At 37.9% G+C, this 144,179-nt stretch overlaps 1 protein-coding gene across 5 annotated transcripts; it reads left to right on the top strand.

Moving 5' to 3' along the window:
- Nucleotides 1-54,009: 54,009 nt before the first annotated feature.
- Nucleotides 54,010-129,289, top strand: CHD1 (chromodomain helicase DNA binding protein 1). 5 transcript variants are annotated; one of them, XM_024993933.2, is made up of 37 exons: nucleotides 54,010-54,493; nucleotides 56,693-56,892; nucleotides 80,742-80,943; nucleotides 81,947-82,057; nucleotides 83,031-83,095; nucleotides 85,267-85,416; nucleotides 85,554-85,828; nucleotides 86,713-86,938; nucleotides 87,101-87,201; nucleotides 87,413-87,591; nucleotides 88,447-88,574; nucleotides 89,450-89,666; nucleotides 90,317-90,406; nucleotides 91,283-91,473; nucleotides 92,160-92,348; nucleotides 93,617-93,779; nucleotides 94,641-94,793; nucleotides 96,705-96,776; nucleotides 97,580-97,729; nucleotides 101,845-101,993; nucleotides 102,383-102,479; nucleotides 102,594-102,689; nucleotides 104,105-104,281; nucleotides 107,257-107,417; nucleotides 108,683-108,724; nucleotides 109,406-109,536; nucleotides 110,646-110,784; nucleotides 111,002-111,152; nucleotides 112,443-112,565; nucleotides 113,362-113,490; nucleotides 113,934-114,197; nucleotides 114,544-114,684; nucleotides 116,537-116,715; nucleotides 124,015-124,111; nucleotides 125,066-125,114; nucleotides 125,839-126,049; nucleotides 127,486-129,023. In XM_024993933.2, the coding sequence occupies exons 2-37, from the start codon at nucleotides 56,840-56,842 to the stop codon at nucleotides 127,829-127,831; spliced, it is 5,397 nt and encodes a 1,798-aa protein (XP_024849701.1). In that variant the 5' UTR covers nucleotides 54,010-54,493; nucleotides 56,693-56,839; the 3' UTR covers nucleotides 127,832-129,023. The 5 variants fall into 5 exon arrangements, with proteins under 5 accessions (XP_024849701.1, XP_024849700.1, XP_059743962.1 ...); XM_024993932.2 differs by having other exon boundaries at nucleotides 125,063-125,114; XM_059887979.1 differs by lacking the exon at nucleotides 80,742-80,943 and having other exon boundaries at nucleotides 125,063-125,114.
- Nucleotides 129,290-144,179: the final 14,890 nt, after the last annotated feature.

Raw genomic sequence — 144,179 nt, 5'->3', positions numbered from 1 at the left:
ACTATTATTCAACATAGCTTTGGAAGTCCTAGCTACAGCAATCAGAGAAGAGAAACAAATAAAAGAATCCAAATCAGAAAAGAAGAAAAACTTTCACTGTTTGCAGATAACATGATACTATACACAGAAAACCCTAAAGATACTATCAGAAAATTACTAGAGCTAATCAGTGAATTTAGCAAAATCGAAGGATGCAAAATCAATACACAGAAGTCATTTGCACTTCTATATACCAACAATGAAAAATCAGAAAGAGAAATTAAGAAATCAATCCAATTCACCATTGAAACAAAAAGAATAAAATATCTAGGAATAAACCAACCTAAGGAGACAAAAGAACTGTATACAGAAAGTTATAAGACACTGATAAAAGAAATCAAAGATGACATAAACAGATGGAGAGATATTCCATGTTCCTGGGTAGAATGAATCAATATTGTGAAAATAACTATATTACCAAATTCAGTCTACAGATTCAGTGCAATCCCTATCAGATTACCAATGGCATTTTTCAGAGAACTAGAACAAAAAATTTCACAATTCATATGGAAACACAAAAGACCCCAAATAGCCAAAGCAGTCTTGAGAAAGAAAAATGGAGCTGGAGGAATCAAGCTTCCTGACTTCAGATTATACTACAAAGCTACAGTCCTCAAGACAGTATGGCAACTGGCACAAAAACAGAAATATAGACCAATGGAACAAGATAGAAAGCCCAGAAACAAACCCATGCAACTATGAGTACCTTATTTTTGACAAAGGAGGCAAGAATATACAATGGGGCAAAGACAGCTTCTTCAAAAAGTGGTGCTGGGAAAACTGGACAGCTACATGTAAAAGAATGAAATTAGAACACTTCCTAACACCATACACAAATATTAAACTCAAAATGGATTAAAGACCTAAATGTAAGACCAGAAACTGTAAAATTCTTAGAGGAAAACAAAGGCAAAACACTTGATGGCATAAATCAAAGCAAGATCCTCTATGACTCACCTCCTAGAGAAACAGATACAAAAACAAAAGTAAACAAGTGGGACCTGATTAAACTTAAAGGCTTTTGCACAGCAAAGGAAACTATAAGCAAAGTGAAAAGTCAACCCTCAAAAGGGGAGAAAATAATAGCAAATTAAACAACTGACAAAGGATTAATTTGCAAAATATACAAGCAGCTCATACAACTTAATACTAGAAAAACAAACAACCCAATCAAAAAGTGGGGGAAAGACCTAAACAGACATTTCTCCAAAGAAGACATACAGATGGCTAAGAAACACATGAAAAGATACTCAACATCACTCATTATTAGAGAAATGCAAATCAAAAGTACAATTAGATATCACCTCACACCAGTCAGAATGGCCATCATCAAAAAGTCTATAAACAATAAATGCTGGAGAGGGTGTGGAGAAAAGGGAACACTTCTGCACTGTTGGTGGGAAAGTAAATTGATAAAGCCAGTATGGAAGACAGTATGGAGATTCCTTAAAAAACTAGGAATAAAACCACCATATGACCTAGCAACCCCACTCCTAGGCATATACCCTGAGGAAACCATAAATGAAAAATACACATGCATCCCAATGTTCAGTGTAGCACTATTTACAATAGCTAGAACATAAAAGCAATCTAGATGTCCATCAACAGATGAATGGATAAAGAAGTTGTGGTACATACACACAACGGAATATTACTCAGCCATAAAAAGGAGCCCATTTGAGTCACTTCTAATGAGGTGGATGAACCTAGAGCCGCGAAGTAAGTCAGAAAGAGAAAGATAAATATCATATACTAATGCATATATATGGAATTTAGAAATATGGTGCCAAAGAATTTATTTGCAGGGCAGCAATGGAGAAAAAAACATAGAGAACAGACTTATGGACATGGGGGAAGGGGAGGAGAGGGTGAGATGTATGGAAAGAGTAACATGGAAACTTATATTATCATAAGTAAAATAGATAGCCAATGGGAATTTGTTGTATGTCTCAGGGAACTCAAAAAAGGGCTCTGCATCAACCTAGAGGGGTGGGATGGGGAGGGAGAGGGGAGGAGGTTCAAGAGGGAGGGGATATATGTATACCTATGGCTGATTCATGTTGAGGTTTGACAGAAAACAACAAAATTCTGTAAAGCAATTATCCTTCAATTAAAAAATAAATAAAATCACTGCCCTCATCTAGTTCACATTCTAGTAAGATAAAACAGACAGTAAACACAATAAGCAAAACACAGGAAAGAAATGCCAAAATATCTGAGATTTGCTTCAAAACTCAGTAGGAAAAAAAAGTAGTTGGGTTATTTTTGTTGTTGCTCAATCATGTTGGACTCTTAGCAACCCCATGGACTGTAGCCCTCCAGGCTCCTCTGTCCATGGGATTCTCCAGGCAAGACTACTGGAGTGGGTTGCCATATCCTCCTCCAGGGGATCTTCCCAACTCAGGGATCAAACCTGTGTCTTCCACATTGGAAGGCAGATACTTTACCACTGAACCACCTGGGAAGCCCAGTTGGGGTATAGCTTAAATAAAACTGGTAAAATATTAATGACTATGAAGCTTGGTATTGGGAACTTGGGGATTCATTATGTCACTAACACATGGGTGCATGCAAACACACAACTGTTCATTTGTGATAAATGCAATCTAAGAAAGTAAAGCATAATAGGAGAATGAGTAGTCAGAGTACAGTTATAAATAGAATGATCAGGGAAGGCCTGCTGAATGATATTTGAACAAAAGTCATTTGAAACAGGTTACACGATTACTCACTATATTCAGATGTATGACAATGAGGTCTTTGCCTCTTCTATCTGATCCTACTTGTAAAACTCTACTATTTTAGGAAGCAAAGAAGAAGAAAATCTAAATTTAATCCTACCCAGGAAAATCTTAGGCTAATCTACTTGTTGCCGCAAATGCATTAGATAGGGCACACTCATGAAGCAACATAGAGACACAACTTCTACCGCTATACTCAATACAACCTTGTCACTTAATTATAATAGGTCTAAGGCATCCAGGTATATTCTAAGTATGCAAGTCTATACATTTTTATGCTTAATCTAGTTTTATAATTTTTATTTTCTCATCTTTCTTACACAGTTTCCTTCCCTCTCAGTCCAAAAATGCTCCCTAGTTTTTCTCTAAGGAGACACTGAGTAGACCACAGTTTTAACAATTAATTTTCTTATTAAAATATCAGTATCAAGAAGAGGGGGTTGATGGCCCAGGCCATCAGGAGTGGGATCTATACAGTGTAACATCAGTTACAATTTGTCCTTCTTTGGTCAAACTCCAGTTGCGGTTGTAGCTCATTCTGTGCTTATCATTATAAGAATGTAAACATTTTGCAGTTGCATCATCCTTATCTCTTTCTCACAGTGTCTTGGTGACCTTACAATTCTCTCTGAATTCAGGGGCTTCATACATTCTTCATACAACCTACATCACTTTAATTCCATCCTCCAACATAAGATGTTGTCCCTCTGATCAGTTCTACTCAACACCAGGAATTTAAATGCTCCAGATCCCTAAAGATCCTGTCCTTCAGCCCTGGCCCCCAACACCTTATCCCCTCCAGAAGCTGACTCTCTCCTTTTCTTTTTGAATCCTGCCTTTTGAAAAGCCCTGGGCAAGTTTTTTATGTATTGTGAATAGTGGATTAAAAGGAAAGGAAATTGATAAATTATATCAAAATACATTGCAAGTAATAAAAGTAAGTTGTTTATGTGAAACCTTTTTTTTCCCTGTGGCAGATATATACCCTGAATGTTATACACACATGTGAACTGGGTCATGTGAACACAATGTATCCTATTATGGCTTGTGGTGCTTTGAAAGACTGGTAGCTATTAGGCCTAGCTTTTGACATGCTGCTGCTGCTGTTAAGTCGCTTCAGTTGTATCCAACTCTGTGGGACCCCATGTACTGCAGCCCACTAGGCTCCCCTATCCATGGGATTTTCCAGGCAAGAGTACTGGAGTGGGGTGCCATTGCCTTCTCCGTTTGATATGCTAAATGCAAGTAAAAGGAGTCTGGGGAAACCTCTTCACTCTTCAGGTTTGAAAGACAATTATCTTCCTAGAGAGGTCAGGAAAGCCAGCCTTTGAGTTTAAAGCTCATCCATGTCCTTTTCGGTATAGCTTTCCTTGTGGAATGGCCTTGGGCTCCTTTTGTGTGATAAGATTCAAACCCAGGCTGGAGGAAGGCTGCAATGAGCACTGCGTTGTATTACTATAATATTACAAAATATTGTACTATTAAACATGCCAATTATAAGTCTTGGGTTTCCAAACAGAATTGCAATTGCTTAAGTAAGAGTCCCATGGACAGAGGAACCCTGCAGGTCCCAGTCTATGGGGTTGCAAAGAGTTGGATACAACTGAAGTGGCTTAGAATGCATACACAAGTAAGAAAGACAGTTTGGGGAATTCCCCTGTGGCCCATTGACTAGGACTTCAAGCTGTTGGGGGAACTAAGATCCTGCCAGCTGTGCATCGCAGCCAAAAAAAAAAAAAAAAAAGGAAGGCAGTTTTCCTTAGCGACTCCAAGACGTATTTGAATACATAAAGCAGTGATGGCTTGCAGACCCCTTAGACAACTGTGGGAGGAGATGCTGACACCTGTAGGACAAGCAGTTTCTCTTTTTAAGCCAGGTGGGTTTGTATAACTATGTGGTCAGCGTTCCCCTCCCTCATACCTGAACTTCAACAGATGCACTTATCCCACTAGAATGTAAGGATTTTTGTTGACTGCTATATCATTAGTAACCAGAATAGCAGCTAGCATACAGTGTGTATGCAAAAATATTTGCAGAAAAAGCTGCTGGTTTAAAGTGTATTTTTGCACCTATCTTAAACACACACACACACACACACACAAAACTATGTTTCTAGAATCAACACCAGCAAAATATCCAGTGTCTCCACACAGGGACTGGGAGTTAGGCTTGCCTGGGCTGCAGACCACTGGGCATGAGCATGACTACGGTCACTAAATTACCTGCAAAGGTCCAGAATAGAGGAAGCCAATTAGGAGTCCCAGATTCAAACCTTAAGGGCCAGGACTTACATATAAATGCCAAGGTTAGGAAGTAGAAGAGATGGAATGAGGAATCACAGTATATACGAGAAATGGACCAGAACCAGGGAGTGGGGGCCAGAATGGCTTCTGCAAATACCAGTGGGTAGTTTCTTTAATAAGAAATGCAAGTTTGAATGAGAAAATAGAGGATGATTAAAGAAATAAGATTGGATATGTAGGTGTGGTTTGGGCCATGAAAGAAAAAAAGTGAGACCTGAATAAAACAGGAAAAGTTAGATTTTAGATATTCCTCTGATCAGAATTTTCAAGACTTGGTGCCCTGTACAACACAAGGAATACAGCCAATATATTATAATAACTATATGGAGTATAATCTTTAAAAATTGTGAATCACTATATTGTATACCTGTAATTTACATATTGTACGGCAACTATAATTTTTTAAAAAAAGACTTTGTGACTAATTGTTAGTACGATATGAAGGAAGAATAATAATGATTAAGGTAATTTACTTAGGGAACTGGAAAGATAGTGACTGTATACAAAGAGACAGAGACTCTATGAGGGAGTTTTGTTCTGCCATAAATTCAGTACTTTATGAGCTTAATTTTGAACAAAATGAATTTGAAGTGTCTGTAGAAAATTCAAAATTTGAGACGTCAAAAAAGCCTTTCAAAATTTTCATACAGATCTCAGAGAAAAGGTTAGAGTTGGCGAAAACAACCTTGAGAAGGAAGAACAGAGCTGGAGATATCAGGTTCCCTGACTTCAGACTACACTACAAGGCTACAATAGTCAAAACAGTATTGGCACAAAAATAGACACATAAATCAATGGAGCAGATTAAAGAGACCAGAAGTAAACCCACACACTTATGGTCAATTAATCTATAATAAAGGAGGCAAGAATATACAATGGGGGAAAAGATAGTCTCTTCAATAGAGATGCTGGGAAAACTGGATAGCTACATATAAAAGAGTGAAATTAGAACATTTTCTCACACCATATAAAAAAATAAACTCAAAATGGATTAAAGACCTAAATGTAAGACCAGAAACCATAAAACTCCTAGAAGAGAATATATGTAGAATATGCTTTGACATAAATCATAGTAATATCTTTTTGGGTCTATCTTCTAAGGGAAAGGAAACAAAAGTAAAAATAAACAAATGGCATCTAATTAAACTTAAAAGCTTTTACATGGCAAAGGAAACCACTGACAAAATGAAAAGTCAACCTACTGAAGTAGATATGGGGTAAAATATTTGCAAATGATCTGGCCCATAAGGGGTCAATATCCAAAATATATTAATAGCTCATCCAACTCAATATAAAAAAGAACAATTAGATTAAAGACAATCTCTTTAACAAGTGGTGCTGGGAAAACTGGTCAACCACTTGTAAAAGAATGAAACTAGAACACTTTCTAACACCATACACAAAAATAAACTCAAAATGGATTAAAGATCTCAACGTAAGACCAGAAACTATAAAACTCCTAGAGGAGAACATAGGCAAAACAGTCTCCGACATACATCACAGCAGGATCCTCTATGACCCACCTCCCAGAATATTGGAAATAAAAGCAAAAATAAACAAATGGGACCTAATTAAACTTAAAAGCTTCTGCACAACAAAGGAAACTATTAGCAAGGTGAAAAGGCAGCCTTCAGAATGGGAGAAAATGATAGCAAATGAAGCAACTGACAAACACCTAATCTCAAAAATATACAAGCAACTCCTACAGCTCAACTCCAGAAAAATAAATGACCCAATCAAAAAATGGACCAAAGAACTAAATAGACATTTCTCCAAAGAAGACATACAGATGGCTAACAAACACATGAAAAGATGCTCAACATCACTCATTATCAGAGAAATGCAAATCAAAACCACTATGAGGTACCATTTCACGCCAGTCAGAATGGCTGCGATCCAAAAGTCTACAAGCAATAAATGCTGGAGAGGGTGTGGAGAAAAGGGAACTCTCTTACACTGTTGGTGGGAATGCAAACTAGTACAGCCACTATGGAGAACAGTGTGGAGATTCCTTAAAAAACTGGAAATAGAACTGCCTTATGATCCAGCAATCCCACTGCTGGGCATACACACTGAGGAAACCAGAAGGGAAAGAGACACGTGTACCCCAATGTTCATCACAGCACTGTTTATAATAGCCAGGACATGGAAGCAACCTAGATGCCCATCAGCAGATGAATGGGTAAGAAAGCTGTGGTACATACACAATGGAGTATTACACAGCCATTAAAAAGAATACATTTGAATCAGTTCTAATGAGATGGATGAAACTGGAACCTAGTATACAGAGTGAAGTAAGCCAGAAAGAAAAACACCAATACAGTATACTAACGCATATATATGGAATTTAGAAAGATGGTAACAATAACCCTGTGTACGAGACAGCAAAAGAGACACTGATGTATAGATCAGGCTTATGGACTCTGTGGGAGAGGGAGAGGGTGGGGAGATTTGGGAGAATGGCATTGAAACATGTATAATATCATGTATGAAACGAGTCGCCAGTCCAGGTTCGATGCAGGATACTGGATGCTTGGGGCTGGTGCACTGGGACGACCCAGAGGGAGGGTATGGGGAGAGAGGAGGGAGGAGGGTTCAGGATGGGGAACACAGGTATACCTGTGGCGGATTCATTTCAATATTTGGCAAAACTAATGCAATATTGTAAAGTTTAAAAATAAAATAAAATTTTAAAAAAAGAACAATTAAAAAATGGGCAAAAGACTTGAATAGACATTTTTCTGAAGAAGGTACACAGATGGCCAATAGGTATATGAAAAGATGCTCAACACTGCTAATGATCAGAGAAATGCAAATCAAAACCACACCTCCCAGCAGTCAGGATAACCATCATCAAAAAGTCTACAAACAATAAATGCTGAAGAGGATATGGAGAAAAGGGAACCCTCCTATAATGTTGGCAAAAATGTAAATTGGTGCAGCCACTATGAAGAATAGTAGGAAGGTTCCTTAAAAAACTAAAAATAGAACTATCATATGACCCAGCAATCCTATTCCTAGGCATATATCTAGAAAAGACAAAATCTCTATTTTGAAAAGATATGTGCACCTCAGTGTTCGTAGCAGAACTATTTGCAATAGGAAGACATGAGAGCAACCTAAGTGCCCGTCAGCAGATGAATGGATAAAGAAGACATGATATGTATGTATACTTATGTAATAGAATATTACTCAGCCATAAAAAATGAAATTTTGCCATTAGCAGCAACATAGACAGACCTAGAGACTATCAACTGAGTGAAGTAAGTCAGACAAAGACACATTTTATATGATATCACTTACATGTATAATCTAAAAATAATGCAAATGGATTTATTTACAAAACAGACTCACAGACATAGAAAACAAACTTGTGGTTACCAAAGGCAGAAGTGGTGGAGGGTAGGTGGTGGAGGGAGGGATAAGTTAGGAGTATAAGGTAAACAGATACACACCACTATATAATATAAAATAGATAACCAACAAGAATCTCCTGTATAGCACAGAGAACTATATTCAGTTTCTTGTAATAGCCTATGATGGAAAAGAATCTGAAAATGTATGTGTGTGTGTGTGTGTGTGTGTGTGTGTGTGTGTAATTGAATCACTTTGCTGTATACCTGAAACTGACACAATACTGTAGACCAACTATACTTCAATCTTAAAAAAATGAGAATTAGAAAATTAGTAAAGACCCTTCATGTCAGACACGACTGAGAGACTGAACTGAACTGAACTTCATGTCTAAGAAATACATTCAAGGTATAAATGGTTGGCAGCAATGAGTTTAGATAGCAAGTAGGACCTGAAGGTCCTTCCTAGCTGAAGGCAGTGTTTTTAAAGCAGAATTACAGGGTTTTGCCTCTGAAATATGTAAGCTATGGAATTCTTGAAAGCAGTCTATGACTGCCCTCTTCTGTTAATTACGTGGTAAAGATAAGAGAGAAACCAAACACCCAGTGTTTTACTTTAAAACTAACTTAAAAGATTCTTACCACCCTTATGACAAATACTCATTTACTCAGAAAACAAATATACTAAAATACGACATTCAGGTGAGTTTGCTTGTAAAATTTTATAGTTAATGAGAAACTTCATGGCTATTATTACATTAAATTTACCCAAGAAAATAACATGCAACATGTTAGGCATCAGAAACTTGTGTCAGTAAATATAAGTGTAATACTTACAAGGCATAAAAATATTTTTATGCCAAAAAAGGAGCAGAGTTGATCTAGTCACAATTTTGCCTCTGAAAAAGCAGCAAAGAAATTTCTATTATATATATGCTTGCCAAAATCTCAAAATTCAAGGATATACACCAAGTATCTTTACTGTCTCCTGACAACTAATTGTGCTATTTAGAAATCAGACTTAAATTTTATCTCCTTTAACTTTGTTTTATTTGTGTTTGTTTTGGTCATTGCTGTTGTTCTATTTCAAGAATCAGAAAACAGCATTTTAAAACTGCAATGAATTCTCTTACATCTACATTCAAAATACGACTATTTTATTCATTCAATGACTTTCTTAAAAAAGTATAACTCACATACCATAAAATTCACTCTTTTTTTTTCTTTTTTTTTTAATTTTATTTTATTTTTAAACTTTACATAATTGTATTAGTTTTGCCAAATATCGAAATGAATCCACCACAGGTATACATGTGTTCCCCATCCTGAACCCTCCTCCCTCCTCCCTCCCCACACCATCCCTCTGGGTCGTCCCAGTGCACTAGCCCCAAGCATCCAGTATCGTGCATCGAACCTGGACTGGCAACTCATTTCTTACATGATATTTTACATGTTTCAATGTCATTCTCCCAAATCTTCCCACCCTCTCCCTCTCCCACAGAGTCCATAAGACTGTTCTATACATCAGTGTCTCTTTTGCTGTCTGGTAAATTCACTCTTTAAAAGTGTATACAATTCAGTGGTTTTTAGCCCCAAGAGACAGTAGCTATGTATCAAACTGAAAGCCTACTATGTATCAAGTTCCTGTTTAATTTGATATTCATGTACTGCTGCTGCTGCTGCTAGTTGCTTCAGTCGTGTTGACTCTGTGCGACCACATAGATGGCAGCCCACCAGGCTCCCCCGTCCCTGGGATTCTCCAGGAAAGAGTACTGGAGTGGGTTGCTATTGCCTTCTCCAATTCACGTACTAGAAGTCAGAGTTTTCAAATTATTTCATTTCAAGGCCATGCCAGATAAACCAGGCAATGGTTTAATAATCATGAGTTCCTGACCAGAGATGAATACAGCCAATGTGGAAAATGGAATATGCTTCCAAAATTAAAAACAATACAATGTACAGAGTCAAAAATTGTTTCACCTTTGCATAGCTTCACCAGTTTATAAACATAGATTGAACCTCTGTTATTGGCTGGATAGATAAGAAATGATTTGTTACTAGGGAGAACAGATCATAGAATTTTAGAATTGGGTGATGCCTTAGAGATTATTTATATCTTAAATCTCCATTGTACAAATCAGAACAAAGACCATAAGAGAGTTAGTGTTCAGCTTAAAGTCACAAACTCAGAGCAAAGCTCTCAGATTCTTACTTACTGCTTCTTCTCTACAATAATTTGCAAACTGTATTTTTCCAGGATTTTTGGAGAAACCTACAAGGCTTCTAGGATGATGGAAGGGTAGCTGAGAAGAGCCTCTGTATCTCTCCCTGCTGCTGCTGCTAAGTCGCTTCAGTCATGTCCGACTCTGTGCGACCCCATAGACGGCAGCCCATCAGGCTCCCCTGTCCCTGGGATTCTCCAGGCAAGAACACTGGAGTGGGTTGCCATTTCCTTCTCCAATGCATGAAAGTGAAAAGTGAAAGTGAAGTCATTCAGTCGTATCCGACTCCCAGCGACCCCATGGACTGCAGCCTACCAGGCTCCTCCATCCATGGGATTTTCCAGGCAAGAGTACTGGAGTGGGGTGCCATTGCCTTCTCTGGTATCTCTCCCTAACTTACTCTGATGTCTTTGACTTTTAAAGATTCTAACCAAGTTTTTGTTTTAAAGCAGTTTCACTGCTAAAAAAAAATGAATACATTTATTAATACAATTTTTGGAATTTGCTAAACTACTCCAGTGTCCAGAGAAGGTATGTACTTAACACTTCAAACACAGTTTAAACATCCTGTCTCAAAAACTGCTCATCAACACCTAAACAGTTCACTGGTTTCTTGGTTTTAGTCCCTCAGTAATGTCTGACTCTTTGTGACACCATGAACTGTAGCCCACCAAACTCCTCTTCCATGGGATTTCCCAGGTAAAAATATTGGAGTGGGTTGCCATTCCCTTCTCCAGGGGATCTTCCTGACTCATGGATCGAACTTGGGTCTCCTGAATTGCAGGCAGATTCTTTACCATCTGAGCCAGCAGGGAAGACTTAGCACATGGTATTACATTTTAGGAACTGCTCCTTTTTCATGCAAGTAAAATTTTTAAAATATATAGAACATGCTTGAAGTCCCCCAAAAGAAAGCACTTTCTATTTACTGACCTCAAGTTCAGGTACTGAACTGACAGGAAAAAGAAAAACCCCCGCATATGGGTAGATGACTATTTATTAACTGAATGCAAATCTGTCTACATTCAAAAATATTTCTGACTATAGTTTCTGTAATATTGATCTGAATTGAAAATAGAATTGCACTTTCCCTTGAGTACTTCATCCTTAAAAATAAAGTACTTATAAAACGTTTAACATCAAATTATGCCTAAAGAAGTAATACAGATGCTTTGCTAAAGAGGCTATTCAAATACATATTCTAGTACTATATACTATACTACTACTGGTTAGCAAATATTTTCTTATTCCCGAAGGTAACTGACCTTCAAGGAGTATGAAAGGCTGCCTTGGTGCTAGAGTACCAACATATTTAAGTGTCACCAAAATGTGTTGGGAGTAAAAAGAGTGGGGGTGTAGATACTCACCAGATCAAAGCTCTTTGAAAGTCATTTCAATAAATTTACTTCTGTAGGTACTTTGATGCTTTCTTGGGTCACTTACCATATTTTAGGGCTGAGTTGACATCAACTCTTGGAGATCCAGAGTATCATCTTACTCCGCCGAGTAACAGGAGACACATTTAGAGGCCAGGTAATAAATGTGCCACAGACTGAGTGCCACAGACTGGGTGGCTTAGACAAAAGAAATTTATTTTCTCAGAGTCCTCTGATGCCAGGAGCTCGAGATCTAGGTGTCAGCAGGCTTGATTTCTTCTGAAGCCTCTCTCCTAGGTGTCTTCACACGGTCTTGCCTCTGTTCTGTCTGTTTCCAAGTGCCTTCTTATAAGGATACCAGTTATTTTGGAGCAGGGCCTACACTAATGATCTCACTTTAACTGAATTACGTCTTTAAAGATCTTATCTCCAAATGTAGCCACATTCTGAGGTCCTGGATATGAATTTTGAGAGGACACAGTCAAGTCCACAGAACTCACCATGCAGCAATAAATGCTCCTGGTAAATGTTTAACAAGCAGCTCTCAAAAAAAAGAAAACGCCCTGAATTGTAGCATATATTTATTTCTTTGGTTTAAAAGTCTCCTCTCTCAGCCAGGGTCAAGCTACCAGTGTGATCCCTATGAGTGCAGAGTTGGGAAGAGATAGGCAGCAACACAACTTTTTAGAGTATTTCTACCACAGGAATACACAGATGTAAATAAACTTAAGAACAGAGGTCAGGAGTCAGCAAACTTTTCTGTGTGTGGCCAGGTGATATATATTTTCGATTTGTTCAACTCTGTCATAGCAAGAAAACAGCCATAAACACTGTGTACACAGATGGGCACGGCTATGTTCCAAGGAAACTTGTCTGCTGCTGGCCTTTGCCAGCTGATAAGGAGATGAAGAGATCTAGCATTATCTCACGAAGGCAATGGCACCCCACTCCAGTACTCTTGCCTGGAAAATCCCATGGGCGGAGGAGCCTGGTAGGCTGCAGTCCATGGGGTCGCTAAGAGTCAGACATGACTGAGCGACTTCACTTTCACTTTTCACTTTCATGCATTGGAGAAGGAAATGGCAACCCACTCCAGTGTTCTTGCCTGGAGAATCCCAGGGATGGGGGAGCCTGGTGGGCTGCCGTCTATGGGGTCGCACAGAGTCGGACACGACTGAATCGACTTAGCAGCAGCAGCATTATTTCATTGCTTCTTTAGCAGCTTTTAAGCAGCCTTCCTGAAGGCCCATCCCCCGGCTCAAGTTCTCCTGCTACAGTTGCTGGTACCCCCTGAGCCTTCTCAGGCTAGCGCAGCCATGGGGCATGCACTACCCAGATATCCCTTGAAGACGTAACTTCGCCATTCCGCTGCAATGAATGCTAATAAGCTAACTGCCTCGACCTGCAGCACTTTTAACATCTGCCAGAGCCTTCCAGCTGAGGTGATCTCTTGCCTAGCAGGCTCTCAGCCAATGACTGAGCATGGCAGTGGTCCTGAGGCTGAGCCATTTCTGCCCAATGTAGGATTTCCATGACAGGGAATATTTGCTCCAGAGCCCCCTATCGTGTTGACTGAGCTTTTGTCATTTATGTTTCACAATCTGAAGCTTTTCCCCATTCCTGCTCTCGCCTTCTTTTTCTTTTTTTCTCAAGAGACTTCTTGTACTCCTAACTTCATGTCATCTTCTGTTTCTTGGAACACCCAAAGTGACACTGTGGGTAAAAGGAGTAGTCCAAGAAAATCAAGTAGTAAGATAGGGGTTGGGCTAGACCAGAACCACCCCGCTATCAATGAACCTCATCCCATACGGTATTTGGGGCAGAGATAGTCCCTGGCAGAATGTGGAGGCCTGATTACTAAAACTCTCACCATTTATGACATGGGAGACCATTCTGATACAGAGGAATGCCTTGGGTGGGGAAAAATGCAGGCAATTCAAAAGTTTGTGTACGTGTATGGAACAATGGATACAAGCTACTATTGGCTGGCCATTACTAACTTGCATTGAAGCCTACAGAAAGTTAATGAAAAACCTAAAAGCGCTTAATAAACAAGCGAAAATTCATTGCCAAATGGCTTCTTGAGTAGCTTCCAAAGAAGCCCGTTTCCTTATCTCTGGGAAAACAGAAACAGCTTGAACACCAAACTTAGAATTTAATCATCAAGATGCTTTAAAGGTCATTAAAGCCAAGGACAGATAACTTGTCTGAAAACTTGAGATCCTGACACACAGAATGGGGACAGCTGTGTGGACGTCCTCAAAGATTCTGTTCCTGAGACTCCTCAGAACACTGGAGTCTGCAAAGGTCACCCACAGTCCTTATTAAAAGCTAGCACTCCCTCTAAGCCACTGCAGTGAGTGCTTCTGAGCAAGAAACACAAGACTTCTCAGAAACCTATCTCACCTCCTCTCAGCGCTGCTGACAACTAGTGGCAAGTCACAGCACAAGATACATAGCAATGTGCTAGGTCTGATCTACACTCTGAAGCAGCAGCAAGAATCTGTCAGCTTATACTGGCAGGAAACAGGGGAGCATTGGGGACTGGATTTTGAGGGTCCTTGATCAAGAGAGCTAGGTGAGACTGGGTAAGGGTGAATATATTGACTTGGAGGCATTTTGGGGATACAGGATTTAATACCCTGGCACCAAAAGATAGTGCCAACTTCCTATTAAGATGGTTTCTAGAAGTCTGGAGAAAGTAACTGTGCTGAGATGCTGAAATACCTGAATTGCAGACAACAGAAGGTAGGATTAAAGAGCTAAGGGAAGTGGGCAGGTTGGACTGCATATATCATGGGGAGCCAGGAGCCCACAGGAAAGGGGGCAGAGGGTACACCATTCACCAAGGTCATCAGGAGTGCCCTCCTAAGAGCATTACTCCCTTACTAGGAAGCTCAGTAGAAGGCAATGGCAACCCACTCCAGTACTATTGCCTGGAAAATCCCATGGACGGAGGAGCCTGGTGGGCTGCAGCCCATGAGGTCACTAAGAATTGGACACGACTGAGCGACTTGACTTTCACTTTTCACTTTCATGCATTGGAGAAGGAAATGGCAACCCACTCCAGTGTTTTTGCCTGGAGAATCCCAGGGACAGGGGAGCCTGGTGGGCTGCCGTCTATGGGGTCGCACAGAGTCGGACATGACTGAAGCGACTTAGCAGCACCAGCAGCAGCAGGAAGCTCAGTGACAGCTCACCTCTGAGGGCCAAGGCTCACAGTAGGAGATGCTATTCACAGGCTTGGTGTATTCAGTTGCAGTGGGAATAATGGGGCCTAGAAGCATAGTAGACCAGGAGGCAGAACATAATGCCAAGAATCAGTATAGTCACAATCATCGTGTGTTCATGCGTGCTAAGTAGCTTCAGTAGTGTCCAACTCTTTGTGACCCCATGGACCATAGCCCGCCAGGTACCTCCCTGTCCATGGGATTCTCCCTGCAAGAAAAAGATTCCTGACCATTAGCGCCACCTAGGAAGCCCTCCTAGTGACTAGAAAAACTGGAGTGACAGCTAAGGGAGCTTGACCTGGAACTGGTTGAGATGTTTTATAGAACCCAGTGTTATTAAGAGAAAAACAGATGGGTAGGCAGCAAGATTATGTCTGCCATACATAATCAAAGATAGCAAGAGTGGATGAGGAGAGTGAGGGCAGTCATGACAATAAAAAATGTCACAATCTCTCGCCCAGCTCCCAGATCTGAGCCAACTTTTAGACCTAGAACCTGCTAACTGTGGAGGTGGCAGGTACCAGAGGAAAGCACTCCACACATGATGGCAAGTGTGTATTATAATGATTCTTCTGGTCCTTTCCTAAAGGCATCTAGGCCTTTTTTTTTTTTTTTTTTTTGGTGATTGTATCCCGAGGAAAAGAGAATATCCAGACAGTTCAGGGAAAATCAGACACAGGGTCTGAGTTGACATGCATACTTAGAGATCTAAAGTATCTCTGGCCTTGGCCTCCCTGTTAAGAAACACTTAGAGGCCAGATAGTAAATGTAGTCCTGGTCAAATCCTGGCTCACAGTGGGTATCTGGGTCCATAGAAACAGCTAATGGTCATTTCCTCAGTCCCTGAAGGTTACAGTTGTGATTGACACACTTGGAAGTTGGCAGAATCCCCACATTGGGTTTTAGCTCCTGAAGTAAGAGCTATTATAGTGGGAGAAGGCCAAGCAGAAGTCTGGGAAACTGATACCCAGCCCACTTGAGACAAAATAAACCGAAAGCAACATATCACATTTTAGGTGGGGATGGCTGAGATGAGTCCTACTCTTAAAAATCACAAGGGTTGTCTGTGATGCTTAATTTTATGTGTCAACTTGACTGGGTCACAGGGTGCCCAAATATTCAGTTAAATGTTCTGGGTGTGTCTATGGAGTGTTTCTGAATGAGATTAACATTTGAATTGGTTGACTGAGCAAAATGCCTTCCCTGTGTGTGTGTGTGTGTGTGTGTGTGTGTGTGTGTGTATTAGTTGCTCAGTCGTGTCCAACTCTATGTGAAGCCATGGACTGTAGCTCATGAAACTCCTCTGTCCACGGAATTCTCCAGGCAAGAATATTGGAGTGGGTTGCCATTCCCTTCTCCAGGTGGTATCCCTGATCCAGGGGATGAACCCGAATCTCCTGCATCACACGCAGCCTGTTTACCGTCTGAGCCTCCAGAGAAGCCCGCATAAGGTGGGTGAGCCTCATCCAATCTGTTGAAGTCTGATGAGCACAAAGCCTGAAAGAGCATGTAGGCTGAGTAAGGGAGAATTTGCTCTCTTGGGCAGACTGTCTTTGAGCTGGGACATCAGTCTTCTCCTGCCTTCAGACTCAGACTCGAATTGGAACTTACACCATCAGCATTCCTGGTTCTCAGGTCTTGGGTCATGAACTGGAGCTATACCAAGGACTACCCTAGGTCTCCAGCTTGCCAACTGCAGGTCTTGGCACACCTCAGTCTTTACAACTGCATAAGCCAATTCCTTATAATAAATCTCTGTGTGTAGATACGCTATTGGTTGTGTTTCTCTGGAGAATCCTGACTAATATACATGGTCTCTATCAGGCATGCATGCTCAGTCACTCAGTCATGTCCGACTCTTTTGCGACCTTACAGACTGTAACCCGCCACACTCCCCTGTCCATGGGATTCTGTAGACAAGAATGCTGGAGTGGGTTGCCCATTTCCTTCTCCACAGGATCTTCCCAACCCAGGGATGGATCCTGTGTCTCCTGCTTTGGCAGGCGGAGTCTTGACTCAGATCCACTTGGAAAGTGGTTCCTGTCATAACTCTACTTAATTCACCTGTCTGTCTCCTGCAAAAACTGGATGAATCCTGGAGAATGACCAGCAAGCCCAGCCAAGTAGCCAGCCCTAACTACAGGTACCAGCCTCAAACTGTCTCTTTACTAGAGTATATTAACATGGCTTCAGGTATACAGTATGTGAAAAGGCTAACTGAGCACAGAACCTGAATGCTTATGCTATTTCTGTCATTTTTTTTTTTTTTTTTTTAAACAGTTGTTTCATCTATGCCTCACTTATCTGAATATTCTTAGTCAGCTGCCTTCAGTTTTCAAAAAGCATCCCACAAAAATTTTATGGAAAGAACGGTTTGCCTTCTGAGTTCATCAGTTTACACAATTTCTTTCAATTACATAATTGTGATAACTAGTACAAGTGGCATCAATAGGCTTAAGAACAAACACGTAATCTCTAAAACACACAGTTCAACTTATAGGAGCAGAAATGTATGTTGTATTAGAGTAGCTTTACCACCTGTGAGCATTTAGCGATTCAACATGCTGGTGACAGCAGCATTCTTACAGATGGAAAGGAGAGGGTCTGTTATTCATTCCAAGGAGTTAGAGTGGCTTTAAAGATTAAGTGGAGCTCAGTTATGAGTGTGTTTACATTCAGAAAGGACATGATTCTCGTCTCCTTCTCTCTCACCCTGCATGTGGGGGCAGAACATGGAGAATAGTTGGTCGGGAAATGTACTTTTGCTCCTTCAACACTGAACAGATCTGATCTTATCATTTGTCTGCTTCCAAACTGCCACAGTCAGAGCTATAGTTTTTCCACTAGTCAAGTATGGATGTGAAAGTTGGACTATAAAGAAAGCTGAACACAGAAGAATGGATGCTTTTGAACTGTGGTGTTGGAGAAGACTCTTGAGAGTCCCTTGGACAGCAAGGAGATCCAACCAGTCCATCCTAAAGGAGATTAATCCTGAGTGTTCATTGGAAGGACTGGTGTTGAAGCTGAAACTCCAGTACTTTGGCCACCTGATGTGAAGAACTGACTCACTGAAAAAGACCCTGATGCTGGGAAAGATTGAAGGTGGGAAGAGAAGTGGACAACAGGATGAGATGGTTGGATGGCATCACCGACTTGACGGACGTGAGTTTGAGTAAGCTCTGGGAGTTGGTGATGGACAGGGAGGCCTGGTGTGCTGCAGTCCATGGGATTGCAAAGAGTCGGACACGACTGAGCAACTGAACTGACTGAAGGCACCATGAGTCCCCACTGCCTTTAAGACACATAAACTCCTTAAAAGTAGTGTATCAGGCCCATCACTGGCTCAGACTCCCTATCATTTCAATCATATTTCTACCTCATGCCATTTATGCCCCACCAACTTCCCTGTCATGCCAAACCAGAGAAGATCACACTTTCTCACTTACTCATGACTTTGCTACTTAGTCTAGAATGCCTTTTTTTTTTCTTCTTTTTAGGTGACTACATAATTTACTTTCCAAATTATTATACACTTGAGAGCAAAAACAGACACTAATCAGATGGGACAATGAGAAAACAGATATGAACTTCAGTAGCCCTGTGCACACAGGTCTGTGGTTCTCCTACTCAGTACGGGCCCATCAATTACTTCATTCCTGTGATCTCAGTGCCTGACCCTCAGTGTGTGATCCAAAAAGCTTATTTGAAATTGATTATGTCAGTTCAGATCAGTTCAGTTGCTCAGTCGTGTCCGACTCTTTGCGACCCCATGAATCACAGCACACCAGGCCTCCCTGTCCATCACCAACTCCCGGAGTTCACTCAGACTCATCGAGTCAGTGATGCCATCCAGCCATCTCATCCTCTGTTGTCCCCTTCTCCTCCTGCCCCCAATCCCTCCCAGCAGCAGAGTCTTTTCCAATGAGTCAACTCTTCGCATGAGCTGGCCAAAGTACTGGAGTTTCAGCTTTAGCATCATTCCTTCCAAAGAAATCCCAGGGCTGATCTCCTTCAGAATGGACTGGTTGGATCTCCTTGCAGTCCAAGGGACTCTCAAGAGTCTTCTCCAACACCACAGTTCAAAAGCATCAATTCTTCGATGCTCAGCCTTCTTCACAGTCCAACTCTGACATCCATACATGACCACAGGAAAAACCGTAGCCTTGACTAGACAGACTTTTGTTGGCAAACTGATTATATATTAATACTCTATAACCTTCTTTTACTGCTGTTTTCCCTCTCCAACCTTGTCCACCATGAATACATATGGAAAACTTGTGTGAATGACAAAATGTGCCCTTTCTTCTTGGAAGCAAAATCCAGACTACACAGTGAGTGGACACAGGCTAGATTTCAGCCACCGTTTCCTCCTCATGTGGACACTTCTCTGTAGTGAAAAAATTAGTCAATGTAGAAATTAAGTGGTTGTGGAAGGTGCTGAAACACTCCACTGATATATATGTCAGATGACATTTGAAATCTGGATGAGAAAAGATACAGTGGATTTGTAGTAAGAGGAGGAAGGTATCAAACATTATCTGAAATTTTATGTACAGTGAACACGAAAGCACTGTAGACATCTACTGGGGAGTAACTAATTTGCTTCAGATGGAAAAAGAAAAGTATTTTACAAGGGGAACATGGGCCATTATATTATTTAGAGAAAGTGTATTATCAACATACCCCATCCATAGTTCTTTTGGAACCCTGTCTACCAGATCTAGTGCCTTGAGTCGATTTGTCACCTCCACCAATACTCATAAGGGATTTGATTAAGGTCATAACTGAATGACTTAGTGGTTTTCCCTAATTTCTTCAATTTGAGCCTGAATTTTGCAAGGATCTGAGTAACAGTCAGCTCCAAGTCTTGTTTTTGCTAACTATATATAACCTCTCCCTTGTATAAAGAGTCCCTTGGACTGCAAGGAGACCAAACCAATCAATCCTGAAGGAAATCAGTCCTGAATATTCATTGGTAGGACTGATGCTGAAGCTGAAGCTCCAATACTTTGACCACCTGATGCAAAGAATTGACTCATTGGGAAAGACCCTGATGCTGGGAAAGATTGAAGGCAGGAGGAGAAGGGGATGACAGAGAATGAGATGGTTGGATGGCATCACCAAATCGATGGATATGAGTTTCAGCAAGTACCAGGAGCTGGTGATGGACAGGGAAGTCTGGCATGCTGCAACCATGGGGTCACAAAGAGTCGGACACGACTGAGCAACTGAACTGAACTGATAGAGTCTTTCCATCTTTGGCTACAAAGAATATAATCAATCTGATTTCAGTACTGACCACCTGATGATGTCCATGGGTAGAGTCTTCTCTTGTGTTGTTGGAAGAAGGTGTTTGCTATGACTGGTGCATTCTCTTGGCAAAACTCTGTTAGCCTTTGCCCTGCTTCATTTTGTACTCCAAGGCCAAACTTGCCTGTCATACTAGGTATCTCTTGACTTCCTGCTTTTGCATTGCAGTCCCCTATGATGAAAAGGACATCTTTTTTTGGTGTTAGTTCTGGAGGTCTTAGGGCTTTCCTGGTGGCTCAGAGGTTAAAGCATCTGCCCACAATGTGGGAGACCTGGGTTCGATCCCTGGGTTGGGAAGATCCCCTGGAGAAGGAAATGGCAATCCACTCCAATATTCTTGCCTGGAGAATCCCATGGATGGAAGAGCCTGGTGGGCTACAGTCCATGGGGTCACAAAGAGTTGGACATGACTGAGCGATTTCAATTTCTGGAGGTCTTACAGGTCTTCATAGACTCATTCAACTTTGACTTCTTCAGCAATAGTGGTTGGGGCATAGATTTGGATTACTGTGTTGTTGCATGGTTTGCCTTGGAAATGAACAGAGATTATTCTCTCATTTTTGAGACTGCATCCTAGTACTGCATTTGGAACTCTTCTGTTGACTAAGAGTGCTACTCCATTCCTTCTAAAGGACTCTTGCCCACAGTAGTAGATTCAATGATCACCTGAATTAAATCCTCCTATTCCCATCTATTTTAGTTCACTGATTCCTAAAATGTCTATGTTCACTCTTGCCATCTCCTATTTGACCACACCCAGTGTACCTTGATTCATTGACCTAATATTTCAGGTTCCTATGCAGTATTGTTCTTTACATTAGCGGAATTTACTTTCACTACCAAATACAACTACAACTGGGGATCATTTCTGCTTTGACTCAGCCTCCTCATTCTTTCTGTAGTTATTTCTTTGTTCCACCCCAGTAGAATATTGGGCACCTACTGACCTGAGGGGTTCATCTTCAGTGTCATATCTTTTTGCCTTTTCATACTGTTCATGGGATTCTCAGGGGAGGACTACTGAAGCCTTTTGCCATTCCCTTCTCCAGTGTACCATGTTTTGTCAGGCTCTAACTAGCAGGGACATGCTCTTCAGCCACTCAGCATAGGTGGATGACATGCCTGGTGCCCTAGCTATCCCATTGCTGGTCCTCATTGAGTGTTTAAATCTTCACTGACCGTCGGGTGTCAGTCAATGTGTGGCCAGGGGTCAAGGCAAAGACCCTGCTGGAGTGGCTGGGAAGGGGGTCTGGGGAAGGCTGAAGCTGATGACGCCCAGGAATGGAGAGCACCCTAGTCTTATGGCAGCCATTGGCCGCCCTGGAGCCGATCCACTCCCCAGGAGTCACTGTTCACCTTGGAGTGGATCCACCATCAGGAAGCCGCTGTCCACCAGAAATCCTGGAATGTCAAGTCAAGTGGGCCTTAGGAAGCATGACTACCAACAAACCTAGTGGAGGTGATAGAATTCCAGATCAGCTATTTCAAATTTTAAAAGATGATGCTGTTAAACGCTGCACTCATTGTGCTAGCAAATTTGGAAAACAGCAGTGGCCACAGGACTGGAAAAGGTCAATTTTCATTCCAATCCCAAAGAATGTTCAAATTACCATACAACTGCACTCATTTCACATGCCAGCAAGATTATGCTTAAAATCTTTCAAGCTAGGCTTCAGCAGTACATGAACTGAGAACTTCCAGATGTGTAAGCTGGATTTAGAAAAAGCAGAGGAACCAGAGATCAAATTGCCAACATACACTGGATCATAGAAAAAGCAAAGGAACTCCAGAAAAACATCTAGTTCTGCTTCATTGACTATGCTAAAGCTTTTGACTGTGTGGATCACAACAAACTGTGGAATATTCTTAAAGAGATGGGAATACCAGACTACCTTACCTGCTTTCTGAGAAACCTGTACACAGGACAAGAAGCAACAGTTAGAACCAGACATGGAACAACTGACTGGTTCAAATTGGCACAGGAGTCATCAAGGCTGTATTTTCCCACCCAGCTTACTTAACTTATATACAGAGTACATCATGCAAAATGCTGGTCTGGATGAATCACAAGCTGGAATCAAGATTGCCAGGAGAAATATCAACAGCCTCATATATGCAGATGATACCACTTTAATGGCAGAAAGTGAAGAGGAACTAAAGAGCCTGTTGATGAAGGTGAAAGGGGAGAGTGAAAAAGCTAGCTTAAAACTCAACATTCAGAAAACTAAAATCATGGCATCTGGTCCTATCACTTCATGGCAAATAGATGGGGAAAAAGCAGAAACAGTATCAGATTTCATTTTCCTGGGCTCCAAAATCAATGTAGACAGTGACTGCAGCCATGAAATGAAAAGATGCTTGCTCCTTAGAAGAATAGTTATGACAAACCTAGACAGTGTATTAAAAAGCAGAGACATCACTTTGCCAAAAAAGGTCTGTATAGTCAAAGCTATGGTTTTTCCAGTAGTCATGGATGGATGTGAGAGTTGGACCATAATTTAAAAATAAAATAAAATTAAAAAAAAAAAAAAAAAAAGAATTGACACTTTTGAACTGTGGTGTTGGAGAAGACTCCTGAGTCCCCTGAACAGCAAGGAGACCAAACCAGTCAATCCTAAAGGAAATCAACCCTGAATATTCATTGGAACGACTGATGCTGAAGCTGAAACTCCAATATGTTGGCCACCTGATGTGAAGAGCTGACTGATTGGAAAAGACCATGATGCTGGGAAAGATTGAAGGCAGGAAGAGAAGGGGATGACAGAGCATGAGGTGGTTGGATGGCATCACTGACTCAATGGACCTGACTTTGAGCAAACTCAGAGAGATAGTGACAGACAGAGAAACCTGGTGTGCTGCAGTTCATGGGGTTGCAAAGAATCGGACACGACTTAGCAACTGAACAACAACAAAGATAAAGAAAAGCTGATATTCCTACTGATTAGAAATAGACTATGATAACCATATATATAAAATATTCATTTCATTCTAAGAAATCTATCATAACAAACAACCATTCAGTCCTTGTTCGGTTATTCAACACTTTCGCAGCACTGTATATATATTTAAAGTTATTAGCCATTAGTCACTTAAACAAAGATATCTTCAAACTTATTCTTTTTACATTTAGAATGTCAAATATTCTAATCTTTAAATTGCCTATATTAAAATAACAATTAAAGGGAATTCTCTGGCAGTCCAGTGGTTAGGACTCTGTGCTTTCAATGTCAAGGGCCCAGGTTCAATCCTTGGTCAGGGAACTAAAATCCCGAAAGATACATGGCATATCCCCAAAAAAAGTAATTTAAAGAAATAATTTTTTAAATGAATTCAATTAAAAATTCTAAACTTCATTAGGTTCTTTCTAAAAAAAAATCTAAATAATCAAAATACGTGTTTAAGAAATCAAATAGTTTTGAAAGGCTAAAAATGGAAAATAATACCCTGGGCCTCCTCTCCCTTCTCTCCATCTCTCATCACTGTTTCCAAGAAGCAAACACTTCAACTATGTAAAGCTATTTCTTCCATTAGCAATCTCCATTTTTCTAAATAATACATATTAATGTGTATATATATTATTTACATATTTTAAATATCTCTTGATTTGTTGTTAAGAGAGAGTTCGATTTCATCAGTTAGGATGCCTCAACTTCTAGTAATGCCAATCCCACTTGGTTTAAGAATTAAGAAGTACACAGATTCCCACAGTTAGAAGCCCAGAGTTTGTAGTCAACCTGAGTCAGCTTTCATTCAGTGGCTCCAGCTCCAGTGCTATGTGATTCCCTTGGTTCCATTCTCCTCTGGGTGATGTCTCCATCCTTAGGATGTCTCCATCCTTAGACTGCTTCTCTGGTGGTGGCAAAAACCCTGTTAACAGTTTCTGGTTTCACACTGACACACCCAAATCCAGAGAAAGAAAGAGGTTCATTCTCTGATCTTTCACATTGGAACAAAGAAATCTTTTTTCTGAATTCCTAGATAGTTCTGGGCTTCCTTTGGTGGCTCAGACGGTAAAGAATCCACCCACAATGTGGGAGATCTGGGTTCGATCCCTGGGTTGGGAAGATCCCCTGAAGAAGGGCATGGCAACCTATTCCAGTATTCTTGTCTGGAGAACCCCATGGACAGAGGAGCATGGCAGACTACAGTCCATGGAGTCGCAAAGAGTGGGACATGACTGAGCGACTAAGCACAGATAAGACAGTTTTACACTAGTACTACAAACTGGGTCACAGCTCATCCCCTGAACCATCCCGTATGGCCTAGGGAATGTCATGAATGTATTGGCTAACACCTGCCTATCTATAAATTTATTAGAGTGGCAAGGGGAATTAGGTTACATGAGTCAATTAGGATTAACCAGATCCACTTTTAAAGTTGAATTACATGACCATTAGGCAATAGGGGAAAGGTGGAATGGATGTTGAAGGACAACGCTGACTTTTGCTGTAGGCATTTAGTATTCACGTGTCACTTCTACCCTAAACACACTGAATTACAGCATCATATTTATTTAAAATAGTAACAGTGTTAACTTTATGATGATTCTGGAAAAGATGGCGATGAGTCCTAGGATTTTACTTCCTTTCTGTAGAACTTTTAGACTTTAACTGTAACTTTTTAGTTGCTTTAAAAAATTGTACAAAACTTACTGTTCACATAGCCTTTACTTTTCCAAATGTTTCACTGTAGCAGAGTATTAGGGAACTTTACCTTTTAGTAGGGGAGAAAGGAAAAGGCAAGTAAGACAAGTAAAATGAAGAAATTGTAAATCATGATCATTGCTATGAAGCAAACAAGGTAACTAGAAAAGTCACTGAGGAAGTCTCCTTTAGAGTATGTTGTTTAGAAAACCGCTCTTAAGGATTTGAGAGACCTGAAGGATAACGCATAGCCTGCGTGAGAATAGCTGAAAGAAGGAGAACAGGCCTAGAAACAACCAGAGCAAAAGCCTGTGAGTGGAAAAGAATTTGGCAGGCGTTGAGGACAGAAAGGAGGCCAAGTGACTGGAACGTAATGAGTACAGGGGAGAAAAACGGGGGGTCTGGAGGCTCTGGAGAGCTAGACTGAAGTGAGATCATGCAAGCTCTTGGAAGACCATGGAAAGGAGGCTGGCCTTTTCTGAAAGGGTGTTAAACAGAAGAGTGATATGGTTTATGTCCTTAAAGAACCCTCTGGTTGCTATACTGAGAGTGGCTGGAAGGATGGTGGCAGGGTAAGGCAGCAGTGAAACTAGGGAAAACAGGGAAAGCAGGATACTGTGGCCACTCTCTTTCTAATAGTGATTCTACTGGAGTGTACTTTGTGTTCTATAAAGACAGTTTTTTTTTTTTTAATCTTTACATAATTGTATTAGTTTTGCCAAATATCAAAATGAATCCGCCACAGGTATACCTGTGTTCCCCATCCTGAACCCTCCTCCCTCCTCTCTCCCCATACCCTCCCTCTGGGTCGTCCCAGTGCACCAGCCCCAAGCATCCAGTATCCTGCATCGAACCTGGACTGGCGACTCGTTTCATACATGATATTATACATGTTTCAATGCTATTCTCCCAAATCTCCCCACCCTCTCCCTCTCCCACAGAGTCCATAAGACTGATCTATACATCAGTGTCTCTTTTGCTGTCTCGTACACAGGGTTATTGTTACCATCTTTCTAAATTCCATATATATGCGTTAGTATACTGTATTGGTGTTTTTCTTTCTGGCTTACTTCACTCTGTATACTAGGTTCCAGTTTCATCCATCTCATTAGAACTGATTCAAATGCATTCTTTTTAATGGCTGAGTAATACTCCATTGTGTATATGTACCACTGCTTTCTTATCCATTCATCTGCTGATGGGCATCTAGGTTGCTTCCATGTCCTGGCTATTATAAACAGTGCTGCAATGAATATTGGGGTACACGTGTCTCTTTCCCTTCTGGTTTCCTCAGTGTGTATGCCCAGCAGTGGGATTGCTGGATCATAAGGCAGTTCTATTTCCAGTTTTTTAAGGAATCTCCACACTGTTCTCCATAGTGGCTGTACTAGTTTGCATTCCCACCAACACTGTAAGAGGGTTCCCTTTTCTCCACACCCTCTCCAGCATTTATTGCTTGTAGACTTATGGATTGCAGCCATTCTGATTGGCGTGAAATATGTGACTACTTAAAGTTTGATGTCCTACAGGTCTTCATAGTTCAATAAACATTTAATTTTAGATGACAGTACATTAATACTTAAAGCTGAATAGAAATTTTCAAAACTGTTCAAAATTCTTACAGTTTTGAAAATTTCTATTCAGCTTTAAGTATTAATGTACTGTCATCTAAAATCAAATGTTTATTGAACTATGAAGACCTGTAGGACATCAAACTTTAAGTATTCACACTTATTTTTCCTTCCATTCAAATATATCTATTAATCTTTGCTAATTATTTCAGACAAATCATGTATGCTCACTTTTTCTGAAAGTTTTGCTAGTGATACATATGAATTGATAGTTTCACGCAATTTTTACCTACATTTGTCTAATTAAAGGGATATTAACTGCTCAGAGGAAAAAAATAGGTGAACCACAGTAACAAGTAATACCAGAAACCACAGAAGCAAATTGATTTCTAATTTTTTTTGAAAAAAAAAAAAAAAAAACCTTTATTAAACTGTTACACCAAGTCTCCAAACACTTCAAATTTCAGGTTGAAAAATTAAAATCTATGGAGAATTTAAAATATGAAAAGAGAGAAGCTTCTAGCTAAATAAAACACTTTCTCAAATTTATAACTTATTACAAAAATTAGTATAAATGAAAATAAACACTTTTTAAAAGTTAGTGAGTGCTCACTCATACTCCTGAAATCACATCAGATTCCTTGCTGCTCAACAAACAGAATAAGTATACTCTAGCCTTATGATTTTTTTCCTCACTCTTCTACATGATGGAATACCTCTGCCCCTGAAACCTATCTGCAAGTCTCTCTTCTTTACTTCAGATGGTGGCTCATGTCTATTACTGTATCAGAGAAGCGCTCTGTGACTCTGTTTAAAGTACCATCTCCATCACCCTCTATCCACCCGCCCCCATATATATTATATATTTTCTTCATAGCATGTACCACTATTAGGTATACCATATGTTTATTTTCTGGCTCCCCTCACAGGAATATAAGCTCCAAACAATGTGGGGGCTATTTTGGTTGTTGTTGATTGCCATATCTCAAAACACTTAAAACAGAAAGCAAAAAACACAGATGTTCAACACATAGTTGTTGAATAATAGTGTGTCCTTTTCAAACTAAGCCCTGCATTCTTAACATTAATTGAATCTAGGTTGTCTTAAACTCATAATGACTCAGCTGTATAATTTTTAAAGTGAAGACTTTCTTTGCTCCTGCATGATGAATTTCAGGGTTGGGACACCAGGTCCCAACCCTGTCCTCCTTGTCTCCAAAATATATGCTCCTTTGAAGCCAATGTTAACAGCTCTACCACAGGTCAGTCCTCTCTAGCTCTTCATTTCAGTTGCTCTCTTATGGTCAACTTTAGTTCCTGTTTACTATCATGTTTTCCCTTTTCAAGACAATATACGGTCATTTTCATTGACTTAAAAAAAATACATGTAGATGATCCATCCAAAAGCATACTCAATTTTGTGTCAGTGGGTTTTTTTGTTTGTTTGTTTTTGGTTTATCTCTAGCACTTCTTTTTGGTTCTTTCTTAGGATTTCCACTCTCTGCTTCCATTACCCATGTGTTCTTCCATGATGTCTACTTTACTAGTCAGAGACCTTAGTATACTAAACATAGTTGTTTTAAATTCCCATTCCGATAATTCCAACATCTTTGCCATGTCTGGGTTTGATGTTCTTTCTCTTCAAATTATGTTTTTTGCCTCTTGACATAACTGGTAATTTTTTATTGATAGCTGGATATGTTGTATTAGGTAAAAGAAACTGCAGTAAATAGATCTTTAGCAATGTGGCAGCGATGTAGGGGAGGGGAGGTCCTATGGTTAGGTATCAGTCTTTCAGTGAGTCTATGCCTCCAGACTGTGTACTTCATAGTGTTTCTCAGGTTTTTCTTTTTCTGCCTTCTTAGGTGGGACAGGATGGCTAGAGTGCGCTGGAATTGGGTATTTTCCTCACCCTAGGTCAGTTAGGCTCTGATAATATCCTAGGAGACTGGGCTCTGGTTAACTAGTTTCCCCAAGGGCAGGCATTCTTTAGACCAGAGTGCTCTGAGATATTCCAGAATGGGTCCTTTTCCTCCTGCTGGAAGCTCAGGAAGATTTTTTGTCAGATATTTACTACAGGAACTCCTGGAGGTAAATTTTACCATTTTGTCCTCCCTACCCTCCATGACTGAGTTCCCTGAAGTTTTTTAACTCTTTAAGAGTTGTCTGCACTGAGCTTCCAGCAATTCACAATTATAGTTCAGATTTTCTTCTCCTGGATGGTTCCCACAGTGGTTTATGCTCATCTCTACTTAGGTAAACTGTAACTACCAAAATTCTCCTGTCTCTCCAATCTGGGGACAGAGATCTGTCCTGAGTCCTCCCCACACTTATGGATCCAAGAAAAGTTGTTGATTTTTTACTCCATTAAGACAAAGTGAAAACTTGTAAGCTCTTTACACACAGAACCAGAAAAAAACGAAATTCTTTAACTTCCTCACCTCCAAAGACTATTACATAGCTTCAATTCATATCTTAGACTAACCCTAGACCATGTAACGGAGAAGGCAATGGCAACCCACTCCAGTACTCTTTCTTGCCTGGAAAATCCCATGGACAGAGGAGCCTGGTAGGCTGCAGTCCATGAGGTCACTAAGAGTTGGACATGACTGAGCGACTTCACTTTCACTTTTCACCTTCATGCATTGGAGAAGGAAATGGCAACCCACTCGTGTTCTTGCCTGGAGAATCCCAGGGACCAGGGAGCCTAGTGGGCTGCTGTCTATGGGGTCACACAGAGTCGGACATGACTGAAGCGACTTAGCAGCAGCAGCAGACCATGTAAGCCCTGATAACTGCACTACCCGTGAAATGTCAGTTTGGGGCATCTTATTGTCCACCGCCTCACTTTATACTGGCAATAAGCCTTTGGCCTCTGAGAGACATCCAGTCCACTGATGCCCCACCTCCCACCCCACTACTTTTTAATTATCTGTGTTTACTCCCATGTTTACCCAGGTTGGATTTCACGGTTCATCACTATATTCATTCTTTTTCAAGCACAGTAACTGCCTTGGCTCCCGTGTCTCTGTCTGTTGAATTCACTTAACAAAACCCTAAACCTGCTTGAACTCAATTTGGTTCCTCGTGCAGAAAACCAAGCAACTTAAAGAAACAATACAATGAGCTGAATGACTTCTCTTTAAATTCATAAGCACAGACTGCAAATTAGCACTCAAGACAACCTGGCAATCCGATTGTGCTTTCCTAGGGAATTCATGCTCACATTTTCTAAGGTAAAAATGTCATTTTCCCCCCTGTTATGTCAAACTCCTTTACTCTGCCTATTTGCAGTTGATGATCCTACTTCATAATTCATTATGAATACAGAAACCGTGAGAGGATTTACTTCATATTCACTCCAACAAATACTCACACCTCTGTATCTGTACTCAGCTTCTTAGCATTTTTTTCCGTTCAAAGAAAGAGTGTCATTTTTCCTATTATGGGCAATTCTACCTCTTAATACCTATAGTTTCTTTTCTTCTCAATATTTTGCTTCTTCAGTTATTCCATTTCACTACTGCTACTGCTGCTGCTGCTAAGTCGCTTCAGTTGTGTCCGACTCTGTGCGACCCCATGGACGGCAGCCCACCAGGCTCCTCCGTCCATGGGATTCTCCAGGTAAGAGTACTGGAGTGGCTTGCCATTGCTTTCTTTGAAAGAACTGAGGAGCTTTTACTTAAAACCAACACACTGTATGGTGCATTTTTGAAAAAAAATGTTCAATGATGAAAAGATCCATTAAATCAAATTTTCCTTCTCTGCTTATTATTCATGCCAGTCTGCCAATGTACATTAGTATGTCCTACTTAAAAAAAAAATCCTTCTGATTTCCTCCATCGATAACACCTCTCTGACCTTTTCACAACAAAGGTTACACATACACTGCTGCTGCTGCTAAGTCGCTTCAGTCCGACTCTGTGCGACCCCATAGACCGCAGCCCACCAGGCTCCCCCGTCCCTGGGATTCTCCAGGCAAGAACACTGGAGTGGGTTGCCGTTTCCTTCTTCAATGCATGAAAGTGAAAAGTGAAAGTGAAGTCGCTCAGTCGTGTCTGACTCTTAGCAACCCTATGGACTGCAGCCCACCAGGCTCCTCCGTCCATGGGATTTTCCAGGCAAGAGTACTGGGGTGGGGTGCCATTGCCTTCTCTGACACATACACACATTTACACAATTTTTATAACAAAGAATAGCATTCCTCTCTCCCACTTCTCTATGCCCAACTATATTCAATATTTCTAGCAGTTTTATATGTCTCATTTCCAAATAACATGCTTGTATTGCTATTTATCAATGAATGGTAAATGAGGATCTCAAATGTTTTAACACTCCCAGTTTATCTTGTTTCCATCATGTCTACATCTCCAAAGCTAGTCCTCTGATTTTAACAGCCATTATACTTAGAGTAGGCTTCTAAGTGGACAGCTAGAGTGTGGAGAGTCACTCCTGCTACTACTACTGTCCATTTTCTACACAGCAACTAGAACAATCTTGTTGAAAGCAAATCAGATTATGCTATTCTCTGGCGTGAAAAACTTTCAATGGCATTCTGTCATGTTTGGGATTAAAACTCAAGTGCTTTCCATGCCTACAAAGCTCTAGATCAATGGAGGTTCCTTGACTGTCTCTTCAATCTCAGGGTCAACCCAGCTTCAACTATGTTTTAGTTATATTCACCTCCTTCAGTCCTTCACATGGTAACAAACTCTTCCTTACCTTAGGGTCTTCGCACTTGTTCTCCTTCCTACTCTTCTCATAGTTCTTGCCACAGTACACTCCATCTTACTCTTTCAATTATAGCTTGAAGAGCCTTCTCTAACCACCCATTGCTCTTTCCATCTAAGCACGTCATTCTTTACTCTGATACTACACTATTTCTCCTTTATAAAATCCATCCCAATTTGTGAGCTTATTTCCTCACTCATCTCTCTCTCTTCTCCCCCTTTCCCAAACTGGAATGTCAATTCCAAGTAAGAAACCCTTGTTCACCTTGACACTATTTTCCATATAACTAACCCTAGGATAGGTATATAAAGATCATACAAGAAATACTTCAATTAAATCTGGAGTCTGTAGAATAAATTTAACTAGCTTGCTAAAGCATATACTGTACCCAGTAGGAGTGAGACAGAAAACTGTTGTTTAGTCACTAAGCTGTGTTTGCCTCTTTGTGACCCCATGGACTGTAGTCCTCCAGGTTCCCCTGCCCATGGGGTTTCACAAGCAAGGATACTGGAGTGGGTTGCCATTTCCTTCTCCAGAGGATCTTCCTGACCCAGGGATCTAATCCACGTCTCCTGCGTTAACAGATGGGTTCTTTTCTGCTGAGTCATGTAAAGATGTGAGAGTTGGAACATATAAAGAAGGCTGAGTGCTGAAGAACTGATGCTTTTGAACTGCGGAGCTGCAGAAGACTTTGAGGGTCCCTTGGACAGCAAGAATATCAAACCAGTCAACCCTAAAGGAAATCAACCCTGCATGCTCATTGGAAGGACTAATGCTAAAGCTGAAGCTCCTTACTTTGGCCCCCTGATGTGAAGAGCTGACTCATAGGAAAAGATCCTGATGCTAGGCAAGATTGAAGGCAGGAGGAAAAGGGGATGACTGAGGAGATGGTTGGATGGCATCACTCACTCAATGGGCCTGAGTTTGAGCAAAGTCCAGGAGATGGTGAAGGACAGGGAAGACTAGTGTGCTGCAGTCCATGGGGTTGCAAAGAGCTGAACACAATTCAGTGGCTGAACACCATCACCAGAGAAGTCCTTGTAAACAAGAGGCCCTTGAAATCTTATAAGGCATGAGCTAATTGACCCACTGCCAAGTCAGTTATTTGAAAATCTGTCTTTACCCAATTTGAATTCTCTTGTACTGAGTCCTCCAGGGCCACTCTTGAGAAGGGACACTATGATTCTTCATCTGGTGTAAGGATACCCACTTCTAGCTGGTGCAGAATCTTTTGTACTGGAAAACAGGTGTTTGAGGGATTGAGGTAGTCTTGTGGTCCCCTGGTGGCTCACATAGTAAAGAATACGCCTGCAATGTGGGAGACCTGGGTTCAATTCCTGAGTTGGGAAGATCTTCTGGAGGAGGGCATGGCAACCCACTCCAGTATTCTTGCCTGGAGAATCTCCATGGACAGAGGAGCCTCGTGGGCTTCAGTCCCTGCGGTTGCAAAGAGTGGGACACAACTGAGCGACTAAGCACTACAGTCTGTGGTCTGAGTCTCCTTTGGGATTTTATGGCATGCAACTGCTCTGCTGTGGAGGAGTGCCTAATTTTCTTTTATGAAGATTCCTTTCGTGTAGCTAGTGTGGAAGACTTTAGCGGGTCTGGTTTCTCCTTGTCAGTTCTTCTGGACTTGTTTCTTAGCAACAGTTGAGACTGTCCACCCCACTGTTCTCTGCTTTAGCCTCAAAGCAAACAAGAGAAGAAAATAGGCAAGGCAGTTTGCAGTCTGCCATTTAGTAATATACCCAGACACATACTGCAATCCAATCCTAGCAGCTAATGATAGGCAATGCAAAGGGTCACCACACTTTTGTGAGGCCTGACAGGGGATGGGAACTGGAAAATGTTTTGGAGGAAGCTGAGGAACTGGAGTCCTTAATATCACTTATTCTTCCATGAGAGTCCTATTCCTAAAGTTTCATTTTCTGGTATTCTAGCGTTAGAAACAGGTGGGAAAAAATTATGTTGTAATTCAATGAGCCCCTTCAGTCATTTCTTGATCTGGTTGTACATTCTCAGACCAAAGGCAAATTGACTTCTAATAATTTGCTAAATTTGGCACACGTCAACTCCAATCTACTTTCATCTAGGAACTTTTTTTGGAATTCTTTTCAAATATACTTTTCAAAACTCTACACATAGAAAGCAATGCACCAGTGTGTTTTATATTTGGCTACAAAGATCTCCATGCCATACAACAGTGACTGTATTAGTCAGAGTTCTAAGACAATACCGGAGAAAGCCTGGCTAAAAGATTCACTGCTGTGTAACAGAAGCTAACAGTTTACCATCTTAAGGCAGGAAAGTCTCTATTGCCTGCAGCCCTACCTTGATTCACTCAGTTTTGGTTTCTCTGAACTTTGTTATTTGCATTCCCATTCAAAGTCAAATTAGAGCAGGATTCTTTCAGTTACAACTGGCTGATCCACTTGGGCAAACATGAAATTTTATTATAAGAATAAATTATGACAAATAATTCAAAGATAAGGAGCAGATTCCGCTTCACAAGGGACTACGATCAGGAACTGGAAAATTATCAGGAATCAAAGCAGCTATTAGGTCTGACATGTCAGCACTGCTTCGTGAAAACACAGACTGGAATCAAACTGCCTGGGTTTTATTTTAGCTTCAAAAAAAAAAAAAAAGAGAGAGAGAGAGAGAAAAGGAAATAAAAATATTTCATTTACTTCTCAGTTTCCTTACCTGTAGAGAACATAACTCTGATTCTCCACGTGCTGCTCCCAAAGTAGCCTTGGCCTAATTTTATGTTTCTCAGGAAAAGACCAGCTGTCTAATACTTTCTCAATCCCAATTTTAAATTCTCAGAACAACCTGATTGGTTCAGATAGGGTTCAGCTGTTCACCCTAGCTAAAGCTAGGATAGTGTTACTATGAAACATTTTGAAACCTAAATGATATAAAGGTAAGAAGCAATTACCTTAGGACACAACTTGCTAAGGGATGTACAAAATTAGTGGAAATAAAGCACGGATGCTCAGAGACACAGTTCGAAGTATGATGACTTGATGCTGAGAGGCTGAGTGTCTTCTCAAGGAAGGAGTTTAGAAGTGCCACTCTCGCTGCTCAGGGTACATGCCACCTGCTGTAATAGCTCACTACAAAACAAATGCTGAATGCTATTTTCACTTTTTGTGTTATTTTGTAAAAACAAAAATCCTCCTTGGATTTCTTTTGCTTAATGAAAACAAGCACCAAGGTACATTTTTCATAAAAGTGAAATGGCGTCAAGTGAGCTTTCGGAAAGCAGGGGATTCCTGTACATGTATATATAGCTGCCGAGGCCCACCCTGAACGTCTGTGGCTATTTCTCAGTAGTGGGGGATCATGAACCAAGCCTAAACTTTTTAAGAATTTTTTTTTTATATTTCTCCCAACTCATCCTCTGTTCTTCCAGTCACAAAAATTTCCAATGTAAGGGACTTGCCTTACGTCATATAGTAATAATGAAGCTGTGCTGCAAAATTAGGTCTGATTTCAAATCCAAAACTTATTTTCACTAACAGTGCACTAGAGTTGTTTTTACCTATTGAGAACTTGTTAGGGAGCCGACCCTGTGTTTAACCAAGTGTTTTAAGATATAACACTTCAAGTAGTTCAAAATTAGGTTTCCTTATTTTTTTCCATAATTAACTAATTTTTAAAAATTGGGGTACATCACATGTAAAGTTCACAAAATTTAAATATTCAGCTTGATGAACTTCATATGTATGCTATCATTTAACAACCAGTAAGATCAAGATCCAGAACATTTCCATCATTTTACAAGGCTCTCTTGTGCCCCTTCTAAGTCAATACCCATGCCTAGAGAAGTAACTACTATCTTGACTTCTATCATCATGAATTAGTTTTGTTTGTCCTTGAGTTTCATATAAATGGAATTATATAATATGAATTGGTTTTTGTCTATTTCATTTAGCAAATACCTATGAGATCCATTCATGTTATGGTGTGTAGCAGTTTATTCTTTTTTATTGCTGAGTAGTATTCCATTGTACAAATACACTTCACTTTGTTCCTGTTTGAGGCCATAATGAATCAAACTACTATGAACATCCCTATATAAGTAGAAATCTGCACTCATTTTCTGAGAAATTGATGAATTAATGGCACCCTACTCCAAGTACTCTTGCCTGGAAAATCCCATGGACGGAGGAGCCTGGTAGGCTGCAGTCCATGGAGTCGCTAAGAGTCGGACACGACTGAGCGACTTCACCTTGACTTTTCACTTTCATGCATTGGAGGAGGAAATGGCAACCCACTCCAGTGTTCTTGCCTGGAGAATCCCAGGGATGGAGGAGCCTGGTGGGCTGCCGTCTATGGGGTCGCACAGAGTCGGACACGACTGAAGCGACTTAGCAGCAGCAGTCCTAAATTCAACTGTAACGAATACTGTTACAGTATTCGTAAAATATATCAATTTTCCAAAGTGACTACAACCAATTTATACACCCAACAGCAGTAAGAGTTTCAGCTGGACTTTTTTTTTTAAAACAAAATAATGCTACCAGTCTATTGTGCTAGTCACACTGCTTAGTTCTACAAATGTATTTTATGTGAGGCTTTTTTGTTGCTGTGTGTAAGCAAGGCTAAGCTGTTAGGTACAGCTAAGTTGTCAGGTAGATCCTTCTTCATTATTCTTACTAAACCACAGGCCACACCTGTTAAGATTTTACAGTAAGTCTTCTATATAGGAACAAGTTTTGAGAGTGTATATTTTAAGTCCAATCTGTTTGTTAAATTCAACAAAGTTAGCCCAGGTACCCAACTAACACTACTGGCTATAGAGTACTGTACTCATAGGTTTGTAATAGTTTTCACACACACACACACACACACACATTAAAAAAACAAGCAAAAAATAAAACATTCTGAACCTTAGAGCACAGTACCTTGAAAAGTAGTACAGAACACCAGCTGGCATGCAGGGACAGGTGTCAAGTGAACAGGCAAGAAGAGTTACTGCAGGAGGGAGAAAGGAGGTGGGAGACAGTAAAGCTGAAGGATCGTCAGCACCAACAGACGGAGGGCGAGCTGCGACTTCACCCACGCCCGATGTTGATGGAGCACACGTTCGCATCTTTGAAGGTTCACAACTTGGAAGGTTCATATGTAGGGGACTTAATGGCACTAAAAAAATAACTACGTGGCTTGCTATCCTATTTTATAGCAGGGTTTCTCAACAATAACCTATAGTCCTTTTGGGCCAGTTAATTTTTGATGTGGGGGGTTGTCCAGTGCATTGCAGTATCTTCAGCAGTATTGCTGGCCTCTACCCACTGTATAGCAGCAGCACCAAATCCCTTCCCGATTCCGTGACTACCAAAAATGTTTCCATATTTTGCCAGATGCCCCCAGAGATGCAAAATCTCTCTCCATATTAATGATCACTGTTTTGAAAATAAGCAACTGGCCTCTCTGCACTTCATCTAAAATAAATGTTGAGTCAATGCAATATCAACAAGATGATGTGTTTTTAAATGCCAGTGATGCACTAGATTAACATTTTTTTAAATTTTATTTTATTTTTAAACTTTACATAATTGTATTAGTTTTGCTAAATATCAAAATGAATCCGCCACAGGCATACATGTGTTCCCCATCCTGAACCCTCCTCCCTCCTCCCTCCCCACACCATCCCTCTGGGTCGTCCCAGTGCACCAGCCCCAAGCATCCAGTATCGCGCATCGAACCTGGACTGGCAACTCGTTTCTTACATGATATTCTACATGTTTCAATGTCACTCTCCCAAATCTTCCCACCCTCTCCCTCTCCCACAGAGTCCATAAGACTGTTCTATACATCAGTGTCTCTTTTGCTGTCTCGTACATCAGGTTATTGTTACCATCTTTCTAAATTCCATATATATCCGTTAGTATACTGTATTTATGTTTTTCCTTCTGGCTTACTTCACTCTGTATAATAGGCTCCAGTTTCATCCATCTCCTTAGAACTGATTCAAATGTATTCTTTTTAATGGCTGAGTAATACTCCATTGTGTATATGTACCACAGCTTTCTTATCCATTCAGAATGCATATGCCTAGCCCCCTCCTCAGAACAATGGAATGGAATCCCTTGAAGTAGGACTTGAGTAATTTTGTCATGAATCTCCTAAGGTGATTGTAAATTTTAGCACAGTTGAGAACCACTTTCTTAACAGATTACTTTCCCCATGAATATATGCTTTAAAATAGATTTCCATCAACTTTTCAAACACTAGTAGAGCATAAGGCATGTATTTGAGGAGTAGAAGGCTCACAGAAACTCTTAAATCCTAGCAATTAGGGACCACCGATAGCCCATAACCATAAACAGTGCTATCTAATGTTGTTTCTGATTGAAAAAAATTTCCTTTTCCTGAATCACTTTTAAAATAATGTAATTTATTTCTGAGTGATTATGTGGTAATCCCTCCAGCTAATTCTTGTAGCTAACTCATATATTCAATCTTTCTCTCATGAGGACATTTTCCGTTGTGTCTGAAACACTCTAAATCCCTCACCTAAAAAAAAAAAAAAAAAATCATATTCCCTTGCAAGCCAAAGTCAAATCATCTGAAAGAGAAATTGAGGCTCACTTTTGCATTTATCACATTCTACTCCAATCTGGCTTATTATTCCAATAAAATGTTAATAGTTCTTGCTAAGGTAACTGATGACTGCCATGGTAATAAATCCAGTGGATATTGTTCTGGCCTTATTTCACATCATGTCTCAACAGCACTGGACACTATTCACCACTCCTTCCTGAAGCACTTAGGCCTTTGTCCTCCACTGCACACCCTTCTGACATCTGCAACTCCTCATCCAGCTAATATTCCTCTACCTAGCAAAAAATTAACTGAAGTTCTTCATTATACACTCCAAGGCTGTCTTCCAAGCCGAGTTCACGTACATTAAAGATTTATCTACCCCCTACACACTTAACAGTTTCTATTTTCAGTCCAGATCTCCTCAGGTCCAGACTTCTATTGAAAAGCTTCTCGGATGACTTAAAAAGACAGGAGAAACTCAATTATAAACTAAATCATCTCCACACATACACATTTCTAAACATACTGCTATTCAACTTCATTCCACTGTATGTACAGCTTCTCTCCTTCCCCAACACAGAATCCTAAATGCATCAACAAATCCTATGGACACTTTCTCCCAAATCTACTCTCTCTACTTCCACAATATTACTCTGGTTCATTAAAGTTATTTCTAACCTTTTAGACTCCTAATTCAAGAATATTGTGACTGCTTTGATCTGCCTTTAAATTTTTTTTTTTAATTTACAGTTAAAATTTTCAATTTCCAAATCCTATCATTACCACCCAGTTTACAATCCTTCAAATGTTTATTCCAGGGAAATAATTGACTTCTTTCCCCAGCCTTTGAGCACTTAAATGCCCTGGCCCCCATGAGCTTCATCTTCCTCAGTTATTGCTCCAGCCGTACCGTATTTCTTGTAGACCCCTAGAGCAACAACGTGTCATCCAAATCAGGATACTTCTGAAAATAAGAAAAGGTCTATCCTTGGCAACAAGGCATCAGAACAAGACCCAGTTTCCCCCTCAAATCAGTCTCTCCCATCAAGAAGCTTCCATAAGCCTCTTATCCTTATCCATCAGAGGGCAGACAGAATGAAAACCACAATCACAGAAAACTAATCAAACTGATCACATGGACCACAGCCTTGTCTAACTCAATGAAACTATGTGCAATGCCATGTGTGGCCACCCAAGACGAATGGGTCATGGTGGAGAGTTCTGACAAAACGTGGTTAACTGGAAAAGGGAATGGCAAACCACTTCAGTATTCTTGCCTTGAGAACTCTATGAGCAGTATGAAAAGGCAAAAAGATAGGACACTGAAAGATGAACCTACCAGCTTGGTAGGTGCCTAATATACTGGAGATCAGTGGAGAAATAGCTCTAGAAAGAATGAAGTGACAGAGCCAAAGCAAAAACACCCAGTTGTGGATGTGACTGGTGATGGAAGTAAAGCCCAATGCTGTAAACAGCAACGTTGCATAGGAAACTGGAATGTTAGGTCCATGAATCAAGGTAAATTGGAAGTGGTCGAACAGGAGAGGGCAAGAGTGAACATTGACATTTTAGGAAGCAATGAACTAAAATGGACTGGAATGTGTGAATTTAACTCAGATGGCTACTACTGTGGGCAAGAATCCCTTAAAAGAAATGGAGTAGCCATCATAGTCAACAAGAGAGTCCAAAATGCAGTAGTTGGATGCAATCTCAAAAATGACAGAGAGGTCTCTGTTTGTTTCCAAGGCAAACCATTCAACAACACAGTAATCCGTCTATGCCCCAACTAGAAATGCTGAAGAAGCTAAAAGTTGAACGGGGGGGCAGTCCTAAGATGGCTGAGGAATAGGATGGGGAGACCACTTTCTCCCCCACAAATTCATCAAAAGAACATTTAAACGCTGAGTAAATTCCACAAAACAACTTCTGAATGCTGGCAGAGGACATCAGGCACCCAGAAAAGCAGCCCATTGTCTTCGAAGAGGTAGGAAAAAATATAAAAGACAAAAAAAGAGACAAAAAAGGTAGGGATGGAGCTCCGTCCCAGGAAGGGAGTCTTAAAAAGAGAGAAGTTTCCACCAGGAAACACTCTCACTGCTGAGTCTATGGCAAGACTTGGAAGCAGAGGGCAACATAACAGGGAGGAAAAATAAATAATTAAAACCCACAGATTACGAGCCCAACAGTAACTCCCCCAGTGGAGAAGCAGCGCAGACACCTGCATCCGCCACTAGCAGGCGGGGGCTGGGCAGGGAGGTGAGGGCTGCATTGCTTAGAGTAAGGATCGGTACTGAATGCCCCGAGGGTAATCAGAGCGAACTAACTTGGGCTAGCAAACCAGACTGTGGGATAGATACCACATGAAAAGCTCTAACCTAAGACACCGCCAGGACCGCGCACAGAACAAAGGACTGAACAAAATTAGCCGGCTGCAGACCATCCCCCTCCAGTGACAGGCAGCCAGAGCCGGAAGGGGGCAATCGCAGCCCGAGACATTATCTACCAAACTGCAAGCAGGCTTCTTTGCTAACTAAGACTTCTTGGGGTTCTGGACAGTCATCATCCGCCTGAGAAGGTGCACTGGTTGTACACCCAGAAAACCGAGCAGCAGGGACGGGAGAGGTGATGTCGCAGCGACCGCGCTTGCCAAACACCTCATCACCTGAGCTGTTCGGACCTGGGAAGGGCACAAAATGCAGGCCCAACCGAGTCTGCGCCTCTGAGGACTACCCGAGTGCCTGAACCTGAGCAGCTTAGACCTGGGAGGTGCATGCAGCCCAGGGCTGGCCTCAGACGGTTCCCAGTGGAGCAACCTAGAACCTGAGCTGTGTGAGTAGGGAGGGCACATGCACCATGAGCGTGAGCAGGCCCAGTGTGGCTGAAACACTGCAAGCACACACCAGTGTTATTTGTTTGCAGCATCCCTCCCTCCCCACAGTGTGACTGAACAAGTGAGCCTTAAAAAAGTGTCTACCACCACCCCCTTTGTGTCAGGGCAGAAATTAGACACTGAAGAGACCAGCAAACAGAAGAAGCTAAAACAGAGGGAACTGCCTTGGAAGTGACAGGTGCTGTAGATTAAAACCCTGTAGTTAGCACCGACTACATAGGAAGGGGCCTATAGATCTTGAGAAATATAGGCCAGACCAAGGAACTATCTGAAAATGAACTGACCCCACACTGCCCACACCACCACCAGAAAAAGTCCTAGATATATTTTTACTATTTTTATGATCACTTTTAACTTTAAAAAATTTTAAGTCCTCTATTACTCCTTTAATTTTCATTTTTATAACCTACTATTACTTTTCAAAAAAAAGACTCTATTTTTTAAAGCAAACTTCGTATATGTATATATATTTTAATAATTTTTGTGACTTTTTTTTCTTCTTCTTTTAATATTGTATTTTTAAAAATCCAACCTCTACTCTAGATTTTTAATCTTTGCTTTTTGGTATTTGTTATCAATTTTGTACCTTTAAGAACCCAATCTTCAGTACTCATTTTTACTTGGGAGAGAGATTGCTGGCTTGACTTCTCTCTCTTCCTTTGGACTCTCCTTTTTCTCCACCAGGTCGCTTCTGTCTCCTCCCTCCCTCTTCTCTTCTCTACCCAACTCTGTTAATCTGTGTTCCTGACGGTGGAGAACACTTAGGGAACTGATTACTGACTAGATCTGTCTCTCTCCTTTTCATTCCCCTCTTTTATCCTCCTGGCCACCTCTGTCTGCTTCCTCCCTCTTCTCCTCTCTATATAACTCCGTGAACATCTCTGAGCAGTCCAGACTGTGGAGCGCACATAAGGAAGTGATTACTGGCTAGCTTGCTCTCTCCTCTCTTGATTCCACCTCATCTCATTCAGATCACCTCTAACTTCCTCCTCCCTCTTCTCCATGTAACTCTGTGAAGCTCTCTCTCTGGGTGTCCCTCACTGTGGAGAAACTTTTCATCTTTAACCTAGTTGTTTTATCAATGGTGCTGTATAGAAGGAGAAGTCTGGAGACTATTGTAAAAATAAGACTGAAAACCAGAAACAGGAGGCTTAAGTCCAAATCCTGAGAACATCAGAGAACTCCTGACTCCAGAGAATATTAATTGATAGGACCTCATCAAATGCCTCTATACCTACACTGAAAACAAGCATCACCCAAGGGCCAACAAGTTCCAGAGCAAGACTTACCACACAAATTCTCCAGCAACACAGGAACACAGCCCTGAGCTTCAATATACAGGCTGCCCAAAGTTACTCCAAACCCATTGACATCTCATAACTCATTACTGGACACTTTATTGCACTCCAGAGAGAAGAAATCCAGCTCTACCCACCAGAACACCGACACAAGCTTCCCTAAGAAGAAACCTTGACAAGCCATCGATACAACCCCACCCACAGTGAGGAAACTCCACAATAAAGAGAACTCTACAAACTGTCAGAATATAGAAAGGCCACCTCAAACGCAGTAATATAAACAAGATGAAAAGACAGAGGAATACCCAGCAGGTAAAGGAACAGGATAAATGCCCACCAAACCAAACAAAAGAGGAAGAGATAGGGAATCTACCTGATAAAGAATTCCAAATAATGATAGTGAAAATGGCCCAAAATCTTGAAATAAAAATAGAATCGCAGATAAATAGCCTGGAGACAAGGATTGAGAAGATGCAAGAAAGGTTTAACAAGGACCTAGAAGAAAAAAAAAGAGCCAATATAAAATTAATAATGCAATAAATGAGATAAAAAACACTCTGGAGAAAACAAATAGTAGAATAACGGAGGCAGAAGATAGGATTAGTGAAGTAAAAGATAGAATGGTAGAAATAAATGAATCAGAGAGGAAAAAGGAAAAACGAATTAAAAGAAATGAGGACAATCTCAGAGACCTCCAGGACAATGTTAAATGCTCCAACATTCGAATCATAGGAGTCCCAGAAGAAGACGACAAAAAGAAAGACCCTGAGAAAATACTTGAGGAGATAATAGTTGAAAACTTCCCTAAAATGGGGAAGGAAATAATCACCCAAGTCCAAGAAACCCAGAGAGTCCCAAACAGGATAAACCCAAGGCAAAATACCCCAAGACACATATTAATCAAATTAACAAAGATCAAACACAAAGAACAAATATTAAAACCAGCAAGGGAAAAACAACAAATAACACACAAGGGGATTCCCATAAGGATAACAGCTGATCTTTCAATAGAAACTCTTCAAGCCAGGAGGGAATGGCAAGACATACTTAAAGTGATGAAAGAAAATAACCTACAGCCCAGATTACTGTACCCAGCAAGGATCTCATTCAAATATGAAGGAGAAATCAAAAGCTTCTCAGACAAGCAAAAGCTGAGAGAATTCTGCACCACCAAACCAGCTCTCCAACAAATACTAAAGGATATTCTCTAGGCAGGAAACACAAAAACGGTGTATAAATTCAAATCCAAAACAAAAAAGTAAATGGCAACGGGATCATACTTATCAGTAATTACCTTAAACATAAATAGGTTGAATGCCCCAACCAAAAGACAAAGACTGGCTGAATGGATACAAAAACAAGACCCCTACATATGCTGTCTAGAAGAGACCCACCTCAAAACAGGGGACACATACAGACAGAAAGTGAAGGGCTGGAAAAAGATTTTCCATGCAAATAGGGACCAAAAGAAAGCAGGAGTACCAATACTCACATCAGATAAAATAGACTTTAAAACAAAGTCTGTGAAAAGAGACAAAGACGGTCACTACATAATGATCAAAGGATCAATCCAAGAAGAAGATATAACAATTATAAATATATATGCACCTAACACGGGAGCACCGCAATATGTAAGACAAATGCTAACAAGTATGAAAGGAGAAATTAACAATAACACAATAATAGTGGGAGACATTAATACCCCACTCACACCTATGGATCCACTAAACAGAAAATTAACAAAGAAACACAAACTTTAAATGATACAATAGACCCGTTTGACCTAATTGATATCTATAGGACATTTTACCCCAAAACAATGAATTTCACCTTTTTCTCAAGGACACAGGAAAGCTTCTCCAGGATAGATCACACCCTGGGCCATAAATCTAGCCTTGGTAAATTCAAAAAAATTGAAATCATTGCAAGCATCTTTTCTGACCACAATGCAGTAAGATTATATCTCAAGTACAGGAGAAAACTTATTAAAAATTCGAAGATATGGAGGCTGAACAACACGCTGCTGAATAACCAACAAATCACAGAAGAAATAAAGAAATCAAAATATGCATAGAAATGAATGAAAAAGAAAACACAACAACCCAAAACCTGTGGGACACGGTAAAAGCAGTGCTAAGGGGAAAGTTCATAGCAATACAGGCACAGCTCAAGAAACAAGAAAGAAGTCAAATAAATAACCTAACTCTACACCTAAAGCAACTAGAAAAGGAAGAAATGAAGAACGCCAGGGTTAGTAGAAGGAAAGAAATCTTAAAAATTAGGGCAGAAATAAATTCAAAAGAAACAAAAGAGACCATAGCAAAAATCAACAAAGCCAAAAGCTGGTTCTTTGAGAGGATAAAAAAAATTGACAAACCATTAGCCAGACTCATCAAGAAACAAAGGGAGAAAAATCAAATCAATAAAATTAGAAATGAAAATGGAGAGACCACAACAGACAACACAGAAATACAAAGGATCATAAGAGACCACTATCAGCAATTACATGCCAATAAAATGGACAACGTGGAAGAAATGGCCAAATTCTTAGAAAAGTACAACCTTCCAAAACTGAACCAGGAAGAAATAGAAAATCTTAACAGACCCATCACAAGCAAGGAAATTGAAACTGTAATCAGAAATCTTTCAGCAAACAAAAGCTCAGGTCCAGACGTCTTCACAGCTGAATTCTACCAAAAATTTAGAGAAGAGCTAACATCCATCCTACTCAAACTCTTCCAGAAAATTGCAGAGGAAGGTAAACTTCCAAACTCAATCTATGAGGCCACCATCACCCTAATACCAAAACCTGACAAAGATGCCACAAAAAAAGAAAACTACAGGCCAATATCACTGATGAACATAGATGCAAAAATCCTTAACAAAAGTCTAGCAATCAGAATCCAACAACACATTAAAAAGATCATACACCATGACCAAGTGGGCTTTATCCCAGGGATACAAGGATTCTTCAATATCTGCAAATCAATCAATGTAATACATCACATTAACAAATTGAAAAATAAAAACCCTATGATTATCTCAATAGATGCAGAGAAAGCCTTTGACAAATTTCAACATCCATTTATGATAAAAATTCTCCAGAAAGCAGGAATAGAAGGAACATACCTCAACATAATAAAAGCTATATATGACAAACCCACAGCAAACATTATCCTCAATGGTGAAAAGTTGAAAGCATTTCGCGTAAAGTCAGGAGCAAGACAAGGGTGCCCACTTTCACCATTACTATTCAACATAGTTTTGGAAGTTCTGGCCACAGCAATCAGAGCAGAAAAAGAAATAAAAGGAATCCAAATTGTAAAAGAAGAAAACTCTATTTACAGATGACATGATCCTCTACATAGAAAACCCTAAAGACTCCACCAGAAAATCACTAGAGCTTATCAATGAATATAGTAAAGTTGCAGGATATAAAATCAACACACAGAAATCCCTTGCATACCTATACACTAATAATGAGAAAATAGAAAGAGAAATTAAGGAAACAATTCCATTCACCATTCCAACGAAAAAAATAAATTACTTGGGAATATATCTACCTAAACAAACTAAAGACATATATATAGAAAACTATGAAACACTGGTGAAAGAAATCAAAGAGGACACTAATAGATGGAGAAATATACGATGTTCATGGATCGGAAGAATCAATATAGTGAAAATGAGTATAGTACCCAAAGCAATCTGTAGAATCAATGCAATCCTTATCAAGCTACCAACGGTATTCACAGAGCTAGAACAAATAATTTCACAATTTGTATGGAAATACAAAAAACCTCGAATAGCCAAAGCTATCTTGAGAAAGAAGAATGGAACTGGAGGAATCAACCTGCCTGACTTCAGGCTCTACTACAAAGCCAGTCATCAAGAAAGTATGGTACTGGCACAAAGACAGAAATATAGATCAATGGAACAAAATAGAAAGCCCAGCGATAAACCCACACACCTATGGACACCTTATCTTTGGCAAAGGAGGCAAGAATATACAATGGAGAAAAGATCATCTCTTTAACAAGTGGTGCTGGGAAAACTGGTCAACCACTTGCAAAAGAATGAAACTAGAACACTTTCTAACACAATACACAAAAATAAACTCAAAATGGATTAAAGATCTAAATGTAAGACCAGAAACTATAAAACTCCTAGAGGAGAACACAGGCAGAACACTCTTCTGACATAAATCACAGCAGGATCCTCTATGATCCACCTCCCAGCATATGGGAAATAAAAGCAAAAATAAACAAATGGGATCTAATTAAAATTAAAAACTTCTGCACAACAAAAGAAACTATAAGCAAGGTGAAAAGACAGCCTTCAGAATGGGAGAAAATAATAGCAAATGAAGCAACTGACAAACAACTAATCTCAAAAATATACAAGCAACTCCTACAGCTCAATTCCAGAAAAATAAATGACTCAATCAAAAAATGGGCCAAAGAACTAAATAGACATTTCTCCAAAGAAGACATACAGATGGCTAACAAACACATGAAAAGATGCTCAACATCACTCATTATCAGAGAAATGCAAATCAAAACCACTATGAGGTACCATTTCACGCCAGTCAGAATGGCTGCAATCCAAAAGTCTACAAGAAATAAATGCTGGAGAGGGTGTGGAGAAAAGGGAACCCTCTTACACTGTTGGTGGGAATGCAAACTAGTACAGCCACTATGGAGAACAGTGTGGAGATTCCTTAAAACAATGGAAATAGAACTGCCTTATGATCCAGCAATCCCACTGCTGGGCATACACACTGAGGAAACCAGAAGGGAAAGAGACACGTGTACCCCAATGTTCATCACAGCACTGTTTATAATAGCCAGGACATGGAAGCAACCTAGATGCCCATCAGCAGATGAATGGCTAAGAAAGCTGTGGTACATATACACAATGGAGTATTACTCAGCCATTAAAAAGAATACATTTGAATCAGTTCTAATGAGGTGGATGAAACTGGAGCCAATTATACAGAGTGAAATAAGCCAGAAAGAAAAACACCAATACAGTATACTAATGCACATATATGGAATTTAGAAAGATGGTAACAATAACCCTGTATGCGAGATAGCAAGAAGACACAGACGTATAGAACAGTCTTTTGGACTCTGTGGGAGAGGGAGAGGGTGGGATGATTTGGGAGAATGGCATTGAAACATGTATAACATCATATAAGAAACGAATCACCAGTCCAGGTTCGATGCAGGATACAGGATGCTTGGGGCTGGTGCACTGGGATGACCCAGAGGGATGGTAGGGGGAGGGAGGTGGGAGGGGGGTTCAGGATTGGGAACACGTGTACACCCGTGGCGGATTCATGTTGATGTATGGCAAAACCAATACAATATTGTAAAGTAATTAGCCTCTAATTAAAATAAATAAATTTAAATTAAAAAAAAAAAAAAAAAGGACGCACTGGTCATAGTAAGCACCCTCTTCCGACAACACAAGAGAAGACTCTACACATGGACATCACCAGATGGTCAGTACCAAAATCAGAGTGATTGTATCCTTTGCAGCCAAAGATGGAGCTCTGTACAGTCAGCAAAACAAGACTGTGAGTTGACTGTGGCTCAGATCATGAACTCCTTATTGCCCAATTCAGACTTAAATTGAAGAAAGTAGGGAAAACCACTAGACCATTCAGGTATGACCTAAATCAAATCCCTTACAATTATACAGTGGAAATGACAAACAGATTTAAAGGATTAGATCTGATAAGAGTACCTGAAGAACTACAGACGGAGGTTTATGACATTGTACAGGAGGCAGTGATCAAGATCATCCCCAAAGAAACGCAAAAAGGCAAAATGGTTATCTGAGTAGGCCTTACAAATAGCTGAGAAAAGAAGAGAGCAAAAGGCAAAGGAGAAATGGAAAGATATATCCATCTGAATGCAGAGTTCCAAAGAATAGCAGGAGAGATAAGAAAGCCTTCCTCGGTAATCAGTGCAAAGAAATAGAGGAAAACAATAGAATGGGAAAGACTAGAGATTGCTTCAAAAAAATTAGAGATACCAAGGGAACATTTCATGTAAAGATGGGCACAATAAAGGACAGAAATGGTGTGGACCTAACAGAAGCAAAAGATACTAAGAGGTGGCAAGAATACACAGAAGAATTGCACGAAAAAGATCTTCATGACCCAGATAACCATGATGGTGTGAGCACTCTCACATACAGCTGGAAATCCTGGAATGAAAAGTCAAATGGGCCTTAGGAAGCATCATTACGAACAAAGCTAGTGGAAGTGATGGAATTCCAGTTGAGCAATTTCAAATCCTAAAAGATGATGTTGTGAAAGTGCTGCATTCTCCAGGAAATTTGGAAAACTCAGCAGTGGCCACAGGACTGGAAAAGGTCAGTTTTCACTGACACAATTGCACTCATCTCACATGCAAGTAATGCTCAAAATTCTCCAATCTAGGCTTCAACAGTATGTGAACAGTGAAGGAAGTTCAAGCTGGATTTAGAAAAGGAAGAGGAACCAGAGATCAAATTGCCAACATCCATTGGATCATTGAAAAAGCAAGAGTTCCAGAAAAACACCTATTTCTGCTTTATTGACTATGCCAAAGCCTTTGACTGTGTGGAGCACAACAAACTGTGGAAAATTCTGAAAGAGATAGGAATACCAGACCACCTTACCTGCCTCCTGAGAAATCTGTATGCAGGTCAAGAAGCAACAGAACTGGATATGGAACAACAGATTGGTTCCACACTGGTAAAGGAGTACGTCAACGCTGTATATTGTCACTCTCCTTATTTAACCTAAATGCAGAGTACATCACATGAAATGCCGACCTGGATGAAGCACAAGCTGGAATCAAGATTGCCAGGAGAAATATCAATAACCTCAGACATGCAGATGACACCACCCTTATGGCAGAAAGTGAAGAACTAGTCTCTTGAAGAAAGAGTGAAAAAGTTGTCTTAAAACTCAACATTCAGAAAACTAAGACCATGGCATCTGGTCCCATCACTTCATGGCAAATAGATGGGCAAACAATGGAAACTGAGAGATTTGGGCGGGGGTGGGGGTGGGGGGCTCCAAAATCACTGCAGATGGTGGCTGCAGCCATGAAATTAGATACTTGCTCCTTGGAAGAAAATCTATGACCAACCTAGACAGCATACTAAAAAGCAGAGACATTACTTTGCCAACAAAGGCCTGTCTCATCAAAGCTATGTTTTTTTCCAGGAGTCATGGATGTGAGTGTTGGAGTATAAGGAAAGCTGAGTGCCGAAGAATTGATGCTTTTGAACTGTGCTCCTTGGACTGCACGGATATCCAGCTAGTCGATCCTAGGGGAAATTAGTCCTAAATATTCATTGGAAGGATTGATGCTGAAGCTGAAACTCCAGTACTTTCACTACCTGATGCAAAGAACTAATTGGAAAAGACCCTGATGCTGGCAAAGGTTGAAGGCAGAAGGGGATGACAGAGGATGTGCTGGTTGGATGGCATCACCAACTCGATGGACATGAGTTTTGAGTAAGCTTCAGGAGTTGGTTATGGACAGGGAAGCCTGGTGTGCATCAGTCCATGGGGTCACAAAAAGTTGGACCTGACTGAGTGGCTGAACTGATCCTTGGCAGACTGGGATATTAAGTAGAAACCATCCCTCTGGCCCCAGAATTTTTTGCCATATTACCTTTACCTGTTATGAAGCTCTTCACTTCCCTTTTATCTAATTCACATTAAATACTTAAGTTCTCAAACCATGTCACTTCCTTTTCAGACTAGGGTTCTGCATTACGAATTCTCACGGCCCTAAATGTTTCTTCATACCATTTTTCTGAGTTATGATCTCCAAGCCTGATTGTTTCTTGCACTAGACTTTAACTCTTGTCTGTTTTTGTTCTATTATAACCCTCCTTCCCTGTTCCTGCAGAATGCCTGGTATGCAACACAGTGAATGAATGTCAATATAATGCGATGGGGACAGGAGCTCACACTGTAGTATGGAAGTAACTGTTTATTTCAATATAATGATACGGTGTACCTACAGAATACAAAATTTTAATGTCCTAAAAGGGAGGTGAGAGAGCTGCATTACATTTCTCATAGGGTATGAGAAATGTAATGCAGGGTACTGGCACAATTGTGACAGGGTACTCAACAGCTGTTTTATTTACACCTAAAATAAACTGATTCATAAGATAGAGGGACTACATCCACTTATGAGACTAATACCTTCCCAATAACCTGAAGAAATGTGTGGCTAGAATATTGTCTCCCAGGTATAATGGGATGCAATGCTGGAATCAGACTGTGAAGGAAGTAATTAAAATATTACGTATGGAAATACATGTGGTATTTAGTGGGGATTAAGCAGAAAAGCTGAACAACAACATATATGAGGTAAAATGGACAATATACAAAGGATTTGGCAGAAAGGAATGATACCTTATCAAGGCACTAATCTGATATTCTGAAGCTAGCTACTTAAACAACTCCCTCCCACCACCACCTCTGCACACTTAAATTTTTAAGTAGAATCATTGAATCCACTTCAATACCTGTTTTATACACAGTTGCTTCTTAGTGTCATCTCCAAGAATTTCACATCTGAAATTTAACTATGATTTTAAAAATTAGTAAAATCTCCAAATACTGTGGCCATCAACAAGGTGGGCGAGCTGTTGGTGGTTATCAGAACAATCTAGTTTTTCCAAATACTACTTAGAACCTCGAAATTGTGCATTTCAGAAAGGGACAGTTTGGCACGTGTAATTAAGAAAAACTTCCCAAGGTGACTGACTCCTGTCCCTGCCCAACACTGGGAACCACGGCTCCTCTCCTCTGATTTTTATGATCAAGCAAACAGAAAATGTCCAGTAAATTTTCATTATGAGGTGGTTTGGGATTTCATGGGTTCTGTTTATGAAGGACTTTGTAAATTTAAGTATCATATTTGGAGGGCTCTTTCTGTTTGGCAAGAACATGGGGAACAATGTCATAGATTGAGATTCTAGGGTATTTTAATACTGTCCTGATTGTTTTAGCAGCTTCTTGTACACAAATCTTCTAAGCAACGAGAACAAATCTGGCATGTAAAACATCAACTGAAAAGCAAGAGTGCTCATTGTCTTTATGCTGTGCATCTCATAATTCTGGTAAGTGGCTTTCAATCTATTCCCATCTAAGGATACCCACTGGTAACTAGTCCTAGCAGAGCATAACAGAATTAAGAACCTACAGAGTGCTTTCCTAGATTGTGTAATATTCTTTACAAAGAATATGCAATTTCCCAAATGGAAGATCAGACAATAACAATGACCTTTTGTTAGTGTTAGTTCCTCAATCGTGTTGGACTCCTTGCAACCCCATGGACTGTACCCACCAGGCTCCTCTGTCTATGGAATTCTCCAAACAAGAATACTGGGTTGGCATTCTCTTCTCCAGGGAATCTTCTCAACCCAGGGATTGAACCTGGGTCTCCTGCCTTGCAGACAAATTCTTTATTGTCTGAGCCACCAGGGAAGCCAAAGACCTTCTAGTTGATACTGATTTTCAGGGATTTTTGCTAGTCAAGTGCTCAGATTATTTACTGTTGTCTATTGTTTTTAGTACCAAGAGGTAAACACACAGTTTGCTTAAACAAAGTGAAAATGAGAACTTACTGTACAGAAAAAATGTACTTTTGCCTTTATTTACCACCCGGCTTAAAAAAAAACTGTTTCAGTTTTCCACTTACCTTGTATTTCTCCACAGTCTCAACAATCATTGTAAAATTCTGTGGAATCATAAAGTATATTATGATTTTACCACAAATATAAATCTCCAAGGTTCAAGTATTTTATTACAAATTTCGCAAGGTTTTTTTTCCTGCAAAAAAAGGTGCCTCGAAATTATATGAAGCATATCATACTCAAATGGCAACTCAGTAGTTTAAAAAGGCTTGACATGAACTTTCAACAAACATATAAAACTCCATACATTAATCACTTTGTAAGACAATAAAATGCAGTACGGTTAAACTTGAAAACTTTATTATCCGAACCACACTCATTTCAAAAATCTGCGATGTTTTCTCAGGCTTTTTTTTTTTTACTTACCACTCTAGTAATCCAATAAAGAAATTAGTCTGACCCCTTTATCAAATTTTTAAAGCATGGTATTAAAAATTAGCACTTAGTTCCTATTTCCAGGGAATTCGGAGGTGGAGATTTGCATGATCTTATTATTCCTCATAACATTACAGCAATTTAACAACTAGCAAGCAAAAAAAAAAAACCAGATCATTTTGTAATCTATAGTGGTGTTTCATTTTGTCACACTATTCATTGACCACACATTTTTTCCCCCCGAATAGACTATGTACCTGTTTGCCTTACAATACTCTCCAAGGGTAAATATACCTTTCCACATAATAAATATGCATTTGGTGTTATGTTTGGATATCTTCTTGAAGGCTGTGAACCAAACTGTTTAAATAGCAGACGAAAACTGCAGTACTTCCCATGTATGAAAACAATTATTTTGGGAAGCAGATACCGCCAGTTCACTCATCTGACTTGGAGGGCAGGCCTTTATCAAATAAAGTAACTGAAGAACGGGATATTAGAAAGTTTCAAAAATTATCATTAACCTGGAATGACTCAAGACTGATCTGTGGGCGAGAAAAAGAATGGAGCGTAAAAGAAGTCCAACTTTAAAAGAGGTGAAGCGGAACACTACTACCGGGATTGAAAAAGTGTTTCTTTGGGCAGATCTATTATAAAGGGGGCTGGGGGGCAGGGTAACGGAGGCCCGCAGTTACAGTTACGAAAGAAACCGTCAACTAAATTGCAGTTACGTTAACCTGAGACAGTTGCCAACGTCTCTCGTTGCATTTTTTTTTTTTTTAAATGTAGCGATTCGGCGGCGCACCCTCCAGTACCCCGCCCTCCAGAGACCTGGAAGTTTTTTTCCTGAGTAAGGCATATAGGCTATACTACGAATGATTCCGGAAGGGTCACAGGGGGTGGACAACTCGGTCTGTTTCCCTCAGCCTTCTCAGGTGCCTGGTTTCCCCTCCACCCCTGCCCCCGAGGCAGCCTTTGTCTCAGGGCAACTAAGCCTAGGGAGCGGCGGGAGACCACAGTTGCCCAACAGTTGGGTTCCCAGGCTGCCTCGTGTGACGCAGCGCCCCCACCTCCGCCCCTTAGGGCGGGCGCTCAGAACCGGCGGCCGGCTGAGGCCCGGGCGATCAGACCCCACGCCTGCCCCAGCCCCCGCGACTCCGCCAAGCCCGCTCCGTCTTCAGCATCTGCCCACCTCCCCCCCTCACCCCCACCACGTTTCCCTAGTTCTTTCTCGGCCTCTTGTTTCCAGACGTCCTCACGCAACCGCCCGGAATGATAGGAGCGTCCATACCCGCGAGTAGCGGGACTGCAGCTCCCACTTCCCGGACTTCAACTCCGGGACCGCTGAGATAGGCAGCCCCAAACCCAGGATCAGCGGCCCACCGCGGTCGCTAGAGTCCGGCAGCCTCTGCGCGGCCGGCGTGCGGGCTCCCAGGACATCGCGCGCGCCCTCCGCCCCAGTTACAGAACCAATCGGCTTCTTCCTAAGCCTCCCCCCTCCCCCTCCCCCCACCCCGTTCCACCCCCACCCCCGGCTCCAGGACGTAGCCCCGCCTACCTCCGCGCGCGCGCACGCGCCAGCCAGCCGGTAGAGTTTGGCGTGCGCGTGCCCGCCCGCCCGCCCGCCTCGCGCCCGGTGGGGAAGGGGAGTGAGCAGAGTCTCTTACGTCGCGGGGAGGCGGAGGCGACGGCGACCTCGGTGGCGGAGGCGGCGGCGGCGGCGGCTACGACGGAGACGGTTGCGCTCGCTCTCTCGGCGTCATGGCGGCGGCCGAGAGCCGATAAGCGGCAGGAGTGGGCGCGCGCGCGTGGCCGCGGGGAAGACGGTCGCTGCTTACTTGTCGCTTTCGCTGGCCCTCGCAGTTGTTCGGTGCTTCGATAATGAATTGATTGTTGGAGCCGCTCTGCAGGGGGATCGCGGCGCGTCGGAGCCGGCCGCCGGGGCTTTCCCTTCCCCTCCGCGTCCTTCCCCTTCCCCCTCTCCCTTCCTCGCGGACTGCTGCTTTACCGCCGCACCCCTCCACAACCCACACACGCCCCGGAGCCCCGAGGACGCCGACCGCGGGGCCCGGGCGCCGGGGAGGCCGCCTCTCCAGTCGGCTTCTTCCGCCCCGCCAAGCCTGCACGCCCTGCCGGTAAGAAAGGGGGCGGCGGGCGGGTCGGGATGTGGCAGGGAGGGAGGGACGGGAGCTGGCCCGGCCGAGGGCCGGGGCAGGGAGGGGGCGGGGGTGCCCGGGCGGCGGCGGCCCAGCGGGCCGGGACACCGTGGGCACAGGCCCGGGGGGCGCCTGCGAGGGCCGGCGGAGCGGGCCGGGCGCGCAGGGGGCGTGTGAGCGGCGAGCGCAGGCCGGCGCCACCGAGCGCGCATCCTCCGGGCCGGCCGGCCGGGCGGACGTGCAGCTGGCGGTCGAGCCCCGGCCTCCGTCGGCGTGGGGCCGGCCGGGCCGCGAGGCATGAGCGGCGCGGCTGGCCGGGGCGTGGGTCCGGCCGCCACCCCCGGGGCTCCTTCCCGGCACGTGGGGAGCGGGCCCGGCGGGGGGAGGGGACCCGGCCCGAGCGCGCCCGGGAGGACGCGGGCCGGGAGTGTGGGAAGTTTGAGGCGGGAAGGGGGAGACCCCGGGACTGGCATGAGGAGTGGGGGGGGTTGGGGTTGCGCCCCGGGGTCGGGGGGTGGGCGGCGCAGGCTGAAGGGAGCCGAGCGGCGGCGGAAAGCGCAGGGAGGGAGGTTTCCAGGCTCCGCTCGAGTCCCGCTTGGAAAACTTAGCCGGAGGAAAGCGGCCGTGGAGAGGCCGGGGCGGAGGACGGGCGCCGCGGCGAGGGTGACGGGATGAGGGGAAGCGGCGGCGTCGCGCCGTGTGGAGGGCCGGCGGGGGCCGCGGGCGCCCGGGAGCCTCACGGAGCGTGGAGGGTCTCGGCATGAGGACTCGACCGCGCAAAAAGGAAGACGGGGAGGAAAAAGGAAGTTAGAAAGTACCAGAGAAAAGCCATTTTGAGGGGGGCAAACGTGAAAGGTGAAAAGGAAAGAAGGAAAAGTGAACTTTTGTTTTTCCTCAGCGAAGAGAGACTTTCGGGAAAGAGAGGCAGTTTGCTAGAGTGCCCAGATTTTTTTTTTTTTTTTTTTAAGACCTGATCGTTTTAATAGGGAAGCTCTCTGGCCCGGTGGCCTTCATCTTTAACGTGAGGAACGAGTGTTGCGTGAAATAATTTTTTTAAGGGGGGAGGGGGTTTAACAGTTTGCTGCCAAGTCGACGGGACTCTAGTCCCTGGGGAACGAAAAACCGCGATCTCAATGCAGAGTTTGCGGTAATCGAGTTGGCAGCAGCCTGTTTCCCCCTCTTTTTTTTTTTTTTTTCTTGCGGAATGGAAATAATCGTAGGAGTCAGTTTTGTGTGCTCATGTCGGAGGGGCAGCTCTGCTCTCAGTCGCCCGTCTCGGTCGGTACTTTCTGGCTGGGGAAGGATCTGACGTCTCCTTCCCCCCGCTTCTTCCTCTCCCTCCCCTGCCAGAGATCTCCTTTGTTTATTCGTCGTTGGCTTGTAGGTGACTCTCCAGTGTTGTGCTGGTATTTTGAAAGGTGGAAATGTTGGCTCTTTAGTCTGCGATTTCTGCCCCGTACCCTTTTACTTAAAAAAAAAACACAGTGTTTATCCTATACCTTTTTTTCCCCCTCCAGTAGAATCTCTGCACGTCCGAACTGGATACATACTGTATTATTGAAACAAAACTCTGCTATTTAGTTTACCGGTAAATGTGAAAGAACACGTTTATTTTGATATGTACTTTTTTTTTTTTTTGGCACAGATTATGTGATACACTTTTTACTATCCTGTTCTTATGTGAGCATTTTCAAAACTTCCTCACTCTAGTGTATGAAGCCCTTGGTGATAGGAATTAGTGCTGGATTAACAGTAACCTTCCTCCCCCCTCCCCCCGCCCCTCATTTATTTGTTTGACCAAGTATCTATTAAGACTCCGTTTTTCTATATTTGGAACTTAGGTAGATGTTAGGTACTACCACTCTGCTTTAGTTATTTGGCCATAATGTGTGGTGTATACTGTACATACACAGTTGCAGTTGGTCTGAAAGTTCTGTCACTCCACAAGCGTTTTCATTTCTTCTGTCAAAAATAAGCAGTGGTGTGCTCTATTCTAATAAGTAGTCAAGAATGTAGTTAATAGAAGCCTAGGTATTTTGAGAAAAAGATCCCTACCCATTCCTTGCCACATCTAATCTAATTGGTTTAGGTAGATTAGTATAAATTCTAAATAGACTTCTTCAGTGTTTTTCTCTACAGGCAATTTTCTTCTCACTGAATTTTTTTTTTTTTTTTTAGGTGAGTCAAAAAGAGTCCTAGGAAACCTGTGAATGTTGAAGAAAATTCATCTGTGAATTTTTAATATTCAAAGAGGAGTCAGTATTTATACTCATCTTTTAAACTGGGAAGATTTATATTTTATTTTAAAACTTCTTGATATTTACAATGAATGGACACAGTGATGAAGAAAGTGTTAGAAACAGTAGTGGAGAATCAAGGTAAGCATGTTATTACCAAGTATTTATTATGACAACAATTTAAAACTTATGTGACTGTAATTTTTAGCTTTTCTAATAGGTGGCAGAGTTTTCAGATCAGATTCACTCTTAACTTTCCACACAGTAAAAAAGTTTCTAATAAATGATGCTTTGTTGAAAATACAGATTTTAACTATTTTTTCCATTGAGATACACAAAGGAAAATTTAGGTGTAGAAAAATTGGGATACTTAAATCTCTTTGAAGGTTTATATTATTTGGTTTAATAATTGAAACTAGAGCAAGTAAAAGAAGACATTTAAATTGATTTGGCTGTTATCTGCATTTTCCAAAAAAAAGGAATAAGAATTTCTTTACTTATTTTTTTCTGGCATTTTGTCTTCTATATGTGTGCTGTCCAGTGTAATAGTCAGTACCCATATGTGGCTATTTAAAAATTACAAAATGTCTCAAAATTCAGTACTCAGTCGCATTAAACACATTTCAAGTGCTGAAGAGTCACACATGGCTAGTGGCTACTGAGATGGAGAGACCAGAATAGAAGACATTCCTATCACTGCAAAGGTTGTTTTGAACATTTCTGTCCTGTATATTTGTTAAAGTGTTGCTGCAGCCCCCCCCCCATTGGTTTTTCAAATTTGAGTTTTAATTATATATGAATGAGTTAAGAATTCTTATTTGGGCCATGTCTTTGCAAAGAAGATAGGATTTATCAGAGTAAGCAACCTTAAGGTATTTTAATGTGTAAGAAATGCAAAAACCTTTAAAATTCTTCTGTAGCGCCCAAATTTTAAGTTACTGGCTATATTTATAATACAATCCATGTAGTTACATAGACTTATCATATAGGGAGATCAAGAATATGGATATTGGGGTCAGACTGCCTGATTATTTACCCAGTTGTACTTATTAGCTTTGTGAATTATGGCAGATTTTTTAACCCTCTCTGAAGCTTTGGGTTTTGTACTTAATAGGCATTATAGTATTATTTATCTTATTTGAAGTTGACGATTAAGTGAGATGCTGTATTTAAAGGTCTTAAAATATTTCCTGATATAAAGAGCACTCCAAATTAGCATCACATTTTTTATAACATAGAATAGTACATAACTGAAACATTAATTACCGTAATGGAGAAATGTGAAGGACAAGGAACAGGAAACCCTTGGCAGTTAAGAGGGCTTCAGAAAAATGTTGGGTAGAAAATAAAGCAGTGGTATATGTATTTGACCTGAGGCTTGAGGTTTTCTGGTTATGCTGGGTGTACTTTATCAGTTTGAAAGGCAGATTGTTTGAATAACAGGAACATCATAGAAAAAATGGAGCAGTTATGGAAAGCAGAATTATTTAGTAGGACAAGTATTGGTCTTAGGAGTTAACACACCCTGAGTTGACACTGTCTCTGTGCTAACTTAAGTTCTCTGAATGATTTCTGAACTGTAAAATAAGAGTCGAATGGAATAATGTTGAAGTATCATTCTGCTACTTAATATACAAAGTATTTAACAATGTAGTGTAACTGGAAGGACCAGAGTTGAGGGGTTAAAGTAGAAAACCTTTGAATTTCAGCTTTGATTCAAATCTCTACAGGTGAATTGACTGTAGTAAGTGAATAGGAGAGTCACATTGTCCACATTCTCTTATTCATTAGTGAACAATGAAATGGTTAATAGGTAGACGTATCTAGAGGAAACACAGGAGCCTAACTACCCGTGAAATAGGAAATAAGACTCTTGAGAGTAAATTTTCTAGTTGAGTATGTAGAGAGAACACATACTTAACACATACTGAACCCTTGCCTCTTCCAATAATTCTGTGTATTTTGCCGTTGTATGTAAAGTAAAGGGGGAGTAGTGAATAAAATTTGATATTGTAGAGATGACAAAAGTTAAACCCTGTAAAGTCAGATTTACCTAAAGGAATTTTTGCAGTGCATACTCATTTTAAATAATCGCAAAGTATATTCTCTAATTTATTCTGAGTCATTATTTCTACCATATATGTTTTATGTACTTCTGAGAATTATGGCTGTCAAGTTATCTAGTTGTTGCAACAAACTACCGTGGTGTTTATCAGTAGAAGGGAGACCTGCCTATGTTTTCCTTTCATTTTCTTCCTTACTGCTGTTATGCTGTTATGTCACTTTGCTTTGCTTTGCTTTACTGTTGTTACTAAGCCTCAGGGCCCCCACACCAAAAGTTTTCATAACAAGGCAGTACAGAGGAGGGAGATTGTGCCTAGTTAAGAGTGATGAAGTGAACTATATAGATGCAGGGAGTTTCTTGCAAAAAACAGAAGTTACCATAACTATGAATATTAATATAAAATGATGAAGGGAGAAATATTTTTGCTTTTAAAATCAATATATGTTATACAATTTGATTGTTATTGGCTAGAAGTTTTTACATGTATTTTTGCTTCAGAGTTCCTCTTTTCCTTTGTTGAAATTTATGAAATGAAGTAGAATTAAGCAAGAAGTTGTTTGGCATTTTTAGTTGGTATAATTAACTTTCTACTCAGAAGTGTTTGCTTCTTTTCATGTGAAAACCTTTCTGTAACCATTGACAGAAAGGAAGAAGAATACACAGGAGAATGTCTGTTTGGCTATGTTATAACTGACAGTTTTGAAGCTTATTTACGAAGAAATGTGGGTCAGGATGCACCTGTACCTCAGTTTCAAGTTAGGGCAAAGTTTGTTGTATAACTGAAGTTAAGCTTTCTGAAGATAACTATTGAAAGATTTCAAAGCATGAGTTCTCAGCTATGTGAATTTGTTATTTAGAATGAAATTTAGACACTTTTTATCTTAAGGTTACCTATAATGATGATTTGCTCCACAGATAGATTTGTGGGTAAAGACCAGAAATACATAGTTACATTTTGCTGATTTTTGGATGATTGATAAATGTTTAATACTCAGAAGAATTTCTCTGCTTGCCTACAGATTAGATTTTCAATAATGTAAAGTTGTTCATATAAATTTGAGGATTTATTTTAATCACTTTATATAGTATGCTCATGAAAAATTATTAGAGTGAAGGAAATTTTGGTGATGTGTTATGATGGTCTTAACTACTAGAATTGATCCAGAGCTGGTAACTATAACTACGTTATAGCTATGTAATGTTGAGCTGGTTCTAAAAGAATTCTTTTCTTTTTTAATTGTATTTATTTGTTATCTTTGGCTGCACTGGGTCTTTGGTGCTGTGTGCAGGCTTTCTCTAGTTGTGAGTGGAGGCTGCTCTTTCATGCTGTGTGCAGGCTTCCCGTTGTGTTGGCTTCTCTTGTTGTGGAGTATGGGCTCTAGGACGTGCAGGCTTCAGTGGCTGTGGTGTGTGGGCTCGGTAGCTGGTGCACAGGTTTAGTTGCCCCTCAGCATGTGGAATCTTCCGTGACCAGGGATGGAACCCGCGTCCCCTGCATTTGCAGGTGGATTCTTAACCATTGGACCACCAGGGAAGTCCAAGAATTCTTTACCTTGATGTAGTGTACCTTTTTATACCATTCACAGTGTTTGACTTAATACACTTATAAATACGTTTTAAATGTATATGTGTGTACACTTTACATTAGAGGAACTCTGTTACAATTAAATTTCCTTGGCTTATTCAAAATATTGTCATTGTTTTATGCTTCAAGAATCTTTGGATCTCAACTTTTAAAAGTGTTTCCTCAGTAGGAAATACGATCAATGGAAATATTTTAAGTGAAAATCTCAGTTTTAGAAATTCAGAATCTCTCAAAGACTTTTTAGAGGCTTTGAGAAAAAAGCCAGGTTAGTCTAAATGACCTGTTAAATTTAAAGAACACCAAGTCAAAGTTAATTTGAACACAAGGCCACATATCTCACCAACTATCTGTTAGTGTCTTATTAAAGACTTCCATGGGATGCCATTTTTGTAAGCGTTGCTTTTATGTATACACATACCAGAAAGATTTGTTGCCATCAAAATAAGTTTTTATAAATGAATTTGAATAATTTTTAAAGGCAATAAAATCGTGTTTCCTAAGCTTACTTTGAAGTTATCTCAGTGTTTTTTAAAAAAGGATGTTTATTCTTAAATTTCAAAAGTTTGTGCCAAAGAAGCATTTTAAGGAAGACAGGAAAATGTGCAATCACAAAGCCAGAATGGTTTGCAATCCTTGCGTTAAACCGATTTTTGAAATTAACTATGACGTCATTAATTGGGCTTCTCTAGTGGCTCGGTGGTAAAGAATCCACCTGCCAATGCAGGAGACACTGGTTCGATTCTTGGGTCAGGAAGATCCCCTAGAGGAGGAAATGGCAACCCACTCCAGAATTCTTGCCTGGGAAATCGCATGGACAGAGGAGTCTGGCCGGGCTGCAGTCCACGGGGTCACAAAAGAATCGGACATGACTTAGCAACTAAACAACAACAACATTAATTGTAGGAAAGTATGACTCTTTGACGTCTCTCTCTCTCTTTTTTGTTAATCCCTATTGCTTGATTCAGTATGTCCTTTTTTTTTCCCATCTTTTCCTACTAGTTTTTTTCCCCTCATGTGTCTGGTATGAGGGATATCTAGGGTACCATGTTGCATTAGTTGTTAACACACGCTGCTGAATCTCAGATCACCTCAGGTCATTTCGTAGGCTTTGAAAATTCAAACTGTTAGGAGCTTTGGTAATGTGTTTCTCTCTCTTCACCGAATTGACAGAACTTCTAAGGTTGTGCTTAATCTATATCACTTTAATGTATTTAGACTAATTTTTAATTGGCAAAGATAAGAGAATTGTGTGTGATTTGATTTTTAGTGATGTTACTTTTATTCTCATTGGTGTGAGATAATGTAGGAGCAAATACTGACGTGTAGTTGCCCCTTTTTTATGCTGCTTATGTCATTGCTTATTTAAGATATTAGTGACCTGTGGGTTATAGTTGGTACAGTTCTCTGTTGAAAAATATGAGTATTTGTGGTGACGATATAAAAAATTGTTGGAGAAAACTTTTTTTTACATTTTTTATGAAAAAGTTTAAAACATTACAGAAGTAAAAATGTTGTAGTTCCAGTTGTGGTTCTTGGTCTAGCAGCATTAACATCACCTGGGAGCTTGTTTTTTTTTTTTTTTTTTTTTTTAAAGTGTTATTTTATTTCCTTATAAGTTATATGCTTTTTCATTAACGTGCATCATTTTGAAATAAGTATGCTATGTTCCTAGTCTATGGGTCAAGAACCATGGCATCAACAAGGACTTCTACTATAGACAAATACACCAAAAAGAGGTTCTCAAACGGGCAGCAGTAACTGTCTCAAACCTGTTTAGCCTAACTGATTAATGATGCAGTATAATGTTCAACCTTGGGTCCCATCCCAGACCTACTGAATCAGAATTTCCTTTTAATAAGATTCCCTGGTGATTTGTATTTATATTAAGTTTGTATGTATTATATATGAAGCTGTTTGCATGGGGTCATTTACCACCTTTGTTACTTGTTATTGTTGATGTTATTACACATGCGTCCTGTTTTCTCAGAACCCCCAGATAGCTGTGTCATAAGCCATGCAAGCAAGAAGCAGGGTACATTTCATTTCTCTAGAAGCAATAATGATGGCAGCTGATAATTATTGAGCTCTTACTCTGACTGAGCCATGGTGTATGTACATAGTGCATTACATGAGTTTATCCTAACTCATCCTTCCAAAACTCCTGTGATGTATACAGTACTGTGATTCCCACTCTCCAGAAGGGGAAACCAGATTTATAGCCACTTTAAAGTCTTAAAAACAAAACAAAACCCAGCAACTATTAACTGAATTCTGGACTTTAGTTGGATTTTATTGGTTTTTCAATTAATGCCGCCTTCTTATTCCAGATTAAATCCAGGATACCATGTTGCATTTAGTTGTTAACTTTCCCCAATGTTCTCTCATCTGTGAAAGTTTCTAAGTCCTTCCTTAATTTTTTCTATCAGTCTTGAGAACTACTGGCCAGGTATCCTGTAGAATGTTCCCCAATTTGAATTTCCCTGATTTTTTTATTAGGTTTAAAGGTTAAAATAGGGTTATCAGTTTTTAGAGAGAGTGTCAGTGGAGATGAAATGCTCTGCTCATCACATTATATCGGGAGCATAATATCCACTTGTTGTTACTGATGATGTTAATTAACCTTTATCCCTTGGCCAAGATAGTGTTTGCCAGGTTTCTTCACTATAAATTTACTGTTTTTCCCTTTCCATTCTGTATTCTTTGGAAGTAAGTCACTATGTGTAGCCCACTCTCAAGGGATGTGGTAATTGGTCGGGTGGGTGAGAATTAAGTTCTGCCTCCTCCTGGAAGGGAGTATCTGCTGTGCTTAGTCGCATCTAACTCTGTGCGACCCAATAGGAGTAGCTCACCAGGCTCCTGTGTTCCTGGGATTCTCCAGGCAAGAATACTGCAGTGGGTTGCCATGCCCTTATCAGGGGATCTTCCCAACAACCCAGGGATCGAACCCAGGTCTCCCACATTGCAGGCAGATTCTTTACCGTCTAAGCTACCAAGGAGGGAGTATCTACTATCTACCTAATATTAAATGGAATTCTTCTATAAAGAAGTAATTTCTCCCTCATTAATTCCATTATCCACTTAAATAACCATGGACATGTATATTTTATACTTTGAATTATAATCCAGTAAGTATTTTACTGCTCAAATTGTTTTAGCCTTGCCCTTTGGGAATGCTTTCAAGTTGTCTTCTGTATTCATTTTATACCCTCCCATTCTTTTGTCCTAGAATCAGCCATTTCCCCAAAGAGCCCTGGTTCCTTATTGTTGGAGAAGAGGATGTTAGAAACCACGATTTGGGTGCTGAGTTGCTTCTCAGGTGTCACTGCTTCTAGGCCCTCTCAGTAGACAGAGCAGACAGAGCTAGGTTATACCAATCCATGTATGTTTATATATGTTAAACCATGTGTGTGTATAGTTGCTTCTATATCTGTCCATCTGTGTGCATAGTAAGATAAACATGAATTAGGACTGTTGTCTCCAACTCTGATCCTAGACACAGGATTCATCCTAATAACCCTCCTTTCTTGTACCTTTGTAACTTCCATCTGTAGTAAAAACCTTGCTCCCACTGTCTACCATCCACCATGCATACATTCCAACCTTAGTATACGAATGAAGTACTGAATAGTGTTTTTAGGCCATACCCCCAGAAGAAGCAAATTTACCAGGCAAAATACAATAGCTTGTGTATGGTTCCTATTGTATATAGCCTTACGGTTTCAAGTCAGAGCACTGTTTTCCAAACTTTTTATTCAAGTTAGCTTTGCTCTTGTTTATCCCCTTCAGTGGGCTTTCCGTGTGGCTCAGCTGGTAAAGAATTCAACTGCAATGCGGGAGACCTGGATTCGATCCCTGGGTTGGAAAGATCCCCTGGAGAAGAGAAAGGCTACCCCCTCCAGGATTCTGGCCTGGAGAATTCTGTAGACTGTATAGTCCATGGGATTGCAGAGTCTGACACAACTGAGCAACCTTCACTTTCATCCCCTTCAGTGTGGTTATGTCATAAATTTGTAATAAAGTTAGAGTTATCAGTTTACATTTCATCCTCAATTACATGGGTTTCTGTTTTAAACTTGTATATGTTACATTTACTCTGTGATGTATAGTTTTGTGGGTTTTGACAAACGCACAGAATCATTTATCCTCCATCCCAGTACTGTACAGAATGATACCTTCACCCTAAAACTTGGCCTGTGTGTCTGAGGTCTACTGAATCAGAAATTTCGATTAAACTAAATTCCCAAGGAGATGTATGAGCATATCAAATTTATACACAAAGATATGAAACTGTTAACCTGGAGTCATTTAGTTTCATTTAGTTTTGAAATTATAAATTAAGTTGAAGAAAGATTATTTTGATCTATAAGTAAGAATGGAATGAAGTGAAGTGAAGTGAAAGTCACTCAGTCATGGCCAACTCTTAGTGACCCCATGGACTGTGCAGTCCATGGAATTCTCCAGGCCAGAATACTTGAATGGGCAGCCTTTCCTTTCTCCAGGGGATTTCCTCAACCCAGGGATCGAACCCAGGTCTCCTGCATTGCAGGCAGATTCTTTACCAGCTGAGCCACCAGGGAAGCCCAGTAACCAAGTTTAAATACACAATCAAGATGCAGACTCATGATGTTGTATAGACATGCAAGTGAGGTAAAAGAAAAAGAAATTGGGCAAATTACTGGAGTGAGGAGATGGGCTGTGTGGGAAGTTTTTATGGAGTTTTGAAACTTCTGTAACCTTAACAGTGACCAGAAATGCTGTGATTTGAAAAGGAAAGAATAACAAATGGAGTATATTAAGTAAGGTGGAGAGGAAGGTTTTCACAAGGATCAGGGTCCCCCCAATAAAGAAGTGCAAGTTCCCTAGAACAGAGAATGTGTTGGACATCTTAGCTTTCAGTTCTTTACCCTGAGGTTTGTTTATTGTCACACGGAATTTTTTGTATAGTTTAGTCCTGAGTGGAAGGAGGATAAAAGAAAGCCTAGCTGAATAAACACTACATGTATTAAGAGACATCCATGAGGAGGGACTGTATTTTCCATGTGAATGAACTGGTTAGACCTACTGGTTTCAGAGAGACTCTAGATATCTCTTGTAGCAGAATTAAGTTCTTACGTTTTAATGACTGAGAAAATAGCTGTTTATAATTACAAATACATTATCTATCATTGTGATATGAGGGGACTGCTTGGAAGCCTACTTTAAATAACTGTTTAACTGAATTTGAAAGTTTCTTCGCTGTGGATAGGTTGAGATCTCAGTGATTGAGGTTAAAGTGCAGAGACACATAGTTGTGGCCAAGCAGTACTGGCTTATGGGATCCACTGTTGACAGTGCCGGAGCTGTGGCATAAGCGCAAATGTGGTGGAGAGCTTTTTCCTTAATGAAACCATTCCCATTAGCTGTTTCACATCTCTCCTGTCACTGCATTTAGAAATACAGTTCTCTACTCAGATGGTTATTTAGTTTGGATTATTGAGCAACTACTATGTGATGTTAAAATTTGAGATTTTTTTCTAAAGCTTAAAGTTGAGAAAGAGAACGTTTGAGTTGGGTATGGTAAATACAAGGAGAGTTTGCAACTCTTCAAAGGTAGAAGACAGGGAAGTTTGATCATAAAACAAATGGTTAATCTGTATATCATCAAGCCCAGTATCAAAATGAAGTTTTGTGGGTTTTGTTTATTTTTGAATTCTCATTTAAAACCCTGGTAGATTTAAATTTTATGCATGTTAAATGTCTTTATAATGTGACTTTTACGGTGGTAAAGATGTTTTGACAGACTTTGGCAGAGTCCCATGGACTACAAGGAGATCCAACCAGTCCATTTTAAAGGAGATCACTCCTGGGTGTTCTTTGGAAGGAATGATGCTAAAGCTGAAACTCCAGTACTTTGGCCACCTCATGCGAAGAGTTGACTCATTGGAAAAGAGTCTGATGCTGGGAGGGATTAGGGGCAGGAGGAGAAGGGGACGACAGAGGATGAGATGGCTGGATGGCATCACCGACTCGATGGACGTGGGTTTGGGTGAACTCCGGGAGCTGGTGATGGACAGGGAGGCCTGGCATCCTGGAGTCCATGGGGTCTCAAAGAGTCAGACAAGACTGACTGAGCGACTGAACTGAACTGAAAGAGTAATTTTTTATACCCAGGAAATACAGTGTTACAAGACAATACATTATGCTGAAGAACTTTTATGTAAAGGAGTGGGGCTGATGGAAAACAGTTAGATTAGTCTAAATTCCCTCAGAGAAGATGGTTCATCTTTCTGTGCTCTGTGTGTGCTCGGTCATTGTTTGACTTTTTGTGACCTCCATGGACTGTAGCCCACCAGGCTCCTCTGTTCCTGGGATTTCCCAAGAAAGAATACTGGAATGTGTTGCCATTTCCTTCTCCAGTAAATATCATTAAGTTTTGCCTACTGGTTATAATTATAAATAATAGGAGGGTTTCATCACATCAATAATATTATAACACATTTCATATGTGTTTTGTGAAACTATTGTAACTTTGACATCTATGTATACATAGTCTTGATTTCTAATCTGATTTCTGGATGCTTACTAGAGAAACTTCTGAGTTTACTGTCTTTATCTCAGATTTAGCATAACTAAACTTGATCATCTTTGAAATTAGTCTTGCTAAATGTTATCTTTCTTAGCATCTATTTCTGGCAGTTTTATTCTCATTTATTCAGTTAGAAACTTTAAGAATAATACTGTACTTTGAGTGTACTTTCTGATAGAATTTTTTTGGGGTTGGTAATGTAGAATGCTAAAAGGAGCTGTTGTGTTTGTCCTTTAGTCCCTAACAAAGGCGTTAACTGGTTTTCAGACCCATGGGGATGAATGCTTCACAGATTTTCTCAAATTTTGATAATTATTTTATGGCCTGTCTTAAAGGATTTGGAGGATCACATTTTAATACAATGTAATTTTATAGAACTTAAAGGTGGTCTGATCTTAGTTAGCATCTAGGTGAACCCTTCTCATTTTTAAGTGACTTATTCTAGGCTAATATATTGTAAATAGTGAGTTGAAACACACATTAGAGTATCATAATTGGATTTTTAAATGAAAGAATAATGTAAGCTAATAGTGTTCTTTTGTAGAATATTATTTCATCAAACTTTTGTTATGTTGCATGTGTGCACTGCATCAGTATATAAAATGTATTATGTAAGTCATGCCCCCAAAAGTTTGAAAGCCTTTGACTTCTAATTTTAAAAAAAAAGAATTTTTTAAGTACTCAATATCTGCTAATTTCCATATTGTTTCTCTAGGCCTGTTGAAGTGGATAATGGTCTATAAAAATAACTACAGGCCCCAACTTAATGAATTCCAGGATGTAGTTAGAAGAGAGATACATGTATAAGCATAATTGTGATATTGTGAAGGAATTATTAGTAACATATGAGCAAAATATTGTGAACACATGGGCTGGAGCAATGACCTATCCCTGGAGATATTGGAGAGGGTTACATGAAGGATAGGATATTTTTGAGTAATCTTAAAGAGTGAGAAATTTTATCGGTTGCTTCAGAGAGGAAGTGTTTTCTAAAGGGCAAGTGTGAGAATACACCAGTAGCCAGCTCTGAAGTTGCTCCCTCCCTGAAGCCTTACCCCTAGTCTCATTTGCCCTACCTCCAGTTCCTCCATCAGGAACCAGTACATCCTTGTATCTTGCCCTCCCTGCCTCCCCAACTTTGTCCTTATATCTCTGATTTCTCAAGTTTTACTTTTCCCATGGCATTTTGTCCTTACTAGAAACTCTTGCTCAATACATGTTAGTTGAAGAGATGAACAAATGAATTCAAATTATCTGTGTACAGGTCTTATTTCAAAAAAGTTTTTTGCAAAAACATCATTGTAGCAAATCAGAGAACCAATTAAAGTGATATATACTAGAGTCTTCAGAGCCCAGGGTCTCAAAAATGTTACTTTTTTTTTTCAATAATTAAACTATTATCAAGTGACTAAGCTCTACCCCTTGACATTACTCAGGTGCTCTGGCTAGTGGGACAGCTTTGTTAATGTGTAACATACAGCTTATCTTGCCCCAGTGATTGCCAGCAAGAAGATGGATGGGAGTGGGGCGGGTATAAGGCAAACCAGTTAATGCTTAAGGCTAAGGTGTAAAAATTTCACATCACTTCTAGCTGTAATCCCTTGGCCAAAACCTGTTCACATGGCCACACCTAGCTGAAAGACATACTGGGAAATCTTTAGCTGGGTGGACGTGTGCCGTTTTACACTGGAGTGCCAGTTATGTAATACCAAAGGGCAAGCCAGTGGATGCTAGGTAAGTGAGGGGGGCAAGCAGACAGCATACATATGGCACACAAAGGATTTTTATTTTAAAACAGTTTGTATCATCCGAAGAATTTAGTGGCTTTCATTTTTCTGAATTTTCTTTCAATTCTTCATAATATTAGTATTTGTTTCTTCACTTAGCCTTCTTTGAACCTCAGCTTTGTTATTTGAAAAGGAAAGGATGAGACAAGAATCCAGTGTTTGGTACATAGTACCAGTTAGTAATGACCATGTCTCCCCCCACCCCCCCACCCTTTTTTGTATTTTAAAAATCAATTTGTTTGAAAATGTTAGTATTTCTACAGGCTTCATTCATAGATAGTTTATGAATTTATACTTATAATTATGACAGTCCAGATAACACCTGAAACAAATTTTGAAGTAATGATTCTGATCTTGAACTCCAAAAAAAAATATCATTTTTTAAATTCTAAAATAGATATTAATATTGAGCTCCTGGAGAAGGCAATGGCAGCGCACTCCAGTACTCTCGCCTGAAAAATCCCATGGATGGAGAAGCCTAGTAGGCTGCAGTCCATGGGATCACTAAGAGTCAGACATGACTGGGTGACTTCCCTTTCACTTTTCACTTTCATGCATTGGAGAAGGAAATGGCAACCCACTCCAGTGTTCTTGCCTGGAGAATCCCAGGGATGGGGGAGCCTGGTGGGCTGCCGTCTATGGGATAACACAGAGTCGGACACGACTAAAGTGACTTAGCAGCAGCAGCAGCATTGAGCTCCTGGTATAGGTCAGATATTGTGCTTTACATTTTTTAAAGATCTTCACAGTAATCCTTAAGTATGTTTATTATTTCTGTGTGGTAGAAACCTAAGGCTTATCTAATGGGTGTTGTTGTTCAGTTGCTAAGTCGTGTCCGATTCTTTGCTACCCCATGAACTGCGGCACACCAGGCCTCCCTGTCCTTCGCTATCTCCCTGAGTTTGCTCAAACTCATGTCCATTGAGTCAGTGATGCCATCCAACCATCTCACCCTCTATCGCCCCCTTCTCCTCTTGCCCTCAGTTTTTCCCAGCAGAAAAATACAGGTGTACATATATAAATATAATGAGACAAAAAGGCTAGGAGGCTAGAAGAAGAAAAGTCGAATTTCAGAATACTGTCAAGTTTCGAATTTCCTCACAAATGTCTGTCAAAAAATTCTTTCAAAAACTCTCTGAAAGATGTCCTTTTGAATGTTTTTGATGTTAAAGCAGTAGTTAAGGTGGGTGGCAGAAAGGCATAAAGTGAGAATTTAGTGCAGGATACTTGTTCTTTAGAGTAGTAAATACAGTTTTTTAATTGTAAATACAGTTCTATTTATTGTAATTTAATATGTAAATTATTACTGTAAATGTCAGGCACACAATCCTCTATTATAATAATCTGTCTAAAATCCATTACCTTCTGTTGATGTATCCTGTAACTTTTCTTCCCCTCCTCCCCAGAGTCTAATTTATCTAAATTCTACCAGTTTAAAAAAAGGGGGGGAATGGGATATGTATTAGAAAGCAAATGTTTATTAGGAAAGAAAGACGTACATAAATGGATGCGTTCTTAAACTGAAATCGTTGATCCTAAGACTTTGATACAGGTAGTCTAACTTACATAGGATGTTTAAATAGTCTTTTTTCTTCTTCATTAGTGCTACTGTTTTTGTTTGTTATGAACATTTATTTGTTTGATCTTTCCTTGTGGTACGGGGCCTCTTACTGTGGTGCGTGGGCTCCGGAGCATGCAGGCCCAGTGATAGCGGGGTGTGGGCTTAGTCGTTCTACAGCACGTGAGGTCTTCGTTCCCTGACCAGGGGTTGATCCCGTGCCCCCTGCATTGACGGCATTGAGTCTTAACCACTGGACCAACCAGGGAAATTCCAGCTTTACTTTTGATTTTTCTATCTTTTCCAGGATTTAGCCAGGCTATTTCTTCTGTTGGTGATAGGAAAGCAGCTATCTACCGTTACCCCTTTCTTAGAAGGTCATTATTTTATTCATTCTTCCTTTATGTTCCATTACAGACTAGTTTCCAATATCTGTGATAAAAAAGCTTATTTTTCTTTGTAACACAAAAGACTCTTTGTTTATTCACTTGAGAATACATCATTCTTAAGTACCCAGTATAGGTGTTAGTGTTTTCTTTAGTTCCCAGGATTGATTAGAGTATAAAGTTGAATATAAAGAAAAGGAGGTATTGGTATTCTGCACAGGTGGGGCTGAGCTAACATGGCTTGCACTCCAAAGCACTTCTACCCACAGACACATGAAAATGCTAAATAATACAGGGCAAAGGGGGGAAGAGTATATGTGCTGCTGAACTTTAGAGAAAGCTTTGATGTGCCAGGCACAGAAGGGGACTCAGAGCAGTAAATTCTGAGCAAATGTCACAACACAGGACATTTGGAAGGATACAGACTGTCCAGACAGGATGCTGGGGTTGGGATCAGAACTTAGTATTTGACTACAGAATTAAGTCTACTTATTGCTGGGTCCTTAGAAGGGTTGTCTCCTCTAAAAATGGTCTATAAAAACTGTGTGCCTTCAAGGACATTTTGTTCTTGTTGTGAGGATAAAATGGATTTCAGTACCAAAATATTTTGAAAGCTATAAAAAGGTATTAAAATTTTTGTCTTAATTGGAACATAAATGAGAAACAGCCAAAGGGCCAACAGATAACATAAATGTATGAAGCTCTCCAGGTATAAGACATTTGTTTAGGGGAGGCAACTGGCTGAATTGGAGGTCAAATCCTTCATCAAAAGGAACCAGTGCTACTTAGATATAAACAATTGTGACCATGTGGGAAGTGGACCTAGTGTTTTCAGATCATCTGATTCTTCAAAAGAAAGCTGCTTCTTAAAATTATTTTCCCCCAAACACTTCTAATTAGATGACTTGGAGGAAGAAAAAACCCAAAAGAGAAAAGTAAAGACAGAGAAATCAGAAGTAAGAACAAGAAAGTTTCTATGGAAGACTTATGCTATTTTTGAAGAAGTAATGAGAAGGTGGTATTAACCATTTATTAATTCACAAATACATTTTCCGAGTACATGTCAGGTAGAGTGCCAGAAGGTAGGGATACAGTTGTTAGTATAAACTGCAGTGCACATACTAGCTTATGTTCAGCGTGCACTCTGCCAGATACCATGCTGGGTGTCTAATGCAGTCCTGGGGGAGAGGTCTTGAACTAGGGACGAAGGTGGGACGGGGATTAACAAGTTTCCCAGGCCTATGAGGTGAGAAGGAAATGGCAACCCACTCCAGTGTTCTTACCTGGAGAATCCCAAGGACGGGGGAGCCTGGTGGGCTGCCGTCTATGGGGTCGCACAGGGTTGGACACGACTGAAGCGACTTAGCAGCAGCAGCAGCAGCATGAGGTGAGAAGGTGTGGCAGATTCAAAGACTGAAGGAAATTAGTGAGCCTAGGGTGCAGAATGAAGTGAAATGAAGTGAAGTTGCTCAGTCATGTCCGACTCTTTGCGACCCCATGGACTGTAGCCTACCAGGCTCCTCCCTTCACGGGATTCTCCAGGCAAGAGTACTGGAGTGGGTTGCCATTTCCTTCTCCAGGGGATCTTCCTGACCCAGGGATTGAACCCAGGTCTCCCGCATTCCAGGCAGACGCTTTAACCTCTGAGCCACCAGAGAGATGTTTAAGATAAATTGGAAAGGTAGGCAGAGGTCAGATTTTAATCATTTTATCCCAAGAACAAAGGTGAGCCATTAAAACCCCTTGAGGTGTGACCAAAGCCTCTGAGATGGGACCAAAGCATGCATAATTGTAAAGTCAGAGAGGGATATTCATTTTGATGTTTGTTTGTTTGAAAAGCATTTCTCAAAGCTAATCCATAGATACAGAATCATAACATTTTAGTTATGTGGAACTCATGAGGAAGTACACTGTAGATGATAGTGCGCTAAAGCTCCTAAAAATTTAACTTGAAAAAACAATTTAAAAATGGATTTAATGTCTTACTGAACAGAGTACTAATTTTTTGTGGTCACTCAAGTCATTAAAAACACTGATGTACCATAACCTTGGGAACATTGGGAAAAAATGTTGGCTTTTATACTAAAAGAATCTGTGCAGATGTGAATTTTGAGCACTTTCCCTCCTGTCAGACAGCTGGAAATGTTGGAGGCAAACAAGGGCCAAGGAAAGGGAGCATCTCCTAGCTGAGTCAGCCTGCTTGAGTAGCCTTCTGGGAAGTACAGCCCAACATTTCTGTGTATATCTCATTTGTTGAAACTTTTAGCTAATAGCCATACTTTGCTGCAAGGAGCTTGTGCTATACACTTTTTATACTGGGTGGACCTTAACCTTGAGATTTCTGTTACTAAGGAAAAGAAGACATGCTGAGTTAGGCGATCAGCAGTTTCTGAGGCAGCTGTTGGAGGCAGTTGGTTTTTAATCTCCCCTTCTTGGTATTTTTACCTTTTCATATCTCTTAAGGAAAAGCTTTAGGTAGTTTTTATATTTCTACCTGTACAGCTTAGCCATTTTATTGACTGAATTTTTGATACTTTTATTTTCCATGCTACTGAATGTTTACTTACTTGCCTATTTCATATGCATTTGGCTTCTGCAGCTTTAAAACTTCCTCACCTTTGTAGCTTTTATTATTTAAATATGAGATTTCACAATATTGAATATTAGTGACCAAAACTTGTGGTGTTGGAGAAATTTTTTTTTATTAACATTTTAATTTTGAATTAATTTCAAATTATGGAAATGATGAAAGAATAGGTACAAGAACTTCATGTGTGTACTCTCTGCATGCACTGATTGTTAGCTTTTCCACTGTTCCCTTTTATCCTCACCCTTCATACATGTTTATATATATGTAATACATATTTTTCCTGAAGAGTTTAAGAGTAGGTTGCAAACATTATATCCATTTATGCATTAATACTTCAGTATATGTGTGTGTGTGTATATATAAAAGCCCAGGAATTCCCTTATATAAACCCTGTATAGTAGTTAAATCCAGGAAAATTTATGGTAATATACTCTAATGTTTAATCTGTATTCCAGTTTTGTCATCCCAGTCATCTTTCAGTACAGGGTTCTGTCTAAAATTGGATTTGGTTGTTACGTCTCTTTAATCTCCTTTAATCTGAAGCAGTTCTTCTTTGTCTTTCTTGACATAAGCATTTTGAAGGCTACATATAGGCTAGTTATTTTATAGAATATATTTCACAATTTAGATTTTACTTGTTTACTTATGATTTGATCCAAGTTATACATTCCCTACACTTGGGTCCCCTACCCTGGGCCTCTCCTACACTTGGATTCCCTGGCTGAAGGACTGTGTGAGTGACAATACATCTTTCACAAGGTATCAAATCTGGAGGCTCATGATGTATGTCTGTCCCTATTGATAAAACTAGTTTTGATCACCAGGACAGGGTAGTATCTTTTTTTTTCCCCCACTGTAGTTTCTAATTTATCCATTAATATAGCTAATAAGCAATTTGTAAGAAGATACTTTGAGACTGTAAATATCTCATCAAAGCCTCCTCCCCGCCTCCCCCCACATTTAGCATCTTTGGTGGTTTTTGCCCAAATCACTGTTTTCTATGATGATTGCAACATGGTAGCTTTCCAGCACTACCACACTGTCCACATTACCAGCTGGCATTCAGAATTCTATCAGCCCTCCCCTGCCATCTGTCTTTCTCCCTGTCTACCTGTCGTCAGCACGGACTTGAGGATTCCTGTTTTATTTACTAGGTAATTATCTTTTACTATTTGTTTTGATGCCCAAATCAGATTTAGCCAGTGGAAGCCCTTCAGATTGGCTCCTATATCGTGTTTTTTTGTTCTGTTTGTATTTAGTATTTTGCTTTTTGGCACAGCAAGCTTATTTAGTTTCATCTGGTACCTTCCCTGTCCCAGCCTTAGAATCTGCCATTTCCTAAAGGACACCTAGTTTACTAAAGAGTGGATTTGTATTTTGGAATCAAGATCTGGGTGCTAGCTGATAATAAGTTTAAAACTTCAAAGGTGGTATATTTACATTGGTTGATAAATAGCAAATACGGTACACTGTCATAAATGCAAAATGATACATAGGGTTTTTTTTATATCATTGTGGTATCAAAGATTGGTTCATCTTTGAGGGACAGGTTGAAACTATGTTGTTTCTACAAAATGGAGAATATGCAGTTGCATAAAGGAGAAGGGAGTATATCTACTGTACACTGTTGTGCAGTGATCTCCAGGATACAATGTATATACAATGTGGCATCGATTATTTAAGATTATAAATAAGTTAATAATCATTTATGAAAGGGGAATATAAAAATGCTCTTATTTATAATTTGCTTTTATCGATAAAGGAAAAATAAATGAAACTTAAAAAATAATTACTGTAGTGGGAGGAAGGTCATGATGTAGAGAAGATAAAAGATAAAAGCTAGATTTTGGATTTTAACTTTTGTACCTTTCAAATTGAATGTAAGTAAATAAATAAAGCAATGTTAAATCAAAGTGAATAAAAGCAGTTCCTAAAAATGAAGTAAAAGCAAATGACCCTAATTAAACAAAATTAGTGACCGTACGGAAATAAACAATTTTAGTTGGCTTCAAAGCAATAGTTTAATAGTAAGGGTGAGTATTCCTGAAGGCCAAGAAGAATTGTGAAGAAATATTAACTTTTAGTAATCATATAATAATGATATTACTGTTTTGCAACTGTTATGTGTATTCTAAGATAAAGCAAATAAATGATTTTACTAGTGTCATTTGGAACGAAGAAACTGAACCCAAGTGATGGTATAAATAGAAAAATGAAAGAAGTAAAAGACCTACAAATTTAAATTGAAAATATTGGTATTAATCCTTAATACATTGTATCTAAAAATACACATATCCTAACTCATCTTATTAAAAAAAACTTAAAAGCTATAACCAACCCATTCAGGTTGCAGTTTAATTTCTAACATAAACAGAAGCAAGGCTTTTTGATGAAATGCCTGAGTTACAATTTGACGCAAGAAATACACAAGATGAGCCTGGTTCATCTTGTCAGACCAGAAAGTGAGGAAGCTGTCAGAGACAACTTGAGGTCTTGTGAAAAGGATTCAGGAAGTAATAAAGGGTTTCCTCTTTGCTAAAGAGGGGACAGTTTGGGTATTAATGATGATAATGGATTGTTAAAACTCATCGAATAATTTCAATCCATGAGTTCATAGTGAGATTTAGAACATTACTGGTCTTCTTACCTTGAAAGGATGCTAGCAATTTAGCTCATTTTGAAAGCTGGAAAAGAAGGAAAATAAATGAAAATGCCTTTCCTGTATGAACTGTACCTCAAAGTTAACAAATATAATGAGGGAAAATTTCTCATTATATTAATAAGTATTCCACCTATTAGTGGAGAAATGATACAATGGGTAAGTAAAGAATGACAATATCACCATTTTACTGCCTTTAAATAAATAGTGAATGAGCTTGTGTAGGGCTTATGAAGAACTATGTAATGGAGGAATAAGGCTGAAAATAACATGAGCACACACATCAAACAACCTCACACAAAAAGAGACAACCAAACATTGTTTTTTTCTACTAGAGGTCCACAGCAACTTTTCAAACATGTTCTTGCCAAGGAAAACTGAATTAAGTCTGAGCCTCTAGGTCTGACAATTTATAAAAAACACAAGGGACAGAAAAATACGTCACATAATACCACAGAAGTGCAGTTAGTAAAATCTGGAAAGCAGGAAGCGTCTGTAGGAAAAACTGCCTAATTTATTCCACAAAATAAATTGCAGGGGAAAAAAATAATTTCATATTTAACATTACAAAAATGTGATTTTTTAAAAAATATGGTACTAGTTTTGTGGATGTTTAAAAATAGTGGAGTTTTTATTGTTTGTTTTTACATATAAGTACTAAACTATTTATGGATGAAATTTCAATATGTTTGAGATTATGTGTTTGTGGAAAGCTGGATTATTTGAAACAAAATTGTTATGAGTTGATAATTGTGAAGCTGGTTGATAGATAAATGGTTATTTGATTGCTCTTGTTTATATTTGAAATTGAGCATAAAAACAATCTTGAAAAGAAACTTTAATTTGAATTGCTGTTTTCTCTTTTAAATGTATTTTTTTTTACTTAATTTACCCTAAGAAAACTCTTTTATCTAAGTACCCATATGATGAGTTTTCTTTTGTAAATTGAAAACGATAAGGGAAAGAATTAAGTATTTTTAATAGTCTTCTGCCTTATACTATTGGGCTATTGAGATTTAATATAATTCATAAGGATAACTTGTAAGTGGTATACAGATACTATATTAAAAAATCAGTGGTATTGGTTACTACCTAAATAAATAAAATGTTAATTAGACCTGAGAAATATTTTTATAGTCCAAATCTATTTGTGAATTTTATATAAGATATTATATCCGTAAGCATCTTTGATTTGTTTGCTTATGTATATATCCATCCACTCACCAAACATATGTTGAGCCCTTCATTTAGTGTTCAGCATACAAAGAACAAGTAAAAATTCCAGCACTCTAGGAACAAATGGTAGAATACCAAAAAATAAAACAGAAACTACAGTGAATATTACATTATGTGCCTATAGCTAAGATAGTAATAGGTACAGGATATTGTGGGAATACTGAGGTAAGATTTCCTGCTTTCATGTTGTGTGTGTGTGTGTGTGTGTGTGCGTGTGTGCGTGCGCGCGCGTGGTGGTTGCTCAGTCATGTCCGACTTCGTGACCCCATGGACTGTAGCCCACCAGGCTCTTCTGTCCATGGGATTCTCCAGGCCAAGAATACTGGAGGGGGTTGCCATTTCCTTCTCCAAGGCATCTTCCTGACCCAGGGATCAAACCCTGGTCTCTAGCATTGCAGGCAGACGCTTTACCATCTGAGCTACTAGGGAAGCCTTCTATGGAAGCTTTAATGTTGGGTTGATTTGACTTTGGAGTCAGGAGAGATTTGTCAGAGAAGTATCCATGAAGTGAGGTTCAGGTAGAAATTATATAGTGAAAAAATCTTTAAGAAGGAAGTAATTGTGCAAAAGCAGAAAGTGGAAAGAGAAACTCACTTTCTGAGAATTACAAGTAGTATGCCATCACTAAAACTAAGGGTTTAGACGGGAAACTGGCTGGAGATAGGTTGGCAGAGACAGATTCCTGCACCTCATAGATGTTTTACTTTTGTTACAGAGCCACTGAAGACTTACCCATTTAGGGCAGGTTTGATTTTTATTTTGGAAAGAGCATATGCAACAGTGGGTTGAAATAGAACTACTTCATTACGGAGAGGCTTTTTACCTGTTTTTCCTCAGAATTTTATGTCCCACTGTTCTCCAATCCCCCAAACCTATATATATATTTATCTCTCAAGTGTTAGAATTTCCTTTTAAAATAAATTGTGTAAAACATTTGCATGGTTCAGAAATTGACAACTCATTTCAATCCTTGTTCCTTCTGCTTTCTTCTTTCCCCTCTCTTTGTAGGTAACCATTTTTAACTTAATTGTTTTATACACCATTATTGCTTTTGAAAAAAGCATAAGCAAATATGTGTAAACATTTCTCCCTTCATACACAAAGGAAGCATACTATAAATGCAGTTTTGTAGCTTGCCTTTTTTTTTTCACATAACTCTATCTCATTCTATGGCAGTATATAAGGTATTCCTTACTTATTCTATGTGTATTCTTAGTCCTGCTATGAACAATTTAAGTGAAATAAATACTTCATGCTTTTAATATCTAAGGTGAAGACATTCTGATAATAAGCCTATTTGCCTTTAGAGTGGTGTAGGCTCAGGCTGTTTGCTTTTTTCATCAGGCAGAACTACTTTCACCTAAAGATTATGAAAGGAAGATTTCCTGCATTCACTTAAGAATATTGATACATTAACAAGGAATCTTGATACATTAAGAAGGAATTTTGACTAGCTATTTTCTCAAGATACAGTTAAGAATATAGGCCCATGATAGCTCCCAGATTCAATTATCCATCCATTTACTTTTCAGGTATTTACTGAGCGTCCACCAGTGTAAGATACTCTGGGGAAAAAAAACAGTACCTTCAAGAAGCTTATAAGCAATTAAAATGATACCCCTTCTACTTAATTCTTCTTTCTAAAGGATTAGTTCATCTTCATTTTCTTCTAAATGTTCTCCAGTTACTGTGCCTGACTTGTTTGTGTTCTTCATACCTCCTGGTTGAATTATTTTAAATATAGCCCAGAGAGGTATTTATTGGTTGACATGACTGTCTTTCCATACTAGGTTAGATGTTCTTATAATGGTAAGGACTTTTTGTCTCATCTCAGTCTTCCCAGTGCCTAACAAATGATAGTTTTTGCTAAAGTAATAAATGAAAAGTGTTGCTTGCCTAGTGGGTTAAGGGAAAAATGAAATTGTGTGTTGGGAAAAATATCTTCTCTGATATTCTTACTGAAATTTCAAGGGCCGAAATAGAATGCAGAATGGTCACTTTTGTTTTTTAATTAAAAGGCACTATGCTATTGAACCATGTGTCTGGAGGGTAGAAACTGGCAGAAATGGTTTTGATATAGCCTTTATTTTTTTTTTTTTCTCTAATTTTATTTTATTTTTAAACTTTACATAATTGTATTAGTTTTGCCAAATATCAAAATGAATCCGCCACAGGTATACATGTGTTCCCCATCCCGAACCCTCCTCCCTCCTCCCTCCCCATACCATCCCTCTGGGCCGTCCCAGTGCACCAGCCCCAAGCATCCAGCATCATGCATCGAACCTGGACTGGCAACTCGTTTCCTACATGATATTTTACATGTTTCATTGCCATTCTCCCAAATCTTCCCACCCTCTCCCTCTCCCACAGAGTCCATAAGACTGTTCTATACATCAGTGTCTCTTTTGCTGTCTCGTACACCGGGTTATGGAACTTTTTGTTTACTCTTTCTATGAAGAAAAACTTATTCCACTAGATTCCCAAATTTTAAAAGTAGGTGTATGTTTGTTCACATTGTAAGCAAAACTTTTAGAATCAGATGTCTTCTTGAAAACATATATCTGTGTTTCCAGGTAGAAACTATTAATGCCTTGCTCTCAAAAATTACTTTTAGGAAGGGTTACTGTTCGATCTTGTAGTTTTTGTAGAGTAATACCTCCATCTAGTGATGTTTTTGAGAACTACAGCAAGAGAATAAGAAGCTTGAGTTTTGCTCCGTGTGTGTGACATTACCTTATTGTTTCTCATAAAGTCGGTTAAAATTACATCAAAAGCTGAGTCTGCCACATATTTAAAAAATTTAATGCCCTGGTTTTCAGCAATCCAAATGTAAACACCAGTTAACAAATGGCCTTTCGGATAATATTGATTGACACAATCAATTAGGTATAGACCATTTCTAGACTACTTTGGACAGGAAATAAGTGCTGGAAAGTGTATGTGTATGTGTACAGAGGCTAGGAAAGATTGTGAGAATTTACTATTTCAGACGTATTACTATGGAACCATAAAAAAATGAATAATTTTCTCAGAAAAGAAATTAGTAATCTTATTTTTTAGTAAATTGTACTTTATCATAGCTTAGTTATAATAAGTTACATTCCTCTGAGATGATAGAACATAGATGTGGACTTGCAAACAAGTTGAAACTCAATTTAATTCGTTTTCTACCTTTTACTAAATGAGAATTTTTATCACATTTTTTCTTCACACAATTTCTTCTTTATGTTCACTATATCAAATGACCTTTTAAGAATAGGGACTGTGTCTTAAACATTTTGTTATTCTAAGTTTCTAGCCCAGGATTCTCTGCCTGGTAGGTTTTGTTCATTACCCTTGGAGGAAGATTGTGATATAATTATCTTTTAGCCCAGGCTACTAAATTTATCAAGTCAGTTATTGCTGTAGATTAACATTAATTCCTTTTTCTATTTGTTTGGCTATACATGGTTGACATACTAAACAAACAAGGCTTAATGATGTGGAGCTTTTTGCTGAGTTAAGAAAAGCTAAAATTTGAATTAATTTTGTTTGAAATCTATTTATTTTTAAATTGTAGCCAGTCGGATGATGATTCTGGGTCAGCTTCCGGCTCTGGATCTGGTTCGAGTTCTGGAAGCAGTAGTGATGGAAGCAGTAGCCAGTCAGGTAGCAGCGACTCAGACTCTGGATCCGAATCGGGCAGTCAGTCAGAGTCTGAGTCAGACAATTCCCGAGACAATAAAGTTCAAGCAAAACCACCGAAAGTTGATGGAGCTGAGGTAATGAATAACGTATCCAATGACAGGTAGATTTCCTGTATTACTTTGGGAAAATGTATAGCATTGGTTTAGAGCATTCTTGATCTAGCTTTTAGAAAAAGTTGATTTTAAGTATTAAAATGCACTTTAAATTGTTCTCGAACTTGGTGTCATCTGTGGACTAATTGGCTTGAAAGAGAAGCAGTCTATAATTATTGATGTATAAGACAAGTATAAAATGAACATACATGAAACTTTCTCTTTTTGAAGCACAAATTGTTAAATAAATACTCAGTGTCTCATGGATAAAAATGTAAGGCTTTTGAGGTCTTTTTGTTAATTTTACAGTGTTATCTCTACTTTCAAGATCTTCAGAGGATATAATGTATTGCCAATAGGAGTATTTAATAGAATTCTGCTTCCTTGAAGATATGTGGTAGAATATGCCAAGGGCCATTCTGTTTTAAAAAAGCAATTGTAAGATTTAGTAAAACTTGTCTATACATCAGAATGGTATACAGAGTGTTACTTAGAGTACCAGTCATGATAAGATGCTTGGGCCAGAATATACAAATAGTTTCCTTCATGTAGGAAGTTTTGCTACCAGAAACAAAAAAGTCAGTCGAACTAAAACTGTGCTTAGTTAATTTGCATTCTGACTCTAGCTCCTCATCTTCACCTCACACCAGTTTAAAGGATTGGTAGCCACACTTTGAATAGCACTGGTAGCATATATTATCCTGTTGTTTTTGACAATAGTCCTAACACCAAAGAATACATTGATTAAGGCTGTCTGTCTGTGAACCTCAACACACCATAAATTATTTATATACATCTAAAGCTCAGCATTTATTTTAATTATATTGCAGCAATATTGTTTTACATATATGTGAGTAAGGAAAATAGTCTTACTATTATTTATTATTTGGAGGCAGTGAAAATGTTGATATTGGTTTTCAATAGATTATCCTTTTTCCACTTTTCTCAAAACTTTGTTCTTCACTTGTGTATATCTCTATTACAGTTCTGGAAATCTAGCCCTAGTATTTTGGCCGTTCAGAGATCTGCAATGCTTAAGAAGCAGCAGCAGCAGCAGCAGCAACATCAAGCTTCATCTAATAGTGGATCAGAGGAGGTGACTATTCATTGTGAAAGCTATTATCTGAAAAGTAGTCTTGATGCCTAATTATTTAACTGGGGGCTGTTTATGAAATTATTAGAAACAGTAAGGATATTAGAAGGATAGGAAAATAACTACATTTAAATGTGCATCAGTAGCCTTGAAGTGTAGACATACTTTTATTATAAACAGTGTAGTTCCTGTGTACACATGAGCTTGCATGTGTGTGTGTTTGCACAAAAACATTCAGGAAGAACTGTAGGTTTCCCCACCTATCCGAAAATGGAATGTCCTTTTTCCTGAGCTAAGTGGTATGAAAAAGCAAGGAGGCTGCTTCCTTAGGCCACATCTTGGTAACTGTCATGGGCAAAGTGAGGAAAGCACAGATGCTCACAGGCACAGTTCAGAATCCTGGCAGCACTGAGCAGCCCCTGGAAGGGGCTGCTCCACGTGCTTGCCACCTCAGTAGCAGCTTGCTGCGAAACAAATGCTGAGTGCTCAGAATTGAGTTTTGTAAAAGTGAAAATTCTCTTCATATTTGTTTCAGTTAGTGAAAACAGTTACTGGTGTAGATTCTTTTGTAAAACTGTAGTGGTATAAATTGAACTTTCAAAGATTGGGGGGGTATCTGTATATCAAAAACTGCCTATTGAGGAAGAAAAATACTAAATGAGAATTTGACATACCAACAATTAGGATTTTTTGAGGTCTTACTAGGCAACAGTAGTAGTATCCAGAAATGGTAGATTATAAGATTTTATACAAAATGCTGACCTTGTGATGTTTACTTAATTTCACTGGCTGTTAACATATTTGCAGTAAAAATGTAATTACTTTATATGCTAATTTATGGTATAAATGTAACATGGAAAAAAGTCTTTAGAGTTTTATTAGTAAAGTGAATGTTTAATCGTATAACAAGAAAAAATGTTACTATAGTTGAATTCTAATCATTAGCAGCCTTAACTTTGTATATTTTTCTGTACAGGATTCCTCTAGCAGTGAAGATTCCGATGACTCATCCAGTGAGGTCAAAAGGAAAAAGCATAAAGAGTATGCCATTTTGTTCAACTGGTTACTTTTATATCAAGAAAATCCTAATGATTTATATTTCTTCCTTTATGACCAATTGTTGCCAGAAGTGAACTTCTTGGTTCATGGCATTCTATTAGGTTAATTTAAACCATTAATTCTTTTATGTTTCTGTGACAACATGGGTTTTTTTTTGTGTGCCACTTGTTTATCTCCTATAACACCTCTCCTGTATATTTTTTAAACTTCAAAGATCTTAGTCACAATATCAGAAGATCTTAATAACTTGAAAAACTTATATAGAAATGTTGGGACTAAAGATGTTGGATTTCAGATAGTTCGGATGTTAATAGTTATCCTTAATTTGTCTGCACATGAAATTTACTTCCTTTTTAGAACTCATTTAGCAACTCACTGTAATTTCCCAAAGATCTTGACCCAGGAAGTGTTAAAAAATACTTCAGGTCTCAGTTCTGATACTTTAGATGGTCTGAGTTGTTTTCTCTCTCATTTCTTCAAAAACATTGTTCCACTGTCTTGTCTTGTACATCCAGCTTTGGATTTGTTATTTATTTATCCCACTTAATGGAGAAGGCAATGGCACCCCACTCCAGTACTCCTGCCTGGAAAATCCTACGGACGGAGGAGCCTGGTAGGCTGCAGTCCATGGGGTCGCTACGAGTCGGATACGACTGAGCAACTTCACTTTCACTTTTCACTTTCCTGCATTGGAGAAGGAAATGGCAACCTATCTAGTGTTCTTGCCTGGAGAATCCCAGGGACGGGGGAGCCTGGTGGGCTGCCGTCTATGGGGTCACACAGACTTGGACACGACTGAAGTGACTTAGCAGCAGTAGCAGTATCCCACTTAATGCACTTTACTTTATGCATCTTTAATGTGAAGATTCATGAGTTTTACTAGTTTCTAAAAATTCAGTCATTGCATCTCTTGGCATTTTCTCTTTTTCATTCTATCAATTTGTGTTACTACAGTTAACAGATATTTTATCTGTCTTGGATCATACCTATTATATGTCTGTTGGATCATCCTTCTGGTCTACCATGAGTCTTACTTTACCATGTGTTTTATCCTTTTTTTGCTGTGCTATATTCTGGCTGATTTCTTTAGATCTGTCTTTTGTTTTACTGAGTGTATTTTCAGCTACTGTGTCTTATCAGCTGTTCAACTTTTCCACTGAATTAGTAATTTCTAAATTTAGTATGAGTGCAAGCAAAGAATATTTTTAAAATATGAGTAATTTAAGATGATGGATAGATTTTGTTGGATATAAAAGTGATTATAGTACTTACTATAAAAGTATAAAATGGAGATTTTTTTTCATATATGCTGCCTATTGCTATGTCTCATGTGCAAACTCTGAAAAACAATCTCAAGATAAAAAATTAGCTTCTCCCATTATGGTTTTTTTTTAATATCATAAACCAGATTTTAGCATGTGGCTTGCTTATGCAACCCTTAACATGACATAGTTGTAATTGGTATAAGCTGTGCAGAGCACTGGAGTAGAAACAGTGCCTTTAATATAGAATGTAGTGTATATGTAAGAACTTAATGTATATCTTTCATTTAAAGTTAATACTATGGTAGAATATTAACAGCGAATCCAACATTTTTTTCTTTCCATGTTATTTGAAATTAAATAGACTAAAAATAGTAATAAGGGTAAGGTAGTTACTGAATGTTGGTTAAGATGGAATGTTTTTATTTTTTCTTCAATTTTTTGATAACTTATTTTAAGTTTCTTAATGTATAATATTTTAAAATTTTTTTAAAGGGTATGTTTTTAAAAATCACAATCGCCACAAAATTAGAATGAAAGGAATTATTATAGAATCTGTTTTGAAATGGCAAGTATAATTAGACAGAATTTTCAAAATTAAGCACTGTGACTCTAAATTAGCATACTGTGTTTTCACCTAAACTCCACTTACTTACGTTACATTTTGAGGTATGATTAAATGATTAACAAAAAACTCTGTAGTTAGAGAAATCTATGAAGAATATTTTCCAGCATTTTCTTATTCTACAGATATTTGAATATTTTTATAATGAGTGAAAATGATATTTTTTATATTAGCTGGAATGTAATTTAGCTTGATTATTTTTATATTTTGTCAGACAAAATTTGCTATATATGTATAAGTAAACATATTGTATATTTTATATACAGTGAAGATTGGCAGATGTCTGGATCGGGATCGCCCTCTCAGTCTGGTTCGGATTCAGAATCTGAAGAAGAAAGAGATAAAAGCAGTTGTGATGAAACAGAATCAGATTATGAGCCAAAAAATAAAGTTAAAAGTAGAAAACCTCAAAATAGGTAAGTATAGTATGTTCTTGGTTTGATTCTGAAAAATGTTGGTTACAGAAGGTATTCATTCTTTTTCTTAGAGTTTCTCAAATCTTGTTTTATGTCAGTATTTCTGTAAAATACCTCTTTCCTTCACTTTTCCCTAGATCTAAGTCAAAAAATGGAAAAAAGATTATTGGACAAAAAAAGAGACAGATTGATTCATCTGAGGAGGAGGATGATGATGAAGAAGAATATGATAATGATAAAAGAAGCTCTCGTCGCCAAGCAACTGTCAATGTTAGCTATAAGGAAGATGAGGAAATGAAAACAGATTCTGATGACCTCCTGGAAGTCTGTGGAGAGGATGTTCCTCAACCTGAGGAAGAGGAATTTGAAACAATAGAACGGTTTATGGATTGTCGGATTGGAAGAAAAGGAGGTATTTAAAGAAAAAGAAAAGAAACCTTCATTTTTGGTTTTGTTTTTCACTAATATTTACTAGAGTGAATTTTTTCCTGAAGACTTTTCAACTTTGAAAGCTGAGGGTGGAATTTTTACGTTTATACTTATTTGCTGTAAAATAGACCTTGCTTCTGGAGAAGGGAATGGCAACCCATTCCAGTATCCTTGCCTGGAGAATCCCATTGGCAGAGGTCCCTAGCAGGCTACAGTTCATGGGGTTGCACAGTCAGACATGACTGAGCGACTAACACACACACACACACACACACCCCTTGCTTAGGGTTTCCCTGGTGGCTTAGTGGTAAAGAATCTATTTTGACCACTTCATCATACTTGTCCTACCTCTGATAAGTTTGAATCTGATCTCTCAGTCAGTGAATTCCCCCCTCCCTCCTTCCCTTTTCCATATATGTGTGAACATACAGTTTATCTTTCTCTTGACTTATTTTACTTAACATGATGCTACTGAGGTCCATCCATGTTGTTATAGATAGCAGATTTCCTCCTTTTTATGGCCAAATAGTATTCCGTTATATATGTATGTACAGTGTTTTTTGTAATCCAGTCATCTGTTGGTGGACGCTTATTACGTGTTATAAGTGATATAACAGTGAACATGGGAGTGCAGCTATCTCTTCTACATAGTGATTTCAAATATGTAGTTTTTAAAGGTGATTTTTAATCTTTCTGTTCTAGAATTCAGTTTCTTTTATGAATGTATAATGTAGTTTCCTATAAACTCATACCCTGTTTGTTACTTATTTAAAAGAGTATATATTTTTCTGTTTATATTCTTGAAATTTTGAGTTGAAATACTTCAATAACAGAATCACATGGAAGTATTGTACTATTTTTTTTCAGCTACTGGTGCTACTACAACCATCTATGCAGTTGAAGCAGATGGTGACCCGAATGCAGGATTTGAAAAAAACAAGGAACCAGGAGAGATCCAGTATTTAATTAAATGGAAAGGATGGTCACATATCCACAATACTTGGGAGACAGAGGAAACCCTTAAGCAGCAAAATGTTAGAGGAATGAAAAAATTAGATAATTATAAGAAAAAAGATCAGGAAACAAAAAGATGGTATGTTTTATGTTGGAGTTAAAAATTAGTGATGCTTAAATTTGTTTCAGTTTCTTCATTATTCAAATTGATTCACATTTGAGTGACAAGATGGGAGATTTTGTGCACAGATGGGATTTAGGGGAGATTTTTAACTTTGTTCTTGGGTTAATAATCTTTCAGGTTGAAAAATGCTTCTCCAGAAGATGTAGAATATTATAATTGTCAGCAAGAACTTACAGATGATCTCCATAAGCAGTATCAAATAGTGGAGCGAATAATTGGTTAGTAATAAATGATTCTAATTAAACATTTATCTTTCCATGCTTGAAGTCATCTGAAAACTTAAAGTTTTGCCTACATATCAAATAAAGTAGCTTGCTTTTATAATAATAATAGTGTAAACCAGATGGCTTATTTTTACTTGTATAGTTTTTACCAAGAATTATTCCTTAGATAAAATTCAGTGTAAAATATATCTGGTTTATCTTACAGCTCACTCCAATCAGAAGTCAGCTGCTGGCTATCCTGATTATTATTGCAAATGGCAGGGTCTTCCATACTCAGAGTGCAGCTGGGAAGATGGCGCTCTTATTTCCAAAAAGTTTCAAGCATGCATAGATGAGTATTTCAGCAGGAATCAATCAAAAACCACTCCTTTTAAAGACTGCAAAGTGAGTATTGTTTGCCATTTTAAATTATTGAAACTGTATTTATGCATCATAAATACTACAAGCCCCACACAGAGAGTTGGATCCTGATTTCATACAGGCTACAGGAAAGAACTCTTTGGATGGTAGGTCCTACAGGAAATGATATTCCTGTAATTGCTGTGCCATTTTAGATATGGCACTGTTTTCTAGCCTTGGTGACTGAAACTTGTGTCAGAAAGATAATAAATTGGTGGTGGCAGTTGTGGGGACTGGGTTAGGAAGGTCAAAAATGGAAAATTTCTTGGAAACTAGATGTATATGCTTGATTTAAAAGGTGGTGAATATTATCATTGATGATAGGAAAGGAAAAGAGGGATGTCCCCATAAGAAAGTATCAAGGACTGCCTTGCCTAATACTTAAAATTTACTACTAGTAATAGTTTGGGGTCTATGTACTACTAGAATTTGTTTTCTTATTATAAGATTTAATTAAATTCATAAGGGTAATTTAGAAATGAGAAATCAGATGGAAAGTCAAACCAGTTTTATGTTTTATTTCTAGGTCAGGGCTGGAACTGTGGTAAAATGAATGAATTTAACATAGCTTTTACTTGAGAAACATGTGAGATCCAAGTATTTCAGCAAAAACTCACTTACCTCTGTCATTTTTTATTCCGAAAAGAGACCAGAATATGTCACTGTACATTGTTATAGAAAACAGACTTCTTTCAGTCCTCATGTATATTTTGTCATGGAATTTCTGAGTGTGATGATTGGAGATGAAATTTTTAAATTTATGGTAAAAGCTGAGATCTTCATCTTTTAATATGATTTCTTATGTTTAATAATTCATGTTAATATTTGTTTCTACAAAAGGTATTAAAACAAAGGCCAAGATTTGTAGCTCTAAAGAAGCAGCCATCCTATATTGGAGGACATGAAGGATTAGAATTAAGAGATTATCAACTGAATGGTTTAAATTGGCTTGCTCACTCTTGGTGCAAGTATGTATATTTTGAATTGTTTATTTAAGAGGATAAATTTTTACAAATATGGGGTTTGGAAAAGATTTCCATCAGCATAAAGGATAAGACCCTCTGGTATTTTATACATAGGTCTTTGAATTTCCTATTATATAAACAGTTGTTTAGTTGCTCAGTCATGTCTAATTCTTTGTGACCCCATGGACTAGATAGCCTGCCAGGCTCCTCTGTCCATGAGATATCCCAGGCAAGAATACTGGAATGGGTTGCCATTTGCTTCTCCATGGGGATCTTCTCTGCCCAGGGATCAAACCTGTCTCTGCTGTCTTGGCAAGTGGGTTCTTTAGCATTGAGCCACCAGGGAAGCCCTATATAAATAGTACTTCTTATATTAAGAAGAAAAAGAACCTTTTGATTGTTGCAATATTTAAAAATGTTTTAATTGGAATAAGAATATGTATACATTGTTTCACAGTGTCCTGGACTGTCTCTCTTCCAGTTATTTCTAATAGCCAGTTTGGCTTCTGTTTTTCTCTTCCTCTCTCATGTGTCGCCTACTCTGTTTTTGGCAGTGTAGGTGACTAGGGTGCAGTTTTTTTGTTTTTTAAACTTTAACGTAGCTGTAGTTTTATCCGGACTCTACCACTTGTAGATGGATTGTGTCCTTATCTCCATAACTGACTGTAAATAATTCTGTTAATTTTTAAGCTGCTTTTATGTTCTAAAATCATAAACTCTGTTATACTATTATAGTTAATAAAAATGCATATTGTAAATAATACCTATCAGATTAATCTGATTTAACTTCATATAAATTTTTACATGGATTATGTATAAAGGTTACTTGTAAATTTGAATCGTTATTGCATACATGATTTTTGTTTTTCATTTTGCAGAGGTAATAGTTGCATACTTGCTGATGAAATGGGCCTTGGAAAAACAATACAGACGATCTCATTTCTGAACTATTTGTTTCATGAACACCAATTATATGGACCTTTTCTGTTAGTAGTACCACTCTCCACTCTCACTTCCTGGCAAAGGGAGATTCAGACATGGGCTTCTCAAATGAACGCTGTGGTTTATTTAGGTGACATCAACAGCAGAAACATGGTAAGTTGTTTCACCACAAATTTAGAAATTTAGACAAACTCATCTTTGAGGACAAGTCTTTGATTGGTCTTTATAAAGTCTTAGTTTCCAGCATGAAACTTGTTACAGAGTAAGATTCATCACATGTTTGATTGGCTTAATAGTTAATTTTTGTTTTAGTGTTATATATATTTTTTTCCTGCCTTATTATAAGTTTCAAATATATATGAAAGCCTACAGAAGAATGTAATAAAATCTCCATGTCCTATGTCCAACTGCACAGTTTTAACTCTTGCCCGTTTTGTTTCATCTGTCCCTCTACATGATACTTTCCTCCCAATTATTATTGTGAAGCAAACCCCAGACTTATTTCATCTACAAAAAGGAAATCACTTTTGTTTGGTCAAATGAGAAGTTCCTTCAGTGAAAAGCATATATTAAAAATGCGGCTTTTTTTTTATAGAAGATTTTGATATGCTGGAGTATTTATATTTTACTTATAAGTAAGATCACTGTAGCTTGTACTGTATAAAGAATTGTTAAAGTTTTTATTACAGAAACATATAGACAGGTTTTTTGTATTTTGAATGGATTTTAGTTCAGATACTCAAGTAAAAGTATTCTTCTAAAAAAATCTTTGTTTTAAAATTGTCTTTGAAATTTCTTGATAGATAAGAACTCATGAATGGATGCATCCCCAGACCAAACGGTTAAAATTTAATATACTGTTAACAACTTATGAAATCTTGTTGAAGGATAAGGTATGTATTAATCTGTTTTTCTGTTTGTTGTATATCAGTTTTTCCTTTACATTGTGGATAGGATGAAAAGATAAACATAAATCAGTGGTCAGCAGATGCAAAGTCTCTGGGTCAAGTCCAGCTTCTCTATTTATTTTTTTATGATCCTTGAAGTAAGGTTGATTTTTACATTTAAAAAGTGTTGTAAATACAAACCAAAGGATATGAAACCAGCTTGGTATAGTGTCTTGATTTGTAAGGTCTTTAAAGAGGAGGAAGTATCACACTACCACTGGGTAAATGCTTTATAGCTATTATCTTCTTTAATTCTTTATAATTACTTTATAATACACTTCTGTCCCTGTTGTGAAGAAAAGTCAAATCTCAAAGAGGTTGATGAACTTGCCTCAAGTCATGCAACTTTTAAGTAGCACAATCAGGCCCGTCTCCATAAGTCAAACTAAGACTTTATAAAGTTTATGTATATATTGTAAATAAATAATTCATAAAAATCATAGCAGTTAATTGTAACTATACTTGGAGTTAGATACTATTCCAAATTTATTTTCTCCAAATTAACATTAATGAGGTTTCTACTGGACTTAGGCTGTAAACATTGTGAAATTTTTAAATGACACTATAGTTTTTATTTTCAGTATGTAAGCTAGTAAAAACTTTCACTGGATAATTATACTGTTTTTCTAATGGTTGAGTTAGTCATGGAAGGAACTTTGTTTTTCATTCTGAGTTACTTGATTTGAAGATTACAATAAATTTTAGAGTAGTACATAATTTGTATTTGAAATATTGGACATAGATTTAAATTTGCCTCATTTTAATGATTTGAATTACATTTTTCTCTCAAAATATTAACTACATTCTTCTGTTCATTTTAAGGCATTCCTTGGAGGTCTGAATTGGGCATTTATAGGTGTGGACGAAGCACATCGATTAAAGAATGATGACTCTCTTCTGTATAAAACTTTAATAGATTTTAAGTCCAATCACCGTCTCCTTATCACTGGAACTCCTCTGCAAAACTCCCTGAAAGAGCTCTGGTCTTTGCTACATTTCATTATGCCAGAAAAGTAAGATAAATTAAGATACAATTTTAATGTTTCATTTGCTAAGTTTAGCAGGAAAATAATTAGTGTAGATAATAAGGTCAGAAGGAGGTTTTATTGTCCCAAACATTGGATCAGAGATTATTAAGAAGAAAAGAAATGGGATGGAATAGAATTCAAAATAATATTTTTATTTTTCAGTTTTGTAAATAAATAAGCTTGAGCCATGGATAATAAATTAAAACAGTTGATTTGCCTGTTGTTCAGAATATCCATTGCTTAAAAATGGAAATAGTATCATTCTTAAACAGTAGTAATAACAATAACAAGGTATTGTTAGAAAATTCCATTTTCTAATAATTTTAGGAAAAGCAGACTAAGATAAGTTGTCCAAGGTCATATACATATTTTCTTTCAATAGATGTATAACTTTCTTTGAGAAATATTTTAGTGATAATTACTCCCATACTTGAAAATATTTCATCTTTATTTAACTCAAGGAAAGTAAACAATTTTTCATAAAATAGCTTATATTTTACATCTGTAGATATACAATAGATTTCTTGGAAGGATAGCTATTAGAAGTAATTAATTTTAACTATTCCCCCCCCCCAAAAAATCTATGTTTTGTTTATGTCTGACTATCCTGTAAAATATCAAATGCAATTTGACTTCTTTCACTGATTCTTCCATTTGCTTAAATTTTTAAGGTTTTCTTCCTGGGAAGATTTTGAAGAAGAACATGGCAAAGGCAGAGAATATGGTTATGCAAGCCTCCACAAGGAGCTTGAGCCGTTTCTGTTGCGAAGGGTTAAGAAAGATGTGGAAAAATCTCTTCCTGCCAAGGTTGAACAGATTTTAAGAATGGAAATGAGTGCTTTACAGAAACAATATTACAAGTAAGCTGTAAACAGAGAACATGTTCTGAGGTGCCCCTTAGCCCTGATTGAGTCTTAGAGAGCAGTAACAATTCTTGAATTTTAGAATAGGTTTATTGTATGGCATAGTGAGGCAGAGAGAGATTTAATGGCATGTCTAAGATCACAGGTGATAGAAGACTAATTCACCTTATAGCACATCATTAATTGTGTTTATTTTGTACTATGTTACATTATAGAAGGTTTCTTTTTAAGTTTTAAGATTGCCATGATACCAAGGAATTATTACATAATTCTGATGTTTATGTTATTGACAGGTGAAAGTAGAAGCCAGAGAAACAAACTTAGAACAAAATTTTAGGCCCCTCTGCTTTTTGAAAAATGTTAATAAATCATATTTTGTATAATTTATGTATGTTTGGATCTGTATAGTAACACTTCAAAGAATCAAAAAGAAGTGTCCATCCTAGTTTCTGTTCAGACATTTAGTTGCATAAAGCTCTGCTTCATGCATTTGAACTCTCAGAAACATATTTTATGATAAGTGTATAAGTGCCATTCACTTTAAAAATACATTTACTACATAAATTTTACATTTTTGTTATGGAAAACTTCAGACCATATACAAAATAGGATAATATAATAAATTCCATCACTCGAGCTTGGTCTTCAGCTCATAGCCAACCACCCTCACTTCCCCTGTTCTGTTGTTTTGAGACAAATCAGATAAAATTGTTTCAAGTTCCTTCCAAAACTAACCTTGTAAAAAGGAAGAAAATAAAAGATGTTAGACAAGGTAAGTCATGGTGAGAGGAAATGTTACGCGTAATTTGCAATAATAAAATAGCCACTTATAATTTATCTCTTAAGTTGCATGTGTATTGTGTAACTATTTTAGACAAGGCAGTTTGGCTAAACCAGGTATCCTCATGAGGTGTGAGGTATCTGCATTAATTGCCCAGCATAGCAAAATTTGTTGGAAAGTTAAGATAGATTATAAAGTTGACCATTTTAAAAATAAATTTTGGGGTAAAGGATTAATGCACTATGCAGTATTAATTCACTATGTTAAGCCTTTACTGTGTATAGTAATGGTTCAAATAACAATGTGTTGTCATGGTCTTATGAATGAGGTTCATTTAGTTTTGTGAACAAAGTTTAGTCCTTTGTCTTTGGAGTTGAACTTCATAATGGTGCAGTTTTACTTTGGTACTTAATTTTTTTAGTGATTTTAGAATTCATCCTGGTAATTCTGCTATATCATTTTCATAATCTTTTTTTTTAAACAGGTGGATATTAACTAGGAATTACAAAGCCCTCAGCAAAGGTTCCAAGGGCAGTACCTCAGGCTTTTTGAATATTATGATGGAGCTAAAGAAATGTTGTAACCATTGCTACCTCATTAAACCACCAGATAATAATGAATTCTATAATAAACAGGAGGCCTTACAAGTAAGAATTTTAAAATTTTATTACTTCATGGTAAAGCAAAATTTTAAAAATGTTTATTTCAGCTTTAAGTGAAAATACCGCAATGTTCTAATATATTGGTTAGATGTTCCTTTTGGTTAAAGATGTATTTAAATGATGGTGCTGTTTATTTTTTAATGTTTATAAAAATATTTTAAAGTTATAATTTATCCATTTAGTCATTTTGATAAATTTTTTGAAAAGCTGATCTAACCATGATCTGTCACACTTTATCCAGCAAAAACCCCTTAGTGTATTTTTTGTTGTGAAAAAAATTTCACTAATAGTGATTTTGCTGAATTTGTGACATGGCAAATGGTAGTCTTAAGGGCATCTGGACCTTAGATCTTCCTCTTCCTATCACTTCTGGAAGACAAATGAAGAGTGTAAAGAAGGCACAATACTACATCCAGCTGTAGTATTGCTTTGAAGTGCTGTCAGTGACATATAAATTAGAAGACACTTCTCACTCTTTCAAAACCTTTGATTACTTAGTTGTTTCTTCTTTCAGTGTATTGTCGCTTAGTTGTTTTCAGCTAAGACTTTTGGAGAAATGCTGTGATATCTAACAAATAGAGTGAAATGGTGCTTTTTTTTAATTTGGTCTCCAGAAAATGCAGCAAAACCTAGGTGCTAAATGGCAAGGAAAATGTAGCTTAAGTCATAGAACAAATTGGTCAAGGTTCTAAAAAATTTTGAAAACGTAAATAAACTATGTCAACATTATGAAAATTAAAAATCTTAATTTAAGATGAAGAAACTGAAGTGTTGTGAGACATTTGTTTCATTAAATACAGCTCTTTTAACATGTTATAACAATTATAATTTATTGTTTCCTTATAGCACTTAATCCGTAGTAGCGGAAAACTAATTCTTCTTGACAAACTGTTAATTCGCCTAAGAGAGCGAGGCAATAGAGTTCTTATTTTTTCTCAAATGGTGCGGATGTTAGATATACTTGCAGAATATTTGAAGTATCGTCAGTTTCCCTTTCAAGTAAGCATTTCATTTTGTCTTTTTTGTTGATTTAAATTTTGTCTAATCCCTGGGCATGTTTGAAATTCTTTTGTAAATGAAGAGTAGATTTTATATAACCTATACTCTTTTTAAGAAAATAGATCTGTTTAAAAATTTTGTCATTATTCCTTTTCTTTTTCTTCTTGACTTTACATTTAACAGCAAAACAGTTTTTCTTTGTGTTTCTCTTCTATGTTCAAATTAAAGGGGCAGCCTTATGTATTAGGCTTTAGTCTGAGGAAGGATAGGAGAGAGCAGCACTTCTGGTGTTACCTGAACTGTTGCAGATTCTGAAAGTTGTATGCTCATAGTTATTCTAGTGCATAGTTTGCTGAATAAAAATACATGACTTTAGAGAATATATCAAAGAGCAAAAAGGGCTTATATTCCATCTATTCAATATTTATTTTGAAATTCATTCAATATAATTACAGCTAATATGAATGTTTGGGCTTCCCTGGTGGCTCAGTGGTAAAGAATCCTCCTGTCAGTGCAGGAGATGCTGATTCAGTCCCTGGGTTGGGAAGATCCCCTAGAGAAGGAAGTGGCAAGTCACTTCAGTATTCTTTGCCAGGGAAATCCCATGGACAGAGGAACCTGGCAGGCTACAGTCCATGGGGTCGCAAAGAGTTGCACATGACTCTGACTTAACAAGAGCAAATGTGATGAATATTTAATAGAGTCAGTCTTAGTACTTTACATCTAATTTATTTAATCCTTAGAGCAATTTTATGAATAATACCTGAAACATAGCAACTAGCATATTCAGCTAATAAATGGTGTGTATTTAGTGCAGACAGTAAAGTAGAAGTAGAATTACAATGATGAACCTCATCATGCATAATCCCTGCTCTGTTGGAGCTTACAGTCTCATATGGGAGACAGACATTAAGCAGGTAATGACAAATAAATGTAATGTTATGACTCTGGTAAGTGCTATGAAGAACAGATGTTGGGTGATATCAACATGATTGAGATACATCTAGTCATTTAGGGGGAAAAGTAAAAAGAGTGAAAGGTTTTACTAGTTGCAATTTTTCATGAAAAACAAACTTGGTACTTTAAAAAAGCTTTTGATTTTGGACTTTTCTTGTTTAGCTGATGTTTAGTAAACACTTAACATAGAATGGGTCAGACACTGTGCAAAGTGTTTTACTCTGTTCTCTCACTGTATGAAGAAAGTAGTACTTCCTGTGTTCATTTACTGAGGAGGGAAACTGACAAGGAAAAAAGGCAAATCACTTGCTCAAGGCACTGGTGAACAGTAAAGATGCTCAAATGTGGGCTGTTCAACTAGAGCCCATGGGGCCCTGAATCAGTGATTCTCATATTTTAAAACAGAGGGCTTTTGCTGAGTTCCTCTTATAGTTTCTGACTCAGTAAGTCTGAAATGGGTCTCAATAATTTGCATTTCTAAGTTCTCACTGATGTGTGGGTCCATAACCACACTGGACTCAATCAGTGCTTTTTTTAAAAACTATGGGCTCTAACCCATTAATGGATCTGAGGATCAGTTTAATAGGTTGTTCAAATGTTGTACTAAAATTTTTTTTTTAATGAAATAGATAATAAAATAATGAGGGTATTTCACAGTACACTGTGTCATGAAACTTGCTTTGAGTGTATACTGTGTACTCATTCACGTGTAAAACATATTCTTATAGTGGGTCTCAGGTAAAGTGACGGTCAGTGCTATTATTTACTATTAGCAAAAGTAGTTCCGGTGGTTAAGAACACAGACTTTGGAGACAGAATGCTTAGGCATTGCTTTCCTACCTGTAAGTACCTTCTGGTCTTATCAAAAGTAGTGCTGCTTTTTCATACTTGGTTTTAATTGCTTTTTTAAGTTTTGATTCTGTTACAATGTAGTATTTTAATGTTTTATTCTAGAGATTAGATGGATCAATCAAAGGGGAGCTGAGGAAACAAGCTCTAGATCATTTTAATGCTGAAGGATCAGAGGTATGAATGCTTTTAAAATCGTAAATAATTGTTTCAGTCATTATTTTAGTTATAGTTTTTTAAGAAAAGTGTTATTGGTGATGGCCAGTTTTTATTTACAAGTGAGGTTTTAAATTCCATATTATCTGTTAAATATGAGGAATTTTACCCTTTTGTATAAATACTATTTCAATATAGGACAGTTAATTTGCTTCTAAATAAACTAGCCTGTTTTGATTTAGAATTCTTTATGAATTGTTGTTTATTATTCCCATATATATTTGTATTTGGGAGTCTTGTTTATTGGTTTTGCTAGATACATTTTATTAGCAATTTTAAAACTATGTTTCACTTTTGTTGGTAAAATACCTTTTAAAGAACTGTGTTAATTCAGGGCAGTGTTGGGCCTTCCTTGCTCCACATGGGCTTTCTTCAGTTGCAGGAAGCACATGCTGCTCTCTCGTTGCAGCTCACGGGCTTCTCCTTGCAGTGGTTTCTCTTGTTGCGGAACTGGGGCTCTAGGTGTGCAGGGTTCAGTAGCTGCAGCACAAGGGCTCAGGAGCTGTGGCTCACAGGCTCTCGAGCACCGGCTCAGTGCTTGCGGCACACAGGATTAGTGGTCCCACAGCATGAGAGAGCTTCCCTCTCCAGGGATCGAACCCATGTCTCCTGCATTGGCAAGTGGATTTTTTTTTACTTCTGAGTCAACAGGGGAGCCTGGTAAAATATTTTTAAATTCAGGAATTCAGTTATAAAATTCTCACATTGATTATTCACAGTCACAGTTAAGAATTTAAAATTGTGCCTTTTATATTTCCTTATAGGATTTCTGCTTTTTGCTTTCCACAAGAGCTGGAGGTTTAGGAATTAACTTAGCCTCAGCTGACACCGTTGTTATATTTGATTCTGATTGGAATCCACAAAATGATCTTCAGGCACAGGCTAGAGCTCATCGAATTGGGCAAAAGAAACAGGTATTTTTTATCCTCCTTATTTTACTATTTCAGAGTCTTTTTTATCATCAGTGTTTAGAATTTATTTCAGTTTATCCTTCTTGTTGAAACATGCATATTGTTATTGAACAGATAGAGTGCAGAGGAGCTTGAATTTATCAGAATCACCTGGAAATTGACAGAACTGAGAAAACTATGCCTGAATAGGATCATGTACTCCTTTTTTGATCATAATTCTGTTCACAGCTGTAGAATATAATGTGTTTCATTCAGTATATAAACATTTATATTTTAAAATATCTTCATATACTTAACTACTGAAAGGGATTTTGCTTCATACGTTGTTCTTTTTTGTTAGCCATGTACCCATAAGCTTCTCCTTGCAAAATAGCCATTCTCATAATTTTTTTTTTTTTTGGAAAACCCACATATCACGATTTATAAATAGGAATGTACATACAGGGACACTTCTGTTTCAGAGCAGGTTTGGAGATAAAAAGAGAAAGATTGAAGGAACAAAAATTGGGTCCTGCAAGAAAAATCAAATGATCTGGAGTTTTTACGTAAACAAGATAAGTCAAAATTGTGGTTTAATGCTTGTTTTTAAAAATACAGAAAGGTTTTTTTGTGAGGAGAATATTCTTTGTGCCTATGGAGGAGCGAGGACAGCTCAAAAAACATGCCTCAAATAAATTAACAAATGAGTTGCCATTAACGTTGGGAAGTTTCATCCAGAGTCAAGGGCAGTTTTTGACATTCCGGATGATGTATTCTATAATGGGCTACTCCCTCTGCATCCCTGAATATTTCCAAGAACAGAACCTGTTCTTCAGGGAGGCAGCCCAGCTTGATTCTTTTTTTTTTTTTTTTTTTCCACAACAAAATTTATTTTTTTTTTTTTGTTTTTTTTTTTGTTTATGTATGATTCTTTTTTTTTTTTTTTTAAATTTCAGGTATACACGTGCTCCCCATCCTGAACCCTCCTCCCTCCCCCCTCCCCATACCATCCCCCTGGGCCGTCCCAGCGTACCAGCCCCAAGCATCCAGCATCGTGCACTGAACCTGGACTGGCATCTCGTTTCATACATGACATTTCACATGTTTCAATGCCATTCTCCCAAATCTTCCCACCCTCTCCCTCTCCCGCAGAGTCCATAAGACTGTTCTATACATCAGTGTCTCTTTTGCTGTCTCGTATACAGGGTTATCATTACCATCTTTCTAAATTCCATATATATGCGTTAGTATACTGTATTTATGTTTTTCCTTCTGGCTTACTTCACTCTGTATAATAGGCTCCAGTTTCATCCACCTCATTAGAACTGATTCAAATGTATTCTTTTTAATGGCTGAGTAATACTCCATTGTGTATATGTACCACAGCTTTCTTATCCATTCATCTGCTGATGGACATCTAGGTTGCTTCCATGTCCTGGCTATTATAAACAGTGCTGCGATGAACATTGGGGTACACGTGTCTCTTTCCCTTCTGGTTTCCTCAGTGTGTATGCCCAGCAGTGGGATTGCTGGATCATAAGGCAGTTCTATTTCCAGTTTTTTAAGGAATCTCCACACTGTTCTCCATAGTGGCTGTACTAGTTTGCATTCCCACCAACAGTGTAAGAGGGTTCCCTTTTCTCCACACCCTCTCCAGCATTTATTATTTGTAGACTTTTGGATTGCAGCCATTCTGACTGGTGTGAAATGGTACCTCATAGTGGTTTTGATTTGCATTTCTCTGATAATTTTTGTATAACTCTCTGGAACAGTTGTAATAGCCCTTGAGAAAAACCATCTGTCATCTTTTTGATATCTTGGTCCTTGTATTTTAATTACATTTATCTTCATCTGGGATAGTGCCTGAAACTTCTTCAAAGCAGTAGGTGATGAACAAGTAGCACAAAAAGGCTTAGAACATTTTATTTACTTTGTAAATATTCATATTTTCAACTGAGAAATAAATCCATAATATAAAATGAAAAAAATGTTTTACCCGAATAATTCTCATAAAAGAGATGGAAATTTGAAACAGGGATAACAATAAGCCAAGACAAATTACAGACTGTTGAAAAACGAGAAAATGAGGAGATAGGATATTCTTTCAGGTGAGCTGGGCCTGATGTATTTGTGAAGAGACAACATATTTCTGTGTTATGAATGAAATGGGGGAAAGTGATTAATTGCACTGATAGGCAGCTCCTACATTGAAATCCTCAACACATGGCTAAACAAAACATTCCACTTATGCTACTTAAAGACTTTGGCCACCACATCCTCTAATACAGGGTAGAAGAAAGAGGAAATATTAGGAAAAGAACCAGAACCAGTAAGACAAAATACTATAGAAAGCTGTGTGGTAGACCTCTGGGATGAATACCTGAATATAATCACAAAATAATGCAGTCAACTTTCTTTTCATTGTGTTAAAATTCTTTTTTTAAGGTAATTATATGTATGAAGTATATTTTCATTACTAATGAGGTAGATTCTTGATTATTTCATTATTGATGACGTGTAAGATTCCTATGGTTCATGTACTTGCTATTTTAGTAGTCAGTTCAGTCAGTTCAGTCACTCAGTCGTGTCCGACTCTGCGACCCCATGAATTGCAGCATGCCAGGCCTCCCTGTCCATCACCAACTCCCAGAGTTCACTCAAACTCGAGTCCATCGAGTTGGTGATGCCATCCAGCCATCTCATCCTCTGTTGTCCCCTTTTCCTCCTGCCCCCAATCCCTCCCAGCATCAGAGTCTTTTCCAATGAGTCAACTCTTCACATGAGGTGGCCAAAGTACTGGAGTTTCAGTACTTTCAGCTTTAGCATCATTCCTTCCAAAGAACACCCAGGGCCGATCTCCTTTAGAATGGACTGGTTGGATCTCCTTGCAGTCTAAGGGTCAAGAGTCTTCTCCAACACCACAGTTCAAAAGCATCAATTCTTTGGCACTCAGCTTTCTTCACGGTGCAACTCTCACATCCATACGTGACCACTGGAAAAACCATAGCCTTGACTAGACGGACCTTTGTTGGCAAAGAAATGTCTCTGCTTTTGAATATGCTATCTAGGTTGGTCATAACTTTCCTTCCAAGGAGTAAGCGTCTTTAAATTTCATGGCTGCAATCACCATCTGCAGTGATTTTGGAGCCCCCAAAAAATAAAGTCTGATACTCTTTGCACTGTTTCTCCATCTATTTCTCATGAAGTGATGGGGCCAGATGCCATGATCCTCGTTTTCTGAATGTTGAGCTTTAAGCCAACTTTTTCACTCTCCTCTTTCACTTTCATCAAGGGGCTCTTTAGTTCCTCTTCACTTTCTGCCATAAGGGTGGTGTCATCTGCATATCTGAGATTACTGATACTTCTCCCGGCAATCTTGATTCCAGCTTGTGTTTCTTCCAGCCCAGCGTTTCTCATGATGTACTCTGCATACAAGTTAAATAAGCAGGGTGACAATATACAGCCTTGACGTACTCCTTTCCGTATTTGGAACTATTTAGACTCAAGATAATTTAAAACAGTTTTAAAAAATCATTTGGAAGGCTTAAAGGACACAGGGTTATTTGTCATTGTGCCAAAATGTCCAGTTTAATGAAGAATGCCTGATATTCCAGGTCCCAGTGCTCTAAATGCTGGTGAGCCCAATCATTGAGAAAACTAACAGTGGTCCCTGAATGGGAGTATTGTGTGATATAGAACCACTGACTTTGAGAAGCGGGACAAAATCACTACTCATTGAGTTTTGTCTTTTGCAAAGCTTTTTGTTGTTGTTAATGGCAGAGCTTCATCATTAACTTAAACAGTAATTTGTGGAATTTTAGACTGTATAGAACGATGAAACAATCAAAATTAAGGGAACTGGTATAAGTTTGTCATAAGTTTACCACCACCCCCTTTCCCCGCTGAAATATAATTTTAAAAATTACTGTCATTCCTTTAAAAAAAGAAAAAGCAAACTGACCAAAGTATAAGTAAGGACATAGTCTCAAATAATCTTTAAATTGAGGAAGCTTTTTTGCTTTTCACCAGTCAAAATTTCATGTTGGATGAATTCCCGACTCTAACCAGTATTTGGGCATTTATCATTAGCAGAATGAATCATTACTGTGCTTTAAATTCCATTGTGTGTATCTTTACAGGTGAATATTTATCGTCTGGTTACAAAGGGATCAGTTGAAGAGGATATTCTTGAAAGGGCCAAAAAGAAGATGGTTTTAGATCATCTTGTGATTCAAAGAATGGACACAACTGGGAAGACAGTACTACACACAGGTTCTGCCCCTTCAAGGTAGTTACTTTTCTCTAAAATAAAAAAAAGTTGTTAAATAATCATACTATGCTTATTTTTCCAAAATGTTACATAGTGTAAGCAGATCGCTGAAGTACTGTGTTTAGTGGTGTTCTTCTGTGTTTCAAAGCACTGAGGTAATTCCCTGTCAGTGGCATACATTCAGTGAGTGCATGGTTTCACCATTCTAATTTTGTAATCTTGGGGGAAAGCCCTAGGCTTCAAGTTCTTTAGTTTTAAAATAAGTATGCTAGTAATCTTTTCACTTTTCTAACTATGTCATATTAACTGTTATAAAGGTGACTATGCCAATAATTCATGAAAGTGCTATGTAAATGTTAAATTTGTGACTGTTAGTATTAAGTAATTTTTGTTTTTTCTAATTTTAGTTCTACTCCTTTCAATAAAGAAGAATTATCAGCCATTTTAAAGTTTGGTGCTGAGGAACTTTTTAAGGAGCCTGAAGGAGAAGAACAAGAGCCCCAGGTAAAGAAAAAAAAAGCTTGTCTCAAAATGTCTCATTTTTAAAACTATAAATGTAAAATGTATATATCTTAAAACATGATAAAGCATATTTAAAGTAAAGATTTCTTTTTCTAGGAAATGGATATAGATGAAATCTTGAAGAGGGCTGAAACTCATGAAAATGAAGCAGGACCTTTAACTGTAGGAGATGAATTACTTTCTCAGTTCAAGGTAGATTTTCTTTTTGAATTTTTCTTCATAATTATATAAATGGAGAAGGTGGGATTTTTCTTTTGTCATTTAGTGTTTTATTCATCTTTTTTTAGGCAGGATCGCAGGGTAATCTTAAAAAATGTTAAAAACATCTTTGTCTTAAAATTTGCAATGATGTGTAAAAATTTTTCTTTCTTCTTCTGACAAACTAGCAGTGAGTGACATGATTTGAAATCATTTTCATAACTGAAGACTTTTAGCTGATTTTTATTGCAGCAGTTTTTGACATTAGATTAAGCATTATCCCAACTAAGAAAACACAAGTAAATCAGACAGAGTAAGCAGTAATACTGATAGATACCCCTGGGTTAGGTGGTTTAGTTGCTAACTCGTATCTGACTGTTGCAACCTCATGGACTATACTGACAAGAAGACTAGAGTAGGTATTCATTTCATTCCCTTCTTCAGGGGATCTTCCCGACTCCAGGATTGAACGTGGGTCTCCTGCATTGCAGGCAGCTTCTTTACCAACTGAGTCACCAGTGAACCCCACCCCAGGTTAGATGCGAGCTAAAAAGATTGCAGGGAGTCCTAAAGCAACATAAGTCAACCAGCCCCAGAGTAAAGTGTGTGCCAGTTGTTTAGCGTAAAAAAGCAGATTTCTCTGCATCCTAGCCATTTTCCACAAGGAAATGGCTTTTTAAGGATCAATTAATGTCATTCCTTCATTCAACAAATACTTACTGAGTACCTGCAATGTGCCACACACACAGAGCATAGTTTTCTTGTCTTTCCAATTACCTGTAAGCTTTAATGTCCCAATATTGGCAGTTAACCTTAAAGAGTGCTCAAACTCTGCACACTTCTTTAAATGTATTGTTATTTAATCCTCACAAAAGTTAGTATGCTGTTACTAGCTTTCCTTTTTTAGAAATGAAGAAACTAGCACTTAGGGAACCTAAATAAATTTATCTATGGTCTCTGAGCTCCTTGTGTCTTGTCATCAACTCTTCAGGTATTTTTTTTATGATCATAAAAACAAGAATATTGGGTTGTTTTATAACACTTTGTGTTTAATGGACCGGTGTGGTTATTACTACAGAAGGTGATTTAGTGTGATATTCTATAAATTTGTTGTTACTCTGTTAACTTCCTCTAGTTCTATTATAGTAATAATTTTGTTGATCAGCAGGGCAAAAGAGAATCATTTCTGGAAGATAATTCTTAGAAGTCGTTTGGTTTGATGTACTTTGACCTCATAAAGAAATAAACTCAGCTTAGCTATCATGTTTGGTTTAACCTATAGTCATATTCATTATCCTAGGGCTATTTGTTATCTTATTCCTTCCTGCTTCCTTCCTGCTAAGAAAGAAAAAAATGTAAGGATGAATAGTTCTTTAATTTTATTCTGCTAAAATTCTGGAATTTATCAGGTGGCCAACTTTTCAAATATGGATGAGGATGATATTGAGTTGGAGCCTGAAAGAAATTCAAAGAACTGGGAAGAAATCATTCCTGAAGATCAAAGACGGCGATTAGAAGAAGAGGAAAGACAAAAGGAACTTGAAGAAATTTATATGCTCCCCAGAATGAGAAACTGTGCAAAACAGGTGACTTTTTAATTTAAAAGCTGTTTCTGTACTATAAAGAGTATTTATTTACTCTTGGACTACCTCTTTTATGAGAAATACTGGTACTTCTTTTCTTGTAATGACTTCCTCGGATTTAATAATGCTTGTCTCATAAAATTAGTTGGAAAGTGTTCCTTCTTAACTATAACCTAAATTTTATAAATATACAACTATCAATATATTTTTCAAATGAGTGTGGTTGGTTGTTTCAAGAACTTTGTTCATTTTATCCAAGTTGTTGAGTTTATGGGGCATAAAGTTATTCATAATAATACCCCCATACTATCCTTTTAGTGTTTATAGGATATTTAGTGATTTCCCTTTTTTTCATTCTGTTAACGAAATTAAAAGACACTTACTCCTTGGAAGAAAAATTATGACCAACCTAGACAGCATATTAAAAAGCAGAGACATTACTTTGCCAACAAAGGTCTGTCTAGTCAAGGCTATGGTTTTTCCAGTAATCATGTATGGATATGAGAGTTGGGGTGTGAATAAATCTGAGTGCTGAAGAATTGATGCTTTTGAACTATGGAGAAGACTCTTGAGAGTCCCTTGGACTGCAAGGAGATCCAACCAGTCCATCCTAAAGGAGATCACTTCTGAGTGTTCATTGGAAGGACTGATGTTGCAGCTGAAACTCCAATACTTTGGCCACCTGATGCGAAGAAACGACTCATTTGAAAAGACCCCGATGCTGGGAAAGATTGAAGGCGGGAGGAGAAGGGGATGACAGAGGATGAGATGGTTGGATGGCATCACTGATTCAATGGACATGAGATTGAGTAAACTCCGGGAGTTGGTGATGGACAGGGAGGCCTGGCATGCTGCGGTCCATGGGATCACAAAGAGTTGGTCACAACTGAGCAAATGAACTGAACTGATTGGCATTTTTTTTTCTTGATCGTTCTAGCTAGAGGTTAATTTTATTCATCTTTTCAAAGAGCCACCTTTTGGTTTTATTTTTTTATTTTTCTATTTTAAGTTTCATTGATTTCTGTTTTTTTTTTCTTTCTTCCTTCTTTTGCTCTCCTTATAAGTGTCTAAAGATAAAAGCTTAGATCATTAAGACTTTCCTTTTCTAGTAGCTTTTTTTTAAGGTCCTGCTTTTTCTGTGCCCCGTGAGTGTATGTATGTATGTATGCTGTGCTGGGTCTTTGTTGCTCTCAGGCTCTTCCCCCTTTGTCGCAGTGCACGGGCTTCTCGTGGTGGTGGCTTCTCTTGTTGTGGACCACAGGCTCTAGGGTGCTTGGGCTTCAGGAGTTGTGCCACTTGGCCCATTGCGTGTGGAATCTTCTTGAACCAGGAATCGAACCTGTGCCCCCTGCACTGGTAGACACAAACTCTGGACCACCAAAAGTCCCAACATTTGCATTTGATGCTGCAAACTTCCATTAACTACTGCCTTTTCTGAATTTCCTAAATTTTGAATTTGTTGTGATCTCGTTTTCATTTATTTCAAAATACTTTCTAATATCTTTTGTGACTTCCTCTGTAACCCATAGGTTTTTTAAGAAGTGTGTTGTTTAGTTTTCAGACATTTGGGGGATTTTTCCAGGGGTCTTCATTGTTGATTTCTATTTTAATTCTCTTATGGTCAGAGAACATACCCTGTATGATACGAATTTTTAGAAATTTGTTGGTGTTTGTTTTATGGCTCAAATGAACAGAGTGTTAGATTTTTAAATAATGGTAGCATATTAAATGGTAGTGCCATGCCAAGCTATATTGGGTCCTGTGGCAAGAGGAAAAACTTTGCATTAGCTTCTGATTTTTTAGAATACTGTTGTATTTCAAGATTATGTCTTGATTGTTGAATTTTTTGTTATCTCCTTAAATTTTGAGTCTGAGGCAAATGAACACACCCCAGACTCTGCCCTGCCAGGTTTGGTTTTTCTTTTCCTACAAGCATATTAGGTCTTCTGTGTCCTCAGTTCTGTAGGTGAGAAAGATCTGGCCAGGCTTCCTGACTGTCCCCTCAAAGGTGACTCTCTTTCTCCAGGCCTTCACCATGAGGGAAAGTTTTCTCTAATTTCCAGCCCCATTTCCAGTCTTTCTCATGAGCCCCTGGTGTGAGTTGGTGGAGGTTTGTGAAGTGCCTGCGAGTGGGTGGGTGCAGGTTCTCCCTGTGTCTTTTGTCCCTAGGAATCCTCTCTTCTCATGGCAGCTCAGTCTTTAGCAAATGTTAGCTGACTTTTCTCTTATCTTCTTGTGTGGTACTTGACATCTACCATTCATCCTCTTCACAAGTAAGCCAGTGTTCAACTTCCACCTCTTACAATCTGTGTTTCCTTACTTTTATCCTATTAGATTGCCTTGCGATTTGATGTGTGTAATAGAAGTTAATGTTTTGTAGATTAGATTTTTTTACTTTTATGATAAAAATGGCTTTATTGGCTAGTGTTCCTTTTTATTTCTGCTATCACGAAAAATAGGAATGATATTGCTGGGTTAGCAGAATGATCATTTTTAAGACGTTTGATGCAATATCAAATTGCCTGTTGTATAAATACCCATCAGAGGTGTTTGACTCTGTTTTTCATTACCAGTACCAGTATTGGCTAGTATTAGTGAGTATTGGTCAAGTTGATGGAGTAACTTTAATTACACTGCATTGTTACTTTAATTCATGTTTTTAAAAATATACCAGGAAGTTGTATAATTCTGTTTGTTATTTAATTAATCACTGTTAATAACCTTTCACATATTTTTACAAAAGGACTATGGATATTTTCCTGCTGGTTTACGAGAATGTTCTAAGCATTAAGACTATTAATATAACTCTTTGACGTTAATCTGCTGTATTTTTTGGAGTTTTTTTTGCTTTTTAATTCTGTTTATAGAATATTTTTTATATGTACATGTTAATTTTGTCAATCATAATACTTTCGTTGCTCTTAAAACAGAAGCCTGTTTTACCTAAACATGGGCAAAATTTTGTTTTCAAATTCCAGATTAGTTTCAATGGAAGTGAAGGGAGGCGCAGTAGAAGTAGGAGATACTCTGGATCTGATAGTGATTCAATATCAGAAAGAAAAAGGCCAAAGAAACGTGGAAGACCACGAACTATCCCTCGGGAAAATATTAAAGGATTTAGTGATGCAGAAATTCGGCGGTAAGATGACATAAGACCATTTTTACTTCAGCTTGGTTTTAATAGGGGGTAAAATTAAAACAGAAACTCCACAAAACATAAAGTTTTAGAAGAGGCAAATATAATTGTGTGGGGATTGGGTGGTTCTGATTTTGGTTGGTATGAGTAAAAGATGAGTTTGGCATCTATGCTGTGTTATTTATTGTTACTCTATTTGGACTGCTAAATTATTTTGGTTTTATTAATGTGGTTCAGAATAGTGGTCCTTTTGAATGATGAACGTATACTTCAATACAATATTTATTAAAAATTCTCACTGTATATGACTCCCAACATTACTCTTTATGTGGGAGTAATTTAGTTCCATATTTTTCTAGTTTTTTTACAGTGGGGTGATTGGTTTTTGAAAATAACCATGTTAAAAGTGTTTGATATGTCCAAATAGGAACTGAGGTAAGATTGGCCTTACAGATAAATTGTAGTTTTCTTTCAAAATATATTTATTTATATATATATACACAGCTTTATTTATGGAAGATGGGATAACAGCTTATTTTGTTTACTGTGTAATATTTTTGTGTATGAAATTTGTGAAAGGTTGTTCATTGTTGTATTTTCAGAGTTTGTTGTTTCTTTCAAACTATTGTAACTCATTTCTTTTAAATCATAGACCTGTCTGATAAAGTTCTTCCTTATTTTTTTCTACCAGAAAACTAAATATATGTTAGATTTTATTTAGGGTACTTTTATGGCCACCTGATTTGCTGGACTTTCTGTCTTTAGTTGAAGAGACAATGCAACTTCTACTTTTCCTGGATATTTTCCCTCATCCATCAACCACTTGGGTAGCTTTGTTCCTAAGTAATACTTATTTTTCCACTGTTGGTATAATGCCATATATCTGATTTAAAACTATATTCAGTAAATTTTTATCAACACTTGAAATGTGAGGTGGTGTAATATGATTGAGAATTCTGGAGACACTTCCTCTGATAGCCTTGAACCTTTTTTGTCCTGTGAAAATAATAAAGTAATTTCTAAAATAAAATTTAGCTTCTATTGTTTTATTTATATTGGTTTCTAAATATCATCCTGGGTGTTAAAATATGTCTTATCTTTATTGATATCTAACCTCTTAACATTTTTATTCTAGCATAGCTTATTCATTTTTGTTAGTAATAGTGCCTTGAATTATTGATAATATTTACACTAACAAGTATTATTTCTGTATATCTATTTTGTAACAAATAGTGAAGCCCACATTTAAACCCGTTATTTTCTGTTAGGTTTATCAAGAGTTACAAGAAATTTGGTGGCCCTCTGGAAAGGTAAATAAATTTGTCATTCTCAATAGAATTACAGAATGTGTCACATGCTATCAGTTTTATTTATACTATTCTTAAATTTTCTGCAACAAGTTTTTACAAAATTAGCCTGTAAAAAGCAAATTTCAAATAGATTTTTTAAAGTGTTTTAGTACTATCCTTTATTCTTTCTGGTCTCTAAAATTTTATCTACAAATGTTTTCTATAAAATACATGGATTATAAAACATTTGCATTTTTATAATTATACTTTTCAAATGCTTTTTCTTACCTTTTCCTTACAATCTTATAAAAATAGCAGATTCATCCATAGAGAGGCTAAGTTGCTAACCTAGCCTCTGACTTCAGAGACCAGACTTATCAGTTATTCTCAATAACTGCTGTAACTACTATCTCAGGTATAGAGTGTCAGAGACTCAAATTGGATTAATTCTATTTTTCTCCCCCAAACTCCACCTTAAAATGGGATATTTTCTATTTTATTTTGAGAGGACCTGTATGAGGTTACAATGGAATACTTACATAATTATTTTAGATGAAGAAAAAAATGTTTTGAACATTTATCATTATTTATATTATCTGCTTAGTGTCTAGTAATAAAAAATTATAGAACTTTACTCTTATGTATGTTAAATGGCCTCATTTTTTCCTGCATTTACCTGAAAATTGTATTATTTTATTACAGATTAGATGCAATTGCTCGAGATGCTGAATTAGTTGATAAGTCAGAGACAGACCTCAGACGACTAGGAGAATTGGTGCATAATGGTTGCATTAAAGCTTTAAAGGACAGCTCTTCAGGAACAGAACGAACAGGTGATATTAAAATGAAAGTGATTTAAAGAAAGAGAAATGGAATTGTTGAAATCTGCTTTTATTGAATTTGGTTGATAGTATGTCTTAAGTTACCTATATATTAGTCTTAAAAGATGCTTTATAAAACAAAGTAAGGCCATTTCCGGGTAATAGAAAATGGGGAACAGAACTGTATTATTGAAGGCAATAGAAACTATCTGCCTGGTATATTTTCTTGCTGGGAGGTAACATCAGAAATTGTTAGTTCTACTGTATTTTTAGTATATATGCAAAGTCACTTCAGTTGTGTCCGACTCCTTGCAACCCTGTGAACTGTAGCCTGCCAGGCTTCTCTGTCCATGGGATTCTCCAGGCAATACTGGAGTGTGTTGCCATGCCCTCCTCAGGGGATCTTCCTGACCCAGGAGTCAAACTCATGTCTCTTATGTCTCCTGCATTGGCAGGTGGGTTCTTTACTGTATTTTTACTATAGTATAGATGAGATATTATAAGTATACACATGTGATATTGGTTTTAACATAGTTACTTCATTATACTTTGTAATTCATCTTAGATAAGATTCAATAATGAGGTGTACTGAAAAAAAATCATACTGGAACTCTTATTTAGAATGACTGACATGTTCATCCCAGGTCGTGCAGTGGTAAAGAACCCGCCTGCCAATGCAGGAGACTGAGGAGGTGTGCAGGTTAGATTCCTGGGTCAGAAAGATCCCCTGGAGGAGGAAACGGCAACCCACTCCAATATTCTTGCCTGAAAAATCTCATGTACAAAGGAGCCTGGCGGGCTACAGTCCCTGGGGGCTACAGTCCAAGAGTTGGGCATGACTGATAACTGAGCACAGCACAGTACATGTGTTTGCTGTAGTATGTGAAATGCTTTTTGTGAATCCTCTTGCGCTGTATTATAATCACTAGTATGTAGTGAAAAGACTTAGAGTGAAATTTAAGGTTTGCCAGCAAGCCTCTCCCGTTAATGCAAATAAGTAATACTTAAAAATAATAGGTAAATAAATACTACTACTTTTTTATATAAGTAATAACATACATTGCTTTGTATTTTGTGGAATTATATATTTTATACTTTTTGATATTCTTTTCCAAATATAGGTGGTAGACTTGGAAAAGTAAAGGGCCCAACATTCCGAATATCAGGTGTACAGGTGAATGCCAAGCTGGTCATCTCCCATGAAGAAGAATTAATACCGCTGCACAAATCCATTCCTTCAGATCCAGAAGAAAGAAAGCAGTGAGTTATTTTTTTCTGCTGTAAAATACTTGTTACTCAATAATTTGGACATGAGTGTATGTTAGAAGTGGTTTTTATTCCATGGCCAATTTGAATGAAATGTTTTTAAAAATAAAATAAAGCGCAATATTTTGAAGTTCTAATGATCAAACGTGGTTTTCAAAATTTTTAATGAGGCAATTATAAACCTGACAGTGGTTGTTAACTTTAATGATAGGTATATCATCCCATGCCACACGAAGGCAGCTCATTTTGATATAGACTGGGGCAAAGAAGATGATTCCAATTTGTTAATTGGTATCTACGAATATGGATATGGAAGCTGGGAGATGATTAAAATGGATCCTGACCTCAGTCTGACACACAAGGTACTGCAATACTTGATTCTGTTGACCATTCTTGTTAAATTGAATTTTTGCTTTTAAATTATATTAGAAATAAAGTCAGCTCGGGGTCAGGAAAGTTAGCTTTGTGATCTTGGCTTCTTTGGAATTCGGTTTTCATGAAGGGATTGAATTTAAATGATGTCTATCTGCTTTACCTCTGAAATTTTGTTTCTGTTATTTTCACAGTATCAGGTTAAAAAGTAAGCCTCTCATTTAATCATTAACCATCTATATTAATCAAGAGCAGAAAAGGATTGTTTTGTGAGTGTGTGTGCGTATATATTTGAATACCAGTGTTTAGGATTTTTGGTGATTTGATGCTACCACACTTGTTATGGGCTTCCCTGGTAGCTCAGCTAGTAAAGAATCCACCTGCAATTGAGGAGACTCCAGTTCAATTCCTCGGTCGGGAAGTTCCCCTAGAAGAGATAGGCTACAAACTCCAGTATTCTTGGGCTTCCTTGGTGGCTCAGATGGTAAAGAATCTGCCTGCAATACAGGAGACCCAGGTTCAATCCCTGTGTTGGGAAGATCCCCTGGAGGAGGACATGGCAACCCACTCCAGTATTCTTGCCTGGAGAATCCCCATGGACAGAGGAGCCTGGCGGGCTACAGTCCGTGGGATCACAAAGAGCTGGACACCACTGACACAACACAGCACACAGTTGTTATAATCATTTCTTTGCCTGGATTGGGAAACACTGAAAGCTTGCCCAATTCTTATAATTCATCTTTTTATATTTTACTTCATGGACAATTGGGAACCTTCAGCTATTTGTCATTTGCTACTATGAAGCAAAATTAGTTTATATTTTCATTGCAAAAGGTTTCTCACAGTGCCATCTTCTAGATGGATGATACTTTATATTCTAGGTATTTTTGTATACTTCATAGTTAAATACACTGTTTAGAAGGAAGGAAATCTAAGAATACTATGATTTTAATGACACTGACTGCTAATACACCATTATGTATTTGAAAGAAATTTCTAACCTCATACTATGTAATCTCTTTATGAATAGAGGGATAATTTTCTTGTGTATTTAGAATTCATTTCTAGAGAAAGAAATCTTTGTGGCATAGGTATAAAAAATGTATTTTGCATTCAATGTTGTTTATTCTTTTAAGATTTGTAACTTGCCAGCACATTATATGTGTTTTTTTTTTGAGAAGGCATTTTTATTTTATTTTTTTTGAGAAGGCATTTTTAAATGATTATTATTTCTCATGTTATTTATTAAAGACAAGATGAAAAAATTAATTGCTTTTCAGATTCTTCCAGATGATCCTGATAAAAAACCACAAGCAAAACAATTACAGACACGTGCAGACTACCTCATCAAATTACTTAGTAGAGATCTTGCAAAAAAAGAAGCTCAGAGGCTTTCTGGTGCAGTAAGTTAAAATATGATGCTTAAGAGCACTTTACTTTTGGATAAGATAAACCTAGTTTACCCCATCACCCTGGATTCCTGTGGTTAACATGGGCTCATCATTGTGTTTATCTGTAATTTAGTAGCTTTGTTTGAATACGGTAGTATTTTGCCTTAACAGCATTCATGTTGAAACTCCAGTGAGTCATGTCTTTCAGAAGAAGAATCTCTTTTTTCCTAGTATTTAGTATGGGAGCAACTTTTGGAGTGAAATGGGGTGTTTTTTGAGAGGTCAAGCCTCCATTACTGGAGACAGGGCAGTAATTGGATTTGGAGACATTGGGCAGCTTAAGGAATAGAAGTATTGAAGATCACCAAGCTTATTTATTGATTGTGTTCCACAAAAGAAGGAAAAAGACAGTAAAAGAGAGGTGATTGGAAACTAAAGCAACCTTTGAAAGTTTACCTGTGACCACAGTGTCAATAACTACCTCTGTACTATTTAAAATAATTTCTAATACTATCTCTGGTGGCATTGTTTAGCTGAAGACAATAATTTAGGATTGTGAACAGCCTTCCTACTTCTCTCTACTCTTTTTTTTTTTTTTTTAAGGAATAATTACAGTTGGTTAGCATTTATTCAGATTAATTTGCATTTGATTAAGCTATATCACTTTTGTTGATAATTTCTAAGATTGGTGTACCAACAGACTAAGGATTGGGTAGGAATGTGTGTTCTTTTAGCATCATAGATTTAGTATTTAAGATTTTTTAATGGAATCTGTGGGGTTGGTGAGAATAAAAATAATTATTTTTAGGGAGGTTCAAAAAGGCGAAAAGCAAGAGCTAAGAAGAATAAAGCAATGAAGTCTATAAAAGTGAAAGAGGAAATAAAGAGTGATTCTTCTCCCTTGCCCTCAGATAAGTCTGATGAAGATGATGATAAGGTAAGAATGTGTTTTAGAAAAGCAACCTGTTATCTATAGAAAAGGGCACATGGCATGTTTTCAGTATGCTTTACATTTGAAATTTGAACTTAGGCTTAAAATTTTACTGCTAGATACTGAAGTCCTTTTTTATAGTTTGTTGTGTAGTTTCATTTATAGAATAGAATTCTGCCATCCAGTAGAATATCATCTGTCACTAAAGGGAGAGAGCGAAGGTCCTTCCTTTTCAAACATTTGCCATTTGAAGACATTGTCTCATTTTGTTATGAATTTTGAATGGGATTGGCTTATCTTAGTTTTTATTGCATGTATCATTACTAATGGGATTCTGGATTATTTTTCTCAGAATCCACATACATGCAATCAGTAGTCATGCAAAGAAAAGAAATTAGTCTTTGTCAAGATTTGGTTAGTAATACATTGGCCATACTTGCACTTTTCAGGATGAAATCACTTCTGTGAAACATCCAAACAAAAAAATTAAAACAGAAAGAGACAGTGAAGAAAAAACTGAGCCAGATGTTTGTATAAAGAAGGAACCAGAAGAAAAGAGGGAAGCAAAAGAAAAGGAAAATAAAAGAGAACTTAAAAGGGAGATAAAAGAAAAAGAGGATAAGAAAGATATAAAGGAAAAAGATTTTAAAGAGAAAAGAGAAAACAAAGTAAAAGAAGCTATACAGAAAGAAAAAGACATAAAAGAAGAAAAGGTATGCAAATCATAATATAAAATTTAGAAAGTGACACAATCAGCATATTTACATTTTAGGAGAATAAACTGCCTGTCAGCCCAGTTAATAACTGAGTTCTTTAAAAATACATAGGCATATCTAGTAGAGTAGAAAACAGGTTTAAATCCTTTTTTAGATGCCTTACCTAATAAGTAACATCATAGGATAGCTTTATTTTTGGTTTTCCCAAGTGGGGAAAAGATAGAATACGTAAGACTGTTAAATGTGAATAAACTTGATAGACTACAGTGAGAGTAAATTGTCTTCTGGAGGTGTTAATCACTTTTGCCTTTGTTGTTGTGTATTTGTTTTCTCCTTTCACCAGCTGAGTGAATCCAAGTCTGAAAGCAAGGAAAGATCTAAGAAATCTTCGGTGTTGGATGCTCCAGTTCACATCACCGCAGGTGGTGAACCAGTGCCCATAGCGGAAGAATCTGAAGAGCTGGATCAGAAGACATTCAGCATTGTAAGTAGTAAAGTTTCTGGTTATTTGAAAAATACCTGTAACATTTGAGTTTATATTCATCTTTTAAAACTTTAAATTTAGAGATGTATTTGAATTTGATAGTACTGCATTTCATAGTACTGGAGTTCTTTCTGTTCCTTGAACATGTCAGACAAGTTATAGGATGTTTTTACTTGCTCTTCCCTTTGCTTGAAATGGCTTACTCCTTCGTTTTCTTTAGATATCTGCTCAAACATTACCCTTGTCTGAAATCTTATATAAGGTAGAAAGCTCCCTGCCGTGTCTTACTTTTTTTTTAAATCATAGTTGTCACCATTTTAAACACTATGTCTTGTTTATTTGTTGGCTCTATTCTCCTGCTGGAGTACAAGCTCCATAAAAGCAGGGTCTTCATTTTATTTACTGCTCTATTTTCTGGGTCTGGAACAATGTGTAGAATATAGTATGTGTTCAGCCTACAAGGGGCTTCCCAGGTTTGTGCAGTGGTAAAGAATCTGCCTGCCAATGCAGGAGACACAGGAGATGCAGGTTCAGTCCCTGGGTTGGGAAGATCCCCTGAAGAAGGAAATGACAACCCACTCCAGTATTCTTAACCTGGATCCCAGGGACAGAGGAGCCTGGCTGGCTACAGTGTGCAGCATTGCAGAGTTGGATGCAACTGAGCATGCACCCAGCTGAGTCTGAGCAGCGAATATAAACTACCAAAATTGAACAAGAAATAGAAAATGTAGAGAACAAATATGAATAACGTAAAAATTAGAAAACAAATGTTTTCCCTTTTTAAAAAAGTCAGGCTTGGCTGAGTTCTAATTTTAACTATAGAATACACAATTCCCAGTGTTCCCAGTGTTATTTAAATTATGTCTGACAAAAGATGGAAAGTTTCCCAACTGATATGAAGAAATAGGTCAATAAAACAATAAAGTACTCAGAAACAGATTTTCACATATAAGGTAGACACCTGATTATAAGAAAGGCCTTCACAGCAGGGATGTGAGGATTTCTGTTTTTCAAATAAATGGTGGCATTAGGTCAACTAAATATACCGTCTGTAGTTGACCCATCCTTGCATACCCAGAAGTAACCCTACTTGCTACTCATGGATATAGTTACTATAAAATTTAAAGTTGTTTTTGCATTTATATACAATAAAATTTATATGTAGTTTGATTTTCTAGCAATATTTTTAGTCTGGTTTTGGTACAAGGTTGATAGTTTTTATTACATAAATTGGACTTTATTGAATGGTACAGTTGTCCATTATTGAATGGTATGTTGTCCTTTTACTAGCATTCTAGTGATATGTAGGCCAAGGAAAAGATTAGTTTCTATCAAACACCCTGACATCCCTGACTACCTGCAATAGGATAGCAGCAAAATTCATCATTAGCTACTTTGTTTTGTCCTAAGGAATTAGAAGAATAGACAGTTTATACTTGTAGCTATATTGAAGTTATAGCTTTGCCAGTGTATTATATAAAGTTTCTTTTACATTTTATTCTGTATTAGAGCCAATATAGAATATTTAAGTTATACTCTGAAATATTTTATCTTTTAACATTAAAACTGTTTAGAATGGTGTGCTACAGTGTAGAAAGTAACTGCTTTTGTAAAAAGTTTAAGTAAAATCCAAGGCTTTTACTTACACAAAGATTGATTTTTAAATGATAATGGAAAACCTTGCTTTCTGAATAAAGTCTGAGGGGAAAACTCTTGACATTTAAGAGCTGTGAGGTGAGGTTTAACACTCATTTCATGCTACATTTACTCATGTAAGTATCACTGGAAGAAGTAGCTCTGTGTTGAATTCATGCCTTTAATACGTAGTTCTGCTCTTCTGTTCCTATTTAAGTGTAAAGAGAGGATGAGGCCTGTCAAAGCAGCATTGAAGCAGCTTGATAGGCCTGAGAGAGGCCTTTCGGAAAGAGAACAACTGGAACATACTAGACAGTGCTTGATAAAAATCGGAGACCATATCACAGAATGTCTGAAAGAGTATACAAATCCTGAACAAATCAAGCAGTGGAGAAAGTAAGTGACGTATTTTTCAGGACGTGTTAAATTTGTAATTGTGTAACCGTCTATTTGTCTCTTACTTGTGTTTAGGGCTTCCCTGATAGCTCAGCTGGTAAGGAATCCACCTGCAATGCAGGAGACCCTGGTTCGATTCCTGGGTCAGGAAGATCTGCTAGAGAAGGGATAGGCTACCCACTTCAGTATTCTTGGGCTTCCCTTGTGACTCAGCTGGTTAAGAATCCTCCTGTAATGTGGGAGGCCTGGGTTCGATCCCTGGGTCGGGAAGACACCCTGGAGAAGGGCAAGGCTACCCACTCCAGTATTTTGGACTGGAGAATTCCAAGGAGTTGGACATGACTGAGCAGCTTCACTTCACTGTTTGTCTCTTGCATTTCAGTTTCTTTTTCACCTCCTGAAGTTTAGGTCACAGAATGTTTACAGAGGGAGGCTGGATGTTTTCATTTTTTTCCTTTAAAACGTTTTATAAATAAGTGATTCCTTAATTATGCATAATGAAAAACCACAGGTGGCATCTCTGCCTTTAAATAAATAGTGAAAAGTGTTTTGTTAAAATTCAGATTGCATTTTATTCTTAAAAATTTCCCCAATTTACCAAATTATTCTCAGTAATATCCTCAAATGTTGGTATGCCAATTTGTTACATAAATTTAGCAGTTCATCTTCTCAGTATGACTGTAAAGCCTTGTAAAAATAAATGTCCTCAAGCAGTGTAAAATGCAGACTCTATTTTCCCCTTCATTTTAGAAGTAGCAGCAACACATTTGATCTTAAAATCATAAATCTGAACTATGATATGATGTGATAAGTGATACTATAATGTGGTAAGTGGTATTAATCACTTAATGATTACCAAATCCAGGTCACTGTTAAGCCAGACTACTAGACAGGCTAGGAAAACAATAAAATGAGCACAAACTCACAGTTATTGACAACTGTTTATTAACCTACTGATTTCTTTGCTACATGCAGTGCAGCTGCATATCAAAACAAAACATTTTCATGACACATTTCTGCAGGAGGCATTATGATTTCACTAAATTAAAAAGAAAACTATCCTTATCCCCTTCTTAAACTCAACCAGGACTCATTTTAGAAAGAGGAGATAGGAAGTTGATAATGATCACAAGGCTTTTGTAAACAAGTGAAGCTGAGCTTATGTCTAAAGAAACTGAAGCCTTGCGTGGACGTAGTAGAGTCTAAAGCCATGTGCCTGTAATGACGTGGAGTGGTCACTGTGGTTGGATCACAAGACATGCATAGTTAGTTGCAACTTGCCTAATTTTTGACTTTATGACCTTGAACAGTTACCACTATGTATGAGCCCCCAGTATTATCACCTGTAAAATGCTAAGACTGCATATTTTTCAGTTACTGAAGAATAATTAAAGATTTTTATGAAGAGTGTGTCTGTATTAGTCAGTCATGTTTGACTGTTTGCGACCCCATGGACTGAGTCCTTCCAGGCTCCTCTGCCCATGGAATTCTTCAGTCAAGAATACTGCAGTGGGTAGCCTATCCCTTCCCACGGGTCTTCCCGACCCAGGTATCGAACCCAGGTCTTCTGCATTTCAGGCAGATTCTTTACCACATGAGCTACCAGGGAAGCCCTTTTATGAGGAATGAGAGGCAGTCATTCTCAAGTACTGTATTCATAGTGTCTAGTTTAATATTTTATTTATGATTGGAGTATATATACTAGAGCTTATTGCTTTCCTAAATACCATAAAAGAGATTATTCCATTTTTCTCAAACTCTTACCTACTCATACAGTGACCTCTAAAGTACAGAACTACAGGATAGGAATACAGTAGGAGTTCGACTATATATACCAGGATTAAGTGAGAATATAGTCACATTCTCTGTCTTTTCATATTTAAGAGCCAAAGTTAAATTTTCTGTGTCATTGACTCCTGAACATATTGATATCTTGATTGTTGTTTGAGATAAAATTAGAAAATAAAAGAAATGCAGTGAGTTATCTTTAAAACTGAATTTAATTAAAGGATTATATTAAAATTATTTCCTGCCTTTAGTGTAACAGGAGCTTAGTTTCTCTCTGAAAATAACTTGTGTACTATATACCAGTTTTTAAACCTTCATGTAATTAGAGTTTAGATTTTTAAGTTTATGAAGAAGGCAGAGTATCGATTTTACTGGCTTTTTAGATTAGAAATGAACAGCATCTTGTTGAAATTACATGTTGACTAATACAAGTAGTTACTTCCTGTTTAGTTACTAGGAAAGGGGGAGGAAAAAACCTCTAAAAGAAGAGAGACCAAATAGCCAAGAGACTTTTGTGTTCACCCTTAACTTCCAAGGCTTTATTCCTCTTTCTACACAGCTGGGCAACTTGAGTTTTGTTTTCCCTCCCACTCTCATCTACCTTGATTTCATATTCCTTGGTACGTATTCATGCTGCCACTGCCTCTGATTATTACCAGATTCCCTTAAATGGTAAAGGAGAACAGAAAGACCCTAACTGAGAAATATTTCAAAAGCAAATTAGTTTTTACTCTGCTGTCTTGGAGAAAAATTGGGGGAAAATGTAGAAGCAAGGATAAGAGTCCCTTGTATTAAAGGTTGAACTTCTGATCACCTGACCCTGCCCCCACTCCACCCCACAGAACACAGCTACAGTTACTGATTCTACAAAAGGAAGAACTATCAAGACCTTACCTGCAATTGTAAAGATAGAGACTTGATCCATGATTATACTTTAAGCAAATTTTCATAGTAACCATAATTTTATAACCTGCTTTATTTCTTACGGATGTTTATATACAAGTATTTTGGCTTGTATATAAACGTGAATAGTTGATGAGGAAATACAACACTAGTTTTAGTTTTTTATTTAAAAATCACTTGTAATCTAGTGATAAGCATAATAATGCATATTTGTGTTTCACTTGTACTTTCCTATGCTTCATTCTAAGATCCCTTTAAAAATGCTCTGTTCAGGAAGTCTTGACAGTTATTAGTTCCACTTTACAGAAGAAAAAAAAATGGACTCAGGTAAACCACCTTGAAGGGCTAGGACCTGGGGTATGGCAGAGGAGGCGTGTAGCGCGAGCTTTAACAAGGCACTCACTCTTGCACTAGCTCCAGGTCTGGAGTTTTGCCCAAGATCACACAGTTTAGCAGGTGATTATAATTAGGACCAGAATCTAATTTCAACTAGATTTTTTTCTACAGAAAAGATATTTTTAAAGAGAAATTACTAACAAAAACACAGTTTATTAATTCCCTATCTCTTTACTCTTTTCACTCTAGAATGGCAATAGTTGATAAATTCATTTAAGGGCTAGTTGAATTTTCTCAGCTGCTATGGATTTCATTTCAAGGTTGTCCCTGTGGTGGACAGGGAAGCCTGGTGTGCTGCAGTCTATGGGGTTGAAAAGACTCAGACACTACTGAGCGACCAAACTGAACTGAACTGAAGTTTGCTTATAAATTTTATTTCAAGGTTAATGTCATACCTATAGTGAACATTTCAATATCTTCTGATGACTATTTCCCTAACACAGTATTCTTAAAAACTTAAAGACATGCTGATACTCGTGGGGAGGGGGAACATAAAGACATGCTGATTCTTTTTAGCCTTTTGTTGTAATAAACAACAAAATGAAAACTAGAATGTGCTCATTATCTTTAATGAATAACTCAAGTACTTTATACATTAATAGAACCCAATAACATTAGTCACAATTTTAATTTCATTTATTTTTAAACAAGACAAAACTTGCATTTTACTTTATTAAAGTATAGTTGACTTCCACTGTTAGTTTCAGGTATACAACATCATGATTCGATAGTTTTATAGATTAGGTACCATACAGTTTTATACTATTGACTCTATTCCGTGTGCTGTATGTTACATCCCAGTGATGTATTCATTTTGTAACTGGTAGTTTGTACTCTTAATGCCCTTCACCTGTCTCACTCATGCACTTGTGCACGTGCCCTCTGGCAGCCACAGTTTGTTCTCTGTGAGTCTGTTTCTGTTGTATGTTCTACCCAACTGGAGTCCGTCCATGTTGTCCTAAATGGCAAGGTTGTATTCCTTTTATGTCGGCGTAATATTTCTGTGTGTGTGTGTGTGTGTGTGTGTGTGTGTGTGTGTGTGCGTGCGTGTGCACGCGCACGTGCGAGAGAGAGAATTCTACTTCTTTATTCATCCATCTATGGATGGACACTTAGGTTGCTTCTTTGTCTTGGCTTTTGTAAAATAATGCCACAGTGAACTTTGGGGTGCATATATCTTTCTGAATTAGTGTTTTCATTTCCTTCAAAGAAGTACAGAGGAGTGGAATTGTTGGATCATATGGTAGTTCTATTTTTAATTTTTTGAGGAACCTACATGCTGTTTTCCATAGTGACCATACCAATTTATATTCCCAGCAACAGTGCATGAGGGCCCCATTTCCTCCACATCCTGGCCAACACTTGTTTTTCCTTTTTTACAATAGCTGTTAGGTGTGAAGTAATACATCTCGTTTTGGCTCTGATTTGCATTTCCCTGATGATTAGTGATATTGAGCATCTTTTCATGTACTGTCAGCCATTTGTATGTCTTCTTTAGAAAAATACTCAGGTTCTCCGCCCATTTTTTTATCAGTTGCTTTTTTATATATTTTAATTTCAAAATAAGCTGTTTTAGTTTAATGTCAAACAATGGATAAAAATAGGATTTGGCTAACTAGTATATAAATTACAAAGATTTTAATATATTTAGTATTGAAGTTGTTGAATGGTTTGATTTTCCCAACCGCTATCTGATATCTTTCATGACTTGATATTAGCTATTTTTTCTTTCTTTCATTTCATTGATAATTGATTACAGAGAATAGTATTGTCTAAAGAATGTTCAAATAAAAAAGCTGAGTAATATTGACTCTACTTAATGAAGTGTTTAGGGGGAGATACACTGATACCTATACTTTTTCTTTGAAATACAAACAAAAATTAGAGCAATTGAGAGGGATGGCTATATGGAATGATATGTGATGAAGCAGGCACAATAAAATGCTAATAAGAGAATCTAGGTGTTAAGTATATGGGTGATCATTGTAAAGTTCTTTTGTATCTTTGGATGTATGAAAATTTTCATGTTGAAAAATTAACAAAATAGTTATGCGTGTGTATTATGAAAATGTTCCATTAATTTAAATTAGCCTGCTAATATTAGTCTTGATAACTTGATAAGCCTTGTTAATATGCTGCATATTTTACTTAAGTAGCCAAAATTTACAGGCTATATGAAGTATTACTAGAGAAACAAATTTTGAGAATATTACACATATATATGCACATTAAATATAAGGGTTTGAGTGACTGCTCTTTAAATTGCAATACATTTTTGTAGTTTTTGTAAAATTATAGACCCAAATATTGATGAAGAATAGGTATCATCTTATACTGCAGTTAAGCAAACAGCTGTTCCAAACTAAATTAAAAAAGAAACGAAAGCACTTGAGAAAGCCACATCTGACTTAACAACACTGCTAAGAATTCTTTTAGAAATCACCAGTTATCCATCTCTGTATGCACATATGCTGGGATAATTTTGTAGTTATTGCATGACACAGATTTCTGATTTCCAGAATTTATTAACATTTAGCAATTTAGTAGTTTACAAGCAAGCAGCTCTTCACACATATCTGTGTTCAAAATCAAAAGGCTGCGAATGTTTGATCTTAGTGGAAAAAGAATTAGAAACCTTGTCCTTTGGCCTTACCTAGTCACTTAGTCTCATTACCCCATTTGTTTATTTTAAAAATTTTCTGCTACATCTGACTGTGCCTAACTGAAGGATGGTGCAGGTTAGGCACTCTACACAGTTAGCTCATTGAAGACTTCCTGACAGTGTATGTTTTGTAGTCCTGGGCAATTGATGCTTGGTAGTTGAGAGAAATACGTCTTGGCTATTAAGAAATACCCAAATTAAGTGCTGTATAATTTTATTTCTCCCATAAAAAGGAATGAGAAAAGTTACTTTCTAGCTAAGGATTTTTGCTGTTTTAGACTTTCTTCTGTACTATTGCTGAGAGATGACTTTCTTTGGGGAAGTCATTATTCACACATACAGGGTTTTATTATTTTTTTAAAAATCACATAAATGTGGACTTGTGCCTCAGTGGTAAAGAATACACCTGCCAGTGCAGGAAACATGAGTTCAATCCCTGATCCAGGAAGATCCAACATGGCCTTGGCGCAACTAAGCCCGTGCGCCACAGCTATTGAGCCCATGCTCTAGAGCCCGAGAACCGCATCTGCGCCGAGCCCGTGTGCCACAACTGCTGAAGCCTGCACACCTAGGCCCCGTGGCTCTGTAACAAGAACCCACTGCAGTGGGAAGCGCACCTGTCACAACTAAAGACTAGCCCCCATTCACCGTAACTAGAGAATAGCCCACGTAGCAACGAAGACCCAGCACAGCCAAAAAAAAAAATCACTTAAAATCTGTTGCTTGAACTCAGTAAAGATATTGATGTTAGGTAGTCCACTAAACCTCCGTCGTTGGCTCTTTAGTAATTTCTTTACTCTGTTTATGTACGCAAGATTCAAAATCTTTAACATACCTACTGGAAAGCTAGAGGGTCAAGAAAAATTGTAAATATATGAAATTATTACTTTTATAGTGATGGCAGACAGACTTCAATTCACATGTCACTGATTTGTAGTGGCTCTGAAGAAGCTCTGTTGAGACGAATCCAAAGACTGCATCTGAATTTGTGAAGGAATACCATGGTCAATTACTAATCCTAATCCCAGCATTGGGATGGGAAGAGAGGCGTAAACATGGTATACTGTCCTGGGCTTACAGTGTCTGATCATGTTACTCTTATGACCATTACATCACAATTATAAAATGACAGAAGCCTTTTAATGCATTATTCAGGACTTCTCTTTCACAAGCTTAATCCATGTTTTCTGATGATATTTTACTTGAACTACTAACATAGTTTATTCCTTTTATATCTAATCTGAAACATAATATGAATCCCTTCCTGATTTGTAAGTTTACTTCTCTTTAGTTTCAAATCTTCAAATCCGGAAACTATAAAATGAAGGAATTTGGAAGAGAAGTAAAAGTTAACACTGTCTAGTTTTATTGGGAATCTTATCCACTTACGAAGGTTTTTTTGTTGGTTTCTTTTTTTTTAATGCTAGAAATAATATCCTGAGACTTTTTTCCAGAGAGGGCTAAGATGTGTGTGTTTCTGTGTATACTAAAGGGATTTCATTAAAAACTAAGTATTTTCAATCAGACTAATTTGCCTTTTATTCTTCTAGAAACCTGTGGATTTTTGTATCTAAGTTTACTGAGTTCGATGCAAGAAAATTACATAAATTATATAAGCATGCTATTAAAAAACGGCAGGAATCCCAGGTAAGTAAATGCATCATTTTTCTTTATGTAATTAAAACAGATATTCTTCCTTAAACAAGAATTCAGCTAATAAATGTAGAAGGAATAAGGGAAATAGAAAATCTCTACTAAAGTATTAATACCACAGTAAAAATTGCTGCAGGTGAGAGCTTCCAAGGAAAGCTAAAAATTAGTGGGCAAGAAAACAAGACACTAGCATAGTCTGAAAGTATCTCCTCCAAGATCTTTACTGATTACAAAGAGAAAAATCATAGCTTTGTAGAGGAGAAACCTGCCTTAGCTGCCTTAAACAAGCAGTTAAGATTAATGTCACCAGTCATAAGACATAGTGACACCATGAACCCCCTGTATTGTGTACTGAAAAAGGTACATCACTTTGTGGAATTCTTGGCAAAAAGGAATCTCATGAGTCAAATCATGAGAAAATATCCCATAAACCCCAGTTGAGAAATACTCTGTAACTGTCTAGTACTCATCAAGTGTCAAGGTCTTAGAAGACAAGAAAACTGTCCCAGATTGGAGGAAACAAAGAGGACCTGAGTCCCAGATTGGGTTCTGGAGAAAAAGAACCTTAGTGGAAAAATGTGAAATCTTAATAAAGTCTGTAGTTCAGTTAAGAGTATTGTACTAAAGTATAAATTTTTTAGGTTTGATTATTATACTGTGGTTATATAAGAAACATTAAAATTAGGAGAAACTGGTAAAAAGCATATGGGAACTCTCAGTACTATTTCTGCAGCTTTTCTCTAAGTCTAAAGTTATTTTGTTTTTGTTTTTTTTTAAAAAAGTCATAGGACCCATAGTTTCTGCTTTTAAAAAATATCTGTTAATGTTACATTTATAGATTCTAATAGAGGAGACCTTCTTTTAGCATCAGGATTTTCTTTTTCATGTTTTACAATGTTGTTTGACGCCACTTAAAAGATTCTTACATATGTGTATTTATTTTAGCAGAATAATGACCAGAACAGCAGCTTGAATACGCAAGTGATTAGAAATCCAGGTAAGTCAGTCTTGTTAATTGTTTTGGAAAGTCAGTTTAAAAACTGGTCTTTTTTTTTTTTGCTGGGAGGGTGAGGTGTTTTTGATGATATATGCCCATGTTAAATTTAGTATCTTAATAATCCTTTTTAGCTTATTAACTTTTCATAAATCACTATTACCAGTTTCTAAAAAATATAGAATTGTTGAACATATTTCAAAAAAATTATTTGGAGTATTAACAGATTAGTTAGTTAGATTAATTGAGTGATTAATTGCTCTGTGCAAGAGTCATAAAAGTATAGTCTGAGAAGGAAATGGACCTTAAATTTTTTGTTGTGATTCTTCACATTTCAGATTAAAGTAAACCTATTCATAAGCCTTAGTATGACTTTTTATAAACTATTTTCTAAATGCTTTAACTGCTTGTATTTGGGAACTGGACAGTCAAGAATCCGCCTGCATTACAGGAGACTCAGGTTCAGTCCCTGTGTTGGCACGATCCCCCTGGAGAAGGGAATGGCTACTCACTCCAGTATTCTGGCCTGGAGAATCCAATGGACAGAGGAGCCTGGTTGGCTGCAGTCCATGGGGTCGGACAGGAGTGAGTGACTAACACTTTGACTTTCTCACTTTCGTTGGTTGGAGCTGAAACAGGAGTTCTTATAATCTAGCAATTAAATTATTTTGTTTACCATGTATTTTTTTAAGTCATTAACAGAGGTTGGACACTTTTATCTTAACAGATGTAGAAAGATTAAAAGAGAATACAAATCATGATGACAGCAGCAGGGACAGTTATTCGTCTGATAGACACTTATCTCAATATCATGATCATCATAAAGACCGACATCAGGGAGATTCGTACAAGAAAAGTGACTCTAGGAAGAGACCTTATTCTTCTTTTAGTAATGGTAAAGATCATCGTGATTGGGATCACTACAAGCAAGACAGCAGGTAAACTTGACAATTTTAAAATTTTGCATATTGATGTCTTTATTTGTTGTGTTTGACTTTATTGACCAATTCAGTTTTCAGGTAATCAGAACACGTCTCATGTAAAATAAAGGTTAAATAAGAAAAAATAAATCTCTCTATAAAAATGGGTTTTTAATTATAAATTTAAGGTCAGAGTATACAATAAGAAAATATTTAGTGTAGGGAGTTCTATAATTAGTCATGGGATTCATTGTTGGTTTGGCGAATATGGGCTAAAATACCTTTCAAAATATAGTGAGGTAAAATAAAAGATTGATGAACTGTGGCTGAAGTGCGATGGTGAATTCTACATTCCATTGCATTAAAAAAACCTAATTTTTGTTTGAATAATTAATTTATGTGAAAACAACTCATTGAGGTTAAATTTAATCAAAGCAATCTGAAGATAGTCCTGAAATCACGAAGTTTTCTCCACATATTGTTTTTTTAAAGTCTAAGTAGTAAACAACTGGAATATAATAACAGAATACATTTTACTCCTGTTGATAAGGGGATATTTTCATTTAATAAACCAAATAAAAATACCGAAAAGAGTAAAAGATCAGAAATTAAGAAATTAATAGGTTTGTTTGTATTTTAGTTGTGCTCACTAAAATTTCTTCTGAGACGCACAGCCACATTATAAACTTAGAAAAGCACACAGTGAGAAAGAAAAGCCATATTTGTAGTGGTATATGTTTATAATTTCACAGACTTGCATAACAGTTTATATTGCTTATAATAAGGACCTTTTGTGAACAAAAAAACATTAAATTATATTTGATGTATTTTATTTGAAAAGGCTAACATCTTAGAAATTACTTTTCATTAAACTCCCATAAATTTTTAGCAGACTGCCACATGCTTATGTGTGGAGTAAATTTCACAATGATTTGTATATCAGGTCTTCCTATATAAATAATCAGATTAAGGAAGCTTTCAATAGGCATCACCAACCAATAAAAGTTCTCTTTTATAGATATATTTCATAGACTGTTTTAGAGGTTTTTATTTATTTTTCCTGCTGCAGACTCAAAAGGCTTTGATTTCAAGGGTATTTTAGATGGATATAGTTGTCTTAATTCTAATTAATTAGTTCCAATAAAGATGCATTAAATACAAATGATGCACAGAAGAAAAAGTAGCAACCAATCTTAAATGGCCATGTGAAGTTAGATGCCATCTGAAGTGCTTTGTATGGTTTCACTTTAGTTTTATGAATGGAATAGTTTTTCCAAAGACATGCAGAGATAATTTTTCAGTGATTTTTAATGAACTCACGAAATTTTATGATGAAACACTGAATTTGTGTAGAATTAGAAATATGCATTATTTTTGTTTTATTTTTAATAAGATTTATTTGGAAACATTAATTAGCATTGCTAATTTAAAATTCCTGATTTCTCTTTTATTAGATATTACAGTGATAGAGAGAAACACAGAAAACTGGATGATCACAGGAGTAGAGACCACAGATCAAATCTGGAAGGAAGTTTAAAAGACAGAACTCATTCTGATCATCGTTCTCATTCAGATCATCGGTTACATTCAGACCATCGATCAAGTTCTGAATATACACACCATAAATCTTCCAGGGATTATAGGTATCACTCAGATTGGCAGATGGACCATAGAGCTTCCAGTAGTGGTCCCAGATCTCCACTAGACCAGAGGTCTCCTTATGGCTCCAGATCTCCATTTGAACACTCAGTTGAACACAAAAGTACACCTGAGCATACCTGGAGTAGTCGGAAAACATAACGAAAACTGATACTGTCTTTCTGGACTTTTCTTTTAGCCATATATCATAAACCAACACAGTAATTGCCTTACATGACTTGAAAGATATAAACAGATCTTCTGTCAGTAGCAGTATTGTTACTTCTTTCCAGGATGCAAGGTCTATTATCCCAACAGAAGAGAAAATATTTTTATATTTAAGGATTATGCTGCACTGTACTACAAATATTGTAGTACTATTTTTTTTCTTTTTTAAAGAAATGGAAAATGTTTACTATTACAGGGACCTCAACACTGCCCTTCCATGTAGGCTGGATAAAACTGTTTTTAAGTCAGTGATTTTAGACTGACGTCCATTTAAATTATGTTTGTATATGAACTTTACTCTTACCTGTGATCATGTTTCAGGAAGGAATGAAAGAGAGTTCTTTTCTTAATAAAGAAAACACGCTCAAGGACTTTATTCACTTTCCAAAGCTACTTGTTTACATTGTACACTGCGACCACCTTGCCGCTTTTCATCACAAGCTTGAATATTTAAATTCTGTACTTATATCTGTAAAATAGCCAGGAATTTCCTGTTTGTGATCTATTATTATGCCTTTTTACACACACACAAACAATGGCTGTAAATTATTGTAAATGAATTAAATGAGCTTTCCTTACTTCCTTCCCCTTCTCAGGCTTTTTTTGACTGTTCCTTTCCCTACCAACTCAGGCCTTCTTATTGTTTAAATATATATATATATATATATATCAGTGTAATAACACTTTTTAATGATTTATCTCGATGGAATCATTGTTTAGAATGTAAAAAAATGGGGAAAGGGGCCACTTAATTCCATTATAGTCCTTTTTATATTGACTATTTTATTAGATACATGTTATTTCTTTCCTTTTCCCTTTTTTAGTCAATATTGTGTATCAGAATGGTGAGATGATCTGTAAAATCTAAACTGCATGCTCTGGAAACATTTTTTTCAGATGCATTTGGTTTAAAAGGGTAGGTCTCTGAACACTTCCAGAATCCAAAAGGCCAAAAGTTATTGTAAATCCATTTGTTTTCCTTTCATGTGGGCAATAATGTCAAATGTGCTATGCAGCCAGGTAACATTTTAGATAAACTTGATTGACTTTTAATAAAAACTGTTACAATGCACACTGATTGTATATAAAAACCTTATATATGACAAATTAAATTTAAGAAAAAGGATATGTGGGCTCCTGTAATTTTCTGCTGCATTCTTATTCCCTCAAGCACCTAACTTCTTTTTTTTTAATACTAACATTTAGTTTCCAGAAAAGAGTATTTTGGTAAGCAGTTGAACATTGTTAATTTGTGGCACTACAATTAAATCTATTTTGAAGAATATATGAATATATGAAGTAAAATTTAGATAATAGAAATCTTCGCTGGACTCTTGATTTTCTGCAGATATTATTTTAGAATGCCTTATATTTATTTACAGATTTTTTTTTATTTTGTTATATTCAGTGGGAATTTTTAAATCTTGTGGCATACACTCTTGGATGTGTGCTGTGATATAACACATTTGAACCTTAACTTTGACAAATATAAGTATATTGATATATTCCTATAATATTCTTAAATGTGTCTGTAGATTAGCTGTGGGAATGATGTACAGATATTTGTCTATAGATATATTTTTAATATTTTCCTTTTATCCAGTTAGGTCTAAAATTTACACTATGTGTACTAAACAGAGCTTCTATATCCCCCCAACCCTTTTTTAACAGCAGTGATTCCTGTTTAGATAGTTATCTTGAATGTCATTTCCTGGTATGTCAGATAACTTGTGGAATAACTCAATTTTTATAAAAGTGATAAAACAATTTAATGCTGGTATACGTTTTTGTAAGTTATTTTTTCCACTATTAGTATAAATGATTACTTTATTCCACAATATAACATTTAATAAAAAATTTGTAATGCTTATTAAAGTCATATTAATACAGCTAACAGATCAGGGTTGACATTTTCCATTCATCACTCTGTAGCTGGGACATTCGCATTATATCCTATTGTGAAAATTTCATAACTCAATACTACATTTTTGAGACAAATGAAATGGACTCTTAGCTTTCTTAACAGTGCTATGTTGAGTATTTCAGGCAACTAATCAGCTGAGTTGAATGAAAAATCTACAACTGTATGTAACATTTATTAGTTGATGGCAAATATGTTCATTATTTGTAAGAATCAACAATTACGTAGAAAAGGAACAAGCCATACATTTTAAAAGACAAAATGGAGAAAAACATCAGTACATACGTATGACAGGAAACATTCTCTATAAAAATATGCCTAATTTTTGTCTTTTTACATGCTCATTCTGATTTGCCATTTTTATTCATTTGTGTTTAATTTTTTAAGAATGAGGTTATGCATAGTACTGTACTAATTAATCCTCCACCTTAAAAATATACAATAAATGATTCTTATTAAAAGCAATGGTCTGCGTATAAAGAAAATATTCTTTGTTTAGGGTATCTTAGAAAATAATTTTCAGACTGGAAAGCTGTGAAAAACGAGTGTGAATGATTCGTTTGTTAATTTCAGAGTGAGTGGGTTAATAAAATGAGAACCTTTGAAGTTGCATAAAATGTAGACTACACATGTAATTTCTCTTGAGCTCTGTCTTTGAGGTTAACTAATGGAAGGTTTGTGTAGATTATATGTTGGTTTACCCAGATTTCATTTCCTTGAGCTTTATCCAGAATATACACAAAAGGTAGATGGCATAATACTATCTGCACCACATACTACTGCTGACTAGAAAATGATCACTGGACTATCAATAACTTTGAGTGTTTTTAAGGTGGGATTTGAAAAAACAAGTTTTTTAAATTTATTTATTTTAATTGGAGGTTAATTACTTTACAATATTGTATTGGTTTTGCCATACATAAACATGAATCCGCCACTGGTGTACACATGTTCCCCATCCTGAACCCACCTCCCTCCCTGTACCATCCCTCTGGGTCAAACAACTAATCTTATATACGATTTTTTTCCCTAGACTTTCCCAGCTTCATCTGAAACAGTATGAATTGGTAAATGTGACTGTACTGTTAAAAGTTTCTGCACTGATATATTTAAGCATGTTAACATAGATACTTCTATTAAACATTATTTATATTCAAGGCTCGATTTAAAAATGCAAACTGTTACATATTATTGTGGCACTTTATGCAAGGCTGATGGATGGAACACATTTAAAAGGAAGCAACTAGGTAATAGTGCACCAACAAAATATCTTGAGAAAATGGTAAAACTTCTGTGTTAAAATTCTTAAGGCGTTTACTTTTAGACATTTAAAATAAAGTTAAATTAAAATTCTGTTTTATCCTGGAAAAGACTACGTTGATAGTGATTTTGCAGAATGCTTTATGCTAATTTTTTACTTATTTTAGCACCTACCTAATAGGTTGATTTTATTACAGATAATCTTTGGATTCCTTATAAAGAAAGACCTAGATTTAAGAAATAGTACTTACGTTAAATAATGAAAGATGAGATAACTTGGTAAAGTAGAATTTAAAAAATAGTTTCAGATTGTTTTCAAGTCCCTATACAAGGTCTCCAGGGGGGCTTCATGTGCCAGATTTTCTATTGTAAAAGGCCATTAGCCACCCTGTCCTTCAGTTAAAAAAAAATTTACCCAACCTTTACTCGAAATGGAATTGGTAAGTCAAACTCCCAAATGAATGAAATGTTTAATTTTAGTTTCATGTTCTCTACATTTGAGTTTTGATCTAAATATTGAAGTATAAACAGTCTCAAGGAATTCCCTAGCTTATAATGATCCTATTAAATGATCATTGCCTGCATTGATGACATACATATTAACACTTCACATGCAGAAATGTGCATTGCCTTGTAGTTTCATACTGTAGGCTGCTGTTAGATTTCCAGTTTGTAGAATGAACTGTGGAGTCGAACTGGCACTTGTTGCTTGTGTTGTCCTCTTTTTCATTTTAAAATCTTAGCTTTGCCTCTGGTGGTATTGACTGTGCTAAGTCTAGGTGTGGTGTTTGTTTTTGTTTTTTGTTTTTTGGGTTTTTTTGTTCAGGTCTTGCCTCTGCCCAGTTGGTTTTACTTTCTGGAATTCCTATGGTATTCTAGCCTGTGATTTTTGAACTTCAGTTCCCTATCTCAACAACTTTACTGTTTTTCCTTCTCTTTCCATTTCTGTGCTAAGTATCTTCAACTTAACCACTCCCCATAAAGTCGTCTCCACTTAGATATCTAATGTGTGTGTGTGGTTAGTCATGTCCAACTTTTTGCAACCTTATGGACTGTAACCTACCAGGCGCCCCTGTCTGGAGTTTTGCAGGCAAGAATACTAGAGTGGGTTGCCATTTCCTCTTCCAGGGGATGTTCCCAACTCCAGGATAGAACCTGTTTGTCTCCTGCATTGGCAGGCGAATTCCAAAGATTTTAATAGATACCTAATTTTAAAATAGTAAAACTTGATTCAACACTTCACCAATGACGTTTAAAAAAAAAAGCTTCCAAATGTTCCATAATTTTTGATGAATATACTCTGCATTCACAGCTCTCTATTCTATGACACTTTCCCTGTAGCTACTTCTGTTTGTTTTGCCTCACTCATGTTACTCCCATTGTTTTTAGAATACACCCAAGAATAGTCTTGGGTCTTTGGATTAGAGCGTTTTCATCCCTGATTTGCAAGAAACATGTTCCCTCGCCTAATTGAAGTCTCAACTTAAGTATCATCTCAGGTCTCTATATAAGTACCCTGCCCTTATTTTTACATTCCTTATCTTGCTTTCTCTTCTAGTGCCGAACAATTATTTGACTTTTTTTTTGCTTGTTTGTTGTTGGCTGTCCCTTCACTAAAATGTAGTTTTACTTTATTTTGTTCACTGCTGTATCCACAGCACCTGAAAGAGTGCCTCACATATCAGTTCTGTTTTTTCTTTATTATTTTGATGTCTCCCAGAAATGCTGTGCTCCATAAATGCCAGCTTTATCAAACTTTTCTTTCTTGCCACTGTTACCCGATAGGTTAGTATCAACAGAAACTTGTGTGTGTGTTACCAGCATCTCTATTACTAGTCTGTTTACTATCTTTCAGTTTTTAAACCTAATAAAAGCATCTGAGACATTTGAGAAATATAGAAACAACTAAGTCTCATTTTCTATGAATTAAAGTTGGTAGAGAAGGGCCCAAGTAATATTTATAGGGATTTTAATATTTATTGATGTGAATAACAGATTAATTCCACTGTTACAAATAAGCATGCATATGCTTACAAATAAATGAAAATTTGGTTTCTGGAACTCATGGCTCCTTAGGAAATCTAATGATACTTTGTGAAGAAATGTTTAGAGATGTGGTATGTAATAGGAAAATATAAGACATTTTAATGTATATTTCTGAAAGGAAATGTTTTTACGTGGCATGCCACTATCTTTTCCTACTGACAAGTAAAGAACAACTTGTAAAGACACTATAATGCAAGAGAAATAGGTTGCGTTTGCAGTATTTTTAAAGTGAAATACAAAAATCCCCTTTTTATTACTGTGTAACATTTCTTGTATTGGATGTACTACAGTTTGTATCCATTCACCAACTGGGTTTTCAATCTTTGGGTTATGAATTAAGGTGCTATAAACATTTCATACAAGTGTTTCTGGTAGACATATTCTTATCTTTCTTTGGTAAATACCTTGGAGTGGGATTGCTCGGTGGTATGGTAAAACATATGTTTAACTTTACAAAAAACTGCCAAATCATTTTTCAAAGTGGATATACCATTGTATATTCCCACCAGATGTGAGTTATTACTCTATTCATGTTAGTATTTTGTAGTATAGGTTTGGTTTTTTTTTGTTTGTTTTTAGCCATTCTGATAAGTGTGCAGTGATAATTTGCATTTCCCTAATGATAAGTGGTAACAGCTTTTAGTGTCTTTATTTGCCATCCTTATCTCTTTCGTAAAGTATCTGTTCATGTTTTTGTTCCAATTTTATGAAACTTGATACAAGTCATCTATTAGATAAGTTTCAAAGGTTTTCTCCAGGTGTATGACTTGTGTTTTCATTTTCTTAATGATCTCTTTTGAAATGCAGACTTTAAAAAAATTCTCATAAATTCCAGTTTATCCACTTTTTTTCTTTCATGATTCACTAATTGTGTATAGAAATCTTTGCCTAACTCGAGGTCACAGAGATTTTTCTATGTTTTCTTCTAGGAGGATTATACTTTTAAGTCTATGATTCATTTCAAGTTGATTTTTATATGTATTATAGTATGAGTATGGATCAAAATTGTGTGGGGGGTAAGTTTTCTTGTTCTTTGTTTTTGGAATATGTGTATCCCATTTTTCTAGTACCACTTGTTAAAAAGACTGCCCTCTACGTGTGGGTCTGTTTCTGGGTTCCCTGTACTGGTCTATTAGTTCATATTTCTAGGCTAACACCACACTACCTTGGTGACTTTATAGTAAATCATGAAATCAAGTAGTAGGAACTTTAAATTTTGTTCTTTTTCAAAATCGTTTTGACATTCTAAATTCCTTTGCTTTTTTTTTTATGTATATTTTAGGATTAACTTTAATTTCTACCAGGAAGCCTGCTCGGGTCTTCATTGAGATTATATTGAATCTATAAACTATTTGGAGAATACTGACCATTTAACAATAATTGAGACTTCTAACTTATTTACACTTGATGTATCTCCTTTGTTAGGTTTTAATTTCATCAGGTACTGTGATTTTTTTTTTTTTCTTTACCATAATACAATTTTTATTTTATTTTATTTTTTTAATTAATTTTATTTTATTTTTAAACCTTACATAATTGTATTAGTTTTGCCAAATATCAAAATGAATCCACCACAGGTATACATGTGTTCCCCATCCTGAACCCTCCTCCCTCCTCCCTCCCCATACCATCCCTCTGGGTTGTCCCAGTGCACCAGCCCCAAGCATCCAGCATCGTGCATTGAACCTGGACTGGCATCTCGTTTCATACATGACATTTCACATGTTTCAATGCCATTCTCCCAAATCTTCCCACCCTCTCCCTCTCCCACAGAGTCCATAAGACTGTTCTATACATCAGTGTCTCTTTTGCTGTCTCTATTATACAGAGTGAAGTAAGCCAGAAGGAAAAACACCAATACAGTATACTAACGCATATATATGGAATTTAGAAAGATGGTAACGATAACCCTGTATATGAGACAGCAAAAGGTACTGTGATTTTTCAGTGGATAAATATTATATAGTTAAATTTACCCCTTAGTAACTCATATTTTTCTGCAATTATGTTTTATTTTAATTTCAGTTTTTAAGTGTTCATTGTTTTGGGGATTTAACCTTTACTCTGTGACCTTGCTCTCCTTCATGGATCACAGCCTAGTCATGGGGAAGGGGCTTACATAACTCACTGAAGCAATGTAGCCATGCCTTGCAGGGCCACCCAAGACAGACAGGTCAAAGTGAAGAGTTCTGACAAAATGTAGTCCACTGGAGAAGGGAACAGCAAAGCAGTCCAGTATTCTTGCCACAACAACCCCATGAACAGCAAGAAAAGGCAGAAAAATATGACACTGGAAGATGAGCCCCAGAGGTTGGAAGATGGTCCAGTATGCTACTGAGGGGGCTTCCCTGGTAGCTCAGATGGTACGGGTCTGCCTGCAATGCAGGAGACCTGAGTTCAATCCCTGGGTCAGGAAGATCCCCTGGAGAAGGAAATGGCAACCTACTCTAGTATTCTTGCCTGGAAAATCCCATGGACAGAGGAGCCTGGTGGGCTACAGTCCCAGGAGGGTCACAAAGAGTTGGACCCAACTAGATAGCATATTCAAAAGCAGAGACATTACTTTGCCAACAAAGGTTCATCTAGTCAAGGCTATGGTTTTTCCTGTGGTCATGTATGGATGTGAGAGTTGGACTGTGAAGAAGGCTGAGCGCTGAAGAATGATGCTTTTGGACTGTGGTGTTGGAGAAGACTCTTGAGAGTCCCTTGGACTGCAAGGAGATCCAACCAGTCCATTCTGAAGGAGATCAGCCCTGGGATTTCTTTGGAAGGAATGATGCTAAAGCTGAAACTCCAGTACTTTGGCCACCTCATGCAAAGAGCTGACTCATTGGAAAAGACTCTGATGTTGGGAGGGATTGGGGGCAGGAGGAGAAGGGGACGACAGAGGATGAGATGGCTGGATGACATCACCGACTCAATGGTCGTGAGTTTGAGTGAACTCCAGGAGTTGGTGATGGACAGGGAGGCCTGGCATGATGCGATTCATGGGCTCAGCAAAGAGTCGGACACGACTGAGCGACTGAACTGAACTGAACGACTTCACTTTCACTTTCACATGCTACTGAGAAAGAGCAGGGGGCAATTACTAATAGCTCCAGAAAAAATGAAGTGGCTGAGCCAAAGCAGAAACAATGCTCAGCTGTAATGTGTCTGGTGGTGAAAGTAAAGTCCTATGCTGTAAAGAACAATATTGCATAGGAACCTGGAATGTTAGGTCCATGAATTAAGGTAAATTGGAAGTGGTCAAGCAAGAGATGGCAAGATTGAACATTGACATTTGAGAAATCAGTGAACTAAAATGGACAGGAATAGGAGAATTTAATTCAGATGACCATTGTATCTACTACTATAGGCAATAATCCCTTAAAAGAAATGGAGTAGCCTTCATAGTCAACAAGAGAGTCTGAAATGCAGTACTTGGGTGCAACCTCAAAAACAACAGAATGATCTTGGTTCATTTCCAGGGCAAATTATTCAACATCATAGTAATCCAAGTCTACGCTTCAGCCACTGACACTGAAGAAGCTGAAGCTGACTAGTTCTAGGAAGACCTATAACACCTAGAACCAACACCAAAAAAGAGAAGTCCTTTTCATCATAGAGGATTGGAATGCAGAAGTAGGAAGTCAAGAGATACCTGGAATAATAGGAAAGTTTGGCCTAGGAATACAAATAGAACAGGGCAAAGGCTAAGAGTTTAGTCAAGTGAACACGCTAATCAGAGCAAACCCCTTTTTCAACAACCCATGAGACGATGCCGTACATGGACATCACCTGATGGCCAATACCAAATCAGATTGATTATGTTCTTTGCAGTCTAAGATGGATAAGTTCTATACAGTCAGCAAAATGATGACCAGGAGCTGACTGTGGCTCTCATCATAAGCTCCATATTACAAAATTCAGACTTAAATTGAAAAAAGTAGGGAAAGCCATGAAGCCATTCAGGTATGACCTAATCAACCCCCTTATGATTATACAGTGGAGGTTACAAACAGATTCAAGGGATTAGATAGAGTGCCTGAAGAATTATGAGCAGAGGTGTGTAACACTGTACAGGAGGAAGGATCAAAACCATCACAAAGAAAAAGAAATGCAAGAAGGCAAAGTGGTTATCTGAGGTGGCTTTACAAATAGCTAAAGAAAGAAGAGAAGTGAAAGGCAAGGGAGAAAGGAAAAGATATATCCAACTGAGGGCTTCCCAAGTGGTGCTAGTGGTAAAGAACCTGCCTGCCAATTCAGGAGACCTAAGAGATGCTGAGTTTGATCCCTGAGTTGGGAAGATCCCCTGGAGGAGGAAATGGCAACCCACTCCAGTATTCTTGTCTGAAGGACCCCATGCACAGAGGAGCCTGATGGACTACAGCCCATAGAGTTGCAGAATCAGATACAACTAAAAGAACTTAGCACACATGCATGCATACCCAACTGAGTGCAGAATTCCAGAGAATAGCAAGGAGAGCTAAAAAGGCCTTCTTAAATGGACAATACAAATAAATAGAGGAAAACAATAGAATGGGAAAGACTAGAGATAACTTCAAGAAAACTGGAGATATCAAGGGAATATTTCATACAATGATGGGCATGATAAAGGACAGAAATGATAAGGATCTAACAGAAGCAGATTAAGAAGAGGTGGCAAGAATACACAGAACTATACAAAAAAGGTCTTAATGACCCAGAAAACTAGGATGGTATAGTCACTCACCTACAGCAAGACATCCTGGAATGTGAAGTCAAGTGGACCTTAGGAAGTATTACTATGAACAAAGCTAGTGGAGCTGATGGAATTCCAGCTGAGATATTTCAAATCCTAAAAGATGATGCTTGCACTCAATATGTCAACAAATTTGGAAAACTCAGCATTAGCCAAAGGACTGGAAAAGGTCAGTTTTCATTCCAATCCCAAAGAAGGACAATGCCAAAGAATACTCAAACTACTATACAATTGTGCTCATTTCACATGCTAGGAAGGTTATGCTGAAAATCCTTTAAGTGAGGCTTCAAAAGTATGTGAACTGAGAACTCCAGATGTGCAAGATGGGTTTAGAAAAGGCAGAGGAACCAGAGATCAAATTTCCAACATTATCTGGATCATGGAGAAAGCAAGGGAATGCCTTCAAAACATCTGCTTCTGCATCTTTGACTGTGGGGATCACAGCAAACTGTGGAAAATTCTTAAAGAGATGGGACTACCAGACCACCTTACCTGACCTCTGAGAAACCTGTATGTTGGTCAAGAAGCAATAGCCAGATCCTGACATGGAACAACTGACTGGTTCAAAATTGGGAAAGGAAAATGACAAGGCTGTATATTGCCACACTGCTTGTTTAACTAATATGCAGAGCACATCATATGAAATGCCGGGCTGGGTTAATCACAAGCTGGAATCAAGATTTCCAGGAGAAATATCAACAACCTTAGATATGTATATGATGCCACTCTAATGGCAGAAAGTGAAGAGGAACTAAAGAGCCTCTTGATGGGGGTGAAAGAGGAGACTGAAAAAGCTAGCTTGAAACTCAACATTCAAAAAACTAAGATTAAAAAAAAAAAAAAGCTAAGATTATGGTATCTGCTCCCATCACTTCACTGAAAATAGATTGGAAAAAGTGGGAATGGTGATAGATTTTATTTTCTTGAGCTCCAAAATCATTGTGGAGGGTGACTGCAGCCGTGAAATTAACAGTTGCTTGTTCCTTGGAAGGAAAGCTATGACAAAACTAGACAGCATATCAAAAAGCAGAGACATCACTTTGCTGACAAAGGTCTGTATAGTCAAAGCTATGGTTTTTCCAATAGTCATGTACAGATGTGAGACTTGGACCATAAAGAAGACCGAGCACCAAAGAATTGATCCTTTCAAACTGTGATGCTGGAGAAGACTCTTGAGAGTCCCTTGGACAGCAAGGAGATCCAACCAGTCAATCCTAAAGGAAATAGACGCTGGATATTCATTGGAAGGACTGATGCTGAAGCTCCAATACTTTGGCTAGCTGATGTGAAAAGCTAACTCAATGGAATAGATGCTGATGCTGCGAAAGATTGAAGGCAGAAGGAGAAGTGGGTGACAGAGGATGAGATGGCTGGAAGGCATCACTGATGGACGTGAATTTGAGCAAACTCAGAGAAGGAGTTTGGAGGAGAGAGAAGCCTATCATGCTTAAGTCCATGGGGTTACAAAGAGTTGGACACAGGTTAGAGACTAAGAAACAGCTAGAGTTTAATACTTAAATTAAAATTAATAAAATCACCCAGTGGTGATTATATTTTTATTTATTTACCCACTCTTTTTTGTCTGACTTTTGTCTCTTTTGTCTGTTCCACACAGTGTTTTTAAGATTAACTCATGTTGTTGTATGTATCCGTGCTTCCTTCTTACTGCTTTGTAAAATTCTGCTGTATGGCTGTATTGATCAGCTCACAAATGAGTTTCCAGTGTTTGGCTAATACATGGAACACAGACTGGTTCCAAATAGGAAAAGGAGTACATCAAGGCTGTATGTTGTCACCCTGCTTATTTAACTTATATGCAGAGAACATCATGAGAAACGCTGGGCTGAAGGAAGCACAACCTGGGATCTAGATTGCTGGGAGAAACATCAATAACCTCAGATATGCAGATGGCACCACCCTTATGGCAGAAAGTGAAGAACTAAAGAGCCTCTTGATGAAAGTGAAAGAGGAGAGAGAAAAAGTTGGCTTGAAGCTCAACATTCAGAAAATTAAGATCATGGCATCCAGTCCCATCACTTCATGGCAAATAGATGGGGAAACAGTAGAAACAGTGGCTGACTTTATTTTTCTAGGCTCCAAAATCACTGCAGATGGTGATTGCAGCCATGAAATTAAAAGACACTTACTCCTTGGAAGGAAAGTTATGACCAACCTAGATAGCATATTATGACCAACCTGGATATTAAAAAGCAGAGATATTACTTTGTCAACAAAGGTCCATCTGGTCAAGGCTATGGTTTTTCCAGTAGTTATGTATGGATGTGAGAGTTGAACTATAAAGAAAGCTGAGTGCCGAAGAATTGATGCTTTTGAACTGTGGTATTGGAGAAGACTCTTGAGAGTCCCTTGGACTGCAAGGAGATCCAACCAGTCCATCCTAAAGGAGATCAGTTCTGAAGGACTGATGTTGAAGCTGAAACTCCAATACTTTGGCCCGCTGATGCGAAGAGATGATGCAATGGAAAAGATGCTGATGCTGCAAAAGATTGAGGGCAGGAGGAGAAGTGGGTGACAGAGAATGAGATGGCTGGATGGCATCACTGATGCAATGGACATGAATTTGAATAAACTCTGGGAGTTAGTGAAGGACAGGGAGGCCTGGAGTGCTGCAGTCCATGGGGTCGCAAAGAGTCAGACATGACTGAGAGACTGAACTGAACTGAACAGTTGTCTTCTAGCACCCTGGACTCTGTTTAATTTAGCAACCTGAGTTCCTTCCTCGCATCATTTCTCCACACCTCAGCTCCTGCGTAACTTATTTTCTGGTCGGTAGAACTCTAGTTAAGAAAAGTTTTACTCTAATTATAAATGATGTGAAAATAAGACAAACAAAAACAAAACACCACCTCACCTATATTTCTTCTGTCATTTTAGCTTCTGTATAAGTATTTTACATTTAGTATGGAATTCAAGATAGTCTTTTCCCATTCCAGAAGGAAGACGGAAAGGAAATGCTTTACTAGTGACCAGTTGCTGTCAGAAAGTTAGGTCGGATTCCTTCCTATTCCTTTCCTTGGGCTTCTCACCTCTTTGCTCCATTACAATGATCTTTTCTTATACATGGAATATCTTTTGAAACTGTCCCCTCTTCCCTGCTCCAAGAATGCGGAGGGTTCCGAAGTATTTTCCCCATTTTATTTCTAGCTATAACATGTCATGGGTTCACAAAGAGTTGGACACTACTGAGCGACTGAACTGAACTGAAAACATGTCAACACTGATAGGCAAATTCTTTAGAGATTGAAATTAAATTATGTAACTAATACTTGAATTTATTTGAGTTGATGACACAATAAATAGTAAAGAACACATGCTAATATTTAACATTGCTGCTGTTGCTGCTTAGTCGCTCAGTCATGTCCAACTCCTTGACCCCATGGACTGTAGCCCACCAGGCCCCTCTGTCCATGGAATTCTCCAGGCAAGAATACTGGAGTGGGTCGCCACACCCTCCTCCAGGGATCTTCCCAACCCAGGGATCGAACCCAGGTCTCCCACACTGCAGGTGGATTCTATACCATCTGAGCCACCATGGCAGCCCAAGAATATTGGAGTGGGTAGCTTATTCCTTCTCCAGAGGATCTTTCTGACCCAGGAATTGAACCCGGGTCTCCTGCATTGCAGGTGGATTCTTTATCAGCTGAGGTACCAAGGAAGCCCCATTGTAACATTATTGTTGGTCAGTTTCTACTTGAGCAAACATAACTGGTTATAAAATCTGAGATTATATGGTAATCCTAAATATTATACAGCTGGGCCACTCTGCCTTTATCTTGTGTTCTAAACCTGCTCTCCAACCATAGCAGAGACTCCTATGGTCAAGTTTGTACTTTGTGATTGTTAGTCAGGATTCTCCAGAGGAAAAAAATACATTTTCTCTGTCTCTCTCCCTCTCTCTCAGAGATTGGTTTATTTTAAGGCATTGGCTTACATGATTGTGGGGCTGGCAAGCCTAAAATTCCTATGGCAGGCCCACAGCCTGGAAATGAGTTTGGGTTTCTCTGTTGCAGTCTGGAGGTGAAATTCTTTATTTTTGAAACCTCAGTCTTTGCTCTTAAGACCTACAACAGACTGAAAGAGGCCCACCCACATTATGGGGTTGGTGGAGGGCGGGTCATCAGCTTTACTCAAAGTCTATTGATTCAAATGCTAATCACATCTAAAAGTATGGCTTCCCTGATGGCTCAGTTGGTAAAGAAGCCGTCTGTAATGCAGGAGATGTAGGTTTAATCCCTGGGTCAGGAAGATCCCCTGGAGAAGGAAATGGTAACCCCACTCCAGTGTTCTTGCCTGGAAAATCCCATGGACAGAGGAGCCTGGCAGGCTACAGCCCATGGGGTTGCAAGAGTCATACATGATTTAGCTACTAAACCGCCATCACCACCACATCTAAAAAATACCTTCACAGCAACATCTAGACTGGTGTTTGACCAAACAACTGAGTATGCCAGCCTAGCACAGCTGACACATAAAATTAACCATCACCGTGATCCTGCCACTCCTTGGCCATAGCTAACTGAGAAAAGATGCAGGACATTTTAAGCAGGACTGATCAAGTTTCTCTCATGGGAATTCATTATGAGAGATTTAGAGAGACTCTTGTGGGTCTTTGTTGATCCCTTGACCTAGAAAGGTATATACACTGGTTGCCTCAAAGAAGCAGAAGAATGAAACAGACATGCAGAGAGCAGCAAAGACGGGACACCAGAGTAGCCTAGTGTATTATCTTATGGGGCGTCAGCTGTATTTATTGCTCTTATTTTGTAAGACAATGTTAGGTCTTTTTCCAAACAAATGTATTTTTTATTAAGTTTGACTGAGTTTACTTTTTTACCACAAAGTCATCCCTAAGATATCATTTTTACATACCATGTTTTTTTCTCATTTCTGTGGTCAACTGTCAATAGCTGTTAAATTTAGAGAAGTTTTTGATTTGGTAATAGAGAATTAAATTCCTGACGTTGACAAATCTCAGCCAAGTGGAAGGATATTAATGCAAATGGAGAAGGATATTAATGCAAATGAAGAAAGCATATGAGGTGTGGAAATAGAAACTGTGATGCACAGATATTTTCAAGAAATTCAATGGTAAAGGGGAACAGAGAAATAGGCCACTATTTACAGGGTTGGTTATATGAAATGTGAGGAAATTTTTTTTCCTAGGAACAGAGGTTGCTTGAAAGGGAGGCAGATACTTGAGGGTATTTTTCATTTATGGAAATGACCCAGTAGAAAGAAAAAATATGACGCAGAGGAGAGGGGATAACTGCAAGGATCATGCCCTTATAGAGGTGGGAGTTTATGAAGAGAGAGCTTCAGAACACAGGGGAAGGAGGTGGTCCCTAAGAGTTACTTTCCACAGTAAAAGAAGAGTGAGCCGTGTGTAGCTGGGGTTGCTCACAGGCCGGTAATTCTGGGGACTGCGTTTATTTTCTCACTGCTACAAACCAAGTTCAGTCACCTAAGAAATGGAGAAGAGAGACGTTTAATAATGATGAAAAATGGTGAAATGTTTCTCTTAAAGGGAAAGAAAACACATAAGGAAGATACATGTAATGGCACTGCTGTAACTAAAAATGACCAAGACACCCCAACAAGTGACTCTCTGTGACTATATTTTTTATCCTCGAAATGGACAGGCCTGCTTATCTTTCAAATGTATAAAACAGGAATGAGAACAGTTGATTGCTCTTATTGAGCACTTTACATGTATGCTTTCAGGTTTTCATGGCACCTATGAGGCCTGTAGTTTAACCATTTTCCTGTTGTAGAAACTGACCAAGAGAAGTTACTTCTCTCAAGATCACGGCTAGGGATGGCGGGGGATAAAATCCAGATACAGTTCTTTCAAGTTTCACCATGTCCTGCTCTTTCCACGATGCCACACTTTCTCGGTAATGTGCATAGCATTTACTGACAGCCTCAGAGTATGGAGTCTCCCGGGGCACAGTCTGGCACGCTACAGGGAGACTTAAAGGTAAAACTCCCCATTTGCATTGAGTTAGTTAAACGATATATTTTTTTTTAACCCTGAACTTATGGGCTGATTTTACATTCAGCTGATGGAATGTCTGTATCACATCTAGGGACCCTTGAATATCCTCTGGGTATCTCTGGAAAGCAAAATATCTTGCTTGGTGGGTAAACTGATTTTTTTTGATTCACTGAGTTGTCACATCCTAATTTTCAGATCCTGTCACGAGAGCCACATTTCATTAAAAAAAAATTGTGAGAATATGTGAGATGTAGTCATCTCTACAACAAATGGCTATTCGTTCAGCAAAAAAGTAAATGGAATTCTAACATGCCACATG

Source organism: Bos taurus, chromosome 7 (assembly GCF_002263795.3).
Source record: "Bos taurus isolate L1 Dominette 01449 registration number 42190680 breed Hereford chromosome 7, ARS-UCD2.0, whole genome shotgun sequence".
In the NCBI taxonomy this organism is placed as follows: domain Eukaryota; kingdom Metazoa; phylum Chordata; class Mammalia; order Artiodactyla; family Bovidae; genus Bos; species Bos taurus.
The sequence above is the reverse complement of the archived record's forward strand: the minus strand, read 5'-3'. Positions and strand labels throughout refer to the sequence as shown.

Excerpts from the sequence above, each read along its gene's own strand:
- CHD1 (NM_001192048.3), top strand. The coding sequence starts at position 56,840 with ATGAATGGACACAGTGATGAAGAAAGTGTTAGAAACAGTAGTGGAGAA. Across the intron at positions 80,944-81,946 it reads CGAAAGTTGATGGAGCTGAG|TTCTGGAAATCTAGCCCTAG; the intron begins GTAATGAATAAC and ends TCTCTATTACAG. Across the intron at positions 110,785-111,001 it reads GATCCAGAAGAAAGAAAGCA|GTATATCATCCCATGCCACA; the intron begins GTGAGTTATTTT and ends CTTTAATGATAG.